This window comes from Dromaius novaehollandiae, chromosome 4 (assembly GCF_036370855.1).
Source record: "Dromaius novaehollandiae isolate bDroNov1 chromosome 4, bDroNov1.hap1, whole genome shotgun sequence".
Taxonomy (NCBI): Eukaryota; Metazoa; Chordata; class Aves; order Casuariiformes; family Dromaiidae; genus Dromaius; species Dromaius novaehollandiae.
In genome coordinates, this window is record NC_088101.1 from 79707452 (window position 1) to 79850659 (window position 143208).

General features: G+C 43.1%; 4 protein-coding genes and 1 long non-coding RNA gene across 16 annotated transcripts; 3 read left to right on the plus strand and 2 right to left on the minus strand.

Annotated features, from left to right (window-relative positions):
* Positions 1-56639: 56639 nt before the first annotated feature.
* On the minus strand, positions 56640-77200 carry TACC3 (transforming acidic coiled-coil containing protein 3). Of its 6 annotated transcripts, XM_026112740.2 has the most exons (17): positions 77051-77196; positions 74635-74692; positions 73222-73402; positions 72929-73074; positions 69432-70532; positions 68076-68175; positions 67427-67619; positions 66394-66446; positions 65392-65525; positions 65190-65283; positions 64315-64467; positions 61332-61408; positions 61196-61239; positions 59945-60105; positions 58434-58540; positions 58089-58209; positions 56640-56805 (listed from the first exon to the last, which is right to left on the minus strand). In XM_026112740.2, exons 3-17 carry the CDS (start codon positions 73399-73401, stop codon positions 56740-56742), a joined length of 2730 nt encoding a protein of 909 aa, XP_025968525.2. In that variant the 5' UTR covers position 73402; positions 74635-74692; positions 77051-77196; the 3' UTR covers positions 56640-56739. The 6 variants fall into 6 exon arrangements, with proteins under 6 accessions (XP_025968525.2, XP_025968528.2, XP_025968527.2 ...); XM_026112743.2 differs by lacking the exon at positions 74635-74692 and having other exon boundaries at positions 69432-70529; positions 77051-77200; XM_026112742.2 differs by lacking the exon at positions 74635-74692 and having other exon boundaries at positions 65190-65280; positions 77051-77200.
* A 2426-nt stretch (positions 77201-79626) lies between these two features.
* TMEM129 (transmembrane protein 129, E3 ubiquitin ligase) lies at positions 79627-90570 on the plus strand. The gene is made up of 4 exons (XM_026112738.2): positions 79627-80027; positions 80415-80889; positions 83837-83996; positions 86248-90570. The coding sequence occupies exons 1-4, from the start codon at positions 79823-79825 to the stop codon at positions 86494-86496; spliced, it is 1089 nt and encodes a 362-aa protein (XP_025968523.1). The 5' UTR covers positions 79627-79822; the 3' UTR covers positions 86497-90570.
* An 803-nt stretch (positions 90571-91373) lies between these two features.
* LOC112990783 (histone RNA hairpin-binding protein-like) lies at positions 91374-105137 on the plus strand. Of its 7 annotated transcripts, none has more exons than XM_064511551.1 (11): positions 91374-91507; positions 95005-95109; positions 95903-96034; positions 97154-97303; positions 98150-98287; positions 98984-99100; positions 100258-100365; positions 100774-100884; positions 101213-101326; positions 102147-102338; positions 103307-105137. In XM_064511551.1, the coding sequence occupies exons 1-9, from the start codon at positions 91467-91469 to the stop codon at positions 101316-101318; spliced, it is 1008 nt and encodes a 335-aa protein (XP_064367621.1). In that variant the 5' UTR covers positions 91374-91466; the 3' UTR covers positions 101319-101326; positions 102147-102338; positions 103307-105137. The 7 variants fall into 7 exon arrangements, with proteins under 7 accessions (XP_064367621.1, XP_064367622.1, XP_064367623.1 ...); XM_064511552.1 differs by having other exon boundaries at positions 102162-102338; XM_064511553.1 differs by having other exon boundaries at positions 98153-98287.
* Positions 105138-107066: 1929 nt separating this feature from the next.
* On the minus strand, positions 107067-109247 carry LOC112990784 (uncharacterized). Its single transcript, XR_003261156.2, has 3 exons — positions 109162-109247; positions 108526-108618; positions 107067-107466 (listed from the first exon to the last, which is right to left on the minus strand). It is a non-coding gene; the product is annotated as an uncharacterized LOC112990784 (long non-coding RNA).
* A 245-nt stretch (positions 109248-109492) lies between these two features.
* SLBP (stem-loop histone mRNA binding protein) lies at positions 109493-117184 on the plus strand. Its single transcript, XM_064511558.1, has 8 exons — positions 109493-109674; positions 110175-110306; positions 112155-112259; positions 112789-112848; positions 113079-113210; positions 113889-114038; positions 115342-115426; positions 116197-117184. Exons 1-8 carry the CDS (start codon positions 109628-109630, stop codon positions 116311-116313), a joined length of 828 nt encoding a protein of 275 aa, XP_064367628.1. The 5' UTR covers positions 109493-109627; the 3' UTR covers positions 116314-117184.
* Positions 117185-143208: the final 26024 nt, after the last annotated feature.

Genomic DNA, 143208 nt, shown 5'->3' on the forward strand with positions numbered 1-143208 from the left:
AGCTTTATGGTGTTGGTTATTGTTTAATATCCACCAGCAGAATGAAGTGAGATTGCCTTGTTCTCTGTGCTGTCCCTGCTACCTAGATGATCACAGATGACAAGCAATTGATGGCTGGGATTACTCAGAACAAAGGAGTTCTCCAGGTCAGTCCCCTATTATTTACTTAATTTCTGTGTAGCTGAGAAGCACCAGCCCTGCGTTCTTCTCATTACCTAGAAGCTATTAACTTACTGCTCTGTTCCCTTTTCAGGGGCCACACTGCAGACCATATTGCTGACCAGTTCCTGCTATGTTCTTTCATTGATGAAAGAGCTATTTTAAACAGAAATTTGAACATTTCTGCTCTGCCAGGCACCAGCCGAAACTATGTTAGTAGACACTGTCATGAGCAAATCCAGACCAGAGTTTCCTTCGAAGTTCCTCGAGTTCCAGTTCTGAGGGCCTCAGTTTTCAGCCAGGTAGGTAAAAATTTTTCACATTTTACAGATGGGGAAACTGTGGTGGAGCAGAGAGTGTAAGAAACTCGCCCAAGATCAACAGTGTTTTTTCGTGGCAGAGTGAAGAGCAGAGCTTAGATCTCCTGCCACCCAGTGGGGTGCTTTCACCACACGACCTTCCTCCCCCCAGACTTCCTTCATAAGCTTGCTAGAAATCTGGTCATGGACTGCACTTCAAACCCAGTGGCACCAGTCATCCCACAGAAGGCAAAACAGTGCCCAGGGTGGGCGGCTGGATTACTAAAATGCAGTAGAAGTGAGACACACCACATACATCTCCTGCAGAAAGACCAGCATATGGTCAGGGCTGGAGTGTCCCACTGCCATCCAAGGGATGATAAAACTTGGCTGCAAAGGAAACTTCACAGACTGCGTACGGAAACCACTTGCAAACAGTCCTGTCGAGCAGCCCGGGACCTGGTGGATCAGACCACCCACTCCAGCACAGGCGTGAGGCACCATACACATGGCGATCTGCAGGGGTGGAACTAATTTCACCTGATTTAGATGTCTACAAGGTAGAGCTGGCCACTCACATAACCTTCGATAGATGATAGAAACAGAAATAGATGATTTTTAGGGAGACACTTGTCTGACCTATATTTAGGAATCTATTTTAAGATAAGCAGAATTATGCCCTAGAATTTAAAAGAATGGAAAATACGGCTATAGAGTTCAGTTCAAATGGAAATATCTATGCTCCATGCGCCTCCTTTAGTCAGATCAATCACACTCAACATGACTGATGGTAATAAACTCAAATTTAAGTACAATTCTTTCAAAAACCTATAAAGTGACACTTAGTCCAGATCATCTTTCTTTTATTTTAAATATATACATGTGTCATATATATATATGTAAAATAGTGCTGTATCATTTGGCCATAGACCAGAGGTGTTACTTAGGATCATGGGGAATGTTTCCTTACAAAAGCTAATTAAGTTGAGTAGTTTTGATGCAGTCTTGTTTACTGACAGAGAAAGTTCGTGTTATCATTTTCTTCTGGGCACAGTAGGAACCAAAGATAAAGGAAGAGCCTCTCCCTATCTTCTTGGTCTCGTTTTCTGGTCAACATTGTACTCAAAACTCCCTCTTAGCGGTCCGCTGGGGTTATGCTCACAGCCGACTCTGTGGCAACTCTAGGCTTTCTGCTACCACCTCCTCTCTCCTTCTCTGGTGTTTCTGGCACATTTGCTTTCACACACACAGTTCCACCAAAACAATACCCTGACCACAGGTTTCCCTCCAGCTTGCCTCCAGTGAAACACCTCTGGCAGTACAGTTCGGTCTCTGGACAGCCTTGTGTACAGTTTCTGTTTGGGGAAATGGCTTCTATTACTCAAACTCGGTTATATTTCTCTCGAGTGCAGGATGGCTGTAATACCTAGCACTTTAAGGGGTCAAGCACAGGTAAAACGAGTAGCAGAGCTTGTCCCTTTTAGCTTACGGTCTCCTCCTGAATGGTCCTGGAACAGACCATACTTTCAGTCGCTTCCTATTTTGCCAGACCTTAAGTGTGTGGGCTGAAGTGTTATGCTCCGGATATCTGCTGCAGGCTAAATGTTTCAAGTCCATTTGAGACAAAGCATTTCAAGAGATTTTGTGCACAAGGCAAGGGAAAAATACATTCTTTTGCCCACGTTAAGCAAGCTGTTCTGTGAGCAGTGAGACTAATGAAATGCAGTTTCACCTCAATACGCGTCTTTTGGCTGCTAACACGATTCCCCCTGCAATTGCCCCAGTTCCCCCTATACCTTCTGCTCTGCCACACCACAGAAGCAGAAAAAAAAGCCATCATTTGTGCAAAGGCGCATGCTAATAGCCTGGCCAGCCAGCACATAGCGCTGACTGGCCTGCAGGACACGGCCGAACAGAGCGGGCTGCATGAAGTTCAACCAGTTCTGCCCATTTTTGGGACACTAATCTGCATCTCTGTCTCTGAAACTCAGCTGCCAGTTTTCACAGAACTTGCAGGAGCTTCACTGTTTTGGAGATTTCCCCCTTTCTTTCAACCTCGGTTTGAAACTGGCTAGGTGGTTGAAAAAGAGAAGATAGATGGGCAGAGGGAACAACTGCAAAAATTTTTTTTTCACATAGGTCAAAAATCATTACTGGACCTTTATTAGTGGTACTACTAGCTCTGCTTACAGCATACTTAATAGTAAGTCTGTACATTAGCATATACCTGAATATTGATGAGAAATGAACATGAACAAAAGGCCTAACCCAAAGCCTCCTGGGTCAAGGGCTGTCTCTTCAACACCGCTGCAGACCTTTGGACGAGGCCCAGGAAGAGGAACAAGTGCAGGCAGGTACTTTCTGTTTGGGACTTATTTTGAACAAACTTCACAATGAATGACCCCCTATATTTTCTACTAAAGACAGTATTTTCCACAGTGTTTCTAGGTTTGTCTTTGTCTCTTGGGTACAACCATTCTGTGCAATTTTTAAAAAAATTCCAGCAAACGCTCTCTATTAACATGATGGGCTGCATTAAAGCAAGCAGTTGTGCACTGTGGCAACGTGGGGAAGGTGTTGAGGAGTAGGGATCATTTGCACAAATGTATTTAGAGCAGCTGTAAAGGAAGATGATGAAGGACTGTAATAGATTCCACATTTACAGCTTTGCTGGCACCAGCAAGGGACTGTAAGGATGTTCTTGACAGTGACAGAAGAGCTGGTTTCTGGGGGAAATTAGTGTGCTATCCTCCAAGTTTAATGGCTTCAAGGGGTCCAGCCCACGTGTTCATTGCAATGGATTAATCTGACACATGAAACACAAGCAGCCTCCAGGAGTCTGCTCTGAACACTCACCTTGTGACTTGGGGCCGGGCGAAAGAGCACAACTTTCTTCAGCAATCTGGTACTCATTTGTGCATGGAAATGCTACACTAAATGTGACAAATGAAAATAAGAGAGTGCTGATGGGCTGAGAGAATGTCAGAGAAGACCTCAGCTCTGCTTTGAGGCGAGAAGGGAGGAGGGCACCCCACTTTGGCATTTTTGATGTCTGCCGCAGGATGGCAGGAGCAAGGCAGGTATAAGATGCACTGACTACCCACGCAAGTGAGGATGAGGTGTGAACACACCAACATCTGTCTCACTTCAGTAACTCTGGGGGGAGAGGTGGGAAGGTGCTCTCTTCCAGTCAAGGGGTTTTTTAGTTTTAGCAGGCCATGTGCTATTAAGAATAACTGTTCTTATTAAAAACCACTGTCACTTATGTTACAATGCTGGATTTACACTGTACTTTACAAATGGTGAGAAGGACGTACAGAGATAGGAGGCAGAATTACAAAGTAAGGGTTGCCCATGACTCCTCAGTGTTTGAGTTATACCAGGTAAAAAGCTCTTCACCTGAGCGTCAGCAGGTGATTCAAAAGGAATCTCATTTGTACCATTTCTACTTCATCTCTGAACTTGGCCTTATACACTTCATATTCCCTATAAATTTGCTTTGGGCAAAGCAAGAGGATAATTGTTGACCAAGTACTCTTAATACAATATCGCTCCATGCTGAGCTCAGCAGAGCCCTTCTTCTTTAGTCACCTGCCTGTCTCTGAGCTTTTCCTGCAGTGCATGAAAATGAAAAAAAAGACAATGAGAGTCTAAGGGCTTGCTTCCAGAAATGTTATCTAAAATATGAGATGGAGCTTAGAAGAGAAGAGTTAATGCTCACTGTCCATATCAGAACAGATATTCCTATGTAAGACACCACTTAAATGGCATTTTTTGGGACACTCACAGAGGAGACACCAATATGGAAAGGATTTTTGATCATTTCTTGTCCACTCTGGGGTGGCCTTTTGGGTTCAGTTGAAGCAGGTAGGTGAGGAGCCATGGAAAACTGTGTATTGACAATCCCCCTTCCCCCTTACACTACTTGCAAAGAATACCAAGAAGACAACCAGCCCCAGCTGGCCATCCAACTTGTTTTATAAGTCACAGAATCACACTATAGAAAACCGTTGCTCTGCATGTATTATATGGGCTGATGAAATACCCACAAGTTAATTCAGAAACTCTTGGAGAGCAGAGCTGCAGTATTATTAATTCTCCTTCCACCAGCCCTTCCGCTGTCACAAGAAGGAACACACAAGCAGGCCTTTTCATATGCCCAAAAGTGTCTGAGATACTCATCAAAATGAACAATTCATCCTCCCACTGTTGCATGAAGAAGTCCCTGCTCCTTGGTTACTGCATAAACTTCCTGAATACAAGAACATGCATGTAATTACCAGCAGCCCTAAGGTTAGCATAAATCAAAGTGAGAAGTCAGCTGCCAGTGGCACTTCAGATGCAATCCCCACGTCTCAAATGGAGCTGAGCTAAAGTAATAATCTCATCCAAGGCCCTGAATGGACCATGGCTTGTAACGGGCTGGCACAAAGCTACATTATGCCACAAACTGCACCTGCTTCTAGAGCTACTGCAGCAGTAGCAAATAGAGATGCCACCTGGCAAGATGGCATTTCCTGAAGCCTGCAATGACGAGGCCAAAAAAAAAATCCCAACAAACAGATGGTGTCTACAGAAATGGGAACTATATGGAAACAACAAAGGGCATTACAACGGCGACAAATACACTGTTCTCAGCCCTCTCTAAACTGACACACACATCCTTAGTGGGTGGTAAAGACAGGCCTAAATTCAGGTGCCTTCTCTCCCCAGAGAAAGGGATCTTGTTTTTCACGTTCATTGCTCCTCAAACTGTATGAAAAGATTAGAATCACAAAGACCCACTGAGCAGTGTCTGTCCCTGAGCATAAAGACAGCAAAAAATAAAACCCAAGCAGTGACATTGCTAGAAACAGGCCATCTGCAAAGGGATGTAAATTTGACTGTGCCCCCATGTCATGGCTTATGGGCTTGGAAAGCAGAAACACACTGACTGAAAGCAAGCAATTAGTGCCAGGAAGAATATAAAGTATGGCAATACAAGAAGCAGGGAGGTGTTCGAATTTGCAAGAGGAAAACAACAGTTTGTTTATTCCAATGAATTTGTTGCAAAACTTGGAAGTAACAAACTATCAGAGGTGGCTCTGCCCTGAGATACTAATTCTGACAGTGTCTGGCTCCAATTGCAGCCACCAGTTCTGGAATAAATGGCCTTAAAGAGAATTACTTCATGACCCACAATCGTTATGCCCTGAAACATAAGAGTTTGTGTCCTGCCCAAAGCTCTTGTTTATCTGCTTTTTAAAGTGTTATGATTATAATGCTGGATACTCTTGTCATCTACAGAAATAACTCATCTTTATAGCAAACTACTTCTTGAGTCAAAACCCTGGAGATTTCACAACAGGGTCAAAGTAATAATTGCTTCTCAAGGATCTGAAAGAGCTTTACAAATCATGGACAAGATCCTGCCTCCCTTGACAGGAGGCACCCAAAGTTCATACTCATGGAGCTTCCAAGACACCAGTCTCCTTGGAGAATGAAGTTATGTTTCCATGGGATGGGCAGAAGAAGTAAACAAGTGGTCTTCCAGGTACCCAAGGAGCAACTGGAAAATCTCTTGCATCTCAGATCATCCACAGAAAAGTTAGTATCTGCTTATGGATGGCAAGACACTCTTGAAATTATTCCTGGACCACCTTCCTGAGGGAAGCCATTGCTTAATCCCTATGGGCCTCTTTGCTCTACAGTCCCGCGGGGGTTCCCTGCCCCACACAGCAAACTTGTGGGCTATGGCCCCAGGGGTTTTATGCTGACAAAGCAGAGGCATACTCAGCTCCGTTCTGCTCACCTTGCTGGCTTCCCCTACAATTTCCTACGCTCTAAATGATCATTTGGGAATACGGCAAAGGGCTGCCTTTGAGTGAAAACATCTCAAAAGGAAAAGTCAGAGCAGTCTAGGCAGTTCCAAGAACTGCAGGTCATACATTTGTGTTGCTGTTCAAGAGGGCCATTTCCTACCTCAGGCAGAAGCTCTTTCCCCCCTAGCGCATCCCATTAGCATGGCAATCAAAGAAGAGCAACAGGTCCAGCTTCCCTTCATATGTGTCATGACATGTCATTTTGTATCCTGCAACATTATGCTTTTGCCTAGTTGGCCTTATATGCTGGCAAGTGCCAAACTGGGGAAAAAAGTAGCTGAGGAAAGCCTGTGAACTGAAGAGCCCTTATGCTGAGTCCCAGCAAGTGAAGCTCTGGTGATGGCTGCATGCTGTGCATGGCAGGGACAGTAAATCCGTGAAGTACAGGGTTCTAGTGTCACTTTGTGCTGTGTTGCCCTTTGTGATCCTTGCATTTCCAGCTCTTTATTCCCACTAGGTACTCCCTTTAAATGTGTCTTTTCTGGTTTCTGGCCTGCATTAACTACAGAAGTGTCTTTCCTGAAAATGTGTGTATATATATATATTGGTGACACATCTAAGCCAATATCTTCAAAGGCGTTAGATAACCTCAGTGGCATGACAGTAAAGGTGTAAAGCCTGGATATGCCATTTGTTTTCTTTTTCCCAGTGCCTTCCCCTTTTGCACTGTGATTCCTCTGCTTTCATTATGTCCAAGCATCACTAGGAAACCTTATAGGCCTCCCTTTCTGCTTTTGTCTAATCCATGATGCCAGTTAAGCATGCCTCAGCACAGCCTCACTGGTGTTACTAGTAGTTTTCTTTTGACTGCATGGCCCTGGCTGCCCATTCCAGAGACCTTAAAGATCAATGTGATGGTTATGCATCCTCCTTCAATGTAGTACACTACAGACCATACCTAATGAATATAGCTGGATCTACTCTCATGTATGTGTTTCCCATGCCTCCTTTTCCTTTAGCAAGGAACAGCCATCTGTTGATGCCCTCACTCCCTCCACACACCACACACCATGTCCCTCCACTCGCTATTCACACAACAAAGTCAGCAATCACTACAGCTTGGGCCACTGCCTGGGAGAGACATTTCACATTGTCTGAGTAGAAGACCCAATGCTGAAGCTTTCTTCCCAGAAGGGCATCAGAGCTTTCTGAATCAATTTGGTATACATCCTCCCAGGGAAATTTAACGCCCTTCTAGAATAATTGCAGTGTGCTGAGATCTCTATGCTGCCAATAGGTGAGTATCTGATCCAGGGTTTAAGTTTCTCTCTAGGCAGGGTTAAGCTTAAAGACAGTATTACAACTCCATAACTCTCAGCTTAGGATCCTGTTTTGTGAGATCTGGGCTAGCAACCTAGTGAAGTAAAAGAATGAGAGGATCAAGGAGATGCAAAGTAAAAAAAAGGGAGAAGAAAAGGGAAAGATATATGAAGCAAGAATAGAAATCAAACAAGAAGCACTTGAAATGATGAAAAATCAATAAAATTCATGGAGGGAAAAAAATAATAAAACTTAAAGACAGAAGAGTTTTGGCACGAGGGCAAATGCAAAATTATCACAGCTCCAAAAATGGATCCAATCACGATCCAGATGCAACACAGGAATAGTTCAGATCCAGAACAGAGTTTTCCAACTCCTATCTATTTCTGGGATAATCACTACCATGGGGGAAAGGGAAATAAAAACACTATAAAGTTTATCTAAGGGATGGAAACACACCCAGCATCTGATGTGAGAAAAGAAAATGTGCTATCATCTAGCATGTGTATTGCATGAATGGCCACAGGCCTGGGCTGGGATCAAGGCCTGTTGCGTTAAACTGTGCGAATGCACATGGAGAGGCTGAAGTGAGAATACTCTCTCACCATCTGCTCTGACAGCATCTGAACCAAACATGCAAAGATTGATGGTTTGTTTTTTTTCCCGAACAACTCAGAAATGAATGAAAACCCTCGTATGATCCATAAAGCAAAATTCAGCAAACATTTTCATGTTTTCCCATCTTTGTTTGAGGCACATTACAGAAGATCAAAAGCTACAGCCTCAGCTGGTCTAAAACATTATTGAGGTCAGGTGAAATGGGCCAATTTACTGCCACTGGAGAATTATGTTTCTAAAACTTGTTCTGTTCCAAAAATGATGGAAGTTAGGAAAAATCCTCAATCCTCCTGCTACAATAAATGAGCTTTGGGCACAGGCTGCAAAAGAGAAAAGTTAGCACTTGTAATCAGAACTGACCCAGAGAGAGTGAAAAGAGAGGGGGGGAAAGGAAGGGAGAGGAAAACCAGGTAGACCAGGATTTCAGGACTAGCTAATGACTCTAGATGCCTCATTTCTAAAGACTTCAGCTTAAAGACCAGATTGTCCCATGAGTGAGATTCATCACTAGGAGAAGGCGCGTGGAATTGGATAGCAAACCTGTGAGTCAGCACAGGTGGTATTGACTCCTGGCTCTGCTGGGTCATCTTAACTAAAATTCACTGCTTCTGCATTTCACTGCTAACCCCAAGGCTATCTTGACTACAGAGCGTGTGACCTCTTTGAAGAAGGAACTGCCTCCCATTCTGGATGGAACACTTCCCACCCATATTTAGACATCAGTAGCAGAGGTGTCACTGCAGCTAGTCACTCCAGCTCCATTTGCAGTCAGTGGAGAGAAAAGCTTTTTTAGGAGATCAGTTTAGATGAGTACTTTAGGATGAGGATTTGTGTCCCACACTCTATTGACCGTATTGTCTGTATTGTTTCTATTGCCTATAGCTCAGGTGTAGGCACCTCCACTGTAAACATCAGCTTCTGGCCAGATAAATCCTAGAGTGTATGTCTACACAACGTTTATCTCAGGGAGCCCAGATTCCAGCTGGGGCCTCATTATACAACAATAAAACAAACAATATTAGGTAGATCTGAACACGCTGAGGTACTGAGCTTACAGGCACAATCATTAAGGGACTCAGCTCCTAACTCGCTCCACAGCTGGGAAACCCAGGAGGATCAGGGACATAAATTCCTCTGTGAATCAAGGTCCAAATTCCTTACTTACTGCAGATGAAATAGCAATGAACTCTATCCACCTTCCAAGGGCTTCAGCAGACTTACTGTGGTTTCAGACTCCATGTAACACCCACTGAAACTGATCTGCTGACCTCAGTGGTCCTGCGATGCAGCCCACATTTGGGGCAGGATGAGAATTGGTACTATGGCCTTTTTCCCTTTCCCAAGAACCAGCCTATAATCAGAAACTGGCAAACCTCAGAAAGTTTGGCGTGCCATCCAAAGAAGTTCATACGAAAACATTAGGGACACGAACTGGGTTCCAAACCTACTGGGAGCAAACAGGGTTTCTTACCATAGCAGGGCAGAATGTGCTGTTAACAATAGGCATTTTGTGGCATTTCACTTTGAGCCCCAACCAGAGCCAAGGAGTGCACACCATCTGCAGACATGTTTTAGAATGCAATGAATCTTTTTTTTTTCCACATACCAGAGTAAAAAAAAGGCTGGGAGAAGGCTTTGGGCTGTCACTTGTATCTATTCAAATATAGCTAGTCTGTCACTAATGACAACCTACACTGACACACATCCAAAACGCAAACCAACCCTTTGATTGGGGTTTTAAAAGGTCTGAATAACAAGGGTTTGATGTTTTTTTTCCTCTCCTCTTCTTTCTTTTCTCCTCAGTTCTTCAGGGACCCAATATCAGAAGCAGGAGTGCCAAAATACAAGGGGAACTAGCCATCCTACCAGGTTCCCTTAAAGCAATGAACACTGTTATTCTTCATTTTGCGCAGCATGCTTTCACTGAGGTCTCTGCTCGCTTGAATTCCTCATTGTCTGCTGGGAGCTAAGAGCATGCACACCTGCCCAGTTATCAAGGTAGCATATTAACTTGCCTGTGTGTTGGCTGTGATAGTCAATAATGGGCAGACCTCAAGAGGGTAGTAACAAGTAGCTAGAAATAAACATCAGCTTACAAGGCATCCAGACCTTCTTTTACAGCTGACCAGACATGTTTGGGGAGAACATAAGTTCTTCTTCAGGTCTGAAGAAGGATCTGCAGGTCCAATAGCTTGTCAATATTTTTCTGTCTAGATAAAGTAGTTTCAGAAAAAATCTTCTCTTTGCCCTACAAACTTGTCTTTTTTTGACATCAGACCATCACCACACCATCACCACAGGCATTGTTCCTAAATTTTGGACCATAAAAACTATCTAAGCATTGAAGTCTGGGGCACTTCACTGGGAGGATGAAGGCATGGTTTCTAATCTCTGTTTCCAGGTCTTTCTCCAGTGACTGTCAAAGACACAATTCAAAAGCGGTCCTAGGAGCGAGGACAGGAGCCTGGCTGCATGCTCTAACCATTAGGCTAGGCTCCTGCTCTCCTTTAGAACCTGTGACTGGCTAATGAACGGGTTGAGTGTCTGTACCTAGGCAGCAGGGCTAGGGACTCCCTTCAAAGCGCAATTTTCAAAGGTTTTACAATCTTTCTATTACTCTTATTCTTTCACATATGCTTACACACAAATTATATACTCATTCCAACAACAAGCAGATGGGACTTAGTCCCCTCACTTAGGCAAATGTGAATCTGGTAAAATGCATTCGTCTTCCGTCAGGTTTGCTCTACCAGGATCAGGCCGGTGTCTTGCTGAGTGAGCAGAGCTTGGTGGTGCTGCAGCAAGGTCGGAGCGCTGGGCGAGAGGGCTCCTGCAAACTCAGGAGCAGGGAGCACCAAGGCTGTGCTTTTTCTGCAGATGGACTCAGAAAGTCAAAATATTCCCCCGCTGTGGGCAGAGAATAAGGATCACCTTTAGATCCCAAATGCATTTGGAGGTAAAAACCAGAAGTCAGGCAGAAGGGAATTCTAGCATGGTCTTTGACAGCTGGATCAGCCACTAACAATTTCCGGTGAGACAGTGTCAGAAATTCCACCGCTCTGGCTGCTTCCTGTGATTGTATAAGGGAATACATACAGGGACTGCAGATGCTTGGGTCGACTTGATAAGATTAAGCAAATTTTTAAAGTGTATCATTCCAGGAAATAAATCAAAATGCTTGAGTTAGTGTTCTTCCCCTACATTCTCTCTCTCTGAGTTTGAGTTTGAAAAGCAAAAAAGCAAGCCTCGGATATTTCCAATTAGCATCTTTCCATTACTAGTTAGTATCCCCTGCACTAACCAGGAAATGCTACAAAGCTCTTCTAGACACTCAGAGCTAATTGAACCACTGAATGCAGAAGGGTTCAGTGAACCAAGCTGAGCCAGTCAACAAATTAAGCCTGCATGAGCACCTTAAGGGTCTTGTCATCTTCATTTTTATTCCATTTTTCTTTTTGATTAAACAGTTTATTTTTCAAGATAAAGAAGAGATTCCAAATGCCATTACTTGGGAATTTCCAAACAATTATTGTCTGGCAATATCTATCCATGAACAGCCAAGGATTTAACATGGCTCAGTAATGGCAAAAGAATATCTGTAGAGCCAGGAAAGTCCCTGTGGGCCTGAAGGAAGGTCTGTGTGGACACTAGGTCACTTGGAAACAGTAGTAAGTGGATTTCAGCAGGGCCAGGATTAATCCCACAGTTTGTTCCTGAGCTTTTCTCCACTACCTTTTCTTGGCTGTGCATGGCTCTCATGCCACAAGGATATCACTGTATTCCAGCAGAGAGTTAAAATGGCAGTTGGGCTGCTAATATTAATAGTAACAATACACATAATTCTGGTAGAGAACTAAATTATTCACAAACTCATAAAAACACCCCACAAGCTGGAAAACAACTTTGCACTGGAAAGGTTAAGACTAAGGAATAGTGTCCATGTCTTTGTGGAAGCTATTCATTAATTCTGATGCACACGTAAAATGTGGCCTTGATTTCCATCACGATCAGGGTAACGGTCATGACTTCAGACAAACAGAGCTTTGGTATAAGAACACACAGGAGTCCTGACAATTTAACCAGAGGTTTTTCCTTGCTCTCTCTAAGCTTCCATGTGTGTTGCTTTTTCTCTCTATTTATATTTAGCACACTTAAAAGAACTGCAGAATAAGCTTTATTTATATCCATAACATAAATCCAGAGAGAGTCAAAGGGCTGCTGAAGAAAACTGCACAAGGCTGCAAAGACAGCAGATCTCCTTGAACACTGCAAATTCAAATCCAGAATCAACAAGTTTGTCACAAGCAAGCAATGCACAGGCAGGGCATGAATCAATTCCAAAGAAAGAATACAGTGGGACATCTATGCATTAGGCACAGAGAATAACAAATCATAACTGTGTTTATATCATTACGATCATCCCAAAGGAATTCAGGATTAAAGATTAACATATGGAGATATTTTCACCTTGCTCAGAAAAGAAAACACCTCAGCTTATATTATGTCAAGAGAGAATAACAACATCACTGGAACCAGGAGCAGAGAAAAATTTTACACCCAGCTGAAAGTAGGGAAAAACTTGGCATAGAATCATAGAAAATGAGCTGAAAAAGATCTCAGGATTCATGTAACACCAGCTATTGCCCCAAGACAAGATCTAAACCTGTTCTCACAGATCCCCATAAGAGATTCCACAGGTAACACCTTCCAGTCTTCACTGCCTTTCTGCTTTTCCTAATGTCCAAAGCAATTTTCTCTTGTAATTTATGTTCATTGCTTCCCGCCTTAGCTTCCTATATAGGCAATGAATTCTGACAAGTCAGCCATTCTAGACCTGAATTTTTTTGTAGCCACAGGTTAAACTAAACATTGGAACTAAAAATCTCCACTTGATCTTAAGTGAATTCAGATTTGGGGTCTCAGGCTTATGGCTAGCAGCCAGGCAATTGGATGGGTCTTATCTCTCTTTATTCTGCCATGGATTGCTGTAGTAACTTTAATAAATTGCACCCTTGGTTTTATATCACATAAAGAAGAATAAGGGCTGATCCAGAAATACAAGGTTTCAGAGGAATATTGCTGGGCTAGGGGGCAAGGTCCTGAGCAAATACACCCCAGGAAGGTGAGGATGGCTGGTGGGAAGCAGGAGAGGTGAGGAAAGAGGAGATGAAGCGCTGGGGGGAGATCCTCACTGTCTGTCCCTAATCCGAGGTACATCCCGGCGTGAGTCTCCTGCACCACCTCACTGGTAAGGTGCACTGCTTCCATCTGCCTCCTACATCTGCTTTTGTCACGGGATTGTATGCAAACAGGGGATTTCTCCACACAAGGGTCTGCAGGGTCCTGATGAGGGTCTTTGCATGGACACTGGCCACTGCCTGGTTTGCTAGACATCTCAGCAATGTCTCTATCTGGACCCCTGCCGCCACTGTGCTCCTTCCCTCTTGCCCTGCTCTGCCTGTCTCTTGCCCCAGGCCTGCTCCAGCAGGGCTGCAGAACAGCAAGACAGCAAGACAGCCCTAAAGGCCAAATTCTGCCCCAAATTCCCCCCCGCTCCAGTGTGGAAAAAGTAGCCCCTGGGAAAGCTGGTACCCTCTGGTTTACTTTCCAGGACCCATCTGCTCTTCAAAGCCAGAGCTTCCTTGCACAGATGCCTCATGTCCGGCAATGGCGTTGCCGCCTTGATAAGCAATATCAGCAATGAGTAGATCTGTCACGTTCTGGTGACACCCAAGCAAGGAAGTTCCCCGCAGACATCCACATGCCATCGCTTTAGCTGTTAAGACCCGTGTGCAGTCGGCCAGCGGTATCACGTGGCGGGATCCCAAAGCCACTGCAGAGGCAGCACGGCAAGAGGGAAAGGGGTCTCTGCTCTCAGCACAGCCCGACCTAGATGCAACTTCACGCCATCTGCACGCGGTCAGGCACAAGCTGGTACGGTGGGAGCTCCGCTGGCTTTGCGGTGCAGAGGGCTCGTGGTGCAAGCCAGGCAGAGGAGAGGGTCGGCAGTTCATTCAGGAGAGCACCGCTAGCACTCGCTGGCCCCATTTGGTCCTGTGGGCCCCCCTGCGATGCTGGCCACTAAATCGCCCCCAGGCAGCCTAATGAAGGTGATACCCGGCTGTTCTCCATGCCGAGAGCAGCCTCTTTTGTGAGGTTTGGAACTTTTCCCAGTCCAGCCAAAATACCCTTTCTGCAACTATTGCAGGGCCTCTGAAAAGGCTGGATGATTTCAGCGTAGCCCTGCATAAAAATGGCTGGACTGAGGGGCAGGGAAGAGAGGACGCTGCTCCATTAAGTTCTGCTTTTGGTAATTATCTGGCCGAGGTCCTGGCCTGACCGTCCTTGGTCACTGTCAGGATTTGACTGCCTGGATAGTGACAGCAAGTGTCCTTTTGATGACATGCCTGATTTTATTTTCTTTCCAAGGGTCTGTTACAGAAATCTACCTTTTGCTGCTGCATGCGTTTAACTCCCTTGTGAACTCTGAATCCTTGAATTATGAAATCTTAGACAATACAAAAAGAAGCATATGAACTAACACATTTTTTCCCTGAGTCTAGCAGTAATTTGGCTGCTCCAACAGACGTGTATTTGGACCAGCAGCTAATCCTCTTAATTTCTCACCACTTCATCTACTGACTCGAACAAAGTGTCTGCCTGATCCTCGCAGTAGGATCTCTCAGGCTATGCACTTCAGAGTCTCGGTAAAAACACAGCAGTTTAATACGCTTAAATCCCCCCACACCTGAAAGGAGAGCTAGAGAGACATCCTGTGTCACCGTGACAGCCCATCTATTTTAATTGAGACGAGAGCTGTGACTGTACTGCACGAGTGTTCATCAGTGCACGTCAGGGGAGGTCTGCAACGACTTCTAGCTGCCTGAGCGCTCTGTGCATATTCAGCATCCGCCTGAGAGAAAGGCACTCAGCGGCCCTGCGGCGAGCTGAAAGCTGCTGAGAAGACATGAAGCAATCAGTGGGAACCGACATGTTGCTTCAAGGATTCGCTGTGTTTATAATTCACGCAAAAACATTATTCATCTATTTTGGCAATAGATGCTTAGCCTGAAAGTCAAGGCAAAGGTTCACTTCGTTTCTCCAGTCCAAATTTCCCACTCCCGCCTTGTATTCTGGCCGTTGTCTAATCCCTCAAGCTGGAGATACTGGCTGCTCCAGGAATGTGAGAAGACTTGACACCGCTACGGTCGCCCCTGCAGCTGAGAGACTGCACTGGTCAGATGGCACGGATTCGCTTGGCTCGTATTTTGAAGTCTTCAGTTGTAAGAAGCAATTTCTGAGCCCACAGAGAGTGCAAGTCCCTACTTGATCTCAGCGCGCTGCCAAGCTGAGAGCAGTAAATCAAAAGAGGAAGCTTTTGGAAAGAAGTAAGTAAAGGCTGGACCTGGCACTCCACCTCTGTTTACAAATCAATTAATCAATTAATCAATTAATCAATTAATCAATTACAATCAATCAATTCATCAGGTACCACAGGATATCTCTGTAGTCTGCTGTTCCCACTCCATCAGCCTGGATCTGAGCTTAAAATTCGCTTCAGCCAATATTGCCTCCCTGGCCCCTGCCAGGGCTGCTGATGTCAGCAAGTCATCATGCATTTTTGTTAGCGTCTCAGACACCTAGTTGTGAAATAGCGGCAGGACCCTGGGTACCCATCTTTAATTCATCAGTTTGTTCCATTTCACTCTTCCTTGACACCTCCACCTGCAATCTGCATACAGATCAGGTTTTGGCCCGGCGTGCCACAGTAGGGGCCTCGCTATCATGGTGGCGAAGATTCAGGGAGTGATGAGCAAATCGGGCCATCTACTATCCAGCTTCCTTGCCCCTGGCTCCCTATATGGTCAACACAAAGAAGTTTTTATGATGTTTAAGCTGCTTCCTGTAGCAGCAATTTGAATATGGCCCTTCCTCTGGATTGGCTGGAAGATGTGGTCCCTTCAGTGTCTGAAAGCTGAAAGAAATTTTCTAGCTTCTCAAAAGCAGCCTTTTCTTCCTGGCTTGGTTCCTTCATTCCAGCAAGAAGCCCAGCAAAACTCCTGCTGCAAATGTCAGACATGTTCGGTTTTGTATATGCAGCCTCTTTGATCAGCAAATTCCACCTCCTCCTTTCTTCCTTCCACGTAGCTTTCCTGCCCTCACATGGCTTTTAACCACCCTTCCCTCCTCCTGTGATGTCGCAGGCCCTGCGAAACGCTGCAGCTCCTAGCAGGGTCCTTCCCTTCCCACGGCAGCTCACCCAGCTCAGCCCCGGAGCACCGGCTGCTCCCTGGTGAGCCCCAGGTGCAAGGCAGGTGGCACGGGCCCTCCCGAGGCAGGAGGTGCTTGCAGATGCCTGCGGCTTTGAAGGGAGAGAGCACCGTCGACGCAATTGCTAAGGCTGCAATATTTGCTCAGTTTTAACAGATGGGAAACGGAGCTGGAGCCTTGCATTAAAGTGAAATCACAGCGTTTCCACCTGATTCAATAGTGCTGGGTGGACGTTTCAGGCTTTACTCCCTTGCACTGCCTCTTCCACTGCAGCGGGATATAATATACCAGCCCCCTTCACAAGCGGTGTAGTAAAACAGAGCAATCTGCACCTTTCACCTCAGCCGTCTGCTTTTCATTTTCTCCTTTAATCGCAAGCAGATTTCGGCTATCAAGTGTGAAAGTTTAGCAGACCCAGAGCCCCCTGCAGAGGAGCAGATCCAAACGCAATGCACAATTCATTTGTGCCTGCTGATATATCTGATCTCTGATTTGAAAAAGGGGATTTGCTGGGTGTTTTGCCCCCATAGAGAGAAAGAAAGAGAGAAGATTTACACTCACAGGAAAGTATTTAAGCAAATACCAGCAGTACTACAGAGGGTCTTCCCCTGCCTCAGGAACAAAAACTACCTTCTCTGCCATAAAAAGATATGCAAATCTGGAAGAAAAGTGAGAGTGGTTACTGATTCACCCAGGTCAGGGAAAACTAATCTCTGCTCAGTATCCTAGGTGTTCTGCATTTGTACAGCACCATGCACAGCTAAAAATAATACCCTTAATCCAGTTCCTACTGGGTGGGTAGGAGCACAAAACGGACCAGCACAAGATGGTTAGGAGGAAGCAGAGATCTACTCTGACTCCCAGGCACAGGCATGCTGCAGAAGGACAAGCAACCTCACCACTTGTAGATCCCCATGGCAGTTTCTCAGGGCAGATCTGTGATCCCAGGATGGGTGTCTCCAGCTGCAAGATGCACGTGCATAGTCAGTGCAGCCTTTAAGAGGCAGAGGGTGGCTTTTAGCAGCCTTGCCTAACTTAGGGAATGATGCAAAGCTTCCCAGTCCCTTAGGAGCACAGCAGAAATGGTTCCCCAGGTGGGACAAACTCTCTTTGAGCTGTCTCTATCACACTATTAGAGCAGTCAGTAATCTGTTCAGTCAGGCAGGCTGGAATAGGGTGAAGTGTACACGGCAAGACAGGTCTGCTCTGAATCACGAACCAGAGCAGAGCCGGGACACTAGTGAAGCAGGGAGCAAACTCCTCAATGCCGGAGGCAGGCACCAGTACATTAAAAAACAAACTTTTTTGCAAAAAAAGAAAGTTTCTTTCACGGTCATCAGTGTCAGCTTTGCTTTCTCCACTCTCATTTATTTTAAGCAGTTTACATAGCCCCAGATGCCGTTTAGCCAGGCATATCCGCACAGAGCAAAGGAAAACACACTTCCAGTGCAATTCCATGCACTGGATCATGATACCTAGACAGGTGTGCTTCATATCTGCGAGCCTGGGGGGAACAGAGGGACAACCTATGATTTCCAGATTAAAACCCAAACCTGCCAACCCAGCTGAGTGCTAGTGCAACCAAAGGCATTTCCTACCAGAGTGGAGAGGCCTGGACTGGCCCGACGCATCTGCAGCATGTGTCTCTTGCAGATGTGCCTCAGGGAAGGACTGGCTAGCCGCCCCTTCCCAGGGGCTATCACCGCAGTACAGAGAGAGCCACCACATCAGAGGGGTCAGTCTAGAACTACCTTCACACGTCACAGCCAAAAGCTCACGGAAAGGCAGAACCAGATCCCACTGTTCTATGAAAAACAGAAGGGGCAAACAGTGGCTGATTTTTTTTTTTTTTTAAGACAAGTCTCCAGTTTGCCCTTTCATCTCATTCCCTCGTGGCCCCAGTGGTGGGACATCGAGCCTGGTACCTTCCACTGGTGTTTCCTCCTCCTCTGAAGTCTTCCTGGGAAAGGCTTCTGTGAGCAAGACTTTGGGGACTGACTGTTTGCAACCCCTCTAGTTCCCTTAGGAAAATCTTGTAGACAGCTATAGCTGCTACTACTTGTTTTCTCCCACCATGCTTGGCAGCTTGCCATGCACTAACCTCTTGAAGTATGTTCCCAAGGCTATATTGGCAATATCAGCTGTCTCCCACCCCTGGACTCTCTGCATTTGCTGATGGGTTTTTCATACTCAACATACCAATATTTTACAATTTCCATCCAGCTTAAAAGTTACCTCTTTATTCCTCTTACTATTCTAATGTGTATGTTGTTCTGATGCTTAAACTACTTACTATTTTTGTGTCTGGCAAGTGCATTGAAACCTGATTTCTAGGAGTCTCAAAATATGATGAAAACAAGCATCTCCAAGCATCCCTCCATCTATGTGGGGTTTTTTAATCTACAGTCATCTCTTCTGCAACACTGCTCTTCTCTGAAGCATTATTTAGCATCAGTATTATTGTTGGTAGCGTTCTCTCTCCAGAGGTCAATCGAGATTAGGGTCCTATTGTGTTAGACGTTGCTTTTGCACATAAGAGCAACTAGATCTTGGAGATCTAATGGAGAAGAAATGGCAAAAAGGGAACTAATTTACCCAGGACTCACTAGGGGCTCTGCTTCCCGCTTCTCTCACCAGCTGGAGCCATGCAGCAAGGGAGCTCAGAGAGCATCTGAGGGTGCGTCTGAGGAACCACAGGCTTCCCTAGGGTCACTCCCATATAAGTTCTGCCCTCCTTCACCCCAGCTGGGGCCAAAATTTCCCCAAACACATGGAATTTGAGAGAAGTTTCATTATTTTGTGGAAAAGAGACAGCAACTAAGAAAACCGTACATCAAGCTATTTGCTCTACCATAACATTGACAGAGCGTTGCTACTGTGGGCTAGTAGCACTTGTTATATTTCAAATAACATCACACATTCCATTTTAATGAGGATCAAGGGTGAAAAAAGCCTAACAGCTTGGTAAGTTTGTACCTCAAGTTATTTTGTTATGTAGTGAAATAATCCCATGACTAAATATTTTTTACTGCCTGACGTTTCCTGCGGTTAACTTCTCCCAAGAACTGAAGGAGTTGAAGTACACAAGTATAAACCCATCATTGATGAAGATGGGAAGAATTACTGAAGAAAGTTGAATGGCAAGTGGGACAGGGGACATATAAACTGAACTTACAGTTTGGATGAACAGGAGTGCTGAAGCTTCATAACAGTTGTTGTCAGACTTACACCGGTCCTTCAAGGCCAGTCCTGTGTGACATGTGCACTTCCTGACTCAGCACCTCCCTGCATGCAACACCACTAATGAAAACTGTTTGCTTGCTCCTCTCTGATTACACTCAGTACCATCCCTGAAGAAGTGGCAGGTGCACACAATGCAATACAACAGCCTAAAGCTGCTGCTTACTTCTGCAATAGTGAAGTCTAGGTCACTCCATCTTGTCTGGAAGACTTCATTTTCTTTTAATGATGCTATACGGTGAGTAGAAGTTTCTTCTACAGCTTCCTATGGCAATTTCCAACACACATACATGCAGTATTGAATGGTATCACCCTGTCCAGGCCAGTCTCTTCTAGGCAAGCAGGAGCACCATACCTCAAAGCAGATTCAAAAGGGCCATCAGTTTCAAATGGCTTTGCTCCACCAAGGCAGCTGTGTCACCTCCTAGCCCGATGGTCCCGGAGACACTGCTCAGACTGGTTTGTGGGAAGCAGACTGCAATTTGCTGGTCTGAGCCTGTGGCTGAGAGAACTTCAACTTCTTCACTAAAGAGAGTCTTTTTTCTAGGCAGAGAAGCTGTTTCTCTGCAAAAGGGCCCTTCCCACAATCTACTGTTAGCAGAACTTCTCAGCAAGCAGCAAAGTGGAAGAGGCGTGACTGGTCTGTAGCTGCAAACTGGACACCAGTACTCCCTGGTCAGCAAGATCAGGAGAGGGACCGTATTCAGGATTATCCTTTGTTTTCCACAGACTTGTAATTCTCTTTTCTTTTTTAAGAGAGTCCAGTAGGTCTGCTTTTCTTTGCTACCATGAGAGGAGCGACTTGGACACCAGAGTTTTCTGAACCAGGTGGATTCTGGGTGAGCATATCTACCCAACTGTGGGCATGGAAAAGGGAGGATGCCCTGGAGTCCTAAACAACCAGGTAACATCGCTGAAGAAAGGTGGGAGAAGCAGGGTCTGTCCTGGGAGACCCAGAGCTTGGACTGGTGATCAGTCACTTGATGAGACCCAGGTGATGTCAGCACCTGTATCCAGTCCAGGCAGCCTGAGGTCTGGAGGGTGGTAGCAGGGCAAATTGCAACACCCTCCATTTCACTAACGCTGCTTGTCTTGACAATGCCTCTAAAGCACAAGCTGAGTGCAAGCGTGGATTCCTGAGTACTTTGAAATATCAGCTCTGAAACTAGATGATCTGCCTCAGGGCAGATCTTCCAGGAGAAGCAGAGAAGCACAGGCCAAAGGCAGCCAGTGCGCACAAACCCAGGCGCAGAGAGCTGCCCAGGGCAGGTCTTACACTCCCATGACACGGTGCCAAGCAAATTCAGTGACCACAGACATCACCTTGAGCAATCCACCCCCACAGACTACGCTGCCAGCAAAGGCTGTGGCTTGCAACAGGGATTGCCCCTGCACCACTGACTCCGGCTTGGCTGCTTGGCTCAGACACGTCACTGCTCAGCTTTTGCCCTAAATAACTTGTCTTTGCAATGGTCAATTTGACAGCAGCAATAGCCACCTGAGAAGCCGCAGACCAGTATCAGTCTGCAAAGGGCTGAAAAACAGCTGTGCCTTCTGCAGCCACACCAGTTCATTTAGAGGGCTGTACGCCCAAAACCACTTGCTCAGATTACCTTAGTATTGGCCCACTAATCCCAAATTAGATACACAGGAAGCACAGCAATTTTCAAGAGAATCTGTGTCTGCCTGCGGATTCAAAGTCACTTGGGAACGTCACATCTCTGGACCTGTGCTAGAGTGGGGCCATGGCCCAATTCAAAGTACAAAGAGCCTTAAGTTCATTTCCCTCTGTGTCTCCCCATGATCACCACATTGTAAATATTGTGCTTATACCCTGCAGCTATTATGAACCTGGGACTTTGTTCTTATACGTAATATTTTCCTTTTCAAGGACAAACATAATAAGCAGGTTCCTAACGTGTGTTGGAAATGCTAGCGCGCAGTCTGTACGCAAGATAACACTTGTGCTGAGAGCCGAATGTCCTAAATCTCTCCCTTGGTTCAAGGCTGAGTAACACACAGCAATGCTGGGGAGCTCTGACACTGGAAGACTGGCAAAAATAAGGGACCTCTATGGCAGCAGTCCCCACTGATTGCACAGACAGCCCCAACCTTACCCTGCGCAAAGGGCCACCTGCAAACTCCAAACACAGCAAAGGCACCAGAGTCTGAGCACGATATCAAGTGGTGGCAATGCGGGTGTCAGAGACCCTAGTTACCTATGTGGTCATTCAGTAAAGGTGTAATCAGCATGTCAGAACATCTTATGTACCTGAAAAAGGGCTGGCTAGTAATGATTGGAGTCCAGCTGCCAGACAGCCAGGCCCCCCAGTTACTACATGGCCAACGATACGCCGGTGTGGCATGCTTTGCTACTCATTGTCCTGAATAAAGAAAGCCTGGGTAACAATTTTGGTGCTGAGTTTGTGCTAGAGAGGTTATACGGCTGATGGGAACAGCAGATTTTGAAAGAAAAGCTGATGTCACCACTCATAAATTTATACTTGTGAACACTGAAGCAGAGCAAAACTTAAAGTTTGGACCTCAAATTAGGAATCTCGGAATGCCGATGGCCTAACTCTGCCAAAAATGCCAGTTGCTTTGTAAACCCCATCCTGACATTAAATTCTTGCAAAACACAGTAGTAATAAACTCACCAGCCACGGGCACTGGAGCTGGTACTCAGGGGAGGATAAAGAAGAGGCCTGAAGACAAACGCCAGCGCTGGTGGACACCTTGCCGGCTAACAGGAAGCCTTCCTTCAAACGTAACTGGAATGTGAATTCTGCCACTGTATAAGGCTTGAAATCTGAATGTTTCCTGACGTCGCACACTGCTATTAAAAATAAACTGAAAAGGTTTCCAACAAAGCAGCGCTTTTATATATGCCAGGAAAAAAATGAATAAAAAATGCATATCTTTGTTTCTTCCTGACAGTATCCCGTTGATGTAGAGCAGCCAGCAAACTAGAGCAACAATCAGTGCTCTGCAAAGAGGTGCCCATAACCGAGCAAGGAGGAGGTTTTGTTCCCCCCTGCCTGAACAATTCTGAATAAAATCAGGTTTTCCATGCGCATCTCCCTCTGCAGCACGGAAATATCTCAAGGCCTATTTGCATGCAATGACTCTTGAAGGAAATAAGTTCTTTAAGTCAGCCTTGACATTGTGGAAAAATCAGGAAGCTTTAATTAAGGGAGCAAAAACAAAAAATCACCCACAATGCGTTTTTATATTTACTTTCACTAAGTGCAAAAACAAACTTCACACGAATTTCATCCCACAGGAATTTCCAATATTTCAGTATTTGTTTCCGTTATAACTTGGGACAAAAAACTTGTTGAAATATCAAAGCATTTTCACAGAACGAAGTGCTCTGGGACGGAATACTTTATACGTCATTTTGACATGTTTCAGACTGCACCTAGCTGAGCTGCTCAGAGGTTGCAATGCAAGTGCCTCACAGTCACAGTCTTCTCTATAGACCAGCTTCAGAGTAGGGACATCCCATCCCAAAATACATCACCAGGTCCCAGGGTGCACCACAGAAATGGAACAGGGCAGAAGGCAGTAGTTCATCATGGGATATGTAGTCCAGCCAATGGCTTGGTCTATGTAGGAGAGTGACTCATGAGACCTCCATCTTATGTGACATAATTGTTGAGCACAGTTGAACAAAAATGTTTCACTTCAATATTGTTGACTTTGGGGTTTTTTTGTACTAAAATCAAACTGTGGGCTGTCTTAGATTTGTTAAACTGTATTTTATGGAGAAAAAAAAGAAAAAAAGATGGACAGTTCTCAGCCAGCTGTAATAGTGTCTCGGTCTGCTTGCACTCCGGAGACATCCCTACCTAGACGCGCGTAGCAGAACTGCACCCATGACGGCTTTTCCATGGTGCGGACAGGCAGGGAAAGGGCAACTGCCGTGGTGAATGCCATGAACGCTACTCCACACCAGCGCTTCCTGGGCCGCTGCCTCTGGGACTGGATCAGGATTCACTGCTACCCACAGAGGACCAGACAGTGAGTCTCCCTCCCCACCCTCACCCTCTAAAGGGAAAGGAGCCGGGGGGTACACCAGCAGTGGCACGTGTTAGGGACTGCTCCTTGCTGAGGGCTGATCTGGCACAGGAGGTGATGCCATGGCACAAGAGCAGTGCTCTAGGCAAGGTGTCGACGTGGACAAATCCTGCTCCCCATCCCCTTGATCTATGACACCCCACGGCCCTTCTGACAACGTGCCCTGTCTCTTTCGCAAAGGGAAGAAATGGGAAACAGCTCTCAACAGATTCAGCTGGTGCTGTGCCCTGCTCCCCAACAGCCCGGCAGTGCCAACCGTCAAACTCCGTGTTCAGCGGTGATTTCAGGGACAAACCCAGCAACGCCTGAACTGGGCATATTTGCTTCATGCCAGTCCTGTCTTCATTGTGGGGGGTGGCTGGCGTAGGGCCATCTCACAGCACTCACTGTAGGACAACACCAGTTTATACCCTTCTGAGGGAAAGATGAAGACCAGCACTAAACATGCTCTGTTCAGAAAAACTCCGTATCGTCCAGCTTGTCAGTGGAGTTATATCAGAGGACGGTGCCACCCAAACTGTCCATCTCTTTTCTCCATTACCACTTGGAAGAATCTAGACCTAAGCAACAAGCTGAAGTCTAGCTCCGGGCAAGAAAGCCTCTCCCTGCCATGGATGTAGCCGTAAAAGTGGTCCCTCAGCTGTTAGAGGTCCTACGAGCAGTTTAAATCCCCAGTGAGGACAACGGGACTCCTCTTACCTTACTTAAGCCAGCTGAAAGCTAGGCATTGAGTCTACAGTAGTTGTCTGGGTCCCTTTTCCGTCGTGAGGGGAGATGAGGACCACCAGAGGAGGTTCGTTCCCACGTGCTGTCTCACAAGCCAATGGATCGCCCTGCGAAGGTACCTCTCATTCTCCGAAGCGTGGAGGGACCCTAGACAACTAGGTTAGAGGGCTGAGTGAAGGGAGATGACCCCCCCCCCCCCCCCGAAGTCCCAACAATTTATCTGGCTAAATCTGTCCTTCTTTTGTGATCATTTACCTACATGCTACCTTACATAATTTCCCAGATGAGATCTGAATAGATCTGAGGGAGCAGAGCAGTGAGCTGAGCCACCCCAGAGAAATTCGCTTTCAGGGGAACTGCTGGAAATCTTGTTCTCAACAAAAAGATGTAACACAAAATCGCTGAGGTACAAGGGCCTTTGTGCCATTTTAAGTGAGCTAGTCGCATCATCAAATTTCACATCACGTGGCAGGAAAGGATGGCAGAATTGACTGTACATTTTAATTTTTGAAACAAGTCTGACCTAAGAACTACTATTGTACATTTTCCATGTTTGATATTCTTTCACATATTGTTTTGCGTTCTCTAACCATTGCCTTTCTGGGAGTTCAGGTGACTTGTGGCTTGTGCAGGAATTTCCTAGCCAAACTTCATTCTTCCAGACGTTTTTGGTATCAAGAAAAATAAGGCCCACTCCACTCCCCCTCCTTCTACCTTTGAAACCTCAATTTCTCCTGGAGCAAGCATGGATCAGGAGCTGGCCAGGACCACACACAGCTCTTCTAACATCCCTGCCTGCTGAACAAGAGGGGGATGGAGGAGACAACTAGCACATTGTGCAGAAAGGAATGAGATGAAATCCAGCCATCGGCAGGAAAGGGCCGTGAAGCCCTTGCTCAGATCAAAAAATCTATGGAAACGAGTGGAGTTTTTGACAGAGGAAAGACAGAGGCCCATGATCCTCATCCTATAGCCGTGCACAAGCATTTCCTCCAGGCGTGGACCCTGTTCTGGGTAGATCATGCAGGGTAGTGTGCCCGCTGCTTCCCCTCAGACCCCTTGCAGGTCTCTGCATGGGTCTCAGTCTCATGCTGGAGGAAACAATGCAGAGACTGAGGAGATACAGGGCATTCAGGGACAAAGGTGGGTTTATCACTGCCAGCTGAGCCCTGAGGCTGGTCTGAGCCTCTTGCAGAGCTGCTGGTGGGGTGAAGAGCTGTCCCCAGGGCCTGGCTGGAAGTAAATAAGGGTTGCATTCCTATGGGTTTCCTGGCATGCCAAGCCATCACACCCCACTGAGTTAGGATCACATCCTCTCCTTTGCTGTGGACATACTTTCTGAAGGCTTGATTTCCACCGTGACTTGTGAGTCAACATGTCACACACTGTGAGGGTGCTTGTAGCCAACAGCCAGAAACAGAGCATTATGCAGAGTTTTTCTGAAGGGGGATTATTTTTTCCAAAGAGAGGCCTTCACCTGGCAAAGGCACTGCCTGCAAACACAGCTTCTTCCTGGAGCCCACGGCCTTCTGTGCAGCTCTTGTGGCAGGCGCTTTCTCCACCTAGAAGAGAGTCTTTGCTCTTCCCAGTATTTTCAGGATGTTGGAAGATTTCGATGCACGTTCTCCATGGCCACAAATTAACTGCATGTTTTGGGTTTAATAAACAAAGGGAATTATTTATGCCTTCCATAAGATCATTTCCAAGACATGACACAAATTCTCAGGTCCAATCAGTGGAAGCTTTTACTTAAGAAAAGACTGGAAAAGACATTTGGGATTAGTCTTCTGTGGTAAAATCTCACCTGATGTTAACTGGGAGGTGGCCATTATCTCCTATGACATGCTGATTCAAACCAAATCAGATTTACTTGGATACCATGGTAGCAGGCTCAGATTGTCACAAGAACCAGGACTGCCTGCAGGAGCAGACTTGCCCCACTGGACCTAAATCCTAGAAATGCTGTAACCTGGACAACAAGCACCTGAGTGCTGGACTTGCTGACAGGGTAGGTTCAGCTGGTCCCACTGCAGCAAAGCCTGCCCATTTAGATGGCAAATCCCATCTCTCCAGGACTTCACCTGTCACTTTCCTTCCCACAGTGACAAGAACATCCATTCTGCAAAAGGCTGAAGCATGTACCTGTCTTTCCAAACAAACTCGAAGGAAATTATGATTTGTCAGCTTTTTAGTAACCTTTAAATAATGCACAACTTATCTAATTTAGGACAGATCCTGTAATTTTGCATCACTGAAAATTCATCCTATAGCTGCCCAGTAGGGACTGATGAGGATTCACTCTGTGTGAGGAGTTATTTGCTGGTGTCAAGTCAATAGAGTCACTGATTGCCTCCTCCTGGAGAGTCCCTGACGAGGAGAAAACCTCTGGAGGCAGCTGGAGCTATTTGGAGCATTAGAGTCATACACTGCTCTCTTGTGATCCTGCACAAGAATATGCTTCTAGCATTGGGTTCAGGCCTTTGTCTCCAAAAACCTCTTTTATCTGAGTTTACTCAAGACCCAGGTCATGAGTCATGACACAAGGGAGTCAAACGATACTTCTCAAAGCATTCAATTCCTCAGGACAGAGGGAATCAGACTTCCAGACACAACATCCTCTCACAAACTCCAGCAAGAAATGGCCAAGCACTCTCATGAACAGGGACAACACCGGCCTGAGACACTCTGACTGCTGACCCTTGCTTTAGGTGGGTTCCCCTTTTACACAGTCACTGAGAGAAGCGCATCATGTTGGCCTACAGATCAGATAAAAGCCCTCGTGATCCGCTCCCTCACTACACTCTTGTGGCAGAAGTTTACCTCTCACTCTTGCTACTCTGTCCCTAGCTAACCTGTTACCTACACAGCTGTTTCCTACTTCTGCTGCAGCCTCTTGCGTAGCCTCTCTTTTCATGATGCTGACCCCTTTTTGTGGGTCACAAATATGCTTTTCTATAGAATCCTAAAGGACATTTGGAAAAGTGCTTCCTTGCATTGGCTTTTGGGGTTGCCACTTTGCAGATGTGCTGGCTGCCCCATCTGAGAGAGGTGTGCTGACACGAGGGGCACCTCGTTTGCAGAGGCAGAGGTCAGAGCAAGAGCAACATGACCAGAGGAGGAGCAGGAAGACCTTGCAGAAAGGGCTGTGGCAAACACTGCCTCATGTTGTGTGTGCCCATTCCTGGCATAACCAACCCCTTGCAGCAGGGAGTTCTGCAGGTGAACCGAAGCATTCATAAGAAAAATCTGTTTCCCAGGTACTTATCACCTCCCCCACACTCTCAGGTGTGCTGAGTTCAGATATGTTGGAGACCCAACAGTATGGCAGCTGAACAGAGCAAAAGATCCCCTGACAACTTTAAGGCCAGAGCCCTTTGACGCAAATCTCTGTCTGCTCTCTCTTCTTGTATCATCAGTAAAGCTGCAAGGCTGAATACCAATACAGCCTCTGCCTGCGGGTGGGTTCGCTCTCTCTGCAGCTTCAAAACCTGAAATAAAAAAAATAAATTCCCAGCACAGGCACAGAAGCACCAGAACTAATTTTCCGGCAGATGCAAGAGACCGTCAGCTAATGTAGGAAATTAAATGTTTAAGGAAATTATAGAACGAAAATATAAACTCTTGAACGGGAGCCAAAAAATACAAATTCCATCATTTATCAAAAAACTCCAAAATGAGTCTGAAACTGCATGGGGACAGCTGAATGAAAGGCTATATTCAGGCAGCATCACTGTTTAGCTTACTTTTTGGACCTTTTCCCTTTATTGATGCTGTTGGGAGGCCCTCATTCCAAAACCTCTAATGTCGTCGTGTTCTAGGATGAGTTACTAAAAGCAACCGTTCTTCTGCATATGAAAACATTCGATTATTTGCATGTTCAGTGCCTTTAATACCTCTTTTGTACCTCTGTTTTTGAGTGGGGGGGAAGAGGAGGCAGATGAGGGATGTTGAATTTCAGCAGTATTCTGATATAAACTTCCTCTGAGAGAGGGAAGGCAAAAAAAAGAAAAAGTCTTTGCAAGCCTGAAATGGAGTTGAGGAGGGCTGGTTTTCTTGATTTACTTGAAGTCACTGATGAAGGTGTTTATTCAGGATTTGTGGAGTTCTGCCAACCCTTAAATAAAGACTCAGCCCTGAAATTTCAGCATTACCTACCGTTCCTCCCACCATGTGACAAAAAACATCCAATACAAACCACCTGGAAATGTTGTTATAGTGGCACAAATACTGGCACTGTGCACAGGACAGACGAAGGACTCTCAAAGTTGCTCCATAAGCATCTCCACACGAAGTGGGGTGAGGGTGTGCAGTGCTAGGTGGGCGTTTGTGGGCAGATCACAGCACCGTGTCTCTGCATGGTCACCTTTCTCTTGCTTGGGTTGGAAGGTTATGGGAATGCTAGAGGCACCTGGCCAGCTGCAAACACGTTACCAGCATTAGGAAATACTTTGCCTCATCGTGGCCTGTCCAATTAACCTGTGGAACTCATTGCTGCAGGGTGTCCTTGAGACTCAGGGTTTGAGCAAAATGTGGCTCGTACCCAGGTTGTCCTGGCAGGTTGGGTGATGTTGAAATAGTGTCTGATGTCGGGAGAGATCATACCCTTCTGCAAATGCAGAGTAAGCTTGTGAGTTAAAACTGCTGCCGAGCTCCCCTCTGCAATTGCAATGGGCTAAGAGCTCATAAACAGCCAGCGGCCAAGGCTCAGATGAGAAGCTGCAATTCATCAAACCACGATAATTCAATTGCTTGTGATTTTCTTCCAATAACCAACAAATCTAGCAGGAATCCAAAAGACAATTGCTTGCATTTACGGCTAACAAGATTAGCTGGTCATAATAGCCGATATTAAACAAACAAAAAATAAGAGGTTTGGAAGAGCTCAGAATCCTCAGGATTTAAGTCAGCGACGGGGGATTAGGAAGAAATTTCCCCGGGGTTCAGTTATTCCTAATCTTTTGTGGCATGGCTTCTTACATCTCCTGCCAGAGCACTGAGCCCCTGCCCAAGAAGCATTGGCCTAGATGAGGCACTGTCCCGCTTCACCGCGGGCCAGGCTCTGGAGAGGACAGTCCAAGGGGAACGCCTTGCTCCGCGGTGCCCTTGGAGGTCCGGGATCACTCCGTGCTGCCTCTTTGTGTGCCATGTTGGACACATTAGCGTTCAGCACCAGAGCTCTGGATTTACCCTTCGAAGTGCTCCAGCAGCTCTGAGCCACCCTGGTTTTCCCCGTCCCTCTGCCTGCTCTGGCTTGGTCAGTTAACGCTGCTTTTCTTAGGAGCTTTTATAATCAGCAATAAAGGGCCCAGCTTTGCTTTCCCTGGGTCAGCAGCACCACCTGCAGCCTGCTCGGACGTGTGCAAGGCCGCTTCTCCCTGCCGCTGCTTCTTCTATCAGCAGCTGAGAAAAAAAGGTGACACAAGAAACTGCAGCATGTTGGGGGGGAAGAGAAGGTGGCAGCCTGAAGAGCACCTCTGGGGCTCCCAAAACCAGTACGCAGCCATGTCGGCTGAGGTGCTGAGGGAAGGGAGCTGTGCTTGGCGCGGTTCAAGGCAAAAGGGATGTGATTTGAGGCTAAATACGCTCTCTGCTAACGTCTTGTTCTGAGGTAGCACTGCACGTATTTGGAGCAGGCGGCTCTTCAGCACGGGGTATATGATCCTTGCATAGTGTTTTCCTGATGTGAAAGGGAGGAAGAAACTTGGGCACGGTTACAAAAACAGCTGATGACAGCCAGGAGCAGAGCTGCCAGGACCTGCGGCTGTTGCTTTTGATTTCCTGGCCAACAGCAGGGTCTCTGCTGCTTCTGCAGAGGCAAACGAAGTGGGTTGCTGCATTCAGCGCCCTGCCGACACCCACCCAGTCCAGAACAAGGGCCCATAGCACAGTCCTCCCTGCACTATGGCATGCTGGGGGCCTACGAGTACTTCCAGGGGCCACGTGGCAGACTTAGGACCTATAGCAGAAAACAGTACGAAATCACTCTAACAGGCCCCAGGAAAAGATCAGGAGAAATCAAGGGCATAGCCTCTTGTAGACCTCTGTAATAGGAAGGAATTTATTAGATAAAACCAGAGATTTAAGATAAAAACTTGAGATAATGCTAGCAAATGGGGCATGCCCTGTGCTCATAGAGTAGAGCAGAAGGATAACAAAATATTCCCTCTGTCTTCTGGTCTAGGAGAAAACCCTTCCTGATGCCCAACCGCTTTAACCTCAACGACACATCAACAAAGCACCCCTCAGATATGTTTAACGCTGCCTTAGTAAGCGTGGTTGGTGAAAGTGTGGCGTGACTTCCCAGCTCAGCAAAGCCGGCTCAGCTCAGAAAGACGGGTATATTCTTCACCAGCTCCACCACTGTTCTCTCTGGCTTGGGTAGCTGTCAGTAAAGTGTACAGGTGCCCTTGCCCGCTTTGGCCGCTCAGAAAGGATTGAAAGTTTCATTAGGTGTTTGCAGTGTCATCATCAGCCCGGCCTGTGAGGGACTCCACCAGTTAGAGGACTCGGTGTGCTGGAAATGAGCATGGGGCAGTACGATGCATTTCCCAGAATGAGTTGGAAACTCCATATCCTGAAAAAAGGGTTAGCCAAAGCACTCAGGAACGTATAAGAAAGGATAGCCCTGCATGGCCCCAGTGCTCTAAGCCACCACTGAGGACACTACAGCAGCTGCGTACATCTGCATCATGATACACACACAGAGGGTGGAGAAAGAAGTGGATGCACAAAAGATGGAACAAAATGTCCTTATCTGTCCTGTCTGTTTTTGCAGCAAATCTATGTTTTGCTTTGCTTTTGCAGGAGCCACGGACCAGCAAATCCCAGGGGAACCGAGCGGTTTCCTCTGTGTTTCCTCTTCCTCCCTTTCCTCCCCAGCAAGCAGAACCTGCTGTATTGGCAACAGCTGAGTCCACCGGCAGTCGCTAGACTAAGCTCTTTGGAAAAGAGACTATACGTTGTGGCGACATCCATCTTAGTAACCTAAATGGGATCAAGGCACAGTGCAAGAGCTGTCCCACGGTTGTCCATGGCCTCCCACATGACACCTGGGCACAGCAACAAGGCAACATGGACCAGGGGCCCCGTTCCCAATAGGTATGGATGAAACCCCCTCTCTCGGAGAGGAAAGGGAGCTCAGCTGCACGGATGCAGGCTGCTCTCTTCCGCTGCTGAGGAGGAGCTTTCAGCACTTCGGTGCAAGCTGCTCTACGTGTGCAGTAGGCCACCATGGTCTCAGGCACGCAGGAGCTGCAGCGAGTAGTGTGGCCCCGCAGCTGCACTGCCAAAGCAGTAACTCTGGAAGGAGAGAGCAGAGATTTCCTAGGAGAGGCTGAAGTGCCAGGACTGTGCACCTTTGATCTCGTTCTCTCTCCCTCTCTCTGAGTAACAAGGGACTGTACAGGAATAAATCAGCATAGTAATGGGGACATTAATTGCAGCTGAATCTGGAATGGACTAAAATTTGCACATTCCTTTTAATCATAATTTCTACAGCCCAATTTTAAGCACACTTGGAACAATTCCTGAGAGCAACTTTTTTAAAGATCAACCAGCCTTTCAATGGTTCTGAAATTAAGATTAAAATATAAAGACAGCTAATGGACAGATCCTTATCTCTATATCACAGCATAACCCAGTGTCCTTCCTTTATCAACATGGAGCCATTTAGAGTAACTGAAGTCAGAATATGGCCCTGTATTTGAAAGTGTGCCCTATTAATAAGAGACAGAAGTACACTTCTGTTCCCATTTCTCCTTGGCTGAGCAATGCCGCAGTCATAAATAAATGGCATTTCAATGCCTGTGTGCACTGACCACATTCTTTAGTGAGCAAAGAACTGTGAAGTGTCTCTAACTCCAGGCTCTATTTATTGGTATATATATGTGCTTTGTTACCTTTGTGGTGTGACTTTCTGCTCACTGCCTGTGCGCCTGAGGAATTGTAGCTGCCATCTGAGGAGATAAACTGGATGAAATATGTTGGAAGAGTCATATACTGTGCAGTCTGTGGAAGACTGATCTTTATTCTTTGCCTGGACCATAACTGAAAGGGCCTCAGAGTGAGAGCTGGCCAGGAAAGCAGAATCCAGATGCATTTGGGTTCCCGCTTGGGTCTGGGTCACTAAGTGCATTACAATTATAACGCACCAGATGCGTTAGCTCTTCCCTTGGCACATACTCCCGACACACACCTGCTGGCTGCCCAGCAGCTGAATGCATCCTCGTGGGAGCCTGTCTCAGAAGGGGATGGTTTACAACCAGAATTACAAAGGTTTACGTCTCTTTCTTACAGGACTCTTGAGAACTCAAGGGAGAACTTTTCAGAGTTTGCATCTGGTGAGTATTTCAGGAGCTTGAGATACTTCCAGTAATGGAGAAGCTGCAATAGCCCTTAGGAAAACATTTCAATTAATCACTTAGCTGCCTCTTATTCTACTTCCTTTCCATGACATCCTCATAAACATCCAAGAACCACCTCACTCAACTCCTTTTCAGCCTTTGACTGCATTATGTCTCAGCCTAAGGCCAGATGCTGATCTCGTTGGCACAAGTGCAACATCTGAAGCTACTCCCTCCAGTTTCTCCAGAATGGCACCAGAAACGGCCCACTCCAAACTTCTCCTTCCCCCATTCACACATGATCTTTTCTTCACGGTTTTCTCTGTTCTTCCAAGACACTTCATACCTTCATCCATGCTGAAACATTTGCCTGAAAAATAAGCAGCCTGGCAAGTTCCCCCATTATAACCTATTCTCACTTCTTTCTGGGGCTTTGTTCCGGAGAAACCATCTCAAATCTGAAGATGATTTAATTGTGGCAAAGTCCAGAGCTCTTAAAGCATCCTGATTTGGGATACTCCTAATAAGAAGGCTCAGAGACTAGGCCCAGAAGCACACATGCTTCCCTCTACACTGAATTTAATTTATGGTGTGTTGTCACATAAAGAGCTGTTAAATGGAGTGCTAATCTTCTCCTTTTAGGGGGAGTTGTAATAGCTGAGCAGCATGAGAGGATAGAGGCTTGTGCACTTCAATCAGCCAAGCTGTGATTTTCCAGCTATTCACCCCCTACAGCGAGTCAGGCTAGAGAGTTCTAGTCTAACACATTGCTAACGACAGTATATGAAATACCTATTTTTTGTTTATGACACCTTGTATATGCATGCATAGAGAAATCATTCCTCTTCAGTTTTATGAGATACAAGTGTATGCAAAGTCTGGCATTGTTTTTTTGGCAAGACCTTCAAAATCACCAGACCCCTGCTATAACTTTGACGTTGATTTATAGCAGTGACATAGAACCATCATGCCAAGGATGGTAGGTTACTCTCCAGTCTTACACACTAAAGATCCTGGCAGATGTATATGGAAAGTCCCTGCTGCATGTTACTGAAGGCACAGCGCACACACAGGAAGCCCGAGCAAACAGCTTCGCTTCTAGCGTTTCCTCCCTCCCAACCTCTTGACGGTGTAATTGCTTGCATTGATTCCCAGCGCTGAATTTGCCCGGTGACACACTGAAGTAGAGCAGAGGTAAGAGAGAAAGGAAGGAGTCCCACTCTGTTCCCAGGAGCACATGGCAGTGATAAGACAGTCCTTAACAAATATATCACTTTCTACCACCTCTCCACCATCTCCCTAAGGTTCTGTGAGTGACAAGAAGACTTCCAACCAAGATGATGGAGCAGCCTCAGTGTTTTTCTTAACTGCAGCTCTTCAAGAGGCTGTGGTACAAAACAGGTGTTTTTCAGGGTGGCAGACTGGTTCCTGCTGAGGCTTCCACTACCCATTCTCAGAAGAAAGCAGAAACCTCACGGCTGGTTGGAGCATCCACATGGAGCTGGAGGCAGCTGGGCTTGAGCATCCACAAGGACCTCAGGAGAATGTTCCTCAGTGATACCAGTGCAGGGAAGGGGTTAGCAGAACCCCACGGGGACATGAGAGGGGAGAGGAACAGCTCTTCCAGTACATAAAAAGTCCTCTTCATCCATTCAAGATAGCGGAGGGAAGGGTGGAACCTGCCTGTAGCAATGAAGACTTCGGCTATGCGTTAGAAAAGCTTTCTAGAAGCAGGGCTAACAGAGTGCTGGGATGGCACTGGATTCTCCACTGCCAGCCTAACCTCCTCCCAGAACTTGTTGGACAGATGTTTCAGGTGCTTATGGGAGTCAACCCTGTCTTGGAGCATGGGATTTTCAAAAACCAGTCTTGAGTTTCCCTCCAGCTCTGCTGGGGCTGCAGTTTATCCCAAACCATGATGCTAAGCAGGATGAGTAACCTCTGGAAATGCCTTTTCCTTCCCCCGTGACCAGGGAAGGGGCAAATCAACTATCTCACATAGATCAGGGACCCCCCCCTTTCAGGAAGCTCTGTTCAGTGAGATTAACACCCCTGTCTGTGAGTGTGGCAGGACCCTCTAAGAGAGGCATCAAAGGAGAGGGCTGTCAAATCCTGGGTGAGGACACAAGCCTACAATGTTTTTTACCGCTGAGGGGTCTTTAGAAGACGACCCCACATCTAGTAGCTGGCTGTGGGAAGTTATGTATCACTTCACTCCAGCTGGAGGTTAGCAGACTTCTCTACACTTCAGCTTCAACGTAGCTAAAAGTGTCTGGTTTCTAACATCTCATCAAAGACAACTTTCAACTGCTAAAGAAATGAAAAACAGCCTCACCTTCAGTCACTGCCTCAAGAGCTCGCCTTGTGACAGTCACAGCTGGAGGCCTGACTCCTTCCCACCCTCAGCCCACCGCTTCCCACAGCCCCGAGCGGCTCAGGAATTGCGAGTGGCACCAAGGCACCCCGAGCACGCAACCGGGAAAGCGCGGGCTGAGCTCGCCAAGTGAGTGGCCAGTGATTTAACTGGGCAAGCATGCAGTAAGTAGCAAATAAGTGGATCAAAAGTAAATAGTAGGTTTTATATAGTTGTTATGTTTATTCTGCTGAAGTGTTTTGATGCCAGATTCAGGGGAAGGGGGAAGGAGAAGTTCAATTCACTAAATGGGATCTGGCTCCAGTATAAACATCCTTTCGAGCTTTGTCAGTCTCTTTTATAAAAGGGGGCGGCAAGGTGGGTTAACATGCCAACTTTTCAGTCTTTCAGATTTGCGTTCAGTTCATGGCCACTCAGTGATCCCAGCTCTCATTAGTTTAATATGCACCTTGAAATAGCCCCTGGGCTCTGTTCTTCCAGCTGTAATTCCTGAAGTCCGGTACGCAGGTGAGTATCGCAGCTTGTAGTGAACAGCAAAAACTTTGAGACCTCACAGCGGGCAGAAAGGCTGCGAAACCACAAATGAAAAAGAACCCAAAATTGATTATTTCTTTAGAAACTAATAGTTTTTAAACACATCCAGCAATTTTTTGAGGCCTGAGTCACAATATAGGTTTAAACACAGAGGCAGTCTCTGATAGACCCAGACCCTCGCCTGTGTGCCCAGCACTCCCTGGAGCAGAGGCTGAGGGAGGGAGCGAACCACGCGTGGCAGGTGCTGGTTGCATCGCTTCACGCAGCGATGGGAGTGCAGATGCTCTGGGGGCAGTTGCTCCATACGTTGCAGTTTTAAACATTTGTGGGTTGACAGTTTTGAATTCCTCATAACCACAAACCTGACTGGGTGCTTTTCATAATGTTTATCAAAATAAACACCCAGAGGTAATTTGTTGTATCAGAGGATATTACAGCTCTTTAAGTGAAACCAGTTTAATTTTTATCTGCTTCTATCTCTGTCCCCTGTGACTGTGATCTCTGACCAACCTGTTGGTGGAAATCAGAGCTTCCTCCTGAGATTTCCATACTGTCATCATTTTACCATGTGGGGGTTGAGGCACAGAGACGTTAAACAGGTTGCACAAGAAATCAGTGGCCAGATGAACTGGAGGGGCACACAAGAGTGACGCTATTTGAACATACATGTTCATCTACCTACCCTGAAAGTAGAAGTACGAATATAAAAAAAAACAGAAGTCATAGAGACCTTTGCTGCTAAATCTCTCTGACAGTAACTACTGTCATTTTGCAAGAAGAAACACAATAAATATAGACCAGACTCTCATTTACTACCAAAGAAGAGCTTTTAACCAATGGTTTTACGTACCAAAAAAAAAAAAAAAAAAAAAAAAAAAGTCAGCAGAGCTAAAGATCTTCAAAAATTTAGCCAAGCCCAAGTCTACACAGCAAAGCATCATGGGATTTTAGTTCCACTTAATCCTTAACCAAAGAGGCATAGAAGCAAACATCTAAGTTATAGCACAGGCCAACAGAAATATGACAGAAATATGTGAAAGTCAATGGAAACACATTGGGAGTTGAAGGGCTTGTTGCCCAACACTGGCTGTTCCCTGAAAAATGTTTTTTTTATGTATTCAAACTTGTACAGAATGGTTCAGAAGCAGCCAAAGAAAACCTGTGGGTTTTCATAAAGAAAATCAATATAAGCAAACCTCCTTGCTCTTCTCCTCTCACATGCTCTCACATGCTCTCACATGAAAAGAATTTTGCATTCACAGCCTTGTGATAAATTTTTCACATCAGGTGCCTCCTTCACCGTTTAGCTGGCAGGTCTCCAGCCAGGCTGTCTGTGGAGACACCAAACTGATGCTTCTTGTTTAAACAACCTTCCCTCCCGATACGCAGCAATTTTCCCATGTCCATTAGAGGGTACCATTTTTTCTTGTTGTAGCTTCTTCAGGCTTTTTGCAGCCCTGAGATGGCTCACTTGTCTGGGTACTCAGAAACATGACAACTCTTCTCTTCTTTCAAGTCTGGGACAAATTGGAGTAGAAGAGAATGATAGATAGATGGTATAATAATATAGGCCTCCTTTCCTTGGGAAATCAGGTTAGAAAGAAAGGCTGTAGGACAGAAATAGTCTCTTCCAGGGAAAAGTCTGGTTGTTGAAGCACTCTTCTGTTGGGGAGACTTATGGTGGACTCTTCCTTGGCAGAAGTATTGGACCAGGCAGCTATATTCACAGCATGGGCTTACATCAGCAGAGGATACATCTCTCTGTCTTCAGAGAAATCTCATTAGTTTCAGTGTGTGAAGATGTGGCCCTGTGCTTTCCGGTTGCCTAGTAGGTGCTATAAACGACACAGAAACATGCTCCGACAGCGTGTGGTCCTGTGCCTGACTAGGAGTTTTGCCTTTGACCTGGCAGGGAACAGGACCGATTCCACACACAGCAGACATTCAAAGGCTGGGAGCAAAATGCAAGGAGTGGTGGGGAAGTGAGGAGAAGGAGAGCTGCACAGAGTGCAGCCGGGTGCTGCTATCCTGCAGGAGTGCCAGGCAGCAGCAGCGTCCCCTCCAGTCCCTTGCAGGAACAGGATTCATCCATCATCTCTCGAAAAAGCAGCCTTCAGCCTCTCAGACTGATGTGCATGGGCTTCAAAGAAAGGGCACTGGACAGATAGGAATGACTCCTGTAGCAGCTTTCATGGGGCAAGCATGGCACAACACGCTGAGCCCGGACAGCCCCTGCAGCCCTTGGTGGCAGTGGTCGCTCTGGGGTTGGGAGCTGGTGTCACACCCTGGGCAGGACGGAGTAGTAGAGCCCAGCAGCCGGCTCCACTGGCCTGTCCCCAAGCACAGGAGCCCACAACATAGTCCTGTCTTAGGAGACAACAAGATTTTATGGCCAAAAGAGGTGAAAGAGGCAGCAGGGGACAGAGAGGAATAACTCTTTCTACAGCTAGGGAACTGAAACAGAGAGAAACTAAAAGACATACAGGCAGCCTGTGTCAGGAGCAGAAAGCCAAGCTATGTTCTGACTCCCATGTTGCCTACAAAAATGTCTCTTCTCCCATTTATGATGACAGAGTTATGCCCGAAGTCTGGCTTTTTATTCCTTTCTCTGCCATTCACCCCAGCAACTGGCCAGAGCAAGGGTTAATTAGCTCTTGCTTGCAGTAAATCTGTCCAGATCCCCAGTTAGAGAAGGGGAGAGGGTCAGAAGAGGGGTTTGCCTGGCCAGTACATTTGCTACAGATTTGTTTGCCCAAAACCTACTGATGAGAAGTTTCTCATTTTTTTTAATTTTATACTGCTGACCCTTACCTCCTGAGCAGCTGGACCGGAGGTGACTAGAGCACTGCAGCCAGGGTGAAGTGATGTGTGATGCTCTAGCACCACAGCCACCCCACCAGGGCTGCTGCCACTCCCAGGGAAGCAGCCGGATTAGGATGTGCATAACGAAGGCTCGCAGGGATGCAGGGACAAGGGGATGGAGAGTGTTGTGCTTCACACCCATCTTTTGCAGTTGCAGTTTGCTGGTGGCCGTTGGAGGGAGTCTAAGAGATAGGGGGCCACTGGAGGCTGGTTAGCGCAAGCACTTTGGGGAACCAGGCAGTCCCTTCATGCCAGGTGGGGCGGGGGCACCAGGCTGCAGCGAGGTGGAGGTACATGTCTGAGATGCTACATCCATTAGCTATGCAAGGGCGTGCAAAGCTGCACCATCAAAGCAGTGAAGATAAACCGAAAATTTGAGATCACTAGAGAGGCAGCGGCTTCCTCCCTGGTGCAACAACATTATAGATAAGCAAGAAGGAAAGGCATGGGGGTGGGACCCTACTGAAACGCATCTGTGAGGAGGGACGCGACCGGGAAACAGCTCAATTCTAGCACTACAAGTGGTAGTTCTTGGAGGTTACAAGGAAAGACGCTCTGACAGATTTGAGGCATTACTAGAAAAGTAAAAAGGTATCACCGAATGGCTGTAGTAGGCAGCCATGGGTAGCAAACAGATCCTGCAAATGGCAGCCGTCTGCACAAGGTATGACAGGAGGAGCACAGGTTTCCCAGGGCAAGAGTTCAGAGAAAGAGGTAGGAATGCAGCACGTCCATGCCTAGGATTGTAGCTGCAAACAGCACATCTGTAATTATTTCTCTATATAACAATTTGGCAGAGCTTTTCATGGCTCAGGGTTCCACATTATTGTCTACAGTTACAGACCCACTGCAGAGGGACAAAGCTCACCGGGACACCCAGGAACCATCACTGCACAGCTCTGAACCAGAGGTCCTGGAGACCAATACGCTTGGCCACAGAGCCGGATCTGAGCTGGCTACCTGGCTTTGTGCCGTGCCACATCTGAGCAATAAACCTTCCCAAATACAGGGAACATGGAGCAACCACAGAGAGCTCCCTTCTTTTCTGTTTGAAACTCTGTAAGACTGAATTCTGCACAGAGTAAAAATATTGTTCCTAGTATAGAGGAGAAGTAGAAAATGTACTCTGAGACTGCTAGCAGGATATAGGAATGGTGGGAGACTTTTATAGACTTTTAATGGGCTGCTTTTTAAATTAGGCCAAAAAGAGAGGCCAGGGATGAAGTGTTAAGGAAATGAATAGAGACAGAGGGAAAAGAAATGAGCTTTACACCTCCACAGCTAAAAAAGACCACCAGAACAAGATAAGATTGGTTTTGGTAGTCAAAGATAAAAAATAAAGGTAAAGTCAGGGTGCAGTTTGCCTAGAAATAGAAGGATAAGTACCTCCGTTCCCTATTCGCAATAAGGAAGCTTTATATTAGTGACGAGCTGATGAGGGTGGGCTCTGTCCTGAGCCGTGTCCTTTGCCACTGACCCCGTGTCCATGCCCAGATCTTCCCACTGCAGGGAGACCCCGTTTCCTCACAGCGGCACCCCTAAAGCTCGGGCAAGGCTTAGCCCTAACACACCAGCCGCCCCGGGAAATGGTTATCACAGTCACAGCACAGCTGGGGATGGCCAGGACCTCTGGAGATCCTCTGGTCCAACCCCCTGCTCAAAGCAGGGTCACCCAGCACAGGCTCCAGGACCGTGTCCGTGTGTCCCTGCTCCTGCACTCAGCTGAGCGTGGCTCTTGGCAGGTGACCACGTACAACCTGCCCGAGAGCTGGCCTGAACAAAACCTCCCTTAAAGCTTCAGAACAAGCTACCGACCATGTTAACCACCTGGCACACTTCATACTTGTGAGCTGCAGACTGCCAGCCTGCGCTCCACCAGTGCTTGGGGGGGGTCGAAGAAAAGCCCACATGGGCTCAGCTCTGCCCGTTCATGGCATCCAGGGCCGTTTGAGCCACCCAGGGTTCCCCGCTGTGGGCTCTGGCTGCCTCTCCGAACCAGCCAGCCCTGCCGAGCACCCAGGTTATCTCACCAGAACCAGACCTCTGAGCCTGGGGACTGAATCCCTCCTCCCTGTCAGGAGGGAGCTCTCTGCGCAGGGAGTTCACCATCCTCTGGGAAACTCCTAGTGCAAGGACTGCTCTGCAGCCCCAAACAGAGTTGACCTATTGTGCCCTGGGCAAATGCAGAAAGGCAAAACACAACCCCATTAAAAACCACGTCTTCACCACAATTTTAACTCTCTTTCTTTGGGTTAAAAAATGAAATCTCCATTATAGAGCATATAAGTCACATCAGCATGTGGTCTGTGCAACAGGATGACAAAGGTCAGGCCAGAGACACCCTGGACCAGGCAGCGAGCGTGTTAGTAGGCAAATCATGTACCATGTGGAAACCAAGCAAACTGATGCCAGGAGGTGCTTGGGCTCCTGGGAATTACGGCTTTCTAGAGAAAAAACTCTCAGACCAGTGTGGAAGCAAGAGCAGAGAGTGTATAACAGAGCTGATGATAGGGATAAAGTGGAGGAAATGCCGATGCAACCGATTTTACTGTCTCACTGTGGAGAAAAGCATATGAATTGAGTGGGGTAGAATTGTCGAGAATAATGTCCAAAGGAATGCAAAGGCTGAGGAGTTATCTGACGAGTGCGGGACTCCAGCAACCAGAATAATGTGGAGAAATACTATTGTGTGGCTTTTTTTTTATTTTTTCACTTGGAACCAAGAAACGGAGGATGGAATAGAAACTTATGCTCCACAGCTGAGAACTTTGGCATCCACACATGAACTGGGAAGCATAAACACTTCCTGGCTCGAGACAGAGCTCTTTGTGGGACCCAAGATTTTCAAGAGAAATTACTGAGGGCAACAGAGCTAAACTTCCAAACAGGGAGGCCAGCAGAAATGTCCAGGGAGCGGATGCAATCAACAGCCACTCAAGCTGAACAAGTACACAGCTCCAAGCTAAGGCAAGCTGTGAATCAGGATGGAGGGACAAACCGGGAAGTCATATATCGTAGGACAGCGTAGTGATGTAGAAAAGCAAAGAAAAAAAGTAATTAAGTTCTGGACAACAGCACAGGGGGAAAGAGACCTCCTTTGTGTCCCCAGCTAGTCTTTCCTTTCTAGTCCCTAGGCAAGAAAAAAGCAGCAGGACGTTGAGTGATTGAGGCTATGGGGCCTTCCACTGCAAAAACAGGTGTCTACACAGGCCTCAAGGCTGGGTTAAACAGGAAAGGATTAGAGGAGCTCCCCCTCCAATCCTCTGCCCCCCCATGTAAAGACATTTTTACTCCAGGAGAGGGATAAGCCAAGGGAGAGGCAATCCTGAACCACGGTCCCAAAGCTGTGCCATGTCCCCCTTGGGTCTGCACGCAGAGCCGGAACAGGCTGACGCTGGAGAACTGACATCCCTGTCATCTCCTGGCATCCTGAGCACTGAGGAAAGACTCTGAGATGTTATGAAAATGTCTCCAGTAAAGCATTTGAAGGGAGCCTGAGAATTAGGCTGGCAGCTCTGCTGGTTTCTGAACATACACTCAGAGGCAACTCACAAAGGGGCATCACAGAGATGCTCAGCGACAGGCATTAGGGAAAGCAAAGAACATCCTAAGCAAGAAACCAGCCCTAAAATCCTGCAGCAGTGAAGAGCAACTGAGGACCAGAGTGTGGCTAAGGCATACAGTTAGCGCTGGTGGCCAGCAGCCCCCAGGGCCTCAGGTAAAGATAGGAGACATCCCCAACATCGCAGCGAACAGTTCCTGCCAGTTAACTTTATGAATGTGGAGTCTTTCCTTGTTAATCCCCCATCTTGCCTGCGTGAAGTGATGTGCAGCAAGGGGGGATTGGCCAAGAACGCAGCACCACAGGGCATAAGAGGGGGATATTGCCCCTCAGATCTGGCCATTCGGGGTCTGATGCCACCTAATGCAAACCTCAGACCCCACTGAAGGCTGTTGGGAGAGGGAGAAATCTGCATCTCTACAGGGAGTCCTTGGTCTGCAGACACTGGTCCTCCAGGTGCTGATCCTCATGTACCAACAGGCATGGCAAGGTGCTGGTGCTGGGGACCATCCCCCAAACACCTGCCTTCTTCCTTCTTTGGACATACCTGCTCCAGAGCAGCCCCTGAACCACCACAGCTTACAGCCCGCGGCGACAAAATAGCAGGAGCCGGTTTCCCTAGCCTCCCGCACCGAGGAGCATCCAGCCGTGGAGGAGGCAGCATTAGGGGCACCGCCGTCCCTGGCCTCCTCCAAGGAAAGCTCAGCTGCCTGCTGGCAAATCTGAAGCAACCCCATGCTGGAATGGCAGGGAGCATTTTAAAGCATATTCAGCTTTATGATTTCACAGCAGCTTGTTGTGTGCATTATAGTATAAAGGTTTTTATTTGTTCCTGTTGTTGCAATGTTTATTCTCTAAACTCTTTTATTAGTGGGCTTTTGAGAAAGTGTTTCCCCAGCATGGGAACTACGTATACAGCACAAAGCAAACTCTTGCAAGATAAATATCCTTCACATCCCGTGCTGGTCCTAACCCCTTGGAGATCACCATTACCTCCCTTGGAGCAATTCAGCACAACTTAATCAAAGTTAAAAATGATACTGTGTAATTTTATTTTTGTACTTGCTCAGCGAGCTTTTATTGGCAATTGCTGCCAGGATCTGGGACGCTGCCAAATTCCCTGGTTGTATTGCTCCAGTGTGGACAAACAAAGAAAGCCTATTTAAAGTTTCTTGGACACAAATAAGGTAAAAACGTAACAAAATAAAAAACATCGCATAATTATTTGTTTCCTTTATGAAGGGCCTCCTTTGGAGGTCTTTGAAATCGGTTCTGGCTTCCACCTACAAAAGTCACCCAAGTGTATTATTTAATATTAATAGACATTCCTGAACCAAAATATCACAACCAGAGGCATAAAATCCAGGGGGAAAAGGCTATCTAAATTTGCATTTCATATTAGACTTTCCGAGCCAAAATAACGACTGCAGCGCCTTGCTTTTCTCAGCAATGCCTCAAACCGCGACTTGAAACAATTGCACGTTTAAATTATTCGAGCACAATTATATTAATTAGACATTTTATACTAATCGAGCAGTTTATCTGAACAGAAGATTTTGCGTTAATAAAGACGGATGCCGCTTCCCACCGCGCCTCCGTGCAGGGGGATGAGTTGCCCCTGGGCTGCGTGTGTCGGCACCAGGGCTCGCGGTGCGGCTGCAGGCAGCCGTGGCTCCTGCGTGACCGGGGGACCCCCACGCCGTCGCGGTCGCGGTCGCCCACGTGGCCTCGGGCCCTCGCGCGGCGCAAGGCTCGGAAATACGAGCGGCCGGGCTGGACGTGCGGCCCGAAGCAGGTCCTTCGCTTGCCTGCCCTGGGCTGCGACGGAGCTGTCCTCCCACGCAACGGGACCTGGGGCACCCGCCGACGGTCACGGTGCCGCAGGGCCTCACGGTGTCCGTGCACCAGCGGCACCGGCCCGGGTGCGAGGCCGGTCTCTGCCGGGCCAGGCAGGAGCCGGCAGCGATGCACGGACCGGGGGGCGGCCGGGGCTGGGGACCAGGCGCAGGCCATGGTGTCCCACCACGATGTCCCTCCGCAGGGTCCCTCCTGCCCCAGCCACCCTCCTCCCCAGCTTCCTCCCACTCTCCCTGTGTTTCTCCCAAAGGAGTACAGGGGCAAGGGAGGAGAGGGGAAGGAGAGGGAGAAGGGAGAAGGGAGGGAAGGAGGAGGGAGAGAGGGAGGAGGAAAGTGGAGGGGGGAGAGGGAAGAGTGGAGGGGAAAAGGGGAAAGGGAGGAGGGGGTGGGGGAGAGGGGAGGGAGAGACAGAAGAGGAAAGAGGAGAAGGGGAGAGGGAAGAGGAGAGAGGTGGGAGGAGAGAAAAGGGAGGCAGGAAGGAGGAGGATGGGGTGGAGAGAGGAAAGGGAGGGGGACAAGGAGAGGGAGGAGGAGGAGGAGGAAGAGGGGAGAGCGAAGGGGGAAGGGAGAGGGAGGGAGAGGGAGATGGAGGAATGAGCAGGGAGAGGGGAGTGGAGAGAGGAGAGATGGGAGAAAGGAGAGGGGGGAGGGAGAGGGAAGAGGGGAGAGGAAAGTCTCTCCCTGTTGAACGACAGTGTTTTGGCAGGATTTTGGAGCCAAACTGCCTCTTGTCAATACCGCGCACAATGTGCTCTTGAGGAAGCAGGGGCGTACGCGCAGTTCCCTGGCACAGGGGAGTAACAGCCAATACACAGACAAACAGGTTTTGGAGCATATGCTTTTTGAACTCACAAGAAACTACAGCTTATTCTTTCTTTCTTTTTTTTTTTTCCAGGTCACCTCCAATTTCTTATGCAGAGTCAGTCGCTTTCTGGTGCGCACAGCTGTGAGTCGCAATAAGCATACGAAGAAACTTCTCTCCCAGCAGAAAAGTCTGACAGCAAGAAAGGGCTAAAAAAAAGCTGCTTGTTTCCTCACCAGCAGCTGAAAAAAAAGAGATTAGAAGGAAATAAAGCCCCTGTTGTGGCGCTCACTCTCGCTCAGCAAGTTTCAGTCTGAGAGAGCCTCTTAAAACTTATTTAAGAAGCCTGAAAGTTCCAGGTCTAGGTAAAATTCAGGTCGTTTGCAACAATTTGTTGGGCACAGGGAGTGTCAGAATTCCCACCTGCAACAACGAGTGGGGAGCTGAGGTTCCCGCCCCCCTTGCTAAACTGTCTGCGTTCGTAAACCTAGGGAGAGGTGACGTAACGGCATCCACCGGCACGGCACCGCGCAGGACGCACCTTTGCTCATCTGCACGCAGCCGAAGGGTTGCAGGATTAAAACTCGCACGCCCCCAGAACAGCCTGTAAAGATGCAGAGGGTATTTCTGTTGGCTCATTTTGGCAAGGAGGTTTTCTTAACTCCAATTCTTTCTGTGCAAGGGGATGTTGGCTCTTTGTTGCTTTTATCAGGATGGATGTGATTTGGAACAGGACAGAGAGAAAGAAGTGTGACTTTGCTCCATGGCACTCCCAGTTCATGTGTCAAATCCTCAATCAGGTAGATCACTGGAGAGAAAATTCCTGGGTGTGTTCTGCAGACCTTTAACCTGGCCCCAACTTACCAGTCTTTGAAAGTCACAGTTCTTAAAACGTGCCGCTTCCTTCCTGCAGGTCCCTCTCCGCTCCTGCCGGGACTCATCAGCTGACCTAATCCAAGCAAATTTCTTGTGTCACCTCCCTAGTTCTCTTTTTAAAAGAGAGATCATCTCTCCACTGGCCTAAAAAGAACGCTGAGAGTTGAAAGTGGTCTATTGATCCACCTGCAGAGCTGTGAAGAGAGAGATGAGGAGGAGAGGCAATTTGCTGCGGCAGCAGCCTTCTGCACTAGGGAAGCTGCAAGCATCTTGTGCTGGAGGAAATGAGTGGGAAGCAGGTCAGCTCTCTGCTGGGAGGAAATGCTTGATCCCACTGGGGTGCTACCAGTTTGCTTCAGCCATGTGTTTATTTATGGGGTCTTTGCAAAGATACCTTAGGAATCATAAATAATATTAAAACGTATTCCAGCAGAAGGAAATTGCAGCAGAGTGCGGGGGGTTCGTGGCAATTCGCAGAGGCCTGCCATCCCTCCATGCACAGAGCAGTGCGTGGGGTGGGGACACTGTGGAGAAGGAATAGCGAGTGCTCAGGTCTTCAGGTCATGAGGAAGTGCCTCATTCCCATTGAAATCCATGAGATTATGCATGAGATCCACACCAAAATGCGCCTTGGATCTATTTATAACTACTACTGAGTTGTTGTTGGTTCCCAGTGGTGCTAACCCAGTCTCTTAGCTTTCACAGTGGGAATGGAGCAAGTCGATGGCATGTAGTTTTACAGCCAAGGCAAAAGCCTAATTCCTTCCTGTCCCTTATTGCAGTCTGTATGTGCTGCCAGTTTGGTCTGTCTTGATTTGATTGTTGCAAGGGAAGAGAGAAAGAGGCAATTTGTTTTTCACCTTTTCTTATTTGCAGACCTCTACCAGCATGCCAAAGGAGGTGTGAACTACTGCCTGGAGAATTAAAGCCCACTTACAACACATAATTACCTTTCATGGAGCCCCAACCTTTCACAAACCACGAGCTTATTCGGCCAGACACCAGGCAGCAGGCACTCAGCCTCTCCCGAGCTCTGGGGGCCTAACGCCACAGTCTTCTGCGAATTCGCAGCTCAAGCACCCCTTGGCTGCTTGCGTGGACCTGGAGATAGGCTCATTGCTAACACAGGACACGGTAATCCTGTCCAAGCCTTCTGTAACACTCACTATTTGGCTCATCTTGGTTCATTTGGCTCATATTTGGTTCATTTCTCCTACAAATTCTTGGTGACAGCCCTTTCCTTTCACTCATTACTGATGAAACTAAACCCCAAGCTGCAGATAATTTCATTTTACATACAAGAATCCACAATGTAAATCCCTTCTATCCAGTTCCTTAACATCTTCTGGATTTAACAGCCTTAAATCACAGCAGAACCTAACTGAAAGATGCCATCTGAAGTAATTACTTCAGTGGTGGCCAGGAGATAAAGTTTCCATAAGTGATATTCCTTACAAAGCTGAGAAACTGAATACAACTGGAGCAAAGCAAGTAATTAAGTGCACAGCAGTTTCACACCTGGACAGGAGGTAGTCACAGGTAGACTAATTCCTCTTGCAGACTGTCTACGGCAATCAAGCTACTTTTTTCCCTGTCCTTCCACACAAATCTGCTGGAAAACACCCAGCAGTCACACACACAAAGTGCTTTCCTGACAATAGGTCTTGTTTAGCTACAGCAGTTCTCTGACCTGGTAAAATCCTGGGCCACATCTTAACAGAGCAGAGAACACAGTGGCCCCTCATTTGGAGGTTCCCTGGGGTGAGGATGGGCTCCCTTTTCCTTCGCAGCCACAGAGCAGTTCTGGAGCAGTTAATTACAGAGGAAAATTCCCTTTCTGGAGTTATTTCTGAGGCAGGGGTTTCAGACCCATGGTGGTAGGACCAGCTGTGATTATCGGGCAGGACCCACGACGCTGCTGCAGCCCCACGCAGCTGGGGGCTGTGAGGGGCACTCGAAATCCCCAGCTGTGTGGGGAATCGAGGTCGCTGAGACCAGGCTGCATGCCAGGATCACTCTTGTTTTGCAGTCGGACCTCTGAGGAGGGCTTATCGTCTCCTGCCTATGAACTACGCTCCTGTTTCCCTGGCATGCATGCAGCTCAAGGCCGGTGGCTCTCAGCCACCTGAAGATTTTGGGATATGGCTTGTGGGGTCAAGAAGCTTGGCCACCTTTATAAACTCAGAAAATAGCTGGACCCTGACTCTAACTGAAAAGCAATACTATTTGGATGCCTATGTCCCATACATTGCTTTGAAGATCTTTCCTTTGAGTGTGTTAACCTTCATCTGCAAGTAATGACTGAAAACAGGGAATAGTCAATTCTGTGCAACAACTTCATCCTCATAGATCCCCAGCAAGAACATCAGGGGCCACCAGCTCCATCTCTACACATACCACAGCAAGCAGCAATTTGCCCAAGAAGCATTGGGACAAAAAAAGAATAGATGGATATTAAAAATAATCTTTAGCTGTACTTCCCAACAAACATACACACACACGATCTGTACTGCTGCCGATGCCCTAGGAAGGTTTGACCAGACAACAAGGAGCAACACGCAGAGATGTGTATAGATATATACATACATACATACACAGATAGAAATACAGAGATAAGCCTGCCCCCACATTTCTGATCACAGGTTTTTCTTCCCTGCTCAGGTTAGGATGGATGCTTAGTTTAGACCTAATGCTATAAAATACTAAGTACCCCTAACGCGAAAGGTCATTGAGAGAGCTCATTTCTTTCCAGATAGGACTCTTTCCCTTTCCGGATCTAGCCAAACAAAAGCAATGTTTACTCTCAAGTATTTTCAGATACTTCCCAACTTCTTTTCCTGCAGCCTGGGTGGACGTAATGTTCTCAGTACACACAGAAGTAACCTAGGATGTTCCTTGGTACAGTCACACCTGGTCCAGGTGATTATCAGTTACACACGTTTCTCAGTCACCTCACACCATATCATCAGCTGATGTCCCGATCAGCAACCTCCTCCGTCTCCACGCTATCGCTAACTACAGCGGAAAGCCTAAGCATTTTCCCAGGGTGTCTCAGTTTGGGATTTATGGGTAAAAGATGACAGCAAAACTCCGAGGAATGAATTACGGATTCCAAGCAGACAGGACGACTCCAGGCTCCTCCTTGCGCAATTGTCACTCGAAGGACTTAAGGCACCAGAAAGAGGTTAATAACACTCAGTGCTCATGTTGATTCACTCCAAGCATTGAAATGTCAAGAGTCTGAGCAATGGATTTGTCAGTGCCAGCTAAATAAACAACGCACGATAAAGCACCAGCTGCTGAGGGCTCTGCAACAGCCAGGCCTCCAAAACGCCCACGAGGGGCTTTGGCCTCGCTCTGAGCGGTGGCTCCTCTAAATCTTTAGTGGCCACCACTTAAAGACTCTTTAAAAGCTTTCATTTTACAGAAAACATGGGGCCGTTTCCAATTTTATGTAAAAGTGGCTCATTTTTCTCATTAGAAACTTCACCTCAGCCCTCCACTGGGGCTGCTGAACACAGCCCAGCTTTTTATCTCATCCCAGGGCTGCAGCCAGCAGAGGACCTCTCATTCAGGTTTGGAGGTTATCTTGATTAAGCCAAGATTAAATAAAACTTAATTAATAGCTGATCATAAATCAGATCCTCAACTAAAGTATATTGGCATAACTTCACAGACCCCAAGATTTTCAGCCTGATCTTTGCCCGCAGAGGAGCTGGTGTCCTTTAGGGTAACTAAGCGCATTACATACAGGTCCTCCAAGGGTTCAGGATTTCTGGCACCTGGACCAGGCTGGGAGGCAGCTCAAGACAGTGTGAGAAATGCTTGTACTTGCCAGAGACACCAGCTGTAAGACAGCAAATAAGGGTGACATTCTGCTATGAATAGAGGCCACTTGTATGTCACCAAGAACAGTTATCACAAGTAACCCAAAAGCAGCAGATCAGTCAAAATCAGGTTTCCAGTTGGAAGGGTGGAATTCTTTTGCTCACAACAATTTTTTTTTAATGTACATCACCTCCTTTGAAGAGTTAAATACACAGCAAATTTGAGGGCCCTGATATCCTGGATTCCAGGCAGACTAGATCTCAGCTGGAGACTTCAGATTTGGGGCCCAGATATAAGTTCCATTGTTTGAAAACAACTGCTGATCAAAACACTGCTTTGGAAAGGATTTTATTTATTTACAGAAATCCCCATAGAAACGACAGCAGAGATTTTTCTACCAGATGTGATGCTTCATTGTTAATTAGTTCATTTATCGGAACAACAGCTTTTCTATCATGAGATCTGGGCAGCTAGAAGTTGCAATGCTAGCTCCAGGCTGCCCATCAGATGGAAAATATTAGCAACATACTTAGCTTTTGGAATTGAAAATCTCAAAGTGCATTATGTAAAAGAAGCAGATATTGTTAATCTCCAGCCACCACTGTGGAAATAGAGGCAAGGAGCACCAAAGTGGTTTCTCCAGGATCATGCTACTACTCAGCACTTAGATCCTAGCATTTAAATTCAGCTCCCCATCAGCTAGACCATTATATCCTCTGACAAACTAAATCCCATCTTCATCGCAATATTGAAGAATCAATATTATTAACATTATCCATGATCTCCAATGACTTGCTGCATAGAGGCTTGGGGGTGGGAGGGGGGCATGGAAAAATGCAGAAGAACTCAGGGTAGCAGTACGTAATACCATGACTGGGAAAATGGAGAGCAACCATCACATCTCCATCACCTTAGCTTTGCTGAACACAGTTCAGGAGCTAGGCTGAGGTTCTATTTTTAGACCTGCATTTACCTCTCTTCCAACCCAAACATAATTCTCCCTTTTAATGCTGACTGCTTTCAGATGGAACGCCGAGTCACGGCGCCACACTTACAAATAAAACTATCAGCTGTCAGGCATGTGCTCTGACACAACTTCTTGGTGCAACAGTCTGGGTAACACTTGTCACTTGCCTCCCAAATGTAGTCATGTTGGATTTGCTAATGGAAAGAAAGGCAGGGATTTATTGTTTTAAATACCAAAAGAAAGATATGCAGTGGAACTTTCTGTATAATGTAACTTTTCATAATTAGAAGGTTCAGAAAAATGTTTTTTGTAGGTCTACCACCCAATGGTGTTTTTTCTTTCTTGATGGTACCTGTTCACTTAGATTGGGGGACATATCCCTGAGGAGAAATTCATTGGAGACATCTGGATTCCCTCACTGACTGAAGTCCTCCTGCATTTTGGGATGCACTGCCCTTTCACACTCATTAACACATGTTCCTTTCTCCCTGAAGCTAGAATCACCTTTGTTAACTCCGTTCTCCTTTCAGCTTGTGCATCCCCTGGGAGAATAATGGAGAAGTGGTAACTTGTACAAAAGAAAATGGGTTAACTGAATCTGAGAAGTGAAACATTTACTTGTGTTGAGGAGTGATGCAGGCTCTTGATTTGAAAAACATGACATGGCACTGTGAAGAAACTATATTTCTTTGGGGATGAAGTTAAAACAGACAATAGAAAGCAGTCTTTTTGTTGTTGTTGTTGTTTTAAAAAGCCATTAAAATAAAAAAGCAAACACTAAAGCAGTTAACTAGGCTCCAGGAGGCAATATTGCTCAGCAAACTTAGAATATAGAGAAAAAAAGTTTAAATTGCTGATTAGAGAAGTCCATGCCATCCTGCCAAATTTGTCCCATCACAGAAGTCTAAAGTCCACCCTGGCATTGTAGAAGGGAACCAGACATCTAGTTTCGGACTGGGGCAATATGAGCACATATTGAAAGAATCTGGAGATCTTCCCCCCCGGTCTTACATTGTAAGCTTAAGCAGATTTAAAGAGACTCAGGGAAAAAGATCCACCCTGTTTTTGTATGCCAGGTGGCTCCTTCCTCAAGCCTGACTAACCACACAATGCATCTGAGCACACTTGGTGGGCTGTTGCAACCCATAACATGTGTTAGCCCCATCAAACTGTCACAGCTGCTTCTGGGCCACTGAGACCTACTATACAAGTGTATTTAGAGAAGCTGGTCCCCAGTTTCACCAGCTTCTGCAGTGCTCTGCTAAGTGACACTAGCCAAGGGGCTGGCCTTGCAGCCTGGCTCACTTCTCTCATATGCTAAGAGGGACTCCACAGAGATGGGCAGAGTTACACCACTACCCTCTTGCAGTGAGCAGGGTTTCACCAGCTAGAAACTCTCCCCCAAAGGAGAGAAATATCAGGGTCTGACACAGCCGCGCTCTGAGTCTGCCGACTGCTAGTAAGACTCTCAAATAGCCAGACATCGCTGGCAAAAACCTGGCACCAAGTGCTGAAGAACAAATACATGATGTAAACTACAGTTAATTTCACTGGCACTAACATCATTCAAAAGTAGGTTGAAACTTGCAGGAAACTTCCTTTGCCCCTGCTCCAGTAGAGTATTTAATTTGTCTATACTAGGCATACTGGAAACGAAAAGAAATCTGTAATAGAGTAGATGCTGTGACTGAGTCCATTTGACAAAGTTAAAGCCCCACTGATCTTTCAAAGCCATAAGAAGATTAGTCATGTCATGATCTAATGACTTCCAAAAAGGCTGTGAGCACCTCATACAGCCAGACAGCACAGTGATATAAGATGTTTTATAAGTTTATTTTTAATGGAAAAAGAGTATTGATTTCCCTTATCTGTTTTGAAATGCTGTTTATTGATTCAGGTAACAAATCCTTCTTCTAAAAAAGGAATAGATGTTCCATTATTTGTCTGGTGTTTTTCTGTGCAATTTAAATTTCTACAATGGAAACAAAACAACAAAGATTACACCCGATTTGGACACACAAACTGCAACTTTAAAAGTAAAGCTATATGGTTAAGTGTCCATCTGAAAGTGGAGTTTGAGTCACCCTCCCCTGATTCTTGTTTCACCCTGAGACAACTTTGCTGTAATTCCCCTATGTCCACCTATAGCATTTCTTTAACTATTCTGTGCTATCAGTGCAGTGCCAGAGGACCAGAAAGTTGTCCAGAATCCAGCCCTCTGGTCCTGGGGGTCCATCTTGGATCAATCTGGAGAAATTCCCTGAATCTAGCAGGCATTAAGCCACAGCTTCTGAACCAGTGTCTTTAACTATGGGAAACACTGAATACTCTAGAGTTGGACCACTCCAGCTTAAGACAGTTCTGCTCAAAATTGGTTATGGTGGAACAAGAGTTGAAATGGCCAGGAAGAAGGTGACTTTGGACCATGCTAGACAAGGCCACACAATAAAGTTTGCTTTGGAAGTCTAACAGACAAGTCCCATCACAGAAGAGATTAACTGACATCCAGGTGCAAGTCAGTGCAAGTAAACAGCACAGATTGCCTACATGGCAGCATGGTTGAGAAGAGGCAAAGGGTGATTGTGTATCCTCATGACACCTCACCCTTACAGGGAACCCAGGAAAGCCATGAAATGGTACAGGAAGCAAAGACCTCTATCTAGAAACCCTTAGTGTAGACACAGAAATGCAGTTAGTTCACGCTAGCAGGTTCAGCACCTTTAATCCACCCCTGCCAGCTCTGAAATAAAACACCTTTTGTCCCATATACTGGAACCGGGAGCAGGCTATCTGGAGCAAGAACTGTCATCCTCTGTTTGTACAGCACCTAGCAATTACTAGTACAAATAATAAATAAAACCAAGTGAGCAGAGAGGTAGTATCAGATTTCTCTCCTATTATCTGCTTGCAGAGAGATGCCAATGACTAAACAGCAATAGGGTAACACACCCGCCAGCTTGATTCTCATCTCAGTAATCGTATAGCAACCAAATCACACTGAAACAAGCAAATAGTATCTCACACAGGTTCATTAACCTGTATTTTGCCACCTATATTGTATGTCATCAAGGTGAATTCCTTTGTAGGGGACTGTCCAGCATTTAAGGAATGCTAGTGAGAAAAATAATGCTTTAAACTAGGGAAAGTTACATTTATGCAATACTTTTCAACTACAAATTGCAAAATACTAAGCTCTTACAGATGGCATGAGCATTTTAGTTGGAAATGCATGCTGCACCTGCATAGAAAAATGCTATTCCTTCTGAGCTGTTTAAAAAGCAAAGGCCAGAGTGAATCAAGCAAAGCAGGAAAAAAAGTCTCTAGCAAGCAAAAAGTAGTCATCCAGGCTGAAGGCTGGCTAATGCCTTGATGTGAAGCTTTGGGACCTCATCCACTTTAGCATCCAGACATTTACAGTGATCTCCATTCAAGTATTAGTTTTCAAATACCATGAGTTATCTTGTAAGCACTGATACAACCGGTAAACAGGAGAGCCTACGACAGATTTCACACTGCACTGGTCAGGTTACATTAGAAGTGTGCTAGATTATTCACTCACATTTTACTGCTGTACAGTTTCCATTATGTGATAGCAAGATGCAATAACTTGCTGCACAAGGTGCAATTCCTGATAACATGCTTGATAACAGACTAAATGAAAATTGTCAGGCACTGGCTCTACCATAGCACCTGTATCTGATAGGCTGGCCTCTTTCAACTGGACTTTCCTCTGCATCCACCTCCATCACCAGACTGGGGGCTGTGATGTCTACAAGGGCTCTATACTCAAGCAACAGAATAAACATAAGCTGAATTAAGGCTCCCCTCCTCTCTCCAGCTAGCAGCTCTCCTCCCTTCACCCAGCAAGATACTAGAGCAGAGACATTCTGCATATGCAATCAATATGAAGCCACAGGGAGATCTTGGGGCAGGTCACCTGAAGGAACAAAGGGAGGCTCCCAGGACTCCCTTATGCTGCAGTCTCTGGTGTTGCCTGAAGACACACAGAAAAAGACTGTACCCCGCCCTCCACACACTGCATGAGCAGAAGAGAAGGGCAGACACAATGACAAGAGACCTTGTCCCCAAACTCCGAAGAACTCATTACATTATCAGAATTGGGGGTATGCTAACACTTTGGTATCTGCAGCACAGAAGCTTCAGATGGTATTATCACTATTTATATAGTCTATTGATATATATCACTTTGCAGTTTTGTCCTTTCCAACAAGAATCTTTATCAGAACAATCATCTTACTACCATTAAGTGCAATCAAAGTAGAGAGGGACAAAATCCATCTCTGTAAAGCATTGAAGCAAAGCCCGGTCTATTACAGTCAATATTTCAAAGAGCAGCAGCTACATCTTATGGAAAGATTTAGTATTGCAAGTTCATTCCTAATGTGTGAATTTAATTTATGATAGCTTAGTTTTACATTAATCTAGCTTGGGATTCTGCTGAAATGGGATCCTTCTCTGCCTTATTCTATCCTTCCCTTTTTGTGTAAGATGTACACAAGGGCAGACACAGCGATCCAATGCAAAATATGTCCCAGGTCAGCACCCTTTCCCCAGGTCAGTAAGCCTATCTGGATGATCACACCGCTGTCACTTCACTGTCCCTTGCCAGGGGAGAAAGAACAGGTCTATCATTTGTGACCACATCATCCCCAAACCACAGCCTTGAGTAATGCCTGCTCTCTGAAGCTAAGGCAGCAACAAACCTTTTTTGTTCAGTCTGTTCTGTGACAAATTTACTCTGCTAGTCTGGCACTTTCCTAAGCCTTAAAGAAAACACACAGTAGAGCAGTTTCAGCAGAAGCTAAGCATACAATATTGTTGCCACTGTTTTCATACAGACACACTCAGGATACTGCAGGAGTTAGAGTAAAGCCCATGCACCAGGAATTTGGAGTCTGTAGATCTGCTCTGAGCTATAGGATCTTTATTCTACATACAACAGCCAATATACATGCTACTAACAGGTAGCTAGCTAGCTAAAGAGCAGACCTCAGACCTGCTAGGGACTGTTGTTCATTTTTCTTCCTGCCCTGGAGGATTACCCCAGCATAAAGAAACCACTCCAAAATAAGGAGAGCTAAGAACACACCCAGCAGCACTCTTGAGAACAAAATGCAACTATTAGGCAAGTGAGGGAATGAATTCCCAAGCGATATTAAAATAAAAAGCAGTAGCCAGTGATGAGGCAATCCTGTTGAGCAGAAACAGCTCATCTGAGATATCAGTTATTGCCCTAATTAAAGCTGACTTCATCTCAACCTCTGACCTGCAGCCTACTGTATTTCTCTCAAGGCCCTCCATAAGATGCATCATTTTGTTCGTCACTGTCTTTCAGTCAAGTGGCAGGGAGGTCTGGCCTGTGACTGGAAAGCATCAGACTGAAGCCATTAAAAAAAAAAAAAAAATCAATGAGGCAGAGCAGCAAGCAAGTCTGTCCTGCTATTCAGTACACCCTAGTTTGCCTGCTGCAACAGAACCATTTCAGTGCAGTCATATAGCCTTAAAATAAAGAAGCTTAAGTTCTACACTTTTACATCAACGAAAAATCCACACACACACCCCCAAGTTTTGTTTGCAAACAAAATGTGCAAAACCACCCTAAGATATTTTGCTTATTATTCACCTTCAAGATTAGTAACTGGTCTTGTTTACTGCAAACACTTAAGTCCAAGATTCACACCAATAAGCAAGTGTCTCCTATAAAAAGGGAACATAGATAACCATAGGCAGGACATAACATTCAGTCTGCTTAAACTTTCAGTTCTTATTTTATGGTATTTGTGACAGGTCAAGCTCTATTACAACCTTGTAACTCTAAAAGATTTTGATTAAGAGGAGATTGCAGGATGTGCAAAATAGAGACATGTCCTATGTTGACCCTGATCGGCAAAGCCAGTGGCTGTCAGTACAGAACCTTTGTGTTCTTGTATAGGGAAGAGAGACTGAGGATGACAGGATTACAACTTTGAGTGATTTCTGTGAAAGTGTTTATGATGACCATGTATACCTACCAGAAGGGACAACTGAACTTGAGTATTTATGAACTTGTCAATAAATTGATGTTTCCTACAAAAAGACACAGCCAATAATATACAAGAAGTGCAAATCAAGAGTTTTATTTTTTCCACATTCATAATTAAAAAGTGAACACAGGACAGGAACTCAGAGAGACTAGACATATTTACAAGACAGTGCAACTATTAGATTTTTTCCATCTTCAAAATCAAGTCATCACAGATTTTTGTTAGTTCATCATTTTCTTTAGTCTGTTAAGAATGGAAAAAGAACAGTGAGTTTCAGGCACATCTAAGCCATGATACAGTGATCTGAGTCATCAACAGTCATGCTCCCCAACACATTGAATAGAAAGTCCATTTACATGCTACTGACCTATGCAAATTTACTCTGACAGACAGTCTACTTTTAGAAGGTTATAAGGCACCCTTAATAGGCTTGGCAAATGAGCCAACAGAATTTACTGCATTATCTCTAGTTCTCCTGCAAAGTTTCCCCATAATCTGATATCAGCAATCTCAGGAAACATGAGTTATCACACTCAAAGTCCTTTGGTTAGATACACTCAAATTCAAGAGAATAGTGACCATTTAGATTTCCACCTTCACAAGACAAATTTTTTTGTAGGATGACACTTGGACACTTACTGACATGTGGGGAAAAAAATTCCAGCTTTTGTAACTCCTTATATGGTCAATCATTTTAATAAAAAAGTTCTAAACATGAAATGTTTCTGTATTTATAACAGGAGCAAAACTAGTTCTGTGTTAATTGGCTCTTCTCATTTATTTAAAAACCTATATTTATTCAGCTACACAAACCCCAGCCCTAAGCCTGGAGATGTAACACAAACATGGGACTTTTCTTCAGAAATGTTTCAGCATTAACTAATTTGAGTCTTCAGTGCTGATAAAAATAACCATGATGCAGCATAAAACTAGTAGCAGGCATTTCCAACAATATAATTTTTAAACCTTAAGAGTTTTTCCTTTAAAAGGTTCTAACAAGTCAGTGATGTGCCTTTCCAAAGCATTCTAAAACTTCATCTATACAATATGAAACACTACAGTTGAATATCAGGATTAGTGGCCTGAAAAATACTGAAAAAGTTCAGCCAATAACAAAAAGTCTGTATTAGCACTAATGGCTTATAAATCATACACTAAGGAACAAGCTGAACCAGTCAGCTATTCAAGATTCATTCTCAAATTCTGCCTTGTAAGTTTAAATTCTACTACTTCATCCCCTTCAGCCATTCAGATAACCTTCAGACACAGTAGCCTGACCAGTCACTTCTGTGACCCATCTCTGGTAACAAATCTTTTGCCCACACAGATTTGTACATATGGATGAGTTCTATCATGCTAGAGTTGTGCCCTAAGTTTCAATGCCTATTTCCTAGAGCCTGCCTCAACAGCAGCAAGCAAGAACAGCATAGCTAGTTAGCATGGGTTACTTCTAACACTGGTACAAGGCATTTCTTAAACTACCTCAAGTAGTAAAACTTAGACTCACTAGAGACATTTTGACTAACCTTTTGTTCTAGGCTCCTCTCTAAGGACTGGATCCTCATTTGTTCTTTGCGGAGACTGGCTTGTAATGCTGCAGTCTCTGACTTGGCTCTGCTCCGTACCTGGGCAATTTCTTCATTTGCTCTAAATTGAAGCAAGACAGCATTTAAGCCACCATCAGACAGCATAGCAGAACTGTTCACATCAGATCACACTAGATTCTTGCACTTTGAAGATGAATCCCCAAATTATAAGTGTTTTAAGTCACACTAAAGTTTTGGCACTAATGAACCAAGTTCTGCAGCAATTCCAATTGGGCAAGCTAAGTATTTCACTCCCAGTATTTGACTTCTTGACACGGTACTTACTGATGCAGCTTTTCTTCAGCATGTGCCTTTAGTGCCTGATATCTCTGCTCTTCTTTCTTGATTCTGGCCAGGTACTCTTCAGCACACTTTTTCAGAGCCTCTTCATTCTATGCCAGGAGGAAGAAGTTTAGTTCGCTTTTTACATGCTAGGAGCTAAGTATTTCAGACTACAGATTCCTGGCCACATGTCTGCAAAGATAAGGTGGACAAGTCTCTCCGCTTCCCAAATAGGCTATTTGACTACAGCAAAGTGGCATTATTTGCTTGAGAGTAATAGGAACAGTTGTCAACACTCATACAGGGGATGAAGTTGGTCTTTTCAACCCCTCTCATTTTGCACAAACTAAAGTTTATCCTCTGCCCCCCACTCCCAACATACTCTCTTATCTAGTAGAAAGCATCTGGTAAGAAGAAAAGGCCTCTGGATCCTTGCTAATTATCTCTAATCAGTTTTTATTCTTTCAATCAACTTCATCTTAGTTTGCAATTGTCCTGAGAATAACTAGAAATCCAAGTACCTCCATAAAGTCCAGGGAAAAATTCAGGCTTTGGGCCCAGATGCAAGTGAATCCAACATTAAATAGCACCAAAGTTACCAACATTATCACACCTTGCTTATTTTATGAGCTATTGTAGCAAGTTGGAACTGTTTGAAAAAAGTGCTAAGACTCCCCACTAATTCCAGATCTTGAATTTAGCAACTCACTGTCTCCAGATGACACTTTAGCTCTACTCTAAGAAGAAAGCTTCTACATTCATGGTGGAGAGCGGGAACAGACATGAGATGAAGAAACATGTCTTACACAAGTTTCTGCAACACTAACATGTAAATGCCAAGACAGACATGACGTCTGTTCCTAAAACTTGGACTACCATGAGCTTTATAACAGGCTGATTTTGAATTTAAGTAGGGAACAGTAAAGGTTAACTTGAAGACAACATATCTGAAGGCACATCCTCTTCACAAAAACTGATGCAGCTTTTATACATTTCCTACACAGGGAGATTGGCTCAGTAGCTTCATTCCTCCCATCTCCAGAAATAGCTGTAGATGTTTTAGAACAAAGACGTGACTTTACTAGGCTTTGTTTTTAAGCTAAATAACATCCCATCCAAAAAAGCGTGTTTCATCTTGTAATAGCAAAACCTATTGAGCATTCATCAAGAATGTAGGGAACCAGGCTGCCCTTATGCAAGAGTTGCTACATTGGCGTCAGTCTCCATGATTAACAAAGTGATCTCTTTATGCATCCAGGAAGAAATGTCTCATTCTTTCGTTTGAGGAAAATTTGGCTTCTAACAAAAAGATGATCATCATACTTTAAGCCAGAATTAAATACCTAATAGTTCATTTTTTTAATCCTTAAACAGAGCACAACTTGGTACCCTGTTTTACAGGTAGTGCCTGCAGCAACTAGTGGCTGCTCTAGAAATTCATCATTTCTCCAACTCTTGCAGAAGGTAAGTCTCCTTTATCTTGAAAGGATATTGTCTGCATTATAGCATCTTACTTTGCGATAACCTTCTAGCACTTCTTTCTGTTTTTCAAATCGTTTGAACAGTTCAGAGAAAGATTTCTCCATAGAGTTCAGATCTGAAATAACTTGCTGCTTCTCTTCCACCATCCTCTGCATTTCTTTCTTTGAAAGCTCCTTCTGCTTGTGAGCATCCTCTAACAAAGAGAGGGTAACAGTGTTATGCTCTTATGTTAAGTTGCTGCATTAGCGCAAAACAAGAAAAAAATCCATAATATGGACACATGACTTCCACATCTCCAATTTATTGTTGTCTTAATTAAAAAAGGCATTTATAGTTTAGCCTCTCCTCCCAAAGGATATCTTACCTTGACCTTTAGGGAAGAGATTATATTCTCTTAGTCTGCTGCATATTACCTCCTATCAACTTCAGAGGTCATTAAGGGCTGTGCTTATAAGAAGCATGTCCAAATACATGGTTTTACTTTAAAGAGCTTCTACTCTACTTCTACTGCAATGTAGTCAAAAAACTGCACTGGAGTTTACCATAGCAGAAGCCTCAAATGTTGTGATAGAAACAAGGAATCTAAGAAAGCATTTACATGTTTTTCATTTCAAGGATACCCAGTAGCTGGAAAATCTGGAGGAGACTGGGATAACAAGCTAGACCAGCACAGCAAACTTACAGGTCAAGCTTTTGCTAGCACACCTGAAATATGTTTCCCCATAGGCTTACTTTTTAAGAAGCAGGAAAAAGGCTGACTACTAATCAAGTCTCTGTAAAGAACCAAATTTAAGCATGGCATAGATTCAACAAATTCAGCTTTCAGCTAGGAGAATGAAGCTATATGACTTTCTTTCGGTGTTTTCATAACTATGAAGTCACAAGTCTGACTGAAGCAAAGGGCAGATCTGTCCAGGCAGAACTCCTATCGACACCTAATCACTGTTTATTACCTGACTTCATTTAACACAAGCTGCAGACATTTAGATCTGCCAGTTCTAAAAACTAACAGTCCACACAACTAGAGAGCCAAATAAAAAGCTTAGTATGTTTATGCCTAACTCAGGAAGTCATTATTACCTACCAAGGTATATCAATATACACTATGTCTGCTTGAATATACATAAAACAGTTAACCTATGACTGCCTTGTCTGCAGCCATATGTACAACCCATGAGCACTTGAAATGCTAATGTCATTAAAAGTGAAATAGTACTGACTTCAGTTAGTCATCTTATGCTTAGCATGCCCCCCTCAAACTATTACGTAAATATGAAACTTACCCATCATTTGGGTTATTGTACCCTCAAACTCTGCAATTATTTTTCTGAAATAAAACATGAAAAACAATGTTGAACATAGGTTAGAAAAGGCAGCTAGAAGAAATTAGCAGATATACAAATCAAGGCAGATGCTTACCCCATTTCCTTGTATTCCATATGAAGCTTGTCATACTTCTTTTTCCATTCTAGAGTCTCCAGCTGCTTCTCTTGAACCTTCGGGGAAGAGGGGAAAGCAAAGCTCTATTTTTTCCCCCCCCACAGGAAGTGATACACATTTTGAGTATCAAAACAGCTTGAAGGGTAACTTAGGTGTACTTAGAATTTACTACGGGGAAAATTTGATTCCGTTGAACAGTCGGAATTTAAAGTGGAGTGTTTCATTACAAATTTAGTTAGGTTAAATGAGATTACCTAGTATGATATTTAGATTTCACAGAAGTAATTCCAACTGAATGTGACTAACATCTGTTAAATGGCAAGACTTGAGCAACCTCAGTCCACCTCTTGACTACTCTTATTCATCCTACATGCAGGTCATTGTTCCTTGGCCAGTAATCTTCAGCCATGAAATAATATTCTCTCAAGAGTTACTCATTCTCTTTTATTTAAAAGGCAAGCAAAACAAGCCATAGGAATCTACAAATCTTAACACAGGAAAGAGCAAATACTGGAAGCTAGTTGCATTTAAGAAATGTGTCTATTCACTCATGGAAGTCACTGCTAAGTTTACCAAGACTTCAGGTTCTCGCTGTTGGTACTGGTGCAAATACAAGCTAACTATGAATGTCAAAAGCCTTCAGACATGCCACACAGCAGTCAATACATCTTCAAGATATTCTGAAGAGACACTGTACTTTGGCATTAATAGGAAAGAAATATCTGATCATAGAAAGTGTCAAGAGAGCATGAGATTGGGATATAGGAATTACTTAAATATTTACTAATAGATATATATATATGAATTGTTTGCATGTCTTTTTATGCAAGTTGCATTCTTCTGTATTTTGTTTAACTTCACTGAACTTCTGAATACAGAAGTTAATTTGTTTTCTCCATTACAAAGACTTGATTTTTTTTTTTAATAGACTATTTGATTTGTAATAAGGACAAACTATTCCTTGTGCAGAGATCTTCAGCAACTGAATCTCTTGATATATAGACTAATTATTCTGGTCACAATCAGGTTGCAGTTTGAAGCCATTTTTATGCAGCGCTCAACCCTCCATCATATTTCCAGATTTAACAACACTTCGTCTTGAAGAATATCCATACCTATATCACAACAATTGAATTAAAGCAGAGCTCACAGTAACAGTATTAGACACTATAAGCAAGGTAGTATCTTTGCCTTAAACTCCAGGAAATTCAGTTTTGTCCTGGGGTTTTCTTTTAAAAACTGTAATGCTGATAGTCGACTTTGTAGTGCGGGAAGCCACCTATTGACAAAGGAGCCTAAATATACACAAAACAGCCTGCAAGTTTAAATAAGAGAATGAGAGCACCTGATTACTTCTTGGTTTCCCCTCAAAGTTGCACAGTATACTGTAGTTCAGAAAGCTCTACCATGACTTTTGGTAGTTTTGAGAGTCAATACACCTTAACTGAATTATAAAAAAAAGAAAGTACCAAAAGCTAGAGAGAATCTGACAAACTTTAAACTCATTGTGAAACTAAACACAAAAATATTAATTGTGAGGTCAGAAACAAAATTTGACAAAAGCAAAAACATGAAAATAGAAACAATTAGCAGCTTTCATTTGGTAAGTCAACTGAAATAATTCAATAGACCCTCAAAGCAAGTTTTCATGAATTACATATATCCAGAAGGAGAACAGGGTTTCCCCCACCCCCCCCAGTAATTTCACAAAAAATTAAGGTCATCTTAAATACAGGTTGTCATCCTTTCAGATTAATACAGTGTATCTAGCTAGAGTCACCCAGTCCCACCTGCCTTACTGCAACTATATTTACATGTTTAAATTGGTTCTTTGAAATCAGAGCACCAAAGTATTACAAGCTTTACTCCCTGTTATGCAAGTTCTTCTTTTTGCTCACTGCACTAAGATCTGTTCCCTGCCAAAGCTGCACTTATTTCCTGTTCCATGCGCTACACAATACACAAGGTAAAAGTTTCCTCCCAAATGACAAACAGAAAGCAGTTCTGCAGAACTTTCACTCCTAGAAGAGCACCTCTGTACTCTAAAGAAAAAGAACTGTAAAGCCACAAATGGCCATAGGTACTGGTAATCTTCCCAAAGGGCATTTGGTGCCCTTAGTCTCACTGACTGCAGTGCAGTTGGTCAGTCATTTTGAATGCTTCTTCAGAAGTTAATTTTGAAATGACCACAGGAAGTACTGTATTTAGTTTTAGGGAGATTTAGGTATAAGTACTCCTTCTACATTAATTGGTATTTGTAAGTTTACATAATCTAAAAGCCATAATGAAAGTAGTACTCAGATTTTTGGAATGAGGGGACATATCACTCTTCTTGCATCAGAAAAAGTGAGGGTCAAAAATCAATCTCCATAGTGATACAGGTGCAGAAGACTCTTGACATCCCACTGACTCCTTCCTTCCTCCTCCACTCACATTACTTTCCTCCAGTGTTCCAGACTTCATTTTTTCTTAGTTTAGCAGCTGGACACATTGTCCTCTCCCTTTGTCCTGTGCCTCCCCATTCCATACACACAAAAAAATGACACCACATCCCTTCACTGAATTGCCATTACAGCTTTACCTTGTTTTTAAGGATATAGTTATAATCAAAGAAGCCCTCTTTCCTGTAGGCAAGAACAGGTAGTTCTTGCATAGTTTAATAAAAAGTGTTTAGATCACTGATATTAAGCCTCCATACATTCCACCTCTTGATAGTAGACCCTTGTTTAATACTGGCCAGTACTAGGCAGAAGCTGACTGAAAATGAAGTTTGCCATATTTCCTCAGATATCAGCCCTGAAGAGTTCTATAGCTCTTACTATCAAGGTCACAGTAAGCTTTTCAGGACGAGATGCTTATTTCAAGTCTGATGAAAAGGACTATCAGGTATACAGGGATGTACCATAAACCACACAAAGGGGATTTTTAAGGTTAAAGTTTTGCTTTGGAGGGATCACCATACCTCTTTTTTAACCAGTTCGACAGCTGCATCCATGTCTTTTTGACTATATTTTAGCACATCTATAATAGCATCCACTGCAGTGTTTGTAGAAGCAGCAAAAGGCAGCGGTGAAACATCACTGGTCACAGAGTCTGGAATTAGGGGACCTGTATCCTGCAAGGAAAGAAAAATTGGAGTTTTAATAGATTTTGATTTCAGTACAGTTGGTTAGCTGCATGTAGAATATCCCAAGCTAATTCAACATATTTAACTTAAGAAAACTCCAAGCTCTATAATTGTAATCATAACTTTGCTACCTTGCAGATATCTTGTAGAACTACTATGGAATTATTTTTGAGGTGTTAAAGAAACTGCTATCTATCAGTTAGGATGAGCAGAAACAGCAGATGACACCACACTGTCTCTCAGTGAATCAAGCACTAGTTTGGGATAAACTGCTGTGTAGATGTCTATTCAAAAGACATGTTCACATTATAAACCTTAGGCTGTACAGCATCAAGTTTAATTGAAGTAGTGCTTTTCAACCCAGCAGTGCAATTAAAATAAGAGCTTATCTTTCATGCAGATGAAGCCACAAAAATAAGATTGCTCAAATAAAGCATTCTTAACAGTAGTTTAAATTCTTTTCGAGAATGTGCAGTGCTACTAGTTTCCACAAAAGAGGACTTCATGCCCTTGCATATTTTCATCAAAAAGTTCAACTTTGATATCATTGGGTATCCAACCTCATTTCTAAGATGACAGTTTAAATAAACATTTTAAGTATTCTGTTATCCATAGAAGCTTTGCATGACAAATCTTGAATCCAGAACACTACTTGACCCCTTCCCCCAAAATATCAACAAGAAACTTGGTATCATTTCAGGTATCCTTACAGAAGTTGTAAACGTTCCCAGAAGATCTAGTCCTTTTGGTTTTTCTTCATTTTGAAGACTCACTGCAGGCTTTTCAGCTTCCTCAAGCAATCTGCTTAAATCAGCAACAGAACTAAAAATTAGCAAATGTAGGCAATTGTGTTCAAGCGCTGCCTTTCTTTGTAAAGCTATGTACTACAGTTTAGATTAAATCAATACCTACCCACACTGAAGTGGAGCAGTCATAATACTCATATTTGTTTCAATAGTACCAGAGATTGGTTTTCTGGGACTGTCTCTCAACAGAGGATCAAACTTCAAATACAGCGACTGTTTCCTCAAAGCAGACTCTTTGAACTGAGGAGAGAGAGGCATAACGAGCAGATTTGCTGCTTTATGGCATAACACTAGCACACACAATCCTCTGGAGGGAGGGTGAGCCTATTCTTCTGTGGCCAGAGTATTGTTCTCAGGAGAAAAATTATGTAACAGAACTTGGTGCCCACAAGCTTAAGTCCTTATGTAACATCATGAACTCAAAGTCCTTTGCTCATAGATAGAACCAAACGGGCAAACTTCCATGAACTTTTCAAAACCAGCAGACCTATCTGACAGGGAAAGATGGTATGTAAACTGAGTGAGCAGTGGTATGTCAGCCTCTGCCTTTGCTAACATAACAATAAGACAAACATGGTGGGATAAAAAAACAATTTCAATTCACTGTGTATTCATAGTCACTCCTCATCATTCCTCTATGGAAATAGACTCTGGCCCAAAGAAAGAGAAAGAATTAAGCTGTATTAATTTAAACATGACATTCCTGATTTAGAGACAGACTTCCTGAAGTTTTCCATAAAAAAAGAACTTTGAAAAATATTGCTTCAAAACAGTGATCCTGCACTTCCAAAGGCATCATGTTCTCACAGCTTTGGCAAGCAGAGATGTGAAACATCATTCATCTCAATTTCGCTACCAATAACAGAAATAGCACCTCTGTAAGCAAATGCAAACAAAGCACAGGATCTCTGATCCTTAGCAGAACTGCTTGTAACTACATCCCTCCCCCAGCCTTATAGCTACATTCCTTTGAAACAGAAAATATATTTCTATGGTCAAGTTCAAAGCCAAGTCACTTCATAAAAGCATCTCAGGCTTGACAGTTCCCTTTTCTCTTCCTTTCTGCTTAGGTAGGAAGGATAACAAAACATTTCAGTATCATACTTACTGATGAAGTCCCAAACTGTTCCAGGTAGTCTATTTCTATGCCCATTCCTAGAACTGGAAAAGAATTATACAAAAATGTGCAATATTGTCATATTATCTTACAGTGAAGCATCTACAGATAGAAACAAATATGTATAGGTAAAAAGCAAATAAATCCATCTTCCTGTCTCATCAGCTTTAGTTTTCCACTTGCCAAAAGCATTATACTTCAACATGGAATTAAAAAGGCAAAGTTGTCTAAGCCAAATGAACTTTTAGCCTCCATTAGCCCCCAAATGTTAAATTCTATGAGTTTAACACACATCTGAAGAAATTCTGTTGTCCTATAGTTAAAGTGGCATGCACAAGCTTTATACAATGCCCCATAAAAGGCTAAGATTACCAGTCTGACCATTAAAATTAGTACAGCTGTGATCACAGAAGTTATCATGGCCATTTCTTAATGCATCAATTCCACTCAAGTACTATGTGACACACTGCACAGCAGCCATTTGCTCATCCTTCCACACAATGCTCCTACAAGCAATAATCCTTCTAGGTGGTCTGAAGTCTTGCCCATGCAGTAAGCTTTCAAGACACATGCAAGTGCAGAAAGACCACCCATGCTGCAACAAGCAATCAGCATTCAAGCATTGCTGAGGGCCTGCAGTAAGCTACAAGACTCAAATATAGGTTCTCATTTTAGGAAGTACTTAATGCGAGAAGTGATTTTGAGGGCAGAGCATATATTTTCAGCACAGAAGGCTGTCACTGAAGCTCCAAAGACACCATTTCTATGCCAGAATAAAGTTCATTCTCTCGGGCAGCAGATTATTGCTAGTAGTCAGCTATCGGAATTAAGTATAATCCAGAAGGTTAATCTTCAATACATTTCCCACCCCTCCTATTTATTGTGATTTTTACAAACCTTTTAGGACAGCAAAAGGAGACAATAAAAGTAGAATCAATTGCCAATACTGAAGTAGAGAAACAAATATATCGAATCATTAGTTTAATAGCATCATTCCAAGTCTATCCTAAAAAACTGCTATTACCTTCTGCTGATGGTCTGAACTGCTCTTCAGGTTCAGTGCTAGCTGTCTGGTCATCTGCTATTATCTCAGTTGTGTGGGAACTAAGTTTAATTTCTTCTGCAGGCATTGAGCTTTTTCCACTGCCAGCAGAAACTAGACTATCTTGAGAGAGGACATTAGCTGGAGACAATTTCGAGGGATGTATTTTCTTCTCCTGCAGAAGAGAAGCAATCCTTTTTATTGTTAATATAACACTTTACTTGTAATATGGATATAATATATTCAGTATCATAATAATGATCAAATTGGTTTGCCAAACTAGCTGGGCAGCCAGCATAAACCTGAAAAGTTTGTAGGCACAGAAACTAAACAGTACTAGCAAGGTGTTAAGTACAGCTCACATTAGACATGAGTCACTCTTCAGAGTCCACACCCTTAGGTTTGTCCTTATACACTACTGCTGATCAAAAAAGAGATACCATGTACCAAGCTACCAATTCTGCCACCTCTGACATTACCTTCAAAAGAAGTCTGTGCACAAATGATATTCATTCTAAAACTCTAAAAAACAATTCTTACACAAAATATCAAACAAGGGATATACTGAAGTCAAGAATAATTTTGTTCTATTAAGCAACTGGCCAAGAAATTGATCTTTTGTATACATTACCATGGCTAGTTGTCCTGGAAGTTTGCCTTCTGTTTGAGCTCCTAGATTGTCTTCTTGAATTCCTGGCTTGTCTTCTGCCACCCTCTGTTTACCAATTTCCCTAAAGAAAAAAAGGTATCACTGATTCCAAGCCACCTAGACGATTCTGAATTCTGTTTGCTAGATATACTGAAACACTGAATAAAATAAGCTTATTTGAGAGCTTCTACTGCTGCAGTACAGAAAGCTTCAAGGGTGGGGATGTAAATTCACTGTCTTGCCTGATGACACTTAAGTGACAAAGCTCTGTTCATCAGAAGCAGTGCTATCTGAGAAGCAGAGAAAGTTACAGCAGTATCACAGAAGAGTCTTACAGTAGACTTAATACCCTTGGCTTTTTTCCATCCGTAAAGCCCAAATTATTTTTTAAGACGGACTTTTTGTTTAAAAAAAGAACTAGAATTTACAAGGCAGCCTGCTACTCTTTCCACCAAAATAATGCAGCATGACTGTTGGTGTAAAGCTTCATTAGAAGTCCAATACTTCATTTATTGATGACAGTGTAAATATTTACCAAGTGAAAAGTTACAAGTAGCTCATCATGGTACACAGGGAGTAAGAGAGCAGACAGTCATTTCTGCCAGGTGAACATCTCATGAAAGTCTACTTCAGGCAAGCACCTGCCTATGGTAATGCAAAAAGCTGCTGACAATTTAATAGGTAGTTTCTAGGAAACAAAACGCACCATCTCCCATTTTCAAGTGAGAAGAACTCTAGTTTAATTTGGTGCCAGAAAAATGCTTTTTTGGGAAGCAGTTTTTAAATTGGAGATAGCATTCAGATCCCAAGACAATGTAAGGAAGGAACACTACCACGGAGCTCAGCCAGTACTCTAACTCACTTCAACCAGTCCATAATTCTACACTGCAAATATGGAACAGAACTGTCTAGTCCCTTTTCATGATGCATAAAGCACAACTGTGCCAATTAACTCTTCAGTCACATCAAAATACATAGTTCTTCTGAAAGACAGCAGCAGCTATCAGATTTTCCACGTTTTACTCCAGTTTTGGAGTGAGGATAAAGAACCATTTGACCAAGGTATTAATACTCTTGCCCCATAAGCCTGTTGTCTTCCCTTCCTTAAGATACGAGAATAACTTATGCCCAGACCTAGTCATTTCCAGATGGTTTCCCCAATGAGATCTTTGCCATCACAACCCATTATGCTAGAGATTACAGTGCATGTAAGAAGTCTGCCCATCTGAGGGAGAAACTCAAGGAGTTAAGAGTCCATTTTTTATAAGAGATAAAGCATCTCTTTTCTCACAGAAGAGTTCTAGGTACTTCTACATTCAGTTATGCAGATTTACTTACAAACTTTCAGGATCTCTTTCCTCAAGAATTTCACAGGTACTTGGTGTGTTATCCTGCTCCACTGGAAGAGACTCCCTCCTTGACAAGGCACCATCCTGCTCCTCTTGCAGATGAGCTTTTTGACTGCTAGGTTTAGGGCACTTGGGTGAGCTGGAAATTTTAGAGCCTCCTCCAAATGGATTAAAGTTTGGATCATCAAGTTTGTCCCAGTCAAACTTATAAGATGCTTTGGGAACAGGAATTTCTTCTTCCACATTACTTGCACTTTTCGTTTCAGTATTCTCAGTTTTTGTTTTGGCACTAGGAATTTTTTTGGAAGGTGGCTTAATTCCAGGTCTTTTACCTAGTTTCTTAGGAGGTGGTTTTCTTGCAGTGGTGTTATCAAAGTCAAATTCCAGTTTTACTGGTCCAGCCTTGGTGGTACCAGGCTTTTCTGCAGGTTCCCCCTTGGAGATACAAGGTTCCTCTGCAGGCTTTGACTCTTCTGTGGAAGTTTTTTCTGCTACTGAAACATTCTGAAGCTTCAGTTCCCCAGGTTTAGAAGAATCAGTTACATCAGCACTACTAGGATCTAATTTGCCAGATAACTGTACAGAATGTGTAGGTGCTTCTGTTGATCCCACAGAGTTATCAGCTTGGCTTACTACATCGGAAGTAGATTTCACATCCTGCACAGAGTCACTGATTGCTTGCTTAGGAGTCAGCTTGTGTTTATTAGACTCCTCTAACTCTGTCAAAACAGATTCTTTTCCAGAGAATGTTGTTTGTATGTTTTCCTCTGCACTGGAGCTCTCCGCACTTGCTGTAGTTGAAGGAAAGGGAACTGTATCATCCAGTGGAAGAGAATTACTACTTTTTTCAGAAACTCTCTCGGGGCTTCCAGATACAGGAGACTTTTGTAGATTTCCAGGAGAATTCTGCAGCTGCATTGAACTCTGGAAGGGATTGATGTCATTTAGGTTATCAAAGTCAATATTGTAGGAACCTCGGCTCTTCACTGGCATCTCATCATCTGGGTAAGGAGCAGCGCTGACCTTCTCTGGCATTTGTATATTTGACTCTCTATTATTGGCTTCAGCTTCAGTTTTTTGAAGACTTCTGCTGCATTGAAAGAGTCAGATCACACATGATAACCATTTTTCAAATATCATTTCAAATCATGTTTAAAAAGATGATTTGCACAAGTAGTTTTGTATGCTCTAGAACAGTCTGAATTTTTGATGGTAGTATGGGAGCTGATAGCAAAAAAACAACATAAAGAATCAGTTGCCATCTAAGCAGCCTGAAATAATGAGATGGTATACATGAACTAGAGGAAAAAGAATCAGTCCTTATAGCTGCTCAGTATTCCTAAGCTATCCATTTGACACAGCTAGTTTCTCTTATTCCAGTCACTGCTGTGGACGACTCTACTCACAGTGAAACAGGTATTTCAATTTCACTGAATAGTCTGAAACATGTAATGCTCAGGAAGAGTTAGCAACAATCCACTCAAACACAGGCACAACTAGTGGTACATCTTCATGGCTATTTGTCTATGAGTCATGACTAACTCATAAGACTAGGCTCATGACTCACTTTTTCCCATTTCATCCATTACTTTGTCTGGTCATTCTGGCCAATTTTGTATGTCTGAAAGTGTGCACCAGCATTTCCTCTATGAGATCCTAGATGTCAGAACAGAACCCAGACTTCAGGTATTCTCAACTCTGTACAACACGAAAGCTAAAGAGCAAAGCAGCCTACAAGAAAATAACTTCTCTCTAGTAAGTTCTCACTAGTAAGAGAAAGAAGTAAGAGTCTAAGAGAAGAAACAAGTTAAAGAAAGTCTGCATACTCACTACTGCTGCGTATTCTACAAGTTATTGCTCTCCATGTTATTTCCCCAAGTTTAACTTTTTTGAGGCTCATCCTCAGACTACAGAGAGTTAAGCCATTACTTCCTGAAACAGGATTTCCTCCCATTGTTTTGTCCCCCTGTGCAAAGTAATTATTTGTGTGCCGTTCATATCTGCTACAGAGCAGAACATGACTAAAAGCCGCTCAGTAAAAAATACTACTTTGATAAACCTGAAAGCAAAGGTTGGCAATAAAGGTCAGAAAGTTCTTCTCACCCGGTTTGAGCGCCTCTTCCCTGCAACAGTTCAGCCCCAGACTTGTCTAGCTAGTCAGGCCCCTCCCATTTTCTTTCACTATTTAACCTAATAAATGCCAGTCAAGAGCAAGATATCTACTTGAAACTTAAAGGACGTTATTTTTTACTACTTCTCTCTAAAGAAAGTAATTCAGCAACATGCAGTTTTCAATTTTAAAACAGATTTGCTTGTAGCAAGAAAAACAAGAAGGATATATACAAGCAATGCCTTGACACACAATCATGCCCCGAACTAAAAACAGTCAAGTGCCAGACCTTTTAACTCAACTGAGCTGTATATGTAGTAGATCTTCATTTATTCATGCATCTTTGGCTCAAATGTATTCTTTGCAATTAAGCAATTTTTTTTAAATTGTGGTGGCTTGCTTAGAAGTACTTTTCTAAGCTACAGTGTACATGCAAGTTAATAACTGTTGAAGTGAATCCAACCATTTAAGGGGCACTGAGAAGTTAAGTAAGGACTGACCATCCACTGTTTCCATCTTTCTCCCTTCTCCCCTTTCCAAATGCAAGAATAGGGGGCTAAGTAAAATTAACAGGTAACTGAAAACGAACAAAAGGACATACTCCTCCACAGAAGAGGAAGCTAAGCTGGAGACTTCTTGCCACTAGGCATTACAGACATCAGATGTTTATGTAAGTTTAAAACAAAGTTGAAAAATTCAGTAAGAAAAATATTCACTGAGAGCTATTAAATAACATAATAGCATTGTATCATTGCTATACTATTATAACAGTATCTCTAGTGAAGAAGAGGATGCAAAACCCTGAAAACACTGCAGACTGTGCTTTTCTCTAGGCAGCTGCCATTGGCCACACTGGGACACAGGCTCCTAGACCAGAGATGCAAAAACTAGTTGTAACTTGGGATTGATGTTACATTCACTTCAGGGTGGTTTTTTTTTTTAATCTTAGCACTCACTGATTCAAGGTGTTAATTCAAGCCAACTCTTCAGAAGACACATCTTAAGAATAAAATTCAAAGAGATAAAATAGTGCTTGACATTCAAAAAGGAAATTTGAAGACTTCTCAGATAAACTTCAGATACTTATATAGTCTCACAGGAAAAAAATTGTAGGAAACAGTTTTGTATTCTCTGCCTAATATACTTGCAGAAATAGAAACAGCTCAGTAATCAATATTGTAACCAAGATAACTGTCATTACTTCTCAGAAAGCTTTAGTTTTTCAAAAGTTTGTGCATCAAGTTCAGCAGTAGTTTTGATCCTCTTATGCAGTTTATATTACAAAATTACATTTTAAATAAACAAGCTTATAACATGGGAGAATTATCTTGAGTATGTCATCTACCGTTAAGACTTCTAGCAGTGACATTACTTACTCAACATTGTTGAACGCAAATAAAAGATCATCCTCTGGGGCTTCCCTGCAATCCTCCAGTGTAAAAGTAGCCTCGAGTTTGTCTGTCATGGTAGGACTTAAGATTTTTCGAGTCTGAGGATCTCTTAGAGGAGTTTGAAAGGTTACCTGGGGGTGGGGGGGGAGTAGGAGGGAGAGGAAAAAAGGGAAGAACATTAACAAAGCAATATTTTCAAGCTTCAAATAGCATTCATGTTCAGTTCAGTGTCAGAGATCGCAGGAGGAAGAATACAATCAATACGAAAGCAGATTTACCTTCATAGCTTTTACCACACTTCTTGGCGGCACGTTTTCTTTCTGTGACAGGCGCAGAATGGATGGTCTCCCTGTAGGTTCCGGTGGTGTAAAGCAAAAGCCACAGTCTTCCACTGTTAGATCATCACTGATGTTTTCACAGTTTTCTCCATTTTCTGCATTTAAAATCTGCAGACTCATTCTAGAATATCAACACACATACAACATCGCACCATGAATAAGAGGGTGTGGCTGGCCAGATGCACTTCCAGATAATCAAACACACTGGAAGCCTGGCACTTGCTAGCAAAGAAAGATTAACAGCTGCAAAAGGAGTACTAAGAGTATTAAAAATCCAGATAGGAAAAGATAACTCGGACCACCCTGCAGGCATCTAACCACAGAATTTTCACAGGCACTCTTCCTTGGACACGAGTCTAAAAAGTTAATTGCTGATACTGCACTTTCTGCAGCTGACATACAAGCCTACTAATTAAGCTGCCCATCCTTTAAAGGAAGCTGTATCATTTAGTGTTTTCTTCATTCCCAACTCCTTAAGGCCAGCAGGGCCACTGAGGTACGGTCACATCTCTTATGGCAAGGCATCTAACTAAGCAAAGTTACAGACTTTGTAAGGGGCCAATCACCATCATTTCTCCATGTTATTCACAAGGCCTTATTACCATACTACACACCAGTAAATAGCAAAACAAATGTGTTTAGTTAAGGTGTGTTTAGGAGCAGAGTTCTGAATGAAGTTATTCAAGTTTTCCCTGCACTATCTGAACACATGCAGATTTTGTGAAGGCACATACTGCTTAAGAATTATTGGTAGAAAAACCTGGAAAAAAAGAAAACTTGCAATAAAAATACATATTTCTTAAACATTGTTTTTACATTAGACATGCATAAAGCTTTAAAAGACTATATAAGATGATCTAATTTTACTAGTATTTCAAGTGTGAAGAACTTGGAACTAAAGCTTGCATCACATCTAAGATTAGGGAGGAAAATAAGTTAGAGGGAAAGAATATTCAAGTAACCCATGCAAGCTAACACCTTACAGAACTTCAACTCAGTTCACCTTTTATTCCCATTAAAGCCTCCCCTTGGGGCCTTTCAAAAATCAGTAGTAGCCTCACCAAGTACTGGGGGAAGGGGGGGAAGTGTTGAACAGAAAGGCAAAAAAGGCAAAAAAAGAACCAGAAAGCATATAGCAAGAATGAGGCATAGCCACTGCCCATCAAGGATTATTCCCAATAACTGCACATTTATCAAACTGCTAACAAAGCCATCTCTTCTATAAGAATGAATGTATTGGAGAAATGCACACAGGGACCTATGAAAGATTATCATGATCATCAGCTGGAGGAGATGCTGGCTTTCTGGACTAGATCAACATTTGAAACGATCAAATGCTTTAAGATCAAACACCTGACAATTAACTTGTTTTTCCATCCATCAGTGGGCCAAAATCAGTCAAGTAAATCACCTGAGGATGACAAAAACAATCATTCAGAAAGGTAACAATAACATTCACTCTGGAAGTTTTATATTATGTTTTCAGATTTACTGTCCATGTGTTTAAATCTGTGCAATTAAGTCTCTGCACATTCTCTCACTCTTGCATTAATCCTTATGCAGATATTGGCTTCACTATCCACTGAACTCAGTTGCTTTGTCTGCAGGACAGACAACAGCAGACCAAAGTTTTACACTATCAGCAATGGAACACAAACAATAGCTGAAGGAGCAGTAGCAAGTCAGTTATGGTTGTATTTGTTATTTCTTTATTTCTTTTTGAGTCATGCTTTAGCCCAACTTGTTTTATACCTAAAAATATTAACAGTTTATAGAACTCGAAGTGCAATCAACTTCACTGCTTGCCTTATTCCTCCAAGCTAGAACTGAGACAACTGGTCAACAGCTGAATCTTTAAAAATCTCTAGTTATTTAACGTAGCTAGCCAGTATAAAAACAAAGCCCAAGATGAGCAAATTGGCAGTACCTTTCAACACAACCTCAAATGAGCCTCCCTTGCTCATGGAAGACTTTAGGTTTACTACATTGAACTGTTTATGCACCATTGCTAGATGAGATTAAACACCCAGTATACTGACACAATGCACATATACCACATTTAGCCACAATTTCAGATATTAGAAACAAACTTCATTTTATGGGATTAAATCATTAAGATAATTATATATTTAAAATATGTGCAAGCAAGAGTTCATCTAGATTTTATTTTCACAACCTCATTAGCTAGCAGCTGTAGGAAATAAGGTAAAAGAGGAAGGAAAGCTTTAAACAAAACAAAAAAATCTTAGTTTATTGAAGTGGTCCGTGTCCAATGCATGCAAGCTCATGTTGTGAAAACCAGCAGCTTTTCCCACTATGGTCATTTAAAGATCCCAAAATGAAACCACATCTTAAAAGAACATGCATTTAAAGCACAAATAGCAATCTTTCACTCCATATTTGAGAATTAACATAAATCCAATGATATCAGGTAATTAGACCTCAGGAATCCATTATTTATAACATCAGGCTTTGCATAAGACCTGAAAAGGATGCTAGACCCCCTTAGTTAGAGCTTCACAGCATCTACTTGTGCCCCGATCACCATTAAATAGCAATACTTAGAACACCATTGGATCCCGAAATGCCTAAAAAGGCCACTGAACATGCAGGGCAAAGAGACAGATTTTTTTTTGTACTCTGTTGTCCTCCAAGATCCTCTAGCAGAGGAACTGCAGAGCATCATCCTCCAGAGTAAAGTGCATGCTTAGTTTTTCAGGCTAAAATGCATGTGCAAACACAATTTATAAATACTTAAAAGGAATTGAGATACATGCTGCTATGAAGATTTCCAGACAAACCGACAGAGCTGACAGCTATACTTCTAGTGAAAACGCATCAGCTCAGAGCGAATAAACACTTCTGCTCAGACTCCCTCAAAATCGCGACCTCCGCCCGACCACAAAAGTCCCCAGCCGAGAAGCCTCGCCCTCCGCAGACCCCCTGAGGAAGGGGAACTCGCAGCAGCGCTGGCCACGAGCAAGCTCGGGAGGTCGCAGGCGCGGAGCCGCAGCCCGGGGGCGGCTCGCTGCCCCGGAGCACGCCGGGGGGCGATGTCCGACCCCCCCGCCCCTCCCTGCGGCGGGGGCGGCGCCGAGCCGGGCAAGGAAGAGCGCGGCGGGGGACGGTGTTGGGAGGCACCAAGCGCCGCCTGCCCCCGCCCCCAGCGTCTGGCCTTGCTGCAAGGAAACAAGCCCTGCCCTACCCAACCACCCCCCCCCCCAGTCATGGGGGCCACCCACGCCCCCAGCCATCTCAGCTCCCCCGAGACACCCCGGGGCTCCCTCAGCCCCCACACCAAACTCACCGGGGTGCCCGCGAGACACCCTCAGCCCCCACACCGCCCCCAAACTCACCAGGGTGCCCCCAAGACCACCCGACAAGAGCCCCCCCCAACTTCACAGTGGTCCCTCCCCAGCCCCACACCACCCCCAGCCTCAGAGAAGCAGCCCCCAACCCCCTTCCCCCCCCCACGCTCACAGAGGCGGCCCCCAGCCCCTCGCCAGCCCCCCCCCCCCCCGCTCACACAGGCGGCCCCCCAGCCCCTCACCACCCTCGGACTCACAGAGGTGCCCCCGATCTCCCTCAGCAAGACCCCCCCCCCGCCCCTCCCCACTGCATCCCGAAGCTTCTGGAGGCCCCTCCAAGACCCCGACAGCCCCCACCCCCTCGGCCCTCCCACTCCCCCGCTCAGCGGGGCGGCCCATGGCTCCCCCAGCCTCTCTCGCCACCAGGGTGCCCGCGCTCCAGCTCCCCAACGCCCCCGCACCTGCCGGCGCGCCCCGGGTGCCGAGCCCCGCCGTGCGCTCGGCTGAGGCGATGCGCGGGCTCGCGGTCCCCCCGTCTACAGCCACCGCCGGGCAGCACCGCCCTAGCCGCCGCCGCAGGATTTCAAATTTCAACGGCGGCCCCAGCCCGCCAATGAGGAAGGGGCATTCGGAACAGCCTCGCCAATCGGGAACGCGTCCTGGAAGGAGGCGGGACCATCCGCCACACCCTCGCCAATAGGCCGCCGCCGAAGGGCGGCTTCGCGGAGGGTGATGGTGCTGCGTGAAGCATGCCGGGAAGTGTAGTTCGGTGGTTCCATCATGGCGCCCCGCCGAGGTGGACAACGGCTGAGCGCCCCAGCGCCCCGCCGTCAGACGCGCGCTAGGGGAAGCGCTGACCAGTAGTGGACTCAAAGCTCCGTGATCAGTGTGTCATTACAGCTGGAAGAGCCAACATCTGTCTGTGGCAAAGTGCTTCGTTGCAGTAAAACCTCCCCAGTTAGTGTAAGGGAAGCGGTGTTTTGCCGCCTGTTGTAAATCCCAGTGTGGCAGTGGGCTGCGAGGGCCCCGATGGCCGCACAGACGCCAACCTTGCAATCATCTCTCTCGCGGCCTTTGTGCACGTTGGGATGTGTGTAAGTCTTTGTGCAAGCAAAGAGGCCACTCACAACCTTTGGCATTTGCGAAGTGCTGTGACAGTGACACTCTTCATCCAAGCACGGAATTACTGGTCACTGAACAGTACGTTATTCAGGAAGGAACTGCGTGAAGTCTTTGTGCTTTTACTCATAGTCTAAGATCGGACCACAGAGCACTTACTTATGTAAAGAATCTTTTTAGGATGGAGAGTTGCATCTGTAAATCCCAAGGTAAAGTAATCCAGCCCTAGGGGGAAAATTTAGGAAACTAAACTGATAGGGCAGGAGGGATTTGGGCACTGAAAGGAGTGAAGTTAAGAAGGCAGAGATGAAACACTAAAGGCCCATATGGATTTTTATGCACCCTGGTGCACATCCTGGATATAGGCCCAGCTGTGGCCCTACTTCTTGCTGGGGGAAAGCCAGGTGGGCATGGACCCGTTCTCACACACCCTGATTTCCACGCAAAGGAAAACAGGGCAAGAACTTCAGAAGGGAACTCCATTATCCCCCTCATAGATGTCTGCTGTGAAGAAATCCAGGGTTTGGGGCTACGGACGAGACTTTGTAAAAAGTGGCCCATCTAGGTAAAACCAGAGCACCCCAAGAAAGAGCACTCCTGCATAAAATATTGTTGATACCATGAGGACTCTGTAGAGACAGTGAATCCTACCTATACGGAGATGAATTTGGATCAGGTTAGAAACTGGAAAATTTTTAGAAGAGTAAGGTCCACATTTAAATTTTCGTTCTGTTCAGAGATCCATATTGATAAATAAATCCACATGAACTTCCACTGTCCTCAGGACTTCTGCACATGTAGCTGTTAAGACCATTTTGCCTCTTTCCCCCCTCCCAAGAGAAAACCTGTCAGTCCCCTGTAGCCCCAAACTATCCACAACATTGCATTGTCTTGTGAATGAAACCACAGAAAGAAAATTTGCTGCCTCACAACATTTTATTATTAATTATTAAATGTCATGTTCCATTCCAGAAATAAAAAGTTTTTAGAGTTGAGTCATTAGGCAGTAACAATGAAATGGCTGTTGAACTAATAAAGCTGGTAACAATGAAGTGTTTTGCAGTGAAATGCAAAGCATGCAATCCAAATACAATTTTCTTGACAAAACAATCTTATACAAGAATCACTAAACCACCACGAAATCTGATCCCCATCAACACCACCACTTCAACCATCTGCCAGCATAAGATTTCACAATGGTCTCCATTTACCTATTTATTTCTATTTCATGTTGCTACGAGTAGTAGATTATAACATTGCATGATGTTTTCTCTGCCATCCTTCTGCAATTATGCAACTTCCTCCTTTTTCGAGAATAGGAAAATGTTACAGTTCATGGTTATTTATTACAGAGTGCTGGTGGGTGTGGGGGTTGTTTTTTAGGACAAACACTGATGCTTGTAGTTATTATTTGTTTCTTTAGTAACCGGAGAGCACAGTCTGGCCGCCACCTTTACTGTGTGCGGGAGCATACAAACATACCTTAAAAGCTCTCTAATCACTTTAAGACCGTTAAGATCTTAAGTCTCTCTCCTGATCCTTCTCTAAGGAAAATATTACATAAAATACACCAAGAAACCCCAAAAGAAGCTTTTCCAGGGCCTTAGGGGACCCAACAGCCACTTGCCTACTTCAGACGGATGTTACTCAACACCACAGAGGATTTTTAAGTTTAGAACCAGAATCCGCTCCTTTTGCCAGGCCTGCGAGCCGCACTCCTACGGCCGGCCGCCTCTCAGGGGAAGCCGTGGCGGGGCAGCGGCGCATGCGCAGTGCGGCCCGTAACGGCCGTTGGCGGGCCGGGGCGGGCTCCCCCTCACGGAGAGGAAAGTACCGCTCCCAGGCAGCCGCGCGGCGGCGCATGCGCAGAGCGGCTCGTAACGGCCGTTGGCAGTGCGGGACGTGCTCCCCCTCACCGAGCGAGAACTACCGCTCCCAGGGAGCCGCGCGGCGACGCATGCGCAGCGCAGCCCGTAACGGCCGTTGGCGGGCTGCCCCTCACGGAGCGGGAACTACAGCTCCCAGGGAGCCGCGCGGCGGTGGCGGCAGCGACAACGACAACGACAACGGCAACGACGGGCCGGGTGGCGGCGGGCCGGGCCTGGCGGCGCAGCATGGAGAGCCCGGCTGTGACCTTCACGCTGGCCTACGTGGTGTTCGCCGTCTGCTTCGTCTTCCCGCCCGACGAGGTCCGCTCGGCGGGGCTGACGGTGCAGAGCCTGCTGGCCGCCTGGCTGGGCAGCGAGGACGCGGCCTTCGTGCAGTACCACCTGCGGCGCAGCACCGGCACGCTGCTGGCGCACTCCCTGCTGCCCCTCGGTGAGGCCCGGCGGGGAGGCTGCGGCTCGGGGCCCCCTCTCCCCCCGCGCAGGTGCGGCTGCCTGCGGTGTGTAATACACGCTCTTTTTAAGCTTTGAAACTAGTTGGCTGCACTGGAGTGCATGTACGCACAAAGCCATGATATTTTGTTTAACCAGGAAGTTCAAATCGGCTCCCTTTAGCGATGCAATTCTGGTAAAAGTAAGTGACATCTGACAGGTTAGGACTTGCATCAAATTGCTTAGGCCAAGAGGCTTGGAATTGGAGTTACCGACCAGAAATAGAACAGATTTGGAGGTGAGCTTACCGGTTAGGTTAACTACAAGACTAAGGGATACGCGTTTATATGTGTACTTGTTTTCTGAAAGTAAATCTTTTTCCTTGCAGGATATTACCTTGGTATGTGCTTTGCTGCACCGGAAAAACATCTTTGGTTTTTTTACCTGGCTCCAAAAGGATGGAAAACTTTCTTCTTTTTCGCCGTTCTCCTCCCAGCAGTCACCAGTGCCCTGGCGTATTACTGGTCACGGAAAGGTTGGAATAATCATCCGTTAGCTCGGACACTTGCTGTTCATGCCCTCCCGCAGTCGGGTTGGAGGGCAGTAGCTTCTTCCATCAATCTGGAATTCAGGAGAATTGACAAATTTGCTACTGGAGCCCCAGGAGCGCGGGTTATTGTTACAGACACATGGGTGATTAAAGTGACCACCTACTGCTTACATGTTGCCCAGCAGCAGGACATTCATTTAATGGTTACAGACTCCACACAGCATGAACTCTCACCAGACTCAAATATGCCTGTGCAGTTCCTCACCATCCGTGTTGCCAGTATTAATCCCTATGTGAAGGCATTTGATATTCGGTAAAACAAAATATGCTACACCATTGTGTTTTATATATATATACTATTTAATGATGTTAACAGAGTGCTGTTTGGGAGATCTGAAGACTTCTAGGGTTTTGTCTTCTAGGGTTTCTAGGGATTGTGGTAGAGGTAGGAGGAGGTAACTGGAAAAACTTGGGTGAAAGATGGAGAACAGGAAAGAAATGGAAAATCTTTGGTCTCCCAATTTTTTGGGGAAAAAAAATAATGATTTTTGTAAAACTGGCCATTGCTCATCCATGACTTCTTTTTCCCTCTTGCTGCTTGAGACTTATAATTTAGTCCCTGCTTGAAATAGTTCTCACTGACTTACTGCAAACCAATTGCACTTAAGGTGAAGCAAGGAAGTAATTTAGGTTCACTTTTAATTTGTGTATCCTAGTAGTTGTAAATCATGGAAAATGTGCTGTGAATTGTTAGTGCTTGTTTTCCATGGGCTCATGCTGGCTGTTTGTTTGTTTTAGCAGACTATGTAGCTTTACAAGAATACAAGTTCTGCAGAAACTTACCACAAACGCTCTTGGTTAGAATGATGCTAATATCTTCATGTTGTTGTGTCATTAAAAGGAGTACACAAAGCCTTGCTCTGAAACTATAAATTTGAAAAGGTATTTGAGCGTGTTTGCTCTGAAGTCGTATGTCATGCATTAGGCTGTTGGTATTACTAACATATTAAGTTTTAAATATTAGACAAAATTTGTCCCAGAATAGCAAATACAGTCAGGTCTACTTTAATAATTCATAACAATTTGAGTTTTTCTATACCAACAGCAGTATCTGCTCAGCTTTTTCTGCACTTAGAGTGGTCACAATTTGAAGGAGATCAGACTTATGGAGTTTTACAGGGTTTGAGGGAAAAGCAGCAGTTCGTGTAAGAATTAACTCTTCTTAACAGATGACAGCAGCATGCATTTAGAGGTAGTTAAAAGTAAGCAGATTACCAAACTTTTAGGTGAACAGAGGGGTCCTGGCAAGCATGAGGAAGCTGTTGAGATGATTGTGTTAGATCCAGGTGAACAGAGCTCAGAATGAGAGTTAAGGTAAGCATGACAGAATAATAAGAGAAGAGATTTTTGTAGAATTGTGAAAGTGGTGACCAAATAATTACTAAACAACTAATGATTTTCTGTGAGTGCTTCAGTGCCAGAGTGATAAAGCTGAGAAAATCAGGACTGACTTAGCAGTTCCTTTTGGGGGGGGGGGGAGGGGAATCCCTAAACCAGAATTTTCCTTTTGTTCTTAAACAAAACAGTACCAAGAAGAGTGTTTAAAAGTTCTTGTAATAAGACTTGTCAGAAATAGCAAATCTCTACTAGAATGCAGGGATACAGGATTTAAGAAAAGTGCACTAGGACAAAATTCCCTTTCTAAGGGTGTAGGATTGTTGTCTATTTCCAGAATCAGAATTAGATACGGTGTAATCTTTATGAAAGTGTCTTTGTGGAGACAGGCCGTGTTCCTCTCTGTGTTCAGTGCAAGTTCTTCCTCTGGATACAAAGGTCTTTGTTATTTGCAGGGATAGTATCTGTTAGCAAACAACAGTATTATCCTGTAGCGCTTAAAACAATGGAGAGCATCTGGAGCTGAAGCTAAGCCAGCATTGCATTGTACTGTATCTGTTCCTCAGGGAACTGAGTTGGTGGTAGGAAGAATGAGGAATTTCAGGGCAGTGTTCCCAGGGCTCCTTCATGAAAGCTGTTTAATGAGTGGAAACATCAAGCTGGGGAGTCCTGAATCTGCAGTTCAGGACTGTTTTGTTAAAAAATGGTCAATAACAACAGAAATGTCTCATTGGAGGGTCTGTACAAGGCCTCATGTGCCACAGGTAGTCTGTGGGCATCACTTAAGAGACATTTACTGCAGCAGAAACGACATAGTATGAAAACTGCCTCAAATCAAATTGTAGGTCCCATCCAGGAGCTGTTTGTAGCCTTTGTAAAATTTCATTTTTTATGTATAATTGTATCATAAAAGTACAGAAACTTGATACTGATTGACATTCTTCTGATATTTATATTTACTCTATCTACATATGTGACATATGCTATGTATGGTATAAGAATAGTCTCTGTCCTCAGGAGTTTAGAAACTAGAATTTAGACATAGTATAAATAGGCATAAACAAGGTGGACAGAAAATATGCAGTATTTTACAGTTTCTTTATGATTTATGTACCTGTATTTCTTTTGTTTAAGCTAATTACTTTAAAAGCCTAACTTTATTTTCATATGGTGTTTTAACTAATCTCTGGTTTCTTCTGTTGGCAGTTTGACACAGCTATGAAAGATGGGCTGGGCGTAAAGCTTGAACTTACTATCTGCAGGTTGAGGTTGAGGCAGGAGGACAGCATGTTCTTTTGTCTAAGTTACATCTATCCTGTTCCAGAATGCCACTATAAAAGCTCTGTTTGCACCCTTTCATAGGTGTTAAAGGACTGTACTTTGAAAAAGATCTCATGGTTTTGGGATGTCTGTATCTGGAAGTCTCTCATGAGACGTTTTGGCGCTGATTTTCAGAAATATGTATATGTGACTTTATTTGAATTAGTGGGACCCTGTTGCCAAGCTCCAGAGTAGGGAGGAAAGAGATGAGAAGTGCTTTAAAGTGAGCATGCTAAAATGGAAGCCAGTTTTAAACATCTGTCTCCATATGTGCCTGTCAGAAGAATTAAAACTAGAATAAATGTGGGATTTCATGTTTTTGTTCACCTGTGAGAAAGTATAATAAAATGTATATATTTTTTTTTTATTGTTTAACCAAAAAACCACCCTAAAACGCAAAAGAAAACAAAATGCTGTGCATTTATTCTGACCAATACCCACCAACCTCAATGGCTTTTCCGGAGATTCACTTTTCTGATGTTAACCTTTGTAATATACTGAATGAGGCATAATCAAGGTAATCTTTTGTTCCATCTCTTCTTCAGGTTGAACTCCACGGAGTATGGGGAGCTCCGTGAAAAGCTCCGTGCTCCTATCAGCAATGCAGCTAATGTTGTGATCCATCAAAGCCTCAGTGATTTATTTCTAGAAACTTTTATATCTGTGGTGGAAATTAACCAGACATACTCTGTTCCAAGCAACCAGGTGAGACTTTTTCTTCCATGCAAGGCTGTCATAATTCTGCTTTTCAGTATAGGTGAGCCTGTGATTACTGTGTCTGGCAACTGTATTTGCTTATGGCTCACCTTCCATTTCAGTAAACATGTAATAAATGTAGATCTGGCTGCTTTTTCTGTTCCTCCTACTAGGAAACTAACTATACTGTGAGCATTAAATATTTGAGAAATGAGAGATAATGTAGTGGAAAAAAGTTCCTATAATAATTTCTATAAACCTTTTACCTGAGACATGTGGAAATAATAAAGTTACATTTCCAGAAAGTTTATGCGGAGCTAGAGTAACAGTTGTTGTTACTGTGCTTTAGGCAGTTTGCTCCATTACAGCTTGCTTTTCTAGAAAGCCAGGTTTTGCTGGATCTTTTCCTGTAATAGATTAATAATTCTTAATTGGGGCTTGCTTTAATTGTAAATAAGGACATAGAATACTTCCCCAAGTAATATTCAGAGACCTGGTCATTATAATATTTGTGCTGCAGTCAGAAGTGTGACTAGATCACTGTTCAGTGTATTGAACTAGCTCTGGTGACCTTGCAGTGAGGTTGTTGCAGATGTTCTAGCTGATGGAGCGAGCACCTCATATTGCAGGCAGTCCCGTGCAGCTTATATGGTGTCTTCACTATATGGTTACATGAACAGCTAAAATATAGCTGGATCAGATATGTTTGCTCATAGCTTGGTTGTGCATCCTGACTGCAGAACCAGTAAGTAGTGAAAAGAGATGTTCAGCTTGAAAAGGGGGGAAAAAAAAAAAAGATACTATTTGAGAAAGTTGCTTTCTTGCAAAGGTTTTTAATTTGTGACATACTTAAGTATAAACTTAGTACTGAATTTTGGATTGATACAGAGTGATAAATAGCAAAACTATGATGTGGAGATTAAAAATACAATATGGTATCTTCCCCTATTCTGAAGCTCCATGAGTAAGCTTAAAAAGTTAGTTAACCTTTCAATACTGGAGCTTTTCCTGCCTACAACCTAAAATAGGCCTCTATTTTCACAAGCCAGAAGCTGAGACAGCTTCTGAAAGAACCAGTCCTGCTTCTTGTACTCTCTTCCCTGTGTTGAGAGGAGTTTGTCCACAGTGAACCTGATTGGAGGGAATGATCCAAGTGAAAAGAGGCAAAGAAAGAAGGCTAGTTTTCATCTGGATCCCTTCCACAGTGAAGCTGACCATTTGGTTGAACAGACACTTCAGCTGACAAAGGGAGAGACAGCATGGAAAGGGGACGTACAGACCACAAAGGAGAGCTAATTTGTGACCTTGGTGCTGTCTTCAATCAACAGCATCACTTTCCGTAGCTGTGCAGTTGCTGTGAGGATAGTTTTATTGTAAATACTAGTAAGCACCTTAGTATTTTTTAATTTATGCCCCTAAAACACCTTTACAAGGCAAATGGTTTATGAGTATCTCCATTTTATAAGTATAAAAATAGATATCGTTAGGTTCCTTTCTCAGAGCTTTCAGGTCTCCTTGCCTGTTCAGTATGCTGTCTTGAACTTTGTACAAAGTTCTTGGAGAGCTTTGGCTGGATGACCCATAGGAAATGTGAATTACTATTTATTAATTAGCAAAATGGTTTCCCTGTATGCAACTGCAAGTTCATGTGATATAATTAATTTTGTGGAAACATCAGTTATTCCAGTAACTTTCGAGAAAATTACATACATTTCTGGTCTTTGAAGACAAGCACCCATTGATTTCAGTAGAGCGCAGACTTTCCCTGTTATTTATGTCTTCTATTTACACAGAAGGAAGATAGGAAGAAAACTTGCTGTAACAAGCAGTAAGAACTGTTTGCTTTGTTTTTCCTTACTGTGTATTGTATGTTTTGTGAAAAAGAGCATGTCTGAATGGTAAAGATGGCTGCTTGCTTAGCTTGTCCTGGCTGCTGTGTTCTGGAAACAGATGGAGCCCTCCAGACAGATACGGGAAGTTTGCTTTCAGTCATTTGTTTAATCTGTCCTCATGCAGCAGTTATGGATTTTCTCTGTTTAAAGAGTTACTTTGTTCTCATTTGTTAGTTTGTGTTCCTATAAAACAGGGCTCTGGAGATTGGAAGCATTTGATACCTTTTGGTGGGGCAGTTCTGCCTTGAGGCTCTGCCCAACTCAGCCTGCCAAGCTCGTGTGGAGATAATTTTCTAAGAGCCTTTGAAAAGCAGTAAAATAAGCCATTCTGTGCAGTTCAGAGTTTTGACATTCTCCTCCTCCTTTAGGAACTGGAGCCGTGCATAGGGTGCATGCAGACTAACGCAAATATCAAGCTCATCAAGAACTGCCAAGAGCCAAACGAAGGAGAATGCCAGCAATGCTACTGTCGTCCTATGTGGTGCCTCACCTGCATGGGCAAATGGTTTGCCAGCCGGCAGGATCAGCAGCACCCAGAGACCTGGCTGTCAAGCCAAGTGCCTTGTCCAACTTGCCGAGCCAAATTTTGCATTTTAGATGTTTGTATAATACGATGAATAATATTTTGGTATTTTTTAACTTTTAAAATTCAAATGTATTTCGTAGTGGGCTTGACTAAAAGGTCTGTTAGGTTTGTTCTTACACTTCATGTTCTACATGGGTGCAAACTCCAGAGCTTTCTTTGACAGCCTTGAAAATAGGAGCCCATCATCTTTTCAGTTCCTCTCCACTTTTACCTTTATCCTTGTTTTTTATTCACCAAATATACCAGTTCTGGAACCCCCCCTCTCCCCCTCCTTTTGCTTTCTTATGTCTTGGATGGAATAAGGGTATCCCATCAGTGTTTTAGGTACTATTCGCTTTTCAAGTTTTAACATTGGTATTTTGATTCTTTAGTAAAGGGCTAACTGAGAAAATGGCTTTGATTAGATTTCATTGATACTTTTATTATTCTTTGATCCATTGGTAATGTTCATGTTCATCTTTGCAAGTGTTCACCAAATGAGTATACCAGCTGTGTTTCTTCTGCTGGTCCCGTTCACTTAAAAAGGGGGTTGGTTACAACAGACTAAGGAATTTAATCCCTAAAGATGTACAACTCCTGCAGGGACCTTTTATTTCATTAATCTGTCTCTGCCTTGTTCTTTAATGGATATATTTATTTCAAACAACAGAAGAAATGTACCCTGTTTACCTACGCTGCTGATGCTGTGCATAGACACTGTTGTAGTTAAATGTTCCTGGAAGCTACATTGCTTAGGGTTTCAACGCTCTTCATGTGATGGAGGTTTGTTTGTTTTACATTTGAAGGGAGTACAGCAAACATTTGAACTGTTTAAATATTCAGAACGAATGCTCAGCTATTTCAAAGCCTGTAAGCTTTTCTAAGGGATAACCTTTCCACTAAAAGAGATGCCAGGATTAGATAGGTATAAGTTGCCATTGCTAGATGTCCCAAGAATGACCATCATTAATGAAAGTTTTTCATTCTTGCACTTCAGAGACTGATCTTAAGCAGTGGTCACTGTTTTAGCATTAGTAGGGTACTGCTGCACATTTCTTAATGTGGTCTGCCTCAGAGTAATTTGTAAAGTAAAAGCATTTTTCATAAATTTCTGAGAGCTCCACTCCTGGACCTAAATGCAGTGCTTAGTGTCCCAGCTGTCCGTCACACCCTTCAATGAATAATTATATAGCGTACTGCCTGGTAAAAAGGTTTAAGCTGCTGGAGAATGTGTGTTTGAGTTCATACACTGAACTACACACTGTAGTGACTGAGATGCAGGTATTTGTTTGCCTGGGTTGCCCATCTTAGAGGGGTAGTAACCTCTGGCAGAGAGGCGGGACAAATAGCTAGAGAAATGAATGTTTTCATGCTTTGGTCTGTGAGAATCAAGGCCGTAATATTTCCCACTCATATAATAACAAGGATCTTAACTGATAAGTCGCTAGTACAGATGACAGGCCAGCGATTAATTGAAAAAGTCTTAATTACCAGGATACGCAAGACTGCTTTGAGCAGAAATAGGTAACAGGACATTAAAAATGGCACAAGTAGTGGAAGCGCAACAATGAAATATTTCATTAAAGTTTCAGCCTAGCTATAGGTTACATGGTGAAAACACCAAACTGCACTTAGAGCCAGACAAACCAGGAAATGGTTACATATGTGGCTGCAAGTCACATTTTGGATAAAGACTCAAATATAGATTTGGCAGCATCATATGAGAACTGACCTATAATTTATATATTCTATATATGTGTATGTATTTTCTAATATGCACTTAAAAGGCCAGACTGCTTGGGTTTAAGGACACTAATCACTTGAGCATATTTTAGTTGTTACATATACAATCTTTACTATGCAATTGTTTGTACTACCTATTAATAAGGTTGATTTTTTTTCCTGTTTTTCATTACTGCTTATTTTGGAGTGAAAATTTGACACTTAGACTTGCAGTATGGATTTGTCTCTCTTTCCCACATACACCTTAAGTGACATGTTCATCTTCATTTGAATAGGATAAAATTGAGTCCTTGAATTTCAGACAAATTTGTTGTCAAGTCTGAAAATTAATAAAAATCAGGGCACTGCTCAGTGATTGAATTTAAAATATTTTCAAGTATTTTTGTGGGAAAGTTATTTGTAATTTTGAAATGCTCTCTCTCTGCAGTATTTATTTATTTTTTAATCTGTGGTAGATTCTAACTGGGCCAGGTGGTGTCATCTGATGTGCACCTCCTCACTATATGGTAGCCTTTACAAATAAGGATTTTGTACTACTTCTGGAGTTTACATAATGTGGCACAAACATAAGGAATGTGGTCCTTGAAGTAGTTGCAGAAGGTATGGTAGGATTATGGACTTGTGGCTCTGCCACTGACACTCATTCAATTCCTACATCTCTTTTCCTGTTTGGAATAAATATATCCATTTATTGTTAAGATGTTTGAAGCTTAAATTGTAAAGGCCTTGAGAACCTTAGATTATAGACACATGTAGTTGCAGATGTTTTTATATAAGAAAAATGGGTTAATTGCAACAGTATCTCATGTAGTAAGAGCTTTAGTCTGCCAATTGCTTGTGCAGTCATGTTCTTTAAAGAAATCGATCTTTGAATTGATTAGAAGTTTTCATTTCAGTGGAACTTTGCTTTTATTCATCTTAGTTCTTTTGCCAATGACAGTATAACAAAGTAGTATTCATAAATGTATAATACTCTTGCATCTTTTCATGGTAGTGCTCTGTCCACAGAAGTGCCTCTTAGAAGACTTTAGTAATAATTACCAAAATAAGAAGATGATTTATATTAATAATGGTGCCTGGCTTATATTCCCAAAACAAGTATTTTCTCAAGTTCAAATTCTCAAAGTAGTCTGGCATGCCTCTAAGGTTTGTGAGCTTCTTAAAGGCTGTGTTACAGAACCAACTTGTTAAAAATCCATATGAGCTATTCTTACAGATAATAGAAGGAGAAACTGTCATTCTCACTGCATAGGTAATCTTGTATCGTATTTGTCTTGCATAATTCACTGAACATGAAATTAATGTAACAATAGGTGTTTGTCTTCATAACTTCAAATCATCATTCCTAAAAAACCACACATGTATGTATGGCTGTTTGTAGGGGAAGTCACTGCTTGCAGGAAAAAGAAATACATTGCCTCCCAACTGATCATGATATGCTTCATAAACATAAAATGTTTAGAATATTTCTCTTTACAGCACTTCTGTAAGAGAAAATGAAACACGTAATGTGATGGGATAAAATATTTACTTAAAGGATAATAATTTCTTGAACTCTTAATGATTTAAAGTTGTTTTTTTCAGTTGTGTGCATGCTTTTCCACATCACTGACTTGTAGATAGGCAATATTAGTATACTGAAGTATATCATTTAAATGTAAATTTAATGACATTACCATAAGACAATCTGTTTATGGATGCACAGTGTCAGTATAAATACCCCATATGTATGTATACATACATAGCCCAAATTTCCATATGCACTGCAGCTTAACAAGTGTTTCTGAAAACAAGGGCTACAGCTATATGTATCATTGCCACTGCTGTGTTATTTCTGGAATTGCAGCATTCCAGATAATATTGGCAAAATGTGTTACTTGTCAATTTTTGCCAAGCATAATTTGTTGGCCCATGAAAGGCATTTTATCCAACCAGGATATATTTTGAATCTTACCAAATCTATGCTTGTTATAATGAGGCTTGCCATAACTCAAAACCAGGATACCTGGTTGTTATGTGATCACTTCAGTGTAAGTATTTTTATTGTATTGAAGCTCTGTAGACAGCAGCTATGTACCAGTCCGGTCAGTCTAAACCTGAGTAACACACCATCGACCTTCTTAAGTTCTGAGTGCCACTTCCGAAGAGGGATGGGTTTTTTTAGGTATTTAAGGAGCAATGAATATTCAAGCTCTGACATACATTATGAGGCACTTTCTTCCAAAGATATACTGCAGGGTTTGGTATTGGTGGGGTGGTTTTTTTACCCAGATAGTTATCTATTTTAAAACTGATTTTTATTTAGATAGCCTTTAAGCAAAAGGCTTAATGAATACATGTAGTTCATTTTAAAACTGTCTGAATAAAAGTACAATTGATTGTATGTAAGACTTTTGGTTTTCATTTTTAATTTATTTTTACAGTCAAGATATTGTATGGGTGGAAATCAGGCTGACTCATCTGTATACGGTGTGTTAGTTCAGTGTAAGTCAATACAAAGTAGGACTTAAATTCTCCTAAAGGAGCACCTGACAATTCCTTGTTAAGTTTTCCTACTATAATCTGAATGCAAAGGGGATGCATAAATGAAGTAAATTTGAAAATTTCATGAAAATCTGAAAAAATCATGAAAAATCTATGTATATACCTCAAAAAAACCCCTTTCCATAATTAGGTGGGCTGAGGAAAGGACACAGGATCCCATTAACTCAGTGGAGGAATTACCAGAAATCTTTCTTATCTAAGAAGCACCTGCATATTGCGGTGATGATCCCTCAAAACCACAAACAAACCCAAATTTATATCGCGGCGTTGCTCAGAGATGTTAAGTGTCCCAGGCAGCAGGCACGCACGGTGCAGCCCGTTAAAGTGGTGCATCGCGGGGCCCATCAGCTCCTTCACCTAGCTGGAAACTAACCCGGCCTAAATCTGAATCCTTGTCCGATGAGGGAGGCCACTGCGGGAGGGCACGACGGTCCCTCTGTAGGAGCTGATCGGCTCTTTAGCCACGTCCCCGCACTCCCTGAGGCACCCGAGCGCTCCCAGGTGCTGCGCACTCCCTCCCCCCACCGCCATGCCACCGCCCAATGGGCCGCTCTGCGCATGCGCACAGCCCCGGCGCCTGCGCACACTCCCGCCGGCAGGCGACCCGCTCATGCGCGCTGCTCACGGGGCGGGCCGGCTGCGTCAGCGGGGAGGCCCGGCTGCGCCTGCGCGCGGGGTCGCGACGACGGCGGCGGCGGCGGGGCGCAGCCATGTTCGGCGCCGCCCGCCGCGACCATGTTGCGCGGGCAGCCGCGCCGCGCCGCGGGGCTGCGCAGGTGGGGGTTGCTGCTGCGACGGGAGGGAGGGAGAGGGGGAAGGCAGTGGCGCGGGGGGTCGTCGTTGCTCCCTCAGGGCGGGGCAGGGGTGTGGCCGCGCTGCTCCCGGGACGCCTGGGCCCGCTGCCGTGGGGGAGGGGCCGGTGCTCTGCGGACGCCTCCAGGGGAGGAATAGGGCAGCGTGGGCGTTATTTAGCGAAAAGGCGTCGGTTTTGGTTAGCGCCTCCCTCCTGGCTTTTGCGATGGGGTCGCAGTGGAGGCCCAGCGGGTGCCGCGGTTCGCTGCCGCCCGGCGCGGCTCGGCGGGCGCGAGGACGGGGCGAGGTTTTGCCTGTACAGCGCTTCTGAGAGGCGGCCGTGCTAGGAGCGTCCTTCTGTTAAGTGCTGCTTGCGTCCGTGACCGGGGTTAAACTGCATCGTGCAGCAGTAGCTGCCTGGGCACGGGAAGCTCCCAGAGGGGCACGAATGCGGGGTGGAGAAGGAGTAAGGAAGCAGAAGCTGTTAATCCAGGATTAAAGTGACCAAATCCTGCTTTTGCTCCCGCTCTTGTTGGCTTCAGAAAGCGGGGAGCTTGCGATTGCAGGGTCCATCGCTCAAAGCAGTGCGTTTGCCGTGTGGTGCCCTCGGGAGAGGATCATCCTCTCCGGGGCCGGTGGCAGGCCTGCAGGTGTGGCTGTCAGCCTAGAAGCCAGGTCTTGTGTTTAGCAAGAGCTGAAGGCATTTTGTTTAATAACCTAGCATCTCATAGAAACTAAGAAACCAAAAGGGCCAAAACTGAGGAGGAAGCCAAGGAAAATGTAACTCCTCGTTCTTAAGTAATCCTTGACCGACCTTGCGGCATTTGCAAGTGCCCCACTCTAGCTCCTTCACCTGTATTTACTTGTAAGGACTTCACAGCAGTCTCTGGTGAGAAATTTCCTGTCTAAAAGTGTTTCTCCTTGAACATTTGACCTACTTCTTTCCTATTAGACATGCAGTTTTCTGTGTTGAAGTAACCTTCCTGTATGTTTGCCTTTTCTAAAAGTTCAGTGCTGAATGGGATGGTGTGTGTATATGTAAACTAACGCACTGCTACTGGAGGACAGTCTAGGGACGTTGCATGTCAGCAGTTCTGTAAACACTGCTGAAGGCTCTCAGTTGTTTTTTTTTCCCCTTTTTGATTGCAAATAGAGGAAGGATAACTTTTTTTGTTAACAGAGTAAAGTTCAGCTATCTTAATTGCAATAGTCAAACACCTTTTCTCAGCGGATGAATTGGCTGAACCTGTACTGAGTTAGTGTTTCCTGAGTAAGCTGATGCAAATCATGTATCAGTAAGCCAAACTAATCAGTGTTTTGTAATGACAAGTGATAATAGATGGGTTGTCATATTTGTTTTGATTAGGTGATGTTCAGTGACTAGGTCACTAGATGACCAATGACTAGGTCACAAATGAAAATTACTGTTTTAGTTCTGTACAGCCTCCACACTGCTGCTTCCCGGAGCAGAAATGCAGAAACTGGAATCGTTCAGATTCTTTGGTGTTTGATGAATATCCATCTAGACATTTAGGTTGCTGGGTGGAGAGATAAGGAATAAATATGGAGTTTGTTTAAATTTTCACTTTACTGTGAAGTAACTTTTTTATTTAGGAATCCAGCAAAACTTTGGATATGGTTAAGTGAAAAGTTTTGTAATAATATGGAGCATAGAGTTAGCAAATGATATCCTTGTTGTGTAAGAGTAGACCATACAGGTTTGGCTAATTGAAATTCATGTCATAAAATTATCAAGTATTCTGTATGAAAGGGAATAACTGTGTATTATATACTGAGAAAGCAATTAGAAATTCTTTGTTGCTAAAATCTTTTGTATTGGTAGAAAGTGTCCCTTGAAAAAATATGCTGGTAACTTTTCTGCTTTGTTGATGCATATTTATCTGTGTGTGGACAAACCATGATGTTTGTCTCTTCCTCTGTCAGTATGCTCAATCTATTCAGCCGTCCCCTAGTTTTTAGTAAATACTTATTTTCTTTGCAGTCCCTTACTGAGGACAACTTGAGATGAGATCAAACTTTATAGGTAGATTGTTTTAAGAGTATTTTGCTTTTCTTTGGATAGTCTAGAGTGCAGGCCTCAGGTGAGGAATTGGTGGAGATAGGTATCTTGCTGTCTGGCAGGAAGTAAAAAAACTAATGAGTGTTTGGATATTTGCAAACAACTGACCAGAACAAAAGTAAGAGAAGATGATGAATATTTGATGAAGATATTTTACTGATGGCACGCGATTTTTGTGTGTGTGTGTGTATACATATATTATATACATAATATATGTGTGTGTATATATATACTCATGTGTGAGTATTACATTATAGGAGGGTTATGATCTCTGGTGGCCTCTTTGATACTGCTTCAGTTAATAACTAGATCTTTTGAAGAGGTTGAGAAAAATAATCTTGTATTCAGGAGGTGTCCCTATGTCTTTAAAGTTATCATTAAAAAGTATTAGCGATACGTTATGACAGTAAGTCAAACTAGATGTGCTAGTAGCATTTTTTATTTATTTTTTTTGCTGAATAGTTGTGTTCCTTTTCTGTGTTGAATCTTTGTGTTGCGTAGTATTAAAATGACACCAGCAGCATGGATGGTAACTTCAGCTGTTGGTATGAAACATTTGAGGTAGAGTGAGATTGTAAACTAAAACTACATCTGTATTATTTTATGTTAAATGTTGAGGCATTAACATCAAAAGAATTGGACTAACTTTGTGGAAAGAAAAGTTCTCACCACTGCGGAATATTACAGCATTATCCACTTTTTGATAGTTAATGAGGAACCTGATGAGTTTTTCTTTACTCAGAATATTAGGGATCCAGATGGTTATTAAAGTAGGAGCTTCCTGGCTCCATTTTTTGTTTTACACAACAGAGCATACATCCTTGAAATTATATTTTGGGAAGGTATGAAGTGTTGCTGGTGTCTGACAAAATGTTGGTTCTGCTCATACAATGGACACTCTTCTATTTCTTAGGCATCTCTGCTGTCCTTTACAATGTATTTTGTTCATCACTGACAGCAGTGTTTAGACTGATTTTGAGCTCGGTTAATTTCATGTATTGTGCTCTTCGATAGAACTGAGGTATTGGAAAATCCTCAGTGTAATAGAGAGAAGTATTCACATTGGTTGAGCTGGGAATATTTTAGAGGTTATCAGCTCTATGGCTCTGGTATGAAATTAACTTCATGATCACTTTCTTTCCCTGCAAAGTAAAACTGATTGTTATCTTATGTCAGTGCTGAAGGTGACTTAGGCTGAGATATTTTAATCTGACTGTATAGTGAAATGGAGTAGAAGCCATTGGCCATGGCCAGTTGGTGTTACAGTTGCGGAGGGTGGTAACTTGCTAGACTATATTATCTTGATTTACAAAGCTGCATTTGACAATGTTGGAGTTCCTGTCAGTTAAATAACAACTTATGAGCAACAAATGTTCATATAGAAATCTAATTATTTTCCAGCTCTACAATATCAGAAGATTCTAAGCCTCTTTCAACTTGCTCAGACTGGGGAAGTGGAATCGAACAAAGCAAAATAATGAGGACATCAAATAAGAAAATGACAAAGTGAGTATTGCGTAATTATTAAATAGGTGCTTTGATTTTTAGCAACAGCCATCTGATGATCTCCAACTACTTTACATGCATTAATGAAGATTTGAAGCGCCTCAGGCAAGGGAGGTGATGGTATCCTAAATCTTGGCCTCTCTCTCCGTCATACGCTGGATTTCTCACCATTAAACTGGCCAAACTGTTTCATTTCAAGCCTGAAGGAAACTTGAAGGCGAGAATAGCACAGAGAAGTTCTTATCTTAAAAGGTGTTTGTGCGATCCTTTCAGATTCTCTTTCTTTTCAGGTTAAATTGCATATTCATTACAACTTTACATAAGAGAAATACTGGACAGTGAAAGGAAAAATGAAAAGCAACATTCTAGTCTTAAAGAGAGAAATGGCTATAAGATCGTTCAAGCTAGCCTCCTTTATATTATCCATTTCTGTTGTATTAAGTTTGGTTTTTTGAGTTTTTTTTGTTTGCTTTTTTTTTTTTTAATATTAGAAGGTTGTTACAAGTATGCAAGAATCGTCTACCATTTTCTTTCCTTATTACAGAACTAGCCATAAACTTCTAGTAAGGCAGCTGTACTATTGGTACCCTCAGATACATGTTAGCTTAGTACAAACCTGAGTAATTACATAAACTTGAAAAGCCTGATCTGTTCTAGTGGTTCATTTGGTTAGCATCACTGTCACCTCTGCGAACGAGTCACTGCTGTCTATCAGAGTATATGCAGTTCTAGAGTATGCGTGTACATAACTTACTGTGAAGCTACTAACTTGATTCTAACTTTTATTTTTAAGTTCCGTTTCAAACGATTCCCCTAATCCAGTGGAAAGGGAAACCGATGAGGTGGTTCTAAGGAGAAGGCAAAAACAGATCAATTTTGGAAAGAACACCCTTGCATATGACAGATACATTAAAGAAGTTCCAAAGTAAGTTGCACTGCGCGTTGCAAGTTTCCAAGTAAATAGTTACTTGTTCCTGATGTATGTGTAGATCAGAGTACAGCTTTAGTTCTCTTAGAATAATAATGACAATAAAAGGATAAAACCTGAATCATAATTGTTTTTGTCAAAGGGTTGCCAAGGATTTTCTACACTGGAGTAAATTTAAAGCTAAACATGACCCTTGAGTACTCTTGTTGTCAGCAGCAAGCATGCTTTAAATAAATTCTTTATTGGTCAGTTCCCTGTGGAGTTTCTGGTAACTGTGTTGCTAGACCAATATAAAGTTAATTCGTGTTGGGAAGTGGCAGTTTTGAGTGAGGATTGAATAAAGCTTTTCATTTAAGTATAGGTAAGGGCAACTAGTTTTCAGTGATTAATCAGTTACTAACTGAAATCAAACCATGGATATTTTCTGTTCTCTGTCATTCCACCTTCACAGAGTCTGAGAGTGGTAGTACTTACATTTAGGTTTTTTCAGTCAGCTCTCTGCTTGCTTCAGAACTATAAGGATTCATCATTTGCCCATTGCAGATTTAGTGAAAAGGCATAGCATTTACTCAATTGTTTGCATATTACCCGGAGGGTGTGGGTAGTTTGTTTTTAAAATCTGTATTCCCAAAGGACAAATGCTATTCAGAAGTGTACAGTCTCCACTGTAATAATTCATGAACAACTGTAGAAGAAAAATTCACTGAGGATACTAAATACAAAGAAACTACATCTGACTCAGGAAATCTGAGATAGAAATAGTTGGAGGCGGGGAGAGTTGAAAGAGTATCCTGTGTGCTTCCCCTGTTTCATATTTGTCCTTAGGCAATAGGCATCTGCTTTTGGCAACTGTCAGACTGCTGGGCTGGATGGACCTCTGGTCTGACTCAGTATGTTATTGTTAGTTGTTGTTCATGTGGTTTGTTTCTGACAATGTTTTAGAAGATACCTATTTCAATTAAGCTATTAACATAGGAGTATTTTATTTAATAGTCCATTGATGCTTGCTTAATCTGATGGACTGAGGATTTTTTGGAAGAAAATAAATATTTATATTAAATATAAATGTTACTGTGTGGGGTGGGTTTATTGTTTGTTTGTTTGTTTGTTTTTCAGGAATCAACGAATACCAGGAGTTCATCCTAGAACTCCCAACAAATTTAAGAAGTACAGCCGTAGATCCTGGGACCAGCAGATCAGGCTGTGGAAGATAGCGCTGCATGCCTGGGATCCTCCGGAAGAAGAAACCTGGGATCTGCAGCCAGTGTGTGTATGAGTGAATTAGTCAGCACTCATCTGTTGCACAGATTCACAGCTGGCCTCTGTATTTCCTCTAGAGCATTCCTTACTGGGAGCAAGTGAGGGAATTGGTCTCAGGCTCAGAAGCAGGAGTCCCATTCAGTCTCCTCTAGTTCCTTGTTTCCTCCTTCGAATTCTGTTAGTCTTCAAAATTTTCCTAATGTTTAGTCTAAATTCACTTCCAGTGAATTTAGGGAGGAAAGCATGTGGTCTGTCTGCAGTCGTACATTCTTTTTCCTGCATGTTTGCCCTGGTCAACACAAGATAAAATTATTTTTCTAGGAAGGGGTAGCAATAAGTGGAAACTTGTTGATTGCTGTTCCTTGGTCTTCATAACCTTTCCATCTTCCCTATGGTTAGACAGTGGGTACTTCTTTCTGATGTCAGCAGAACCACCCTGCTCCTGTAATAATGATCTGTTGAGAATTCAAAGTTTAAGATTGGAGAGACTTTACGTGTTCTCCAGAAGATCGTGGCAACTGTATTCAAGTTGGAAAGACTTTTTTTAATCTTTCAAAAACTTTGAATTTCTGTAACAGGGCTAGGTTGAATAACTAACACCTAATATTTAACAAGGTTGAGAATAGTAAATTGGGAGGAGAAGAGTGAATGGAATTCTCTTAGCACCGTAACTGTATTGTGTCAATAGCTTTAGTTGTGCTGTCCTCCGTGGTGGAGGCTGTGATTGTTTGCATCATCTGGGTATCATATGAGATGAACTATTAACTACTGCAGCTTAACTCTATTCTGCTGGGAGTGATAAGCTAGATGGATAGTACTTTAAATCTTGATTTTTTTTTTCTCTCTTTTTAGTAGTACGGAACCTTCAGGTAGTTCCCAAGAATGGGTCTACAAAGATCAGGATGACTCTGGCTGCCCGGTATTTGATGAAAAGCAGAAGAGAAGTGAATGTGAAGATCAATGCGAACAGACAGACTATGCACCAGAGAGGTATGAAATAGAAATAAAGTTTTGTTATTAACTGAAATAATTCAGTGCACATTGCTAGTATCATTTTTCTGTGAGAAGTGTTTAATGAAGGAGCGGTTATTGCTCTGTCTCCCCATTTGGCACTTGCACTGTTGAACGTAATCCATCTGTGGTACAAGACATTGAATGTGAAAAAGTACCAGCATTGCAGATTTGCGTGATTAACAGAAGAAAAAGGAAATGTACTGCTTGTCTGTTTATGCAGTGTGGAATACTGAGGTGTCTCTAACCAAAGTTGGCAAATGCTGAAAATAGGATATCTTTTTCAGAAGCAAGACTGACAATCCCAAATGAAGAGCGTTCTCTCTGTGTGCAGAACAGCACGGAGAGTGACAGTGAAGCATCTCATGCAATTCTGTCTACTGAGATGTCTTGATCTGGGCTATGCCTGTGGGGCTGGAAATGGCTCTGCTTCCAAGCTCAATGGAGTTTCACTGGCAATTACGACTTGATTCAGTTTTCAGAATACAGTCAAGCGGTTACAAAATTTGAACCATTTTCTTAGGTGTTCCTTTTGCTGTAACTTGTATGTCTTGCTTTAGGGAGAAAACTCTTCTTGTGTTGCATGTGTCCTTATTTTGCAGAACTGTGATATGAATTTAAATACAGATGATGGAAGAATGCTTTGTATGTAAAATCCTTGTCTTATTTTTGCAGTCCCTGTTCTCCTGATTCTTCTCCAGTATGGAAACGCAGAAAACGAAATAATCCTGACTCCTCTACGGGCTCAAAGGGCAAAAACCATTATGTGCATATGTACCACACGCTGGAAGGGTATGAAAGGATTCTGTGTATGGAGATCCATTCACACTATGAACTGGCTTTTGGAATATGACTGAAATTTATCCCCTCTCCCTCTCTCCTATTTGTTAATTTAATCTAAACGTATTTGCATCCTAATGAGGAAAGGAAATCATGCCAAAATAACCGTGGTGACAGATGTTTGCAAAGGTGAAGAAAATCTAGTGTCAGAAGATACAGCACAGGTTATTTTAGGACAGATGCATTATATTTTATGTGTAGAATTAAGCAACGTTAATATCTTGTCCTTGATTTGTAATGGAATGTGATTTCTCCTCAGAGCTTGTAATTATGAAATTGTTTGGGCTCTGTCATAGTTATTTCATATAAGGATTTTGAGGTACTTGTAACACCTCTTACATGCACTGCATTTTGCCTTTTGGCATACAGAGTATATACAAGTAGATGAATGTCATGGTAAAGGAATAGAGCTCCACAGAAGAGCCTGTGCACTTATCAGTCTGTCAGTGAATACTGAAACTCACTGCCTCTTTAACTATTACCATGTTACATTTACTACAGGTGTTATGGAAAATATGTATTCATTAAGGGATGTGAAAGGGGAAACTCTGTGTATTTTTGGCTGCGCTTTTCCCTGCCTTATGAAAGGTGTCATGGGAAAAAATGCTTGCTGGAACAACGAAGAATAGGTCACCCATCTGGGATGGGGCAAAGTGAGATTAATGATCTCCAAAACCCGTCTGTTTCCCATTTTTGATGTCAGAATGTTTCAGAGTTTTTCAGGCTAACACCTTCTTTATTCAAAGTTGCTTAGGAATTAAACTACTCTTCCACTTATTGTTTTTAATCATATTTCCTTATTTTTTTTTCTTTTTCCTAGCTCCTGCATAAAAAGTCACCTTGTAAATGGGAAATGATGGGCTGGCTATGTAGAAGAGAGGCACAATTTATACATAGTGTTGTCAAAACCACAAAGAAAACTGGAACAGTGGTTTAGGATTTTGGGGGAATAGTAGCCTTTTGTTAAGAACCTTAGTGAAAATACTTATACAGGTGTGATTTTTTTTTTTTTCCCCTCCTCCTCTCTCCTTACTTAGCTCCCATATCCTCAGCAGAATTAAGAGGAACAAAAAGCTCCGTAGTTTTAGACCTTTTTGCTTTCTTTCTAGTCTTACTGAATCAGGACATCAGGAGGCTTTTTCAAAATGTTCAGAGTGGGGAACCTCAGGTGAAAATGATGAAATAATGACAGTACAACATGATATAGAAGTAACAAGGTAAATACCATAATAATAATCTTTTTTTATTGCTTGTGCTGTGAAGCTGCCCTTGGCTTTTTTAACCTACCCTTTCCTTCACTGTTTTCCTTAGTCCTGCCTCCCCCCCCCACTTACTGCAGCATATGGTTTGTTTGGTTATTTTTGTTCCTTGACTTGGCTGGTCTCAGTCTGACTCCCTTGTATTCCTTTCTGCTGCTTCCACTATTAGCTAATCTTGCAAAATGCTGAGCTGCTTTCACCCTTTTTTTTTTTTTTTTTTTGTCTTAGGGAAAGCTGTTGTTCCCAGTGATTGTTAATTGCTTCTTACTTGCTAAGCCTAGCACCTGAAAATTTCTTGTCTTTGTCTCCTCAGAGATGAAGCTGTTTTGTAGCTGACTACAGAGGTGGTTATTTGTTTTTATGCAGTGACCAGGTTCCAGCCAGTTGTTCTTTGGGATGGAACAATCAGAAACAGAAAAAATCCAGCCTTCTGCAGGACAGCAAAACATGTAGAGACTCAGACTGCAGGCTAGAGAGGTATAAAAAGCCTGTGTATCAAGGGCTTTTTTTACATATTAGGTTAGAAGTGTGTTGTCTTATTGCTGTATTTCAAGCCAAAGTCTTATTAGGAATATGTATCTCTACTGCTCTTTTTAGAGATGTTTTGGCCAGTATTTGTTGTGTGGTAAAGCTTTGTCCTTGATGTTCTGTCATTGCAAACCATAGGCAGCATTATGAAAGACAGTCAGTGTTAAATAGCAGCTTGTAACTATATTTTGTATAAAAAGGTTATCATAATAAAGTCAACCACTTAGTTTTGAATGGAAGTAGAGATACAAAAAGGGAATATGCTTCTTATTTGTAGGCTTAAACTTTGCAGCAGTTTATTGGAAGGACATCAGTCAGAATACACTGAGAAGGGATTGCGAAGTGCAGGCGTTGAAGATGAAATAATAAGGAAAAAAATCTAAACTGCAAGGTTAGTTCATAATGTGTACTTATTTTACCTATTTTGTTTCAGTAGCCCATATGCAATCTTGTTCAACAGCATCCAGCTGTTCAGTTCAAGCAGATCAGAGTTTCTCTTTTTATTCCTTTATTTTATGATTAGTATTTCCTCCCATTATCTTGTCTTTAATGTAGTACCTAATTAAAGATGTAATACTTCTGACTTAGTCAACTGAAATGTTTATCTGTTCAACCAGAAAGCATAATATTTGTTATCTTATAATACAATTAAAAAGTGCCTTTTTTTTTTTTTTTTTTTTTTTTTTTTTTTTTTGAAAGCTATTTCAAGAGCAGCTTTTCTGCCTCTTAATGTTTTGTGGTAAAGTCACAGCTCTGCATTTGCAGCAGTAGTATTCAAATAAAAATTTATTTTGGGCTGTAGACTCCTGTAGTGCATTAGTAGGATGGATAGTATCTTGAGTCAAACAGCCTTTATTAACAAAGATAATCTTTTATGTGATTCAATTAAGTCTTTGTTGATCTGTTTGCAGACTGTAAACTATTGCGGGTATGGTATGCATGTCTTTTTAACAGTCCTCTCAGAATATTTTTTATAATAAAGCCGATTAAGAATTTGGCACAGAACTAGTATTATACTAGATAAGTTTTGCCAAATTCTACTGGGAATAAAAGGAAAAAGCAGTTAGGACTTTACCAAAAACTTGCATTAATAGCAGTTTTTCTGTTGACTTCATTGATATGATTTTAAACTAAATTCTTTATTATGGTGAATAAGATTACATAGTTCATGGGTTTTTTAAATTGCTAATTCAATATTTGAAAATATCTAGTCTTTCTTTGTATAGAAGTATCAAAGAAGAAAGATTTTTCTCCTGTGACACAATGATTTGAAGGATAGGGATATATTCTGGGATCAGCAAATCAAACCTTGGAAGACTGGTGCAGCCTCGTAACTTCTGCACTGAAAGAGGAAGAGATTTACAGTCAGCATATGTGTAATCAGCAGAAGGTGAAATGTGCAGGTAAAAGCAGCATGCCTCTACATCACAGTTCGGAGAGCCTTTCTAGCCTTTTGGGTAGTGTGTTGATACTTATCTGCTTTGCAGTCTGCTTTGTTCTACATAAGGTTCTAATAAGGAGTGTATATATTCAGTGGGTGCAATCACTCATTCCAATTGGAAAGCTATCTTTGTGACAAGTTGAATGTAGAGAGTGAATTTAATAGCTTCTCTGTGGAGCAAAACATAGATTTCCTGGGATGCAAAGATCAATAATTAGAGAGAGACAATTCCTTTGACCTTTGTTTTCAGGTGTGACAAACTCTAACTCTCAAATGGCAGGAACTTTTTGACTTATCTGAGGAAACTGAATGCTGCTTGAAAACCAACTTGTGGATTACGTGATGGAAAAGCCCACGCCTATTTGCTAACATCCAATTTCTAATTGGATTCTTAGTCTTGGGCAGGAAAAAGAAATGTGGCTGTTAAACATCTTGTCATTCTGAATGTATCTGTTTGCTTTTTTAAAGGGGAGGGAAAAACTTCATGAGCAGAACACTTGTGATCTGACAAAAATGTGTTAATTGCAATTGAGAGAAAATGTATTTTGTGCATTAGTAACCGTATTTAGGTGAAGGTGATGTGAGGAGTTGGGAAAGGCTCAAGTACTTCATTTTTTCTTTGACACATACTTTACCAGCATCAGTTTTATGTAATGCTCTTGTTTTTACAATAAGTTTTGTTCTCAAAATGTTCCTAATATCCGTAACACTTCCTGAAGTATGGACAATACAGCTTTGTCTTTTATACTGTGCTTTAAGTTCACCACATCCAGTGCTCTCTTCCATCTGCTACTACTGTAACACTGTGGTTTAAGTCAGTAATGTAATGGAGTTTTTTGCTGTTAATGTCTAGATATATCACATTTATAACAGCCTGTTATGTCTACTTTTTTTTTTTTTTTTTTTTTTTTTTTTTTTTTTTTTTTTTAGGTTTCTCTAGAGCTTTAAGGATGGATAGGCTTCTGCAAGCTTTGCCCCAAATGTAAAACTTTGGATTTCATTAAGCCTGGGCTAAGATGATGGACATTCCCTAAAGCTTTTGTGAGAATGTTTCTGCTTCATCTGAGTTGGCAGATGCTGTGTGTGTCATATTGTACAGGCTACTTCAGTTTTTGGATCCTGCTGTTGCCATTTGGAGATCATGCTACTTACAGTGCACTAACGTTATGCTGGTGTATTGGTCCAATATTGAGTTGGAGTGAAGAATGGCAACTCTTAAACCAAGGAGTTAAGCCCTTTTTCCTGCACTGGACCAGAATTATATATCCAGCCTGAAGAACTGCTTCAGAAGAATGTAGATAATTCCACCTTTTTGTCCAATTGTTGAAGACAAACTACTACTACATTTTGGATGGGGTGTTCATCCAGTTGGTTTATTTTCCATTCTCAGATAATGTATATTAAGGTAGCATCTGCCTAATCGTAGTGAGACAAGAGAAAATGAAAGGTTTATCAAAATCAACCCCATCTCTTTGAGGGGATGAGTGACTTAACAGCAGCACAGCTTGAGTACCTGGATTTTACTTTTATGCCTGTTACAGCCAGAGGGCCAAGCTGCTGCCAAAAGTAGGGGAGGATGAATTCAGTAGATGCTGTTGCTACAGACATAAAGGAAAGCAGCACTGTTTGCAGGCTTGGAGCAGGTAACTGCTCCTGGGTGTGGGGTGTCCTGGCTGAGGGCTACTATGGGCACCCTCATCTTATCTTTCTAGCATTGTGCTCAGATGCTCAAAGTGAGTGCTCTGGCTACAGTGGAGTTTAGACTAGATTCATGTGTTACAAGAAACTTTTACAGTCCTTATTTTTTTTTTTGTTTTTCTTAATGTAGAATGTACTAAAACAGGAATGTCTGTTAACACTGGGAATTCTCATTGCAGTAATTTAGCTTTGCCATTGCTGCACTTTGTCTCCTTGCAAGACCACTGCAGAAGCTGTAGCAGCGCCAGTGACAACACACAGCGGTCTTGCTGTGGGACCAGCAGTGTACCCAAGGGCCAAAAGACTGTTACACTGTTGAGGTCAAAGCAAGTTGCTTCCTGAGAAACTACTCCCGGTGTCTCCCAAAACATAACTTCTACTTGTGTTGCTCAGACCTTTTCCAAGTGAGTTTTGAAGAACTGCTGTGATGGTGTGGGTTTCCAGACATGTTACGAATCGTCCAACACATGAAGAAAACAACACTATATAAAACACTGTTGCAGCATGCAGGAGCGGTAGCTCGCCTTCACCAAGGACTGCCATACGTGCAGAAATTCATGACTGCAGTTAACCAGCACAGATTTGACAGTTCCCAAGGAAGATCAAAATTTCTGAGTATTTAGGGGGGGGAATGTGTGCTACTGCTCTAACAGAAACGTTAGCCCTACTTACAGGTACCACTCAATAGTAAGAATATCCTTTTTGCTGTGTGTGCTCTGCTTACACAAACACAGTAGGAGAGCAAGGCCTCTGACTGAAAGTCAAGTCAGCTAATGCATTGTGAGGGTGAGAACTGCCTGCAGTTTGGTGACTTCTATCCTAGACACTTCCTGCAGCTCTCGGCACTTGTCCAACCTCGCCTAGGCATCGTGTTCAGTAGTGTGGCAGCACAGCGGTGGCTCACTTGTGTGCCACAAAGACTTCAGAGCATGGAATGTGTGTATACAAGGAACAGATCTGTACAGCACCTCTTAAAAAGTAATATGTAGAGCCTTGTAGTTCCAGTGTGCATGTTTCCATGTGTTGTATGATGTTTGTAAATAAAGAAATGTTTTAAATCTTTGGCATATTGTCTGGCATATTGGCAAAAGAACTAAAGTTTTTAAAACTAACATTTATTTAGAATGTACTGGGATACTAATGTTTTAATTCCTGTTAGTACTGTTAGTCTTACTAAGAGCCTTACTCTTGAAGGGAGTCTGCAGTATAACAGTTTGAATGCATGACGAGATGTCAAAATACATGTTCAGTGCATTGTAACCTAGTGAAATGGAGCAGCTGAGGCCCTAGCACCCATTCTGCAGTAAGAAGGGTGTCCTCTGGGAGAAGATGGACCTGACACTTGGGAGTAATAGACTGCTAAGAAAATATTTACCTAAGCTCAGTTGTCAGAGCCCTTAGGCTTTTACCTATGATGGATGGGGCATGCAGGGGAGTTACAGACATAAATTCATAGGATTTGTAGTTTGGCAGGTTTTCTTTTAACTAGCTTCAGCCAAGAAATACAAGTTTGTTAGAGACTAGAAATAGAATAACTGGTCTACCTGTGGCGGTTAAATTTTGGCAGATTTAATCCCTGATACAGGTTCTGTGCAATTGGACAAGTTATACTGGCATGATGAAGGGGTGATACTGAAGAGGTAAGGTGTGAGGGCTGCTGAAGTCATCTTGTGCAGTGCTGCCACTGGGTGTAGAACCATCATAATGTCTTTTAATTAGCAACGTTAACCTCATCAGTCTAAATGGAGCAGTTAAGCAAATGGATGGACTGCATTCAGTTTTTGTGTAGCCAAGGCTATTTGACATAGAGTTTATGACTGAGATAAGCAAAGCTGAAATCTGGCATTCCACCCCCAGTTTATACTGAAGAGCTTTCCATTAATTTTACCTGTTTTAATTAAACCTACTTTTCATAAATCTGTGCTTAGTAGTTCTTAACTATGCCAAAATACATTTTATGCTTTCACTAGTCAGGTTTAAATCTCTTCCAAGAAGTGACACGCATCTTCTGCTGGCGTGCTTCCACTCGCAGAGTCTCCCTACAGAAGAATTAGCTCTGCTTGCCCAAACAATCCTTCACTAATAGGCCTGAAATGCCATTGGCTATTTGTACTATATTTTGTAAATTGTATGTGTATATTTGTACTATACTCCTTTGAGGCCATGGTGATGGGGATCTCTCCTTCTTTCCTTAAAATTCCCACTGTGATGGAAAGGTTCTTTTCTGAAAGATTTTATCTTTGCCAAATGGACAGGAAGGTGCAAGGCAGCTGTAATCCCAAAGCTGTGTTACAGCAGATAGTTCTGCTGAGAAGCTGAATTTATTTAACTTGCATGTAGTGCTATGCTAACTGTGCTGTGTGGCTTCCAGGTTGGGTATGTCCTCTATCTGGTCATCTTGGATGAAGTCAGATAAATCTGCTGTTAAGTCATGTTAATCCAGAGCAAGGCTGGAGGGAATGAGGTTTGTACATGAGGATGTGCTGAACCTCTGCTGAGCTTCAAGCAGGTCCTTGGTTCAGGAACAGTCCTGTTTTCCCTAACGGCATATGGGAAGGGAACAGTGCTAGAATAGCAGAAACATTCCTGCAGGAGCACAAATACTTATACGGGTGGTATGCAAGAGATACATACACTGGTACAGTCACAGGAAGGCCCAAGGTCAGGCAAAGGAGAAGAAACTTTAAGATAAATACAGCTCTTTGTTGTCTGCTTTCAGATTTCAGTGTTCTGTTGAGTGCAGAGCCAGCCCTACTATTATCCCCCAAAGACAGGCATCTTAGAAACACCTTACAAGAGAGATCTCTAGAGGAGAAAAGCACAGGACCTGCATACAAACTGTGAGGGGAAAAAAACATCAGTGGATAAAAGTGGACTCAGAGCTCTCTCACCACTTCTCAAAATACTGCTGATTTCAGTTGAGCAATAGGTAAGTAGATGCTCCACCCAAAAAGCATTAAAAAGCTGGAAATCATTTCCAAATACACTTAGCAGGAGTCTTTGAGGTATATATTTCAAACTATTTAAAAACCTTTGCAAATTATTGGCTGAACACTCCTGATCTGGCTTAGAGCAGCTCCTAAGGCAGGCTGGCAAAGAGCAGTCTTTTTTCCATTTCTGAGGCTGTCCGTTTTCCTGGCTTTGCGTGAATATCTGTGTACGCTGAAGAAAGGCAGAAAGACTGAAACAACATACAGCAGGTGCTGCTCCTCAGACAACTGTCTTAATCACCTTTAATAATATGGATCCAAAGCAATATATTTGTTTCTGCTGCAATTATGCTGCTTGCACAATTCGTTCTTCCTAGGGCATTAAGATGTGTGCTGCCACCCGCTGCCACGTCTTGTGCCCGCTCTGCTCCCGGGTAACAATACTGCTTCTCCTGCACTGACCTGCAAGGCAACACAGAACAGTCAGCATCTTTCACTTTCATTTCTGTATATACTTGCTGTTACGTGCGAAAGTTTTAGTTTGTAAAACCACACTTCATTTTTACAGTAGCTGTAAATTTTCTTCTCCCTCTCAACATACGCTTTATCCAACTTTGCTACATGTAGGGCACCTTCATAAAACAAGGGCCTGTCAACACGCGCTCGTCAAATCTCTCTGAAAAACTTCACTGGGCTCTGGTGGTTGCTTTTGTGTTAAGCTGCTCAAAATACAAAAAACAGCACTTTTTTGCTACTTCTCCATTTATCTGGCACATTTCATTGCTGACCTTGCAAATGCTATTCAAATACAACCTGTCATATTAATGAGTATTAGGCTCACTTGAGACCCAGGTTGACTGTTCATGTTCTCTTCGATCTTTCAAATACGTATTTCAGGGACATTTAGTACTGGCTCAGCTGACAGCTAAATCTTCCCTTACTGCTGTTTAAGAGCCTGGTATTAGTCTGAATGAGCCAGAGAGCAAAGATTTTTAAGAACTGCAGTTGTTATTGCAACCTTATTAAACACATATGCAAGTCAAAAATATTTCTATTTGCAGCTTTGCAAAACGTCTCATGTCACTAAATAACAGCATTAAAAGGATTTTGGACTGAGGCTACATCTTCACTAGAAAGCTTTACCAGCAAAATTTCTGCTAGACAACAGCTACATCACTGGATTCATGCTGCAGATCGCTTTGCTGTTCCAGTGTACCCTCACGTTGCTGCACCAGCAGATGTGTTGCCATGAGGGCTAAACATCCCCATCTCCTCAGCATCGCTTTGCTTTTGGGCAAATGTCTCTAAAACACTGTGGGATACCAGTGCTTTTCTCAGGAATGTGGTGACCTCGTTCTCACAGTCACATCCGTTTCTTTCCATGATAAACTCTTTCTCTGCCAGGCTTTGAACTCTCCATGTAACACAGTTATCAGAACTGCAGATGTGGAACAGATCTGCAGAGCTTTTGCACTGGTTCCAGAGGTCAGTAACTTACTTATCCTGACTCCATCCAGTTACCTGCCACGATCTACAACACGTATGAACGTGTAACTGCATTTCCGCCAAGTAACCAGAGGGCACGATGTGGAGCGTTTGCTGGCTTTCTGCTATCTGTTAGAGAAAAATGATCCTGATTGAGTAAAAATGCAGGCTGACAGGCAAGCCATACATGACCCAGAACAAAGCTTGCTAGAAGTCCAAAACCATAATCTAACGCCTTTTTAAATAGAAATGTGTTCTTGCTCGTTGGAAGAAAATCTCTTTACCCTCAGGCCTTCGCCATGGCTATTGTGATAGCTGCGTCCAAAGTCCAAAAACGGAAACACACTGCCAAGGCCAGGAGCAGAAAACAGTGCACAGCTTGTGTGCACCTCCCTGTGCCGCGTCCCCCAGCCTTCAGGCAACGAGGGTTAGACAGGTATTTTTTCTTAAAAACCCCGCTTGAGTCCTGCCGCAGGAGAGCTCCTGCTTGTTTCTGAATTGTTAAGACATTTCAGTTTGTCCCAGATCTCATGAATTAACGGGATCTTGCCACGTCTGTGGAAGCCACAGGAACTCATAACCAAAAATCCCTTAAGAAAGCTCCCCCGTTAACGTGGAAGCACAGCAGCCTCACGGCGTAACGCCACCCCGCCCGACACCGGCCCTAAGTACCAGCCACCGCCAGCTCCCTCCACGCGCTCCGGGTTCGCCGCGCCAAAACCGCGCCGCCTTCTCCCGCCAACGCGCCCCGGGGGCGGGGCCTCGCGGGGCGGGGCCTCACGGGGCGGCGGGCGGGAGCGGGCTAAACCATGAGCACGAGTGGGGGGGTGCCCAGGTGTGCCCCGTTCTCCCACCGCTCCCCACCGCGAGGCGCTGCGGGGGGCGGGGAGGGTGGTTCCTGCGTCCCAGAGCGGGAGCGGCGGGGGGGGGAAGGGGGAGGGAGGAGGCCTCCGGCGGCGGCGGCGGCGCTGGCGAATTCCCCCCCGCGCACCTGGTCGCAGTGGTCGGGCCCGCGCAGGAGCCCCAAGGCGGGGCGGGGGCGGAGCCAGCGACGGCGGGAGATGCGAACGGACTGAGGCGGGAAGCAGGTCGCCGCCGTCCGTCCTGCTCTGCCGGCGCCGCGCGAGGGCCCCGCGCCATGTCCTTCCGCCACAGGAGCCCGCACGGCGGCGGCACCGGCAGCAGGTAGAGCCCCCCGGAGCGCGGGGGGGCGGCGGTTGGGGCTCTGCGGCTCCCGGCGGCGGAGGGGGCAGGGAGGCGGCGGGGCGCCCCGGGGAGCGGGGGCTGCTCGCTGGGCGCCGCCACGGGCGTCGCGTGTGGCGCGGCCGTTAACGGTTCCGGCGCGGCCGTTAACGGACCCCGCGCGCCGTTGCGCGGCCCGCCATGTTCGGCGGTGCCCGCGGGGCCTGGGGGGAAGCGGGGCTGGGCCGGGCCCCGTGGGGCTGAAGCTCCGGGGCGTGAAGGCCGCAATCCCCGTCCCTCGCTTCGGCCTCCCGCGCAGGGGCTGAGGGCCGGGTCGTGGGGGGGCCTTAACAGTTTCCCCTCCGTAGCGCCTGAAGGCCAAAGGCTGCGGTCGGTTTGTTCAAGTGAAGCTGGTGAATAAACTGTAATGCTTGTGTGTGGTGATGTTTCAAAGGTTATAAAACGCTTATTGCTTTATGTTGTCTTTACTTACCTGCTGGCAGCCCACAGCCGCCGCCTCGCTGGTCTCAAGGAAGGAAACGTGGAGCAGATGGGAAACGGAGAAAGCAGAATGAACTAGATTCCTCTGGTTTTGATGAAAATGAGTATAGACCTTCTGACAGCAGGCTGGACAGGTGGGTGCCGCTTGCATGGCATGTGAGTACTAGAAACAAGCTTGCATGGCATGTGAGTACTAGAAACAAGTCTGTGCTCTTTCTTTCATCAGAAGGTGTCAGGTTGGTTATTGTACTTAGTTTTTCAAGTCCTACGCATTCATACATCACTTGTGTTAAATAGCTGGTGTTAAGAAGGTACAAGAATCTAGCCTAGTATTCTTATCAGGAGCCACTTCTTACTAACAGTAAGTAAAAGTATTTTTCATTTTTATGTCTAGTGTTATGTTCTTCATCATTTTCTATCCTATTCTATGCTTGTTTACTGCCATTTATCGTGAGCCACCATCATAGTGGCTGGGTCATACAACAAAAAGTCAATCTGTGGGCTTTAAAACCTTGCTTTTCTGCTCCTCTGACAGAGTTTAAGCACCATTTGGAATCCTTGCCCAGCACCAGAGTTTCTATTCAAGTGTGAACTGACATGTGGGGATGAGGGTCTGGAGAGAAGCAGTTACGTTGAGCTGAGTATGGGTAGTCACAGAGTAAAATAATCAAGAGAAACTAGATCCTCTCACAGTCCCCCTACTCCTTATATACACAGAACTGGTACAGAAACAAATACGTGCAAAAGGGTATGGCAGACTCTTAAGGAAGAAGCTCAGGTGCTGGGATGAACCAGGTACATCTGGATGCTGCTGCCAGTAATGCAGAATTTTCTGCCGTGGGAGAACAGTACATAGTCTGCATTCTCTGCAAAGTTAGAGATCACTGTAAGCAAATGCTAGAAGTAGCAAATGCTTATAGTTCGAACAGATATTTGCAAAGGGACCTGTGCTATTTGATGTGTGGGTTTTTTTTTTCTTTTTTCTTTACATAAAGAAGACTTTTAGTTTGAATTTAATGAAAATGCCCAAGTAGTAGCACAAGCCTGGTTCTGATCTGGGAGCAGGGAGGGAATTGGAACAGGTTTTAGTTCAGATGTGATCCAATTCCCTGACTTCAAAGGACTTTTTTGGGCAGAATCTTAACTCTCCAGTATATTTCTAAATCTACTGAAAAAGCTCTGGACTGTAGGTTACAGTTTTGAGTTTGTACTTTGAGGAAAATTCAGTCATCAGGAAGACAAGGAGCTAGGCTGGAAAACATATTTAAGAATCTCAAATTAGGCAGCTATTGTTAGCTGGGAGGGGATATAAGCTCCCCACCCCGCAACAGTCTGAATCTGCTCATGACACTAATAGGCTACAATACAGACAGTTGTTAAGTATCGGTTTGCAAGGTCAGAGCAAATCTCAGTTTACAAGCTAAAAATTGAACTTCATTTTTTTGTGTTTGCCTGTTTTTCAAATTATGTTCTCACATGAAAAAATCCTGGTGCTATCACGTAGTTTTATTTCATTAGCTGTACAACTTAATTCTGTGTTCTATTTTTTGTCCCTTCTTTACTGGGTCTGCAATCATGAAAGGGTAAATGTTTAATTACTTTAGTGGATTGGAAATACGTAAGGGAGCAAATGAGTCACGATGATATGTAATATATGGTTTTCTGAAGGAAGGCAGCTACAATATTGAAAATGCTGTACGCTAGGTTACTTGCAACATTGCTACCTTTCTACACATATGTAAACTTCTTTAAAAAAAAAAAAAAAAAGGGGGGGGGGGGAATAGTCCATCCACCCCTCCAAACCCAAAGTGAGATCCTACAACCAGGTTTAAGTTTAAAGTGGTTACATTACAAGATTCTCACAACTAGTAAGAGTACAATAAATGAATACATGAAATAACTATTAACCTAAAAAGGGGTGGGGGGGACATGCAGAAAAAATACTATAAAATAAAATTTTAATGCAGAGGCTCTCTTCTCAGTTTTACAACACCAGAAGGCCCTGGACCCCTTTCACGGTGTTCCGACTGGGGAACTGCAGTAGAAGAAGATGAAATGAGGAACAATGTTAACAAAGAAATTGCAAGGTACCATGGGTGTTTCAGATGAAGTGGGAAAAGGAGAGGAAATGGTTCTGTTCTTGTAGAATCTGTACTGAGTTGCATTTTAACTTCACGATTATATTAAAGTCGGAGACTAATGTAGGCCTGACAGCCACAGATAGCAAGTCCTGCTTTTAGGCCAGCTTTGGCTGGCCCACTAGGAGTGACATAGCATACTCTTTGGACAGTTAATGTGTATTGCTGAATGTCCCACTTTTGGAAGAATCCTGTTCTAAATCTTTTTGACTTTGAATGACAGTGCATTGATTGCTGTTTTTGTGTATAGTTACTATAACAAGAATTTTAGGGAGAAGGCTTGGAAAAAGTAAGTTTTGGGATTTATGGAATAGATCTTTCCGTTTTTCCCTAAATGGAAGATATTTATATAGTCTGTGGGTTGACTTCAAGATTTTTGAATTGAGAAGTAAAATCAACTGAGCTGTGTGTGTGTGGGGGGGAAATCTTGTATTTTCTTTGTGTATTTTCTTAAGAGTTCAAATCAATATTCTTACAGATATAGAAGAAAACTCCTGATAAATGAATTTTCAAGAGAAAGGAAATCCTCCTCTGGAAGGTAAGATTAAATTTCTAGCTTAGCTGAGGGAAATCCTGACAATAGGTCTCAATCTCACATGTGCCAGGGTGCTTCTGAAAACCCTTAACTTGAAATAGTTCATCATAAGTCTGCTCTAACATTTTAATTCAATAAGAACCTTATCAACTGCTTTTAAAAAATGTTAACTTTTCAACTGACTATCATTTGTTTTCTAATACTCCCAAATTCACACTATTTTTTTCCTCTAGTTCTGATTCAAAGGAGTCTACTGTAACAGTAGAACTTGAGACGGATGAAGTGGTTTTGATGAGAAGACAAAAACAGATAAACTATGGAAAAAACACAATTGCATATGATAGATACATTAAAGAAGTTCCTAGGTAAGGTGTTTGAATTTCTGGAAAACTGTAAATATGCAAATATGCCATACCTCTTCATTATAAGCATATTAACAGACTAAGCTTGGTACCTGATGCATATTCAAATGCAGGCATTTCCAAATGTGACTTTCTAAGACACTTCTCCCCTCCCCAACATGATTGAAACTAATGATTATATGTAACTTGACTTGGATTTTTTTCCCCAACTACTCTGTACATGAGGAATGTGACTGAGAACTTTCTCATGTTGCAGAAATGAAAGTGAAAGCTGTTTTGGCTGTAGTTGTAATTGTCAGCTAGAAGAAACGAAACTATTTTTCACAGTCAGCTTTCTCCCTTACCTTTGCCTAAAAGGCAAAATAGTGCCTAGTTGCTCTTAAGTTTGAAAGGTATGTTGTATGCAGAAGCTGCATGCTGAAATTTTCAGATTTAAGATTGATAATCCCTTTATGTTTAAACTACCCAAAGATGGAAAATCTAAAATGTGAATATGGAGATAGTAACCTTTCACGTAAGGGCTGGAGTTGTGCCAGTTGTGTTTTCTAAGTGATTGTGACTTATTTCAGAATGTGTTGGGCTGTAATCAGCCTGTTTAGCAGGCAACCAGTCTTAGAATTTAAAGCTATTTGATATGTCTGTGTGAAAAGTATTAATTTTTCTTGTCTAATATCTGAATAGATGCCATCGTATACCAGGAGTTCATCCCAGAACTCCAAATAAATTTAAGAAGTACAGCCGTAGGTCATGGGACCAGCAAATTAAACTATGGAAAGTTGCATTGCATTCCTGGGATCCACCTACTGAAGAAGGATGTGATCTGCAAGAAATGTATGTATTGTGTATTCAGGATACCTTTAAGGAAACTAATATATACAATCTTATGCTCAGAAAAAAAACAACATAACCCTTTTTGAGACCAGTCAGCGATCACTGAATGTTCTCACTAGCTGCTTGTCTGCATCTAGTGCCATCTAGAGCCATTCAATTTCTTTGCAGACAAAATGTGTTAGCTGACTTTTGAGGGGTTTTTTTGAACCTAGTTGGTGGGACTAGATTTGGCCAGTGTCCTTGCAAGGACAGAGCTCCTACTGCAGTGCTCTATAAAACAATGTATCATACCAGCAAGGCAGGCTAGTCCTTTCAGAACAGTCTGTAGACTAATTCTGGAGGGACAAAAGTGATTTGTGGTGGAAGCAGTGCTGGTAAGTTTGGCTAACTGACTTGCAGATGACTTATGAATATTGAGCTCAGAACAATACAATGTACAAGAATGTGCCTTACATTCTTTTCATTTGCTATTTCAAGAGCAATGGTATACATTCTTGTTTTCTGACCAGAGGGGAGGAAAGAAAGGCTAGTAAAATCGCCTCAGGGTAGCATTAAATTAAAAATAGCGCTATGAGAGTTAACACTCCAGGCTAGTGTGATCTTTTACTCTGGAAGATGTAGAAGAATGGGACTTACTCCTTTCATCTGTAGGAAACAATAAAACTGATCAAGAAGCTTGCAAAATAAAATAAACTGAAACTACAGAATGAAGGGAAAGAGATGTAACTGATTCCTCAAGAAAAATATTTTTGTTGCTAAGGGATTTTTTTCCTGATGATAAAATCAATATGGAGCAATATGATCTAAAAGCAAGGGCTTAATTTGGTTTTCTTTTTGTAATTGACATGAATGGAGTTAGTTGGTATTTTAGCTTGAAGTCTACTATATATGTTGCTGTTGAAACTCTATCCCCAGATGCTGGGGTCTGGTTTTGTGTAAGATGGCTGTTAAATTTAATGTTGGAAGACAAATTAGTGCTGTCTCAAGGAAAACAAATTCCTTGTTCTTTCCAGAATATTTGCCCTCTGTATTGAGGCATTGCTTCAGCATTGCATATTTGTCTCTTACAGCTGCAGTATTCAGTCTCAAGGCTTTAAATTAGTCTTCGGATGTTTTGACTGTGTTAGTTAACTTGTTATTCTGTTTGGTCTCAGCAACTGGTCAACTTTGTCCCTATAATCTCTTTGTTTCTGGTCTCTTTGTTTCTGGCACCACTTCTAGAACTGTACCCACAAAGTGCAATAAACTTACTATGAGAAAACTGAATTTGTTCTAAGCGGTATGCTTTTGAATTATTTTGCAGTAGTCCTGTTGATCTTGGTGAGATGGAGACAGAATCCATAGGAAGCAATTCTACTGAATCTCAAACAAGTTCTCAAGATAATGATGTAAGAATATCTGTCACTTGCATAAATATTTTTTTTAATAATCAGTCCATTACTTATAATTGTATCCAGAGTAGCTTGAATACATCAGAGACTCTAAGCTGCCAGGTGTGGATAGAAACTGTTTATAAAGCTGAATGATTTCAAGTCACAGAGGAACTCATGGAAATATTTTCCCCTATAGCCAATGTTTGTCTGTAGTCTGAGTTCAGAGAGAACTTAAGTGATCAGCTGAGATGACAGGTACCTCATTCTTTGTAGCCTACAAAAGAGAATGTATGTGTGTGTTTAAAGCATGACACTTGTGACCTGCAGTGTGCAGAGAAAACACTTGCTAAGATTGTGATACATAATGTTAAAACAGGACATAATTGGTATAACTGTCATGGCACATTCTGACTTCTTGAAGTAGGCTATTTTTATATCCAGGAAACATTTTGCACAGCTAGACAGTAAACTTCCATAAAGATTCAGTAATGTTTTTCCTAATGGGTTTCTTTCTCTGATGAATATCGAATCTGTATAATATTTCAGTGTCTGAATATATAGATCCTTTGAACATTCCTGTAAAAAATCTTAGAAAATAGTTGGATGGGCAGAGAAGCATTCATTTAAATTCTTCAGTCTTATACTAGTCTTGTTTTTTCTGTGATATTTAAAATGTTCATAAGCCTCTGGTATAGCGTGGCATAAATGAATTACAGAAGTGAAATATGTTGTCGCATAACTAAGTTGCATTTGACTCCTAATTATTCACTGACTTTGTATTCCAGGACACTTATTCTGGCACTCCCACAAAAGTCAGACATGTCGACTATCAAGCAGAAGGTGAATTTGACTTGGAAGCATGTTTGAGTGAGCCACTAAAAGATTTCAATACTGTGAGTTAAATAGTCTTGGGCAAACTGTTTTAGAGGAAGTTTCTTTTAAATTTGAGAGGTTAGCCTGATTGATAAACTGGGTATTGTCTACTTGTTAATAGTATGAAAGCTTGAGCAAAGTTAAAAATTGTTCTCTAAGCTGTGGTTGGTCTATGTATTCTCTGGACCAAACCTATGTAAAAATAGAATTAAGTTGTGTGACTTCTTTTTAACTTCTAATTTATGTATATCAGATCTTTTTATAAAACTTTTCAATAGAAAAATAGCCAAAGGCAACACTGTCCTTAAGTAATTATAAATAGTTCAGTAAGATCTCATTGTTTTTCCCATAGCTGAGTTTGTAACTTCAGTTGCTGCCTACAGATCAGGAGCAAAGTAGGGAGATGTTTTTGACCATCCATATGTCACTTTGCTTTTCCACCTGGCTCTGCTGCAAAGATCTATCTGTAGGTAATACAGGTGGTAGCTGAGTCATGCTGACGATTAGTACTGGTAAACAGGGCCACTGCAGTTAAATTTAAGTTTAAACTGCCCTACTTATGAAAGAGCAGATTCTTTTTATTTGCAAAAATGTTTTTGAAACAATGGGAAAGTAAATAAGAATCCGGAGTTCCATATGGTAAAGCCTGGCTAGCAGTAACAGCGCTTTTAAGAAGCAGTAGCCTGAGAGGTCTGTAAATAGTCATGAACTCTTAAGCAGTCAAGAAAACAAAGTGTCTAGGGAAAGTGCTCAATTCTTTTTAATTTGCTGATTTTAAATGTAAAACTGTTGTAAATGATAACACTGTACAGACTTTCTGCTGAAAGCAGTTGATGTTTCTGTTGCTTTTTTGTATGGGATGTTGCTGGAAAATAAATGGATGTGTGTTTATGACTCAAACTTCATTTCATATTAATTATGTTCTGTCGATAACAAATCTGGTAACATGCTAAAAACGTGTATGTGAGACTGGTATTAATAGCTGCATTTGCATATATGTTCTTTAGCACCATCTGACTTTCTCTGAGAACACCTAAAACTTACTTTTATGTATACAAGCCATTGTAGTGAATTTAAGGCTTAGTTATATGTGTAAGCCTGCTGACCTTTTGCAGACACCTTAGAAATAGTTTAGACTAGTAGTTGTCCATTGGCTGGCTATCAGGTTCTGTTATCTAGAACACCTGCTAGAAGAGGTAGGTGGAAAGTTCAATCTTGTTTATTAAATGGGACCTTTATCAAGGAAAGTCGCCTGGTTTTATCTTTAAAATGGAATTTCTGGGTGTAGGTGTTAAGAAAATATGTCAGGCTAAACAGACACTTAAACTTCGTGACTTCTAAATGAGTCTTAGCTATGAGGAGTGTTACTAGTTGTCTAATCCATCAGGCACCCATAAGATTCTTGTCTAAGATCTGATGGGAAAAATTCCAAGAGGAAGCTGTGTCTGGGATAAAGATGGAGCTGCTCTCTGGTGTTAAGGAGACAGCCTTTCTAGTATGTTGCATTTACTCAGAGAAGGCAGCAACCTGATGGTTCCTCTTGCTCACGGCCCTAAGGGCATTGAGCATACAAACAGAAGAGAGCTACATACCTAAGAGAGGGTTTATGGGGATTGATTCAATGGCTCCTAGTTGTCCTCTGATCCCTCTGTTCTGCTTTCTGCCCTCTCCCCAGTCAGTTTTTCATGTTCCTTTCCTGACTAGGTTGCCCCTTCTTTTCTTAGTAGTTCTGTTGTTAGATACCTAATTGTAGCTTGAGTCACAAGTCACTTCAGAATTTTTTTTCCTATATCTTCTTCAATAAAGACGGTCTTAAGGTCAAGCCAAACTCTTCCATGTCCAACTGAAATCTTTTCTAAACTGGAATCCAGACGACTGCATATGAAGTTGCTTGGGAACACTATCTCAAATCATGGCTACTTAGTGTTAGGTATTTTTCTTTTTTTTTTTTTTCTAAATGGTTAATGCATCTAACTTGAGTCAGTCACTTTCAGCTTAGAGTTCTGTCTCAGCCACTTATTGCTTGTAACTGGTAAACTTGTCAAAAGAATTTTTTTGAGGACACTTTTTTTTTGAAGATTAGTAATGAGTAACATGAAGCCAACAACGAAGCTACTCCTTTGCCTTGAATGGGTTTGAATGTTAAGCAACAAACAGTTCACACAACTATCAGTCAAGAATGAAGTATTAATGTTTAATGACGTGTTTTTATCCAATGTGAAATGAGTAAGGCAAGAATTCTGTAGCGGATTACATTGCATAACTGTAAACAAATATTTCATAGGTCACCTAGGTCACCTTGATTCTCTCTTCATAAGCTTGAAGTGCTTGACACTTTGCAGTAATAGATTAGATCTAGATTTTGTGTCTCAGTTCACATGTTATCAGGAGATACCAGGTGCTTTTGCTGGAGATCTACTTCCTGCCATAGTAATGCTCAAGCCTTCTAGTTTGGTGTTATCATACCGTAATGGCTTTGTAAGTAATTAGCTGATCAATGAATTAGCTTCTTCCTATGCTATTCTTAACCTCAGGTTGTATCAAGTTTTGATATAACAATTAAAGTGGCAGAATTCTTCAAGGGTATCTCTAGACTGTTCAGGAAACTTGAATACATGAATCTGGTAGTACCTTGGGACTTAATCTGACCTCCTGGGTAACATGGGCCATAAAATATCACCTTAAATAATCCTGTAGTGAATCAATAGTTTTCTCTGAGATTGAGAACAAGAATAAGGCACTGTTGGAGTCCCTATGCTAAGGGAGAAAAGATTAGGAGAGACTTTTAATGGGGGGGAGGGGAAATCTTGTTAATCTTCTTAACCTGTATCTGAGTGTCAGAATGCATCTTGCATGGTCAAGGCCAGCAGAGAGAGGGTAGAAATGTTCTCTAGACAGCTGACCAAGCTGGATCAGTGGAATATTCAAGACTGCTTTAAAGGCTGCTTCCAAAGGATAAGGATACTTAAAACTGCCTTCTCAGTGAGAATATTGAACCCAGCAAGTATCAACTGAGCTCTGAAATGTATGCATCATCTTCTGTTTATTCTACAGAAACCTGTCGCTCTACCAATCTGAAGAATATCCACATCTGTGAAAAACTTTTTTTGGAGCTTTTTGCATAATTTCACAAAAAACATTCTTTACACGAAGCATCTAGCTAGGGTATTTGAGACTTTCATATATTCATAAGAAAAAAAAATACCATAAAGTTTTTTTTTTTTGAGTAATTCAGGTTCTTTGTGACAGTCGCTAGGATTCTGTGACTTGTGTTCTTTGGGATCTGTATCAGTGAAGGAAATGCAGGACCTTTTCTCTCACCAAAAGAAAGGTTCAAGTATGAGGGATATGTGGGAAAAACATCCTGGAGAACCACAGTACCTCTGCGGAGTACAAAGATACTGGGCAAACACCTCAGCTGAGTGTGTTTTTGTTGTGCATTTCATTCTAACAAAATACCTCTCCTTTGGCAAATGTCTTGAAACTTCTAAGTTCCTACAGAGTCTTCAGCAGGTAGCTTATATGCACTTTTAGACAAAGCTAACTAACCTGCTACCACACACCGAAGATTTCTGTCATGGGTCTTGGGCTGTGATTACCTTGCTCTCAGCGTTGCATGCAGCCTGCCTCCTGACATTGCTGTTACAAATGCTTTCATACACAACAATCATCCGGCTGAGAATAATGATGCTTTTCCAGCCTACCCCTTGCTTGTTCACCAGATCCAATTCTCCTATCTAGGTATGGATGCTATTTCAGGTCTTCTCAGTTTTCAAATTTTGGAGAATTTCCATTGTGTTGCACTTGGTCAGTTCCTTTTCCATCTATGTACTGGAATGGGTCATTCTTCTACCTTCCAGATATGTGTGAAGTTCCCCCTGCCTCTGAAGTATGAGGTTCTGTTGCTGTTCCTTTTTCTGTACGAATAATTCATCCCTTGTTTTCTCTTTCTCTCATGCACTTTGGCTGTTTACAGCCAACTTCTTTTTCTCTGGCTGCCTTAAAAGCAAACCTCAGGTGGAAGTCTGTGCTGTTGAGCATGCATACTAGCCCAGGGACTAGGTAGGTGTGAGTAGACAGTTTGAGTCTAGTAATTTCTTTAAGCTGGACTGCGTTCAGTGACTGTTGCTGAAATGGGCTCGGATTTTGAACTGATCTCAAGACAGCCAGGCATCCATACTGTTGTCTCTAATCCTATGAGTTATTCCCCTTTTCTTCAATTACTTAGAGAAGGTTTTTATGGATTGCATCTAGCTAGGTGTCTAAAGAGAATGATCATGTTGTCTGATTTTTTTCTGAAGGTGTTGAACGTGGAACTGGAAAGTAACTTTTTTGTTGCTGGATAAAGCCCTCTGGTGGTTAAACGTGGGATAACTTTACCCTTTTAGGATAATGTCTGGAATCTTATGAGAAACAACGTTTGTATGTTCAACCACATAACTTCATACAATGAAGTTTACTTAAGATGGAGAATTGGCAAGTACCTCTGCCAACGTTAGAAATATTAGGTTAAATTCTTAACTTTTTTTAAATGTAGGCAGCAGAACTTGTGAACTCTGCTTTCTTACAGATTTGTGCCTTTTATTATATGATTCTCTTACTCCCTTCATAGCAAGAGTCTTGAATCCTTTTTAAGCATCCTTTGTATCACGCCTGGCTAAGTGACAGCAGTCTTAGCTATGGCTAATTTAAAGCTACATCTGTGTTGACTGGATAGTTGGTGAATCTATGCTGATAGGATTGCAAGCAGAACAGGTTACAGCTAGGCTGTCCCTACTTTTCCTTCACGTGGTCATCAACTGGGTCTTCCTTCATTACTTAGCTGCTTTTTCATAAAGCTGAAAGGAAAATTATATCTACTCTTCTGTTAAATATACATGAAATTAGAAAGCTAGTTCAGAAATTAGGGGGGAAGAGGGGAGCAGAAGGAAAAAGGACCTGACAATACAATGATTTAAGTCCCTTTAAGGAAACCAAGCTAAAGCCTGCTTTATTCAGTGAATTCATTTCTGAATCAGAAATACACATGAGCAAAGCATTGTTTGAATGGGTATGTTTAGTAAAGTCATTTTCAGGAATCAAAACGATTATCTGTTTTGTCATGTTTCTGATACACGTAAGGCACTGGTGTAGAGGCAACTTTTTTGAAATTATGCTTTCATGTGGATCCATGCAGAAGTCTTCTGGGGGATGATGAAGTGTGTTCTGTTGAAATATCTGGACTGGTGAAAGAGCTGTTCTGAAAGAACTCCAAGCTTACTGAAAGATTCCCCATTCTCCTGTGTTTTCTTGAGATGCATCTATATGATTTCTCAAAATTTGACAAGATTGGCTAATAAGCCTTTATGACTTCCTTTTTGAGTGCTTCCTGATATAAATATGGATAATTTTGGAAAAATAGTACACAAACAGTTGAGAGAATGAAGGTACTTTGGGCAGTGTTAGAATCCATTGTATTTATTTTCAAAGAAACCAGTGTACTTAGGGTGTAGTATAAATGATAGCCTGGCTGGGAGAGAAAGCAGTATTGTTGGGCAGAATCTATTCAATACATCCAGTATTTAATTCTGTGGTATCTGGGTAGTACCTAAATGTAAAACATACCAGGAATCAAGATTTGGCATCTGTCAGTTCTGACCCCCACTGTATATTTGGATTACCACCAGTGCTGGTTCCTTCATTCTTTGAGCTTGCCATTTACCTCCCTTGGGCTGTGTTTAAACACAATAGGAAACTAATTTATCCACAAAGGTGCTGATTCATGCACTTGAGAAATAAGTTAGCTTTAAGTGGAAAATTGCAGGTTTCTTGATGAGTTAAACTGGGGCTCAGCTGTCTATGTTGGGAGTTACCTATTTTTTAAAGACTATTGCAAATTTTCCTGGAAGGTGTTGAAAGGGCTGTAATTATTAGTAAAAACAAAGTCCCCTTCTGTGTTTCTTTAGAAAGAGGCTATTCCATTTCTTCTGAAAAATTCTTTGTCCTCAGAAATATGAGTGCAATATAGAAGTGAAGGTTTGCGTCTGCTCTTTCAATCAGCTTTTATGTGCTAAAATCAAAGTAACTTTGCAATACTGCAGAGGGCAGTAAAAGTGCATGTTTAATTACATGCACACAAAAGAAATCTCAGAGTTGCTTTACATTTGTTGTAAATGCCAGCAATCTAATTATACTCACTGATTCTGACCTTAGGAGCAACCCATAGTTCCAATAAAATCCCTTCAAGTCTGTCATCTTTCACTGTTCTTTCCTTTTCCAGTTTCACTTGATCTTAAGCCCATTATTACAGGGAATGTAGGATAATAGTAACTTAACAGCAGACAGGGAGATAAAAAAATGGAGTTTAGGCGAAAAAAAGTCCTCCTGACAAATACTACTAGCCAGCTTGCATTTAAAATCCTTAGTGCTGTACAGCGGAAATATCTGAAAATGCTTATTTAAATTGCTTTATAGAGATATTTTCCTTATGCAAAGAATAAAAAACTCAATTTTTTCCTGAGGTTTTGAGGTTTCCCAAGGAAAGTTTTCCCAGTATTTTGTGCCCAGTTAATGTCTTCAGCAGTTTCTTTGACAGATCATCAAGTTATAAACTGTTCTCTGATAAGGGGTGAGTAAGAATGGAGGATCACAATGAGATTTTTGCCTGTGCTTGGTTTATAATGTGAGGTTGAATCCATACTCTTCGACATTCTTGTTAAGAGTTTGTTTCTCGTATATCTAACAAATCATCAGATCAGTGCAGTAAGAGTATTACAGTATGAATTAGAAATTTTACATTGAAGTAGGAGTGTCAGATGTGAAATCAGGATAGGGAATTAGCAGTAACTGGAAAGAATATGCTGGTAAGGCCATTGTGGATGACACAAAGAATGCGTAAGAGAAGATACAGTACTGACTAACAAAGTCTGAAGATGGGTAAATGCATTTGATACTAAGTCTAGGAACAAAACTGTCGATTTATCAAAATAATAATTTTCAATTTTCCTCTAGAATGTGACCATAAAATTTCTTCTCCTCGTTCTGATTGACTTTAAGAGTATGATTAGGACAAAGTAAACTGGCAGGAACAATCTTTATCCTAGACAAAGTATGGCATGAAGAGAAGACTATAGAGGGGAGGCTTTATCAGGCTTTTAATCTGTTATTTGTAATGGAGCATTCTGACTTCTTCAGATTTTCATCCCATTAAAATACATCTCTACTGAAAAGTTGATATAAGTGCTTCCAGTATTTACTGGCTTTACTGGATCCTGTGTCTTTTTAATTTTTGCATTCTTGTAAGATGTCGAAGCTAAGGTCAGTAATAAACTGAAAGATAAATGTTTTCTCTGAGTAATAATCGTACCATAGATTAAATGAGACATAATGCAGTTTTATTATTGCAAACTAAATAAAAAATGGCTGGGTGAAACTACAGATTTTGTGAATCTTAATCTAGGCTAGCTGAAGTAGTTGTCTTCAGACAAAGGTGACAAGCACCTAAGCTCGTTCTCTGAAAAGCATCTAGAAGTGAGCAGGGACAGGCTTTTCATGATGTGAAAAATTCCTGTGTATCAAACTTTTTTTGTTTTTTAATGGAAAAAGAGAAGATGCCCCTCTAGGAAACTCCAAATCAAGTCCTCGCTCTGCCTGACTTGGAGAAGGCAGTTAAACCAAGGTCTGTCACATCCCTGCAGGCTCTTAACTACTCTTACGTTAGGGGTCAAGCTCTCCCTGTGGTCAGAAACTATTCCCAAGGAACCTTCCTGTAAAAAATATCCTTGGGATCAATGTGATTCTACTTCAGTTAGTTAATTTTTGGACAATAATGCTAAGAAGATACTTTCCCCAAGAAACTCCATAACAAATCTAACATGAACTTTCAAACTATAATTTTTAAAGTTGATGTGGATTCAGAGTAGCATGGAACAAAACACATTTTGTCTCCTAGCACAAGTCTGTTTTACTAGGACTATTGGTGGAATTTGGGCCCTGTGCTGGAATTCAGCAAAAGAATTTCTTTGCATTAGTGCAATATTTTAAGATTGCTGCTTTTAAATAGTTATGAAAATTGAGTGTTCACTTCTAGGGACAGAAAACTGAAAATGTCACTTCTTTCATCGACGAATGCTTTCTTAGCCTCCATTGGTTTGGTTTTGATGTATTCATAAAACAAACCCATTGAACTGTAAAGATGTGTTCTACAAAGAAAAAATGGTTTTGATTGTAGGGGGGAAATATGTTCTTGCTGGTGTTCTTGCTAGTATGTCCAGCTAACTGAACAAAGTAGATCTTCTGTTTGAACTTTGTCTGTTGTAATAATATTTTAAAGCTGAGACTAGTATCTTGCTTTCAGTCTGCTTATTGCTGTGAGTTGTACTTTTCACAAGGTTGTAGATGTAAAAGGGATGATCCCTTTAAGAGCCTGATAGGTTAAGTCAGGAAATTCATATCTCGCACACCAGGCAAAAATATGCTAGCAACTGCTGGGAAAATGACAACTGCAGTGTCTGATCGCTTGTCAAATCAATGAGGCTTTTCTCTCCTTTTGGTGAGAATTTATTTGCAGGGGTTGGTGAGCTGAGAAAATAAGATTCCTGACCTAATGGTCACCCCCATTGGTATCTCATTGTGGAAAATACTCTCTGCTGCAGTCCATTCAAGTGATTGGCAATGACAGCTTGGATGGATATTGTCAGTTGACAGGGCTTTGCACTCTTTCTGTTTTAAAAATGATGCAAAAGATCCCTTCCCCAGTGTGCAGCACCCCAAGTTGAGTTTATGAATGAATGGATGAATGCATGCTTCTGTCCTGTCATTTGCAACAAAAAATATTCCAATCCCATCCCTGAAATGATATGCTAAGTAAATTCACACACATGCGTTTAACACTCAAATGGTGCCTCTGAAGGCAAGCTGAGCAAGTCTTCCCAAACGCCATGGCTGTGTTTTTTGTAGTCATTAGGAATTTCATGGAAAATGTAAAACTGACCATTTGATATGGAAAATCTCCATGAAAAATGTGAAATTCCAGTGTTTCCAGCAAGGTTTTGCTGACAGCTCATGCATGGAGAATAGCCTGAAAGACATGCATGCAATTAAGGCATCCATATAGCTGAGCTGGAGAGAACAACACAGGCAGTGGGGGATGTGGCCTTTGCTAGGGCCAGCTGGTGTCTGTGCCTGGACTCTCTGAGGGCACTAGACCATTGAGAGAAGTGGGGGAAAAAAGGGGGGGAAAAAAACCCCACAAGCTTCAGAGAAAATCCTAAAGCTCCTAGGTAACCTTATGCCTCTTCTCCCTGTCCAGATGCTATTAGATGCAGTTTAGCGTGTGACAGAAGTTAATTGTTTTTGCATACCTGATAGTAATGATGCAAATATCAAGTATGCAGAGGTACTGGGGAGCTTAGCCAGGGAACCAGGTGCTAGGCTATGAAGATGGGAATGAACGGTTTGGGAGGGAGGGAAGAGCATTTAAATTTTGCTCTGTAATTGTGTCAGGCGTGCCCCACCACTGCTTGTCAGAGAAGCTGATGGTGAAGAGATAGCTCTGTGACTCTGAGTTTCTTTGCTACATTTCTGAATGGTTTAGCCCTATCAGTAAAGGCTTACCTATTTTTCCTACTTATTTTAGAAGAGTCATTTCTGCAAATAAACTTGAAAAACCTTCAAACAAAGACTCTCCTGCCTTCCCTCATTTCCACTGCAATAAAATGGCATAACTTTGCAGGTAGCTGATTCATTGCCTTGCCGTGTGGTCATTTATCTGAGAAATACCAGTCCACTGCTCACACCAGCCTGGCCTTGTAGCACTCCTGTGTCCTTAGCATTGATTTAACCAACTTTAGAAGGAAATGGTTAAATAGTTTGTGAGCCCAGGGTTGCAGGTTTGCAGAACAAGTTTGTTTATTCTCCAAACATTCCCTGTAAAGTCACCTGCTGCCAACATTCCCATTTCTCAGGTGGGCCTGAGGTAGGGCAGGTAGTGAGATTATCTACTGTGTACAGAAATGTGGCACGGAGTGGTCCAAGCTGGCAGTAATTTGCACTCCTGTGGACAAGTAGTTCAGCACAGCTCCGTGCACAGAATTGCTTCGATCCGCAGCGGCATGGCTGTGTTATGCTGCTGGGCTACTCTCAGTTCTCATGCTGTTGCACTGCCCTTTGGTGGGGTTCCTCGTTGCCCCATGGAGACAAGGACTAAGTGATCAGGCCCAAAGAAAGCGTATGAAGGATCTGGGAATGAACCAGGAGCCAGGTTGCCCAATTCCTGGGCATAATGCCCTTTGACTTATCTTTCTTATTTGGGGGCTATTGTACAGATTTTTCCCAAAGGAGATTGTGCTCATTCTTCCTTCTTTGCTTGCACTGTTCAGGAAATACCTTGTGTGCAATGTTTGGGAGAAAAGGGGCAGGGGGGCAGGAGAAAGGGGGAAAATGAAGTATCAGTTGGTGTTGCATATGAATGTAGAACAGAGGTCCCACTATGCAAACAAGAGATGATTTGAGGAGGGGCTGGCAGTGGATACATTATTTCCGTGCTGCTTCTGAAGTATATTTAATAAAGGTAAAACTGTGCAGTCTCTGAAATATCCTATCAAAATAAAGTCTCAGATGGTTGCCCTCTCACAGCTGCACCATCAAAGGAATTACATTTAAATGTTTTGTTTGGACTCTCCCCCTTGCCCCCCTTCCCAAATCCCTGAGCATTCACTCCCACGCACATGGAATATATAAACCAAGTAGCAAGAGTATGAGGGTCCTGTAGCGTGAGCCTTTGCAGTTGGAACAAAGAAAGAAGGTAAGAAGCTTTCACTGTGCTCCAAGTCACTTTCATTGCAATACGAACAAAACTGTTTACTGACTGACTTAACCAACTTTTTCCAGAAAAGCTTGGACAGCCTGTGAAGCAGTGGTGCTTTGTTTGTAGAGGTCTGTTTGCTTTACAAGACTGCCTGCAGCACAGGGAAAATGGAGGCAAAGGAGACCCCCTTGTTAGAGCCTGCCAGCTAAGACTGCAGTTCAGCATATATCCTTGTTCTGCTTTTTCTGGAGTCCTTCATTTCCATGCCTTCTGTTTTTTAGCTCCATTGCTGTTTGTGTTATTTTAAAGAGGAAATCTTTTGTGGCCGGAGAACAAGTGACAGGAGAATGCAGAGTGCAGAAGGGGAGAGTGCTTTGCAACATTAGGCCAGAAATTACAAGACCTACCAGGTATTACTAGTACAAGAGAATTAGGCACAGTACCTGGCAGCTGTTTAAGGAGAAGATGCTAATAGCTGGAGAGGTCCTTAGGGAAAAAGCAAATCCAGACACAGAGCCTCCTCTCCTTTGCACAGTAGCATCTCAAATAATGTTGGCTCTATGTTGCTGCTAGTTTGCAAGCGATATAATGTGGCATGCCTGATAGGTTAGTATAGTGCCTGAGTGAAGCATGCTGATGCCATACTCCTTTATTAATGTTAAAATTCTCACGTTTTTGAAGGTGATCATTTTTTGATCACCACAGGTATGTAGGACTCTGGTTTGCTGTATAAATGGCTCAAATTGTAGTTCAGGTTTTGACCAAGATTTGAGTGTATTCACATACAAAACCACTTACTCTAAGTAGGTGATGTATATATATGTGTCAGCTGGCCAGTTATTAGGGTTTGGCTGTGTTTTAGTGCATCTCATCAGCCACTAGCACAAGTGTTTCATATTGATAACTATTTTGTATTTTTTCTCATTTTGCCTGCAGAAGATAAACCAGCTTCAAAAGGCAAAAGTCATTATGCCTTAAGAAAACACAGCTCTGTAATTCTATAATATTAATATGTACTAGATACCTGAGTTCTCCTCTTCCATGGGGAAAAGACAAAATTTTATCAACCATAGTCAAATAAACAGAATAGACCTGTTTCCCTTCATCATTTACACAAACTTTATTGGAATAGCTCCTCACAAGGCTAGTCTGGAGTAAAGGTGGTGTTATTCTGTAGACAAAAATAATTTTTCTCAGATAAGGTCATTTATATTCTGGGACAGAGCCTAGATTCTTCTGTTTTTGTTTTTTTTTTAAGGTGTTTTTGCTGTTGCTCCAATGGCAACAGCCACAAATAGATCTACCCAGAACCAGCTGCACCAGCCAAGCCTTCTTGCCTTGATTAGCGGGCAGAGTGTGGGTGAAACGATAAGGAGTGCATGGCAAATTGAAAATAAAAATGATGCATTGTTCTACAATTCACAGAATTCACTTCCTGCGTATGTGCCCTTCGTGCTGTCGTCTTTTCAGAGGAAAATTATTCTCTTTCCCTTAAAATGCTGTGGTCACTCAACCATGGTGAATGTGCTTGAATCTTAAGATTTATGATCACAATCCTGTTATCTGCAGTGTCAGGATGATTATCCCAGCAATCCTATGGGATGAACCTAAAAATTGTTGGACAAGAAAATTATTTGTCAGGAATTACAGCAGGAAGATGATTTGTTCTGAATTTGAAACAGACATAGTTATTTGCAGCTGCTCTGGCTGGTCCTCCCTCCTTTCCCATGCTGTCCAAACAAGATGAGATACAGGTTCTTGTTTCTTCTGTCAGCATTTGGAGGTTGACTGGAAGAAACACAGTTTATATTTTCATTTGTTTTCTTCATTTTACTGCCACGAGTTTGCAACAACTACACTATAACTTTAATACAGTTGAAATATATTTTATCTTCTGTGTCCAAGGATCTACTTTCTTTATTTGGTGGGTGTATTTAATGGAGTAGACATAAAATACCGAGAGGTCTGTTGTGTGTAGAAATCTGAAGAAAACTGTCTCTTTGGCATCAAAAGCTTACTACTGACTGAGTTCTAATCTCTTTAACCAAACAAAAGACAAGCCCAGTGATAACTACGATAGTTCTAGTACGGTCTCTTAAAGCTCCTGTCAACTTTCTGCAGCACTTTCAGAATAGAAACTGGCCTTCAGCGCAATGAAGTATTTAGCTTCAGAGTATGAAAAATCATGGTGTTTCTTTGGCTATTGGAAGGATCACTTTTATCCTTTTTAAAATAATAATTTAATTAAGAGATACCTTCTTTAAGCACCCTCTCCTAACAGCTATGTCTACATCTCATACTGGGAAACAACTGCAGCATTTCATAAACTTGAACAGGTAGCTAGTTTAACAGACTTTGGTGGCTGAAAGTTATATATCTATAATGCTTTATAGACAGCTTGTTTGATCTAAGATCTGTTGAGGTAAATGGAAATCCTTCCACTGACTTGAAACGGCTCCTGGATTAGGTGTTTGGGGAGGCCACAAAGCACAGACATAGACAGGTAAGTCAAGTTTTATTGTACTAGCTTTGCTGCCTCCATCTGATTTCTCATTCTAGGCTACAGTAATGTGTTAATTGTGCTGGGCTTCTTTTGGTGTGGACTTGTTTAATATGGTTTTCAAATATAGGGCCTTCACCAGGCACCCAACCATCCCATCTTGGTGGTCAGATTTGAATTTGCATCTACAATTGTATTCTGATTATCTTTCATCTTCTGTGAAAAGCTAGGGGCAAGATGAGGGTGTCTGTGAGGCGTCTTACAGCAATTAGCAAAGGACTTTCAGAAAGCTCTTGTGAGATCTCCGAAAATTTGTTCCTTCATCCTTTGCAGTTGTATTGTGTTGTCAGAGAAATGCAGCAGAGCAGACTTGCTTACTGTTTATGTTGCACAACCACTTAGGACTGTGTTGTGCTGAAGGTCACGGCCCCTCGAAAACTGTTGATTTAAGTCACAACCCAGCAGAGCTTAAAATCTGTTAGATGCTCTTGCATTCTTACACTCTTTACTGATCCTTCTAATCTGGCTCTAATTTACAACTACATCTATTTTGTGAAGTGGGCGGAAGAAGTGATTCAAATTCAACAGCTGAAGCAAGTTTTAGGTGATCTCCAGCATCACTTGAGATTAGAAGAGTCCTCAAGTTGATGCACTTGCCCAAGGTAGGATCAGCTTCATCCATTGCACTCCTGACAGATACTGCCCAGACTTTTTCCTAACGACCTGCACCACTGGAGCTCTGAAACCTCTCCAGGTAATCACTTCTAGTGCTTCATGATCCTTACTATTAGGAAGCTCTTCCTAATGCTTTTTAAAGATGCTAATGCTCTCTCTTTGCTACAGCTTAAATCCGTTACTTCACTGTGGACATGGAACACAGATCATTCCGTTGGAAAACACTGTAAGGAACTGAGTAGTCTATATATTTATCAGTAAGCTCTTTGGATAGGAATCACCAGCCTTTGACAGTTAACAACTTTGAACAGAAGCAGCCTTTCTGCTGAAGTCACAAGCAGTACAACTGCCGGAGTGATCCCTGAGTCCGTATTATTTGGGAGTTGTACTGAGACCACAAACTCATCTGACAGACAGATGCACCAAACACACAACTTTGCACGTAAGTGTGCAACCTATTTATTAATCTGTTCCTGGTGCTTTTGCGCTTGGAATCTCTGTGCAGTAAATATTAATATACAAGGAAATGATTTTCTTCTTTGCTTGCCGGAGCTGTGGTTTAGGTTCTTCCAAGTGTAGCAGTTGTTTATATATAGATTTATTTTGTGAATAAAGCATGTCAGATATAGAGGCCAAATAGGCAGATATAAAATAACTGATGCAACTCATTACAAGTTTTGAAACTTGAGATTCCATTACTGCATTAAAGCATTTTGGATTGCCAAACCTCCTGAACTTAGATATCCTAAGCCAAGGGCCAGGCTGGATTCCGTTACTCTTAGCAGCTCATTATTCTGCAAGTATTTTGAGGTTTAATTCAGTGTGAGTATAAGCCCATCTTTAGGCTTCAAGCTTAGGATGGGAAGGCTGAGGATGGGACAGCCTCCCCCATCCTCATCAGGTAAGAAACTGCTAAGTGGTATGCAAACTAACCATGTGTCTGGAAGAATTACTTGTGGGCTTTTTTCCTTCAGCTTGTGTGAGAAATTTCCAAGGTGTAAAAATTACGATGCAGTTTTGCTTGAAGATTGGTGCTGCTTAATGGTGAGTGACTTTGGGGCTGTTAGCCCTTGTAAAGGGAAAAAGACTCGAGAAAGTGATGGAGATGAAGTTACGTAAGAGGGACAAGCAGTTTTAACAATTCTGTGCTGCTGAAAGAGGAGGACCCTGCTTTTTCCTCCTCCTCCGCCATCTCCAACCAAGCACATGCTCCTGCCACTTGTTTTGAAACATCTCTTGTACTTGTCAGACCCAGCTGTAAGACAAATCAGCTTCTACATCAGTGAGTTGAATTAGCGCTATGAAGGACACACAAAGCCAGTGCAAAAGCGAAGCTAGGACCAGGTGGATAAGAGAACTTCAAATAGGGTGGAGCTGTGCGTGGAGGCAGAAATTATATTATGGCAAGAACAAATTTAACAGCTTGTCATGGTGAGGGAAAATCTTGCTTCTCTTCCTTCTGCTTCCAGCTGTGCTTTCCCTTCCTGTCCCTTGGGCCCACTCTGGCACCTGTTGAGTCAACTTGTTAAGCAGGCAGAAAACCACACAGGGAATAAAAGACAGAGTTGTGTCTCTAAGGGATTTGAATCAGCTCAGCAAAGGGTCAGTATGAAGAATGGGTGGGGAAAAAGGGGGAGATTGTACCCTCAGTCTGTGCGAGTCAAAGGTGCTATGCAGTATAGATGCATATATGCTACAGTATAGATAAACCACCAAGGTCTAGGCACAGGCTAACAAATACATATCGTCAGGAACATCACTTAGCACAAGATACCCCAAGATGGTAAGCACACCTATATGCAGTTAGCTCACTCTGTGCTCCATGCTAGCAGGCCTACGCTTAATGGTTTTCTAGGGGAAAGTGACATATGACATAAAAACATGAAAACAGCACCTAGCTAGTATCTTGTTGGGTGCAAGCAAAGAAGATAAGAATGGAAGTATATTCTGAGATTTCCCTGGTATGCTCTCCTAGCTTCCAGCTATCTGTAGCTTAAAGGCTTTCTGAGCTAGAGATTATGCTTCTGTGTTCCATAGCCCTTGGCAGACTTTCCTCCTGTGAATTTATTTAATCATGTCTTTGAATCCATGAAAACTTTGGCAAGATAATTTGAGATCCTTGGATAAAAAGAACCATAATAGTATAAAAACAGATCAAGCAGAAAACACATGTATTTTTATAGAATGATGAAAACTTCCTGTAAATAAAAGTTTCAAATGTTTTTCCCAAAAAATCAAAACAAAATTAAAAAATAAAAGTATTCAAATATTGATAAAATCCACATACTTTTTGGAAAAACAATTCCTCTTTTTTCTCTTCTCCTTAACTAATGAGCATCTTCTTGTATTTATGCTTTCCCTATGCATGCTAAGGATTGTTCCCCATATTAACACTATTTGATTCTCTTCCTGCCTTGAACACTAGCTATGCTGGAAATGTAGCACTCATGACTGCTATTAGAGGTCTATGCACCATTGTGTAATGCTGTTCAGAACATGTCTCACTGACACAGCTTTGAAGTGCCAAAATCAGCCTGCAGCCACCTACACTAAGACTCCCAGTGGTCACCAACTGGGAGAAAGCCAACTGACACTATCTACAGCAGGGAACACTTTAGCGAGCTTCCCGAGCCTAGACAGGGCCTCTGTAGTCAGGACATCTCATTGTGGTCCTCTGAGCAGGTAGGAGCCTGCTGAGGAATTTTCTCGTTAGGCTTTCTAGTTTCGAAGTGCTTTCCTGATGGAAAATCTTCTGTGGAAAATTTTTAGAATTATGCTTTATGGAGTTACACTGCAGTGATTAGCACCTTTCTCCAGTTACTCAAGTCTCTTGATCTTCCATTTGTCTTCTCTCTTCAGGATGACTGTCTAAACACGTGAGTAAGAGAGAAATTTACTAGTTGTGTAACAGCCCTGGAACCAGGGCAAGCTTAGTTTCAGATAAACAACTTCTGCCTTATTTTCCTTGAATACAACACAGAATAATTTAGGTCAGCAGGGACTTCACGCAACCATCAGCTCAAATCTCCTCCCTGCTCAAAGCAAGGCTAACCTGAACATTAGATCAGGTTGCTCAGAGTCTTGTCCAGTTGCATTTCGAATATGTCAGTCATTGTGAACTACTTTTCCCTAATATCCATTTGGAATTGACTTGCATCTGTTTCCTCTCATCCCCTCACTACGCACCAACGAGAGTAGTCTGGCTTCATCTTCTCTATAACCCCCAGTAGGTGCTGACAACAGGCCATTTTGTCCTTTCCATCCATTGAGGAGAGGGCAGAGCTGTCAAGCAGAAGTGCTCCATTCGCAGCCCTCTCCATTCCTTTGGGGCTTGTTTTCATTGCTTGGGACTTTGCGGTGGTATTCCTTGCACTCTTCCTTTTTTGGGGCCCCACCAACATTGCAGTTTCTTCAGGTAAGCTATATTCTACCTGGCTTATTATTTAGTCCCCATTACTGTGGTATGGAAACGGAAACAGTGTTTATTTGCTTTATTACCACTTGCAGTGATAACGGCCATGAAGCAGAGCCCCTGGGTTGGGTAAGAGGTATGAGACCTCTGCGCTCACTCCAGTGCAGAAGACATGCATTTGGTAGCTACATGCAGCATGGAAGTGATACAGCCACATCACTGCTCTGGCAAGTGTAAGCAGAAAGAAACTTTAGATAAGGGTCCAGAGTTGTTATAAAAATTTGTATGCAATCCCTTCCCTTTGCAGGCTCTAATGGCATTGGCAAGGCTTCCCATTATGTTGAAGGTTCCTGGACATTTTTCATTAGTCCCAGAGCTCTGTTAAAAGGTAGAGCTTGAGCCTAGGATTTAGGGCACTGACAGATTAACTGGTGAATTTTGCCAGGGTGGCATAAGAAGCTTCCACTCCCCCTTTGTCTGCATCCCCCTTGTGCAGAAGGTTATTGCACATCTAGCAGAGATGTCAGAGGGGAAGTGTGCTGACTTCTCAACCTACCTGGTGCGAAACCTGGTGCCTTAGTTCCCATCCCATCCATGGCAGTTTACATGAAGGCACTGGACTGTTAAGCCCAGCAGAGCAGCTCAGGACTCGTGTTCCCATCTGCCAGCTCTCCTGCAGATGTGCTAGCTGCCAGAAGAGGGTGGAGCAGGCAGCTGGGAGCAGTAGCATTCTCAGCAGTGCAGTTAGATCTGCCAGAGCTTGTCTGTCAAAGCTCTGGGTTGGATTGTCTAGGCTGCTACGATCTGCCTGTGGTTCTGTAGTGCCCAGAGCGGATTTATCTCAACGCCTCAAAGAACAGAGACAGATTAGTTCTCTTCTGCAAGAAAGGAAAGCAAAGTCTTGCACCCAAGACAGCTGTATTGGAGTGGAAGGCATTCGGTTCCAGTCATAGCTTGGTCCCTGCAGGTGAATGAGAAGCAGAGCTCTGCTGAGTGAGAACTCCCTGGTGTGATTTGCATTGCTCTTTTCCATATGTTTAGTAAAACCAGAGCAAACCTGTCCATGGGCACTCCTTACTTTGGTTTAGTTTCTCACCAGATTAAAGCAAACCGATAGGAGTCTGGTTTTAATACACTGCAGGAACATCCATTCCTCCCCTTCCTCCAGGGTTTGTATTAGTTTAATGAATTGGTTTAAATTAACATCTAGTTATACTGGTACAACTCTTTCATGTAGATGAGGCCTGAGGCTACTAGATGAACAAGAGGTGAGAGGATCTTTAAATTCTTCATACCCCAACAGAAACTTTTAAGAATGAATTGAGATCTATTCTTGCCTATATTTTCCTGCCTTTTAAAAGAAACTATAAAATGGCTAGCACAACTCTTAGCAGACAGACAGGGCCAGGGAGTGGGTGAAAGAGAATACCAGGAGGTTACGAATGCAGCTTTTGGAGTTTGTACCTGGGAGTGCCTTCTCTCAAAGACTGGGGAGCTGCCAGCAAGCTACAGATGTACAGCCTATGAATGGGTGAAAAGAGGAAGTACAGGGAAGGGCTGCAGGGCTAAACCCCAGTCCCATTTAAAGTCAGTGGCAAAACTCCACTGACTAAGATTGGCCCTTGGCCCTGAATTCATTTGTTCTAAAGTTTGCTTGTGCAATTGTTAATCTGTGCTGATGAGCAATAATTGCTACAGGAAGGGAAAACTGAACAGGAGGCAGTGGCGGCAACGCAAAAGCTGTGGAATCCGTCCCGACCCTGCCTGGACTCAGCATTTCACATCACGGTTTCACTATGTGCATTGCTGCAGGGGAGCATCCTCCTTGTGCCAATGCCACATCAAAGTGTAATGTGTGATGCAAGATTTTGGCATCCCAGGGTAGCAGAAAGTAACAGCCTGAGTTGCCTGTGTAATGAGCAGGAATATGGGAGTGCGTTGTGCAAAGGCTCATTCTTTGTGAAGGTGTTTGGGGAAACTAAATCTAGTCAGTCATACAGAGTGATTTAGAAACTTGCACTGTACTGAGAAAATGCACATGACAGTCATACATGGCTTTTACATACCAGTGCTTCTCCCAACAAGGTGTATAACATCAGCACCGGTTATGGATGGGGAAACTGAAGCACAGAAGAGAAATCACTTGCCTAATGTCACATAGGATGATAGAGGCATAGCAGGGGCTATTTCTCTTGCTTCAGTCCTGCCTTGTACTTTATAAGGCAAAACTGACCTCTTGCTTCAGGCAGTAAGTAAATATTTAACTAATGCAGATGCTTTTTTTTTAATGCCACAGTATGAATCAAAAGGAATTTTAACTTGCACCCACAGGCCAGCTTGTTTTCTCTCTACCAGGGGTAAAGAGTGTGGACCTGGGATGGCTGGAACATTAGGGATTTTTTTTCCTTGCTGTTCATGTTGCAGTGGAGGATTATAATGAATCTTCCTAATACATGCGTTTTCAGGAATCCAATCATCTGGGAAGTATTTCAGGTAACATTTAAAGATAGTTGAAGAAACTGAAGATGAAGCATCAGTATGTCCATATTGTATTGTCCATAGCCCTGTTAAATAATATCCAGATACAAGGGTTTTTAGAGTTCTTTTGAGCTCTAGCCAGCACTGCAATTGAAACTCTCTTTAAAAAACAAAATCAGGCAAGGCTGGTTGTGAACACTCTGGGGAGGTTAATACTGTCTCATTTTGCTGATCTTGGTGGCTCATATCCTTAATTTAAAGGAGATATAAATATCATGTTTGTAAATGAACAAACATCTCCTGCGGTTGTTACACTCATCATCCCTGGTTTCTTGTCTGCTATTCTGAAGCACCTGATGCTTGCAGATATTAGGGGATGCTGCACGAGGCAAATTCAGCATGGTGCTAAGTCCACAGTTCCTGTTGACAAACCTTTGCTCCCTGCTGATGGGGTCAGTGGCTGGGGGAAGGAGAGGGCTCCCTGTTTTGGCACCAGAGCTCTTTATACCAGCTCAATCTGTTAGTTCAGCTACATTGTAGTCAACTATATATATAAATTATATATAGTGTGTATATAATTTTAGATAGAGACAACTGCCTCAAGTGTGTTGATTTTACTTGTCAATAGTACTGCTCGAAAACCCCAAATTTGGGGAGCTTAAGTAGGCAAAAAGAAATTTTAGTTCTGCAGTTCATATTTCCTCCACTGAGATCTCCAATGTGACAAAGGAAAACAGAAGGTTGAGTCTCAGCCTTGACCAAGAGATCCAAATCTCTTTGACTACTCAGTCAAACTTGTGTGGGCAGGATTTCCAGTAAGAGCTCCCATCTTGGGTTTCTATTCTAATCTTCCCCCAGGCGAGCCCTATATTTCTTGGTTAGACACAAGTCGGAGAAGAGATTCTTCTCAGTTTGGTTCTGATGTTCATGAGCAACCTGCCAGAGATCTTGTCACAAAAGCTGCTTGGATACCCATGTGACAGGAGAGAAAACTAAGCATGTGATTTTAGCATAACATACTTCTTAAATCTTGCAAGATTTCAGCAAAGGTTTATTTAGCCCTTCATTTCTGCTATGGTTCTCAAAATGGTGCTGGTGAAGCAGAGGAACAGTTGTCACCTGTTTTATCTGATGGCTCTTTTTGTGTGTTTGTCCAAAAACCAAAAGCTTTAGGCTGAGACCTGGGTCCTGTATTCACTAAGAGAAAAATGAGATCAATTTGCCAGTTCCACCCAAGTTGGGTCTAACTCCTGAGCTTGGGATCTCGGATGCAGGCCAGAAAGCAGACCTTAGTAACAGGTACATGTGTACAGTCTTTTTAAAAAGAAGGCTGAAACTGAGAGAGGTGTGATTTGAAGAAGCTGTTTTGCTATAATCTAGATGATACTGTTAAAGATGTTAAAGACGATAGTGATGATACTGTGTGGTGATCCGGAAGAGCACCTTTGAGAGCGAGGGGCTATGATGCCACTATGGCATGGAGAACAGCTGTTTGGCCTTACACCATGCTGTAGCTGAGGTCAGTCACTTCTCGGTTCTCATGTCCTCCTTTGTTCCAGGCATTTCTGCAGACCTCACATCCATCAGCATTTCTACAGAATTGCTCTGCTCCCTTTCCTCAGTCTTACTCATTAGAGAGTCTCACAGCCATTTGAAGCATTCAGGAACTTGTAAGAGCCTGGGCTGGAAGGCAGTGAGGAGACTGCCAAGAAGTCTTTCCCACTACAGCACACTTCAGATAGATCTGAGCACATAGGAGCTATTCTGAACTCAGCTCTTCTCTGCCTTGTGGCTCCACCGTTGAGAAGCAGTGACCTGTCCCAATATGAATGAGAGGAACTATTACAGCATGTACTGAAAAGCGCCAGCATCTCATAGCTCTACCAATCAACATTCATGCCAAGGCAATGTCTGTGGTAACTGAACCGACTATCTGGTGGGTTCAGTAGACAGGAGATGCTATTTCACACAAACTTATCTTCTTCAGACTTAGAAGCTGCTGTCCTTTCAGTCTCTCTGGCAAACCCTGTATTAATTATTCCCATCAACAAATAATGCATCATTCAGTATCAAGATGTGGTTTGAAAGACAGGCATTTTGCTATTCTGTGAGTATTTTGCCAATTACTGGCAAACGACAGCGATTTTTTGTCAGCAGAGTCAAAAAGTTCAAAACTTCCCAATGGCTCCATTGTTTGATATAAAACTCTGCTGCTTTTCCTGTTACATCTCCTGAGCTGTTAGTCGGTTGTCCAAGAAACTGTTAAATCCATCAGTCTTCTGGCTGACCTATCCGAATGCAAACACTTTTTTCAGTTTTCCCTTTGTCTTGTGTAACATAAATTACAAGTGAAGTAGGAGACAATTAAGGCATTTGAGAAAATGATATCAAAAACCAGTGGCTGCAGAAATGCCCCTCTTTCAGTTCAGTCCACAGATCGTTGTGGCATGACTTTAATTGTACTGTTTTACCTTTCTGCAGCGCCTTCTTCCCATGATCCCTAAAGACCTGTAAAGGTACCTGCTTCTGAGCTAGGTGCAGAATCAGCGGGTAGAGAGTGGAGACATAAAGGGGTCCCTCTCTTCTGATGGTGGGTTCCCAGCTATAGATTCCTCAACCGTTGCCTCTCCAGCTTCGGGGAACTGAATAACCTGTAAAGATACCCAGCTAGAGCTGATGGGGAGAATTTGAGAATTGCATTTCTTGCAATGGTTAGCCACAGAATAAACATCTGACAGATCAAGAGATTAACAGGAATATTGGGTGAGGTTTGAACACTTCACCTGTGGGTCACTGGGTTAAATCCAGCCCAGATGACTGAAGAGGCTAACGGCTGGTTACTTTAAAATATCAAATACTTTCACCTCTTATTATTTGCAGCAGGAATCACATGTCACCTCACAGAGCTGAGATCTAATTCTGTAATTCTTTGCTTTTTTCTAATAAAGCTTAGTGATTTCAGTCTAGTTTCTGTAGAGGCAAAAGTGCCAGTGCTACACTTAGGGAAAAGGATCTGAGAACACAGAAACAGAGTTAGATTCCTACTGCAAGATATCTGCACTACTGTGATGTGGAGATAACAGTCCTATAGGAATCAACGCTTCAGACAACCAGGCTTGGCGTTTCATAGCTCCCATCAATAAGGATACTGCATTTGGTTTATTTGGTTTATTTAGCAGTGTTATTAATGATTTAGAAGAGTGGATAAAGGATCTGTTAATGGTATTTCTGGGTGAAATGAAAGGGTGGGACAGCAGGGATGTTCTTGAGGGCAGAAGAGTGAGACTGTGCTTCCAACAGCCATGGCGAGCAGGGTGAAGAAAGGTCACAGTCACTTGGAAGACTGCAAGTTGGTGAAACAGTGTGCTGGGTGCAGCTCCTGGGAGTCCCTGCAGTGGTTGCCACTCTTCCAATGAAGGAGAAGATGGTGGTGGTTCCCCTTTTACTGAATGTTTCATCTTCTCTGAAAGAGAATTGTGATTTATAAGTATCGAGGAACAGAAAAAGGTGTGCCTTGCTTCTGGGTTTGGAAAGAAGGACTCACAGGTTTTCCTGTGCGTCAGATCAGCCTGGGGCAGGTGGCAAGTACAAAAAGATATAAAAGGCCAGAAAGACAGCAAGGCAGGACAGTGTGTGGAGGAGTGAAGGAATGAAGTGGAGCCCACTCCTGTCACTGCTGTCCAGCCTAGTGGCCCTGGCAGAGGTGTCTCCTATCAGAGGACAGCCACACTGTAGCTCAGTGGCACACAGGGTCTCCCTTCCCACCATCACTATCGGACCTGCAAAGCTCCTGCTCGAAGTCCTCACTGCTCCCTCTCATTCCACTTCCCACAGTGCAGCTTTTGAGGGCAGGATCTGAAGAGTAACAACAACTTTGGCACATCACTGCCTTCTTTCTGTAACAGGCACGTGTTTCATGGGCTCTGCCCTCCAAAATCATTCTTGCTGTTGAGGGCCAGGCTCCATTCATTCTTTGGGATGCAGTCCTAGGAGAGGTGGATGTCTTAACCCTCACATTCAGCTTAGCTGAATCTCATGTCTGTTAAAAACAGCAGTGCAAAAGTGCTTAGAGCTGTCTGAGGAAAAGCTGCCTGTTCCTATCCCAGAGCAGTCCCACAGCAAGGATAACATTGGTTCCTGCTCTCTGCTCCAGGCATATTCCGGGAAAGGACGATGGTATGTTGGGGAGAAGTGGAGAGGACTGTAACTTGGGTGCGTTCCCCTGGACCAAAGGAGGGAGTGCCGCCAGGCAGCTTACCATGAAACCATGTCGCTCCTAGCATAATAAGGGCTGGTTTTGATTTTGATGAACTCTGATGTCTGGAGAGGAGGGGATAGGAAGGAATTAAGATCTTTTTTTCCTACATGAATCTAGTAGTATTAAGAATGGAGCCCAAGGTAGCTGTAGAGAAACACTAATCTAATGAACATCCCTGTGTGATCCTGAAACACTCTTTCCTTATTATCTGACTGCCTTTCACTCCCACCTCCTTCTGCTTTTGTGCAATAGGAGTTGCTTCTCACAGAAGGCACTGACCAGAAATAAGCAATTTTGTTAGATATCTTTATTTTAAATCTTGTTATCCCAAGCTGATTCAGGCTCTTCTTGCTCTTGAAGTATGTAACCTAATAAGGTCGACCCACTCAGCTATTGATGAATTCCTTTTACTAAATACTACAGAACAACCCTGGAGCAATTTCACCAATTCCTACTGATAACCAAAAGAAAAACTACAGATCAGGATACCAAGGCGTGCAAAGCTTCCATTTGTTCTCCAATATGTTGCTTCCTTCTTTGTTCACCTCTTTCAAACCTTGGCTAACTCATTAGAGCATCATCTGCCTCTCTTTGTAGTCAAAGACACCAAACGATAGAATATTTTCAAGGTCCTCTGCACTGGCTGGAAATGCAAATCAAGATCTGATGACCTATAGCTTCTGTGTTACCTTGCTTTGCATTGAATTTTAAGTGTTTTTGCAGCTTTTATTCCTTCACACACTTTATGTTTCCTTACTTAGTTGCAAATGAGGGGCAAAATTTTGCTGTCAATGAAACGTCCACCCATATGCAAAGGAAGCTGAGGTGACTAGAGACAGAGGTCAAGATCCATCTCTAAATGGATCCATCTCTGGGGGGACTAAGATCCTCCCTCACATTGTAAGTAGGCAAATATACTAATGGCTCTGTCATTTAATAACAAAATTATAAAATAGATTTTCTTTACTTTTCTATTCATCCTAGACTATTTTGCTGGCATCAGCCACTCCCGGTGGTGTTCTAATCTACCTGTTCTCACTGCCTAAAAAAAGTAGAGAGACCAAGTTTTCCAAGGTGTTTTTTAGCGTTTCAGAGTCAGGGTTAAACTCATGGCAGAATTTAAGGCTTTGCTCCCTGGTAAGTCCTAGGAGGTGGAAAATATTTCTCTCCTTGGTATGCATATGGTAACATCTATGCTGCTAAATAAAACAGAAGCAGACGTCATTTTCTGGCACCCCAAAAAAGTGATACAGCCTGGCTGCATCTGCACTGTATTGCACTATGGTCCTCTCTGGGCTAATCAAACATTAGAGTACAAGGAACAATTAAGCAGACGTGATATATCTTCAGTATATATTTCTTTATATCATTCAGGCAGACTTTGTATCTCTCCACATGTTCATGTGGGCTGATGCATCAGTTGTCTTCTGTGTTGTGGCTTTAAGTTGCCTTCAGCATGTGTAATATTCATGTCAGTGCCACAAAATGACCCAGAGCATGTAACGAAACTGCTTGTCTCAGGTATTGTGACATTTCTGTGGTCAGTTTGTGTTGAAGGAAAGGCTTGATGAGGGAGTGGAATTTTTTCAGGGTTCCTAAATATCTCCAGCTGCTCTGAAATTCACTGGAGTTGTGGGGACTGGCAGGTTTGAGAATTGGGTCTGAAGGAAGTATTGTTAAGCATTCTGCTGTGCAAGGGAAGAAAAAGGGAGGGGATGGGAAAAGCGAGATAAGGTTTGTCTTTTAAACCTAAACATAGAATAGCCTCACCTTATATCTTTAAATCTGCATCAATTACAAGGCCTTGTTCACTTGCAAATTTCACTTTAAGATAAAGAATCATGCCTGGTTTGTTTGCCATTCCTACAGCCCAAGACAAGCTTCACTTACTCCCCTTTTATTTTCAATGACTAAGACTGAAAGAGCTAAATTACATTCCCCCCCCACGGAAACCTGATGAACCAGTGTGAACCTGCACCTGAGAACCCCCGGGAACACTGAGGATTTGGCCACACAGATCGGACAGTTGGATGCTTAATTGCGTTCTGGGCACAAAGCCTGCTTGAATGTGCGTCTTTTATTAAATGTGTGGGAGGCCAGCACAAAAATTAGACCCCACTAAGGTGCCAAATGGAGGAGAGTGGTGCATAGGCTTTGCAGTGCCTGTCTCCATTGTGGTAGAGTGTCAAACTGCCTGTGCCAGAGGCCCTCTGAAAAACGGACCCCAAATGTCAATCTGGAACTCACGACCCAGACATAAAGATTTGCACCAGGTGCTGGTGGAGACCTGAATGAGTAGTTATTTATGGAACTGAAAAATAATGTTGGTGCCAGGAGAAAAACAAAACAGCACGAAGCAGATCTAAGAGAAAGAGAACCTGAAAGGACGTGAGGGGGCCAACTCACAAGAGCAAGGACAGCGCAGCAGTAATAGCCAAGGTGCATAGGGAGCATGTATACCTGGAAGGTAGGTACTTTGCTAAAAAGGTTCAGCCAGAGATGGGTGGTGAAAACAGGATTTCAGTTAAGACAGGGACATGGTGAAGAACAAGGACAAAGAGGTGTGATGGGATGAACACAGGAAGTGAGAATTCTTGTTTCAGGGAAAGGCTGTGATTTTTCAGTTTGTGGAAAGATTAGCTTGGTGGTGTGACATTCATTCTAGCTCTGTGTTTCAACTTTTCCAGGCTTAGCAAGGTAGAACATGACCTGGAGCCTTTTGCTGGGTGGGGATCTCTTTACTATTCCATGCATCTCTGCACAGAACACGAATCGCCATGGATGATGCAGTCTATAAGGGTACAGCTCTTGCCTT

Bases quoted from the DNA above. Each gene is read 5' to 3' on its own strand.
- TACC3 (XM_026112739.2), bottom strand. From the start codon at position 73,401: ATGAGTCTGCAGATTTTAAATGCAGAAAATGGAGAAAACTGTGAAAAC. The intron at 65,526-66,393 runs GTAAGTATGATA...CTCTCTCCTCAG, and splicing joins AACAGTTTGGGACTTCATCA to TTCAAAGAGTCTGCTTTGAG. The intron at 61,240-61,331 runs GTAAGCATCTGC...GTTTTATTTCAG, and splicing joins ATGGAATACAAGGAAATGGG to AAAAATAATTGCAGAGTTTG.
- TMEM129 (XM_026112738.2), top strand. From the start codon at position 79,823: ATGGAGAGCCCGGCTGTGACCTTCACGCTGGCCTACGTGGTGTTCGCC. The intron at 80,028-80,414 runs GTGAGGCCCGGC...TTTTCCTTGCAG, and splicing joins GCACTCCCTGCTGCCCCTCG to GATATTACCTTGGTATGTGC. The intron at 83,997-86,247 runs GTGAGACTTTTT...CTCCTCCTTTAG, and splicing joins ACTCTGTTCCAAGCAACCAG to GAACTGGAGCCGTGCATAGG.
- LOC112990783 (XM_064511551.1), top strand. From the start codon at position 91,467: ATGTTGCGCGGGCAGCCGCGCCGCGCCGCGGGGCTGCGCAG. The intron at 100,366-100,773 runs GTAAATACCATA...GTTTTTATGCAG, and splicing joins CATGATATAGAAGTAACAAG to TGACCAGGTTCCAGCCAGTT. The intron at 100,885-101,212 runs GTATAAAAAGCC...TCTTATTTGTAG, and splicing joins TCAGACTGCAGGCTAGAGAG to GCTTAAACTTTGCAGCAGTT.
- SLBP (XM_064511558.1), top strand. From the start codon at position 109,628: ATGTCCTTCCGCCACAGGAGCCCGCACGGCGGCGGCACCGGCAGCAG. The intron at 112,849-113,078 runs GTAAGATTAAAT...TTTTTCCTCTAG, and splicing joins AGGAAATCCTCCTCTGGAAG to TTCTGATTCAAAGGAGTCTA. The intron at 113,211-113,888 runs GTAAGGTGTTTG...ATATCTGAATAG, and splicing joins TACATTAAAGAAGTTCCTAG to ATGCCATCGTATACCAGGAG.